This window comes from Medicago sativa, chromosome 5 (genome assembly GCF_051527215.1).
Source record: "Medicago sativa cultivar Bolivia chromosome 5, Bolivia_mono, whole genome shotgun sequence".
NCBI lineage: Eukaryota > Viridiplantae > Streptophyta > Magnoliopsida > Fabales > Fabaceae > Medicago > Medicago sativa.
This window is the reverse complement of record NC_140753.1, coordinates 49,845,356-49,988,284: the sequence shown is the minus strand read 5'-3', so window position 1 is coordinate 49,988,284 and position 142,929 is coordinate 49,845,356. Positions and strand designations below refer to the sequence as shown.

At 34.6% G+C, this 142,929-nt stretch overlaps 12 protein-coding genes, 1 long non-coding RNA gene, 3 other non-coding genes and 2 pseudogenes across 33 annotated transcripts; 8 read left to right on the top strand and 10 right to left on the bottom strand.

Annotated features, from left to right (window-relative positions):
* Window positions 1–8,300: 8,300 nt before the first annotated feature.
* On the bottom strand, window positions 8,301–9,426 carry LOC146922714 (uncharacterized). Its single transcript, XM_085710852.1, has 4 exons — window positions 9,196–9,426; window positions 8,980–9,076; window positions 8,756–8,883; window positions 8,301–8,664 (listed from the first exon to the last, which is right to left on the bottom strand). Exons 1-4 carry the CDS (start codon window positions 9,410–9,412, stop codon window positions 8,588–8,590), a joined length of 519 nt encoding a protein of 172 aa, XP_085566978.1. The 5' UTR covers window positions 9,413–9,426; the 3' UTR covers window positions 8,301–8,587.
* An 8,260-nt stretch (window positions 9,427–17,686) lies between these two features.
* TRNAM-CAU (transfer RNA methionine (anticodon CAU)) lies at window positions 17,687–17,771 on the bottom strand. Its single transcript is given in 2 exon segments — window positions 17,687–17,722; window positions 17,734–17,771. It is a non-coding gene; the product is annotated as a tRNA-Met (tRNA).
* A 654-nt stretch (window positions 17,772–18,425) lies between these two features.
* On the bottom strand, window positions 18,426–18,989 carry LOC146922712 (uncharacterized). Its single transcript, XM_085711602.1, has 2 exons — window positions 18,869–18,989; window positions 18,426–18,784 (listed from the first exon to the last, which is right to left on the bottom strand). Exons 1-2 carry the CDS (start codon window positions 18,987–18,989, stop codon window positions 18,426–18,428), a joined length of 480 nt encoding a protein of 159 aa, XP_085567728.1.
* Window positions 18,990–24,379: 5,390 nt separating this feature from the next.
* On the top strand, window positions 24,380–34,232 carry LOC146922711 (uncharacterized). The gene is made up of 5 exons (XM_085711601.1): window positions 24,380–24,476; window positions 30,536–30,789; window positions 30,900–31,202; window positions 32,358–33,107; window positions 33,495–34,232. The coding sequence occupies exons 1-5, from the start codon at window positions 24,380–24,382 to the stop codon at window positions 34,230–34,232; spliced, it is 2,142 nt and encodes a 713-aa protein (XP_085567727.1).
* Window positions 34,233–36,375: 2,143 nt separating this feature from the next.
* LOC146922710 (putative pectin methyltransferase QUA2) lies at window positions 36,376–41,816 on the top strand. 3 transcript variants are annotated; one of them, XM_085715511.1, is made up of 9 exons: window positions 36,376–36,650; window positions 37,033–37,884; window positions 38,092–38,224; window positions 38,742–38,982; window positions 39,086–39,299; window positions 39,388–39,560; window positions 39,650–39,953; window positions 40,405–40,543; window positions 41,287–41,816. In XM_085715511.1, exons 2-9 carry the CDS (start codon window positions 37,271–37,273, stop codon window positions 41,443–41,445), a joined length of 1,977 nt encoding a protein of 658 aa, XP_085571637.1. In that variant the 5' UTR covers window positions 36,376–36,650; window positions 37,033–37,270; the 3' UTR covers window positions 41,446–41,816. The 3 variants fall into 3 exon arrangements, with proteins under 3 accessions (XP_085571637.1, XP_085571638.1, XP_085571639.1); XM_085715512.1 differs by having other exon boundaries at window positions 37,028–37,884; XM_085715513.1 differs by lacking the exon at window positions 36,376–36,650 and adding an exon at window positions 36,688–36,885 and having other exon boundaries at window positions 37,028–37,884.
* A 1,390-nt stretch (window positions 41,817–43,206) lies between these two features.
* LOC146922709 (17.5 kDa class I heat shock protein-like) lies at window positions 43,207–44,025 on the bottom strand. The gene has a single exon (XM_085715514.1). It carries the CDS (start codon window positions 43,963–43,965, stop codon window positions 43,513–43,515), a length of 453 nt encoding a protein of 150 aa, XP_085571640.1. The 5' UTR covers window positions 43,966–44,025; the 3' UTR covers window positions 43,207–43,512.
* A 1,368-nt stretch (window positions 44,026–45,393) lies between these two features.
* TRNAY-GUA (transfer RNA tyrosine (anticodon GUA)) lies at window positions 45,394–45,487 on the top strand. Its single transcript has 2 exons — window positions 45,394–45,430; window positions 45,452–45,487. It is a non-coding gene; the product is annotated as a tRNA-Tyr (tRNA).
* Window positions 45,488–47,305: 1,818 nt separating this feature from the next.
* Window positions 47,306–53,778, bottom strand: LOC146922707 (uncharacterized). Of its 9 annotated transcripts, none has more exons than XM_085715503.1 (6): window positions 51,134–51,330; window positions 49,877–50,231; window positions 49,365–49,763; window positions 48,506–49,241; window positions 48,263–48,409; window positions 47,306–48,014 (listed from the first exon to the last, which is right to left on the bottom strand). In XM_085715503.1, exons 2-6 carry the CDS (start codon window positions 49,928–49,930, stop codon window positions 47,554–47,556), a joined length of 1,797 nt encoding a protein of 598 aa, XP_085571629.1. In that variant the 5' UTR covers window positions 49,931–50,231; window positions 51,134–51,330; the 3' UTR covers window positions 47,306–47,553. The 9 variants fall into 9 exon arrangements, with proteins under 9 accessions (XP_085571629.1, XP_085571634.1, XP_085571628.1 ...); XM_085715508.1 differs by having other exon boundaries at window positions 48,506–49,789; window positions 49,877–49,892; window positions 50,091–50,231; XM_085715502.1 differs by lacking the exon at window positions 51,134–51,330 and adding an exon at window positions 53,680–53,778 and having other exon boundaries at window positions 48,506–49,763.
* On the bottom strand, window positions 53,396–58,615 carry LOC146922706 (uncharacterized). 3 transcript variants are annotated; one of them, XR_015012563.1, is made up of 5 exons: window positions 55,954–58,503; window positions 55,013–55,105; window positions 54,715–54,782; window positions 54,431–54,622; window positions 53,396–53,793 (listed from the first exon to the last, which is right to left on the bottom strand). XR_015012563.1 is itself a non-coding variant. In XM_085715510.1 (4 exons), the coding sequence occupies exons 1-4, from the start codon at window positions 56,581–56,583 to the stop codon at window positions 54,502–54,504; spliced, it is 912 nt and encodes a 303-aa protein (XP_085571636.1). In that variant the 5' UTR covers window positions 56,584–58,615; the 3' UTR covers window positions 53,875–54,501. The 3 variants fall into 3 exon arrangements, 1 of the variants encoding a protein (XP_085571636.1); XR_015012564.1 differs by having other exon boundaries at window positions 54,436–54,622; XM_085715510.1 differs by lacking the exon at window positions 53,396–53,793 and having other exon boundaries at window positions 53,875–54,622; window positions 55,954–58,615.
* A 6,552-nt stretch (window positions 58,616–65,167) lies between these two features.
* Window positions 65,168–69,437, top strand: LOC146922705 (G-type lectin S-receptor-like serine/threonine-protein kinase At4g27290; annotated as a pseudogene). Its single transcript, XR_015012562.1, has 7 exons — window positions 65,168–66,506; window positions 66,779–66,895; window positions 67,100–67,253; window positions 67,334–67,544; window positions 67,648–67,885; window positions 68,340–68,490; window positions 68,724–69,437. The product of XR_015012562.1 is annotated as a G-type lectin S-receptor-like serine/threonine-protein kinase At4g27290 (transcript).
* A 2,894-nt stretch (window positions 69,438–72,331) lies between these two features.
* LOC146922704 (F-box/FBD/LRR-repeat protein At5g56420-like) lies at window positions 72,332–76,420 on the bottom strand. Its single transcript, XM_085715497.1, has 3 exons — window positions 74,622–76,420; window positions 72,890–73,063; window positions 72,332–72,792 (listed from the first exon to the last, which is right to left on the bottom strand). Exons 1-3 carry the CDS (start codon window positions 75,315–75,317, stop codon window positions 72,505–72,507), a joined length of 1,158 nt encoding a protein of 385 aa, XP_085571623.1. The 5' UTR covers window positions 75,318–76,420; the 3' UTR covers window positions 72,332–72,504.
* Window positions 76,421–76,733: 313 nt separating this feature from the next.
* On the bottom strand, window positions 76,734–81,525 carry LOC146922703 (putative protein phosphatase 2C 9). Of its 2 annotated transcripts, XM_085715499.1 has the most exons (6): window positions 81,476–81,525; window positions 81,141–81,324; window positions 79,241–79,480; window positions 78,645–78,921; window positions 77,517–77,671; window positions 76,734–77,243 (listed from the first exon to the last, which is right to left on the bottom strand). In XM_085715499.1, exons 2-6 carry the CDS (start codon window positions 81,177–81,179, stop codon window positions 77,106–77,108), a joined length of 849 nt encoding a protein of 282 aa, XP_085571625.1. In that variant the 5' UTR covers window positions 81,180–81,324; window positions 81,476–81,525; the 3' UTR covers window positions 76,734–77,105. The 2 variants fall into 2 exon arrangements, with proteins under 2 accessions (XP_085571625.1, XP_085571624.1); XM_085715498.1 differs by lacking the exon at window positions 81,476–81,525 and having other exon boundaries at window positions 81,141–81,433.
* A 7,778-nt stretch (window positions 81,526–89,303) lies between these two features.
* Window positions 89,304–91,166, top strand: LOC146922702 (nodulin-26-like). Its single transcript, XM_085711600.1, has 5 exons — window positions 89,304–89,417; window positions 89,531–89,749; window positions 89,962–90,168; window positions 90,309–90,370; window positions 90,678–91,166. Exons 1-5 carry the CDS (start codon window positions 89,304–89,306, stop codon window positions 90,862–90,864), a joined length of 789 nt encoding a protein of 262 aa, XP_085567726.1. The 3' UTR covers window positions 90,865–91,166.
* Window positions 91,167–91,437: 271 nt separating this feature from the next.
* Window positions 91,438–97,456, bottom strand: CRY1 (cryptochrome 1). Of its 3 annotated transcripts, XM_085715494.1 has the most exons (6): window positions 96,876–97,456; window positions 95,986–96,204; window positions 94,145–94,851; window positions 92,844–93,634; window positions 92,281–92,325; window positions 91,438–91,780 (listed from the first exon to the last, which is right to left on the bottom strand). In XM_085715494.1, the coding sequence occupies exons 1-5, from the start codon at window positions 97,192–97,194 to the stop codon at window positions 92,319–92,321; spliced, it is 2,043 nt and encodes a 680-aa protein (XP_085571620.1). In that variant the 5' UTR covers window positions 97,195–97,456; the 3' UTR covers window positions 91,438–91,780; window positions 92,281–92,318. The 3 variants fall into 3 exon arrangements, with proteins under 3 accessions (XP_085571620.1, XP_085571621.1, XP_085571622.1); XM_085715495.1 differs by lacking the exon at window positions 92,281–92,325; XM_085715496.1 differs by lacking the exons at window positions 91,438–91,780; window positions 92,281–92,325 and having other exon boundaries at window positions 92,840–93,634.
* Window positions 97,457–107,895: 10,439 nt separating this feature from the next.
* LOC146922699 (uncharacterized) lies at window positions 107,896–111,926 on the bottom strand (annotated as a pseudogene). Its single transcript, XR_015010865.1, has 2 exons — window positions 110,594–111,926; window positions 107,896–110,561 (listed from the first exon to the last, which is right to left on the bottom strand). The product of XR_015010865.1 is annotated as an uncharacterized LOC146922699 (transcript).
* On the top strand, window positions 108,090–108,166 carry LOC146922700 (small nucleolar RNA Z199). Its single transcript, XR_015013074.1, has one exon. It is a non-coding gene; the product is annotated as a small nucleolar RNA Z199 (small nucleolar RNA).
* Window positions 111,927–120,053: 8,127 nt separating the features above from the next.
* Window positions 120,054–124,480, top strand: LOC146922698 (uncharacterized). Its single transcript, XM_085711599.1, has 2 exons — window positions 120,054–124,372; window positions 124,423–124,480. Exons 1-2 carry the CDS (start codon window positions 120,054–120,056, stop codon window positions 124,478–124,480), a joined length of 4,377 nt encoding a protein of 1,458 aa, XP_085567725.1.
* LOC146922697 (uncharacterized) lies at window positions 124,481–125,566 on the top strand. The gene is made up of 3 exons (XR_015012561.1): window positions 124,481–124,635; window positions 124,753–124,888; window positions 124,995–125,566. It is a non-coding gene; the product is annotated as an uncharacterized LOC146922697 (long non-coding RNA).
* The last annotated feature ends 17,363 nt before the right edge of the window (window positions 125,567–142,929 follow it).

Genomic DNA, 142,929 nt, shown 5'->3' with positions numbered 1-142,929 from the left:
GAACAACTCCTTAAAGAGGATTGTCTTTTATGAGAAAAGGAGAAATTCATTCCACCGTAAAAACAAGAAAATACCCCTCCTTTTTAGATTTTAGAACTCAAATCCCTTGATAATGTGCACACCCCCATGAAGTGGGGGAAATTATTAGCCATGGATATGTAAATTGCTCACAATTCATGACTTTTACATATTAATTTTTAACAAGTCTAACCTTAAAAATTCGGACGTATAAAAAATTCATTTTACATATCCAAATTCTAAAATTAATGTGTTAAAAACCTGTAATTGCGTTTTGCCACCAGAGAGGTTGAAACCATGTAAAGCGGTATGAAGCATATAGGGTACACTTGAACTCTAAAATTCGGATGTATAAGTCTTAAAAGTGAATTTCACAAAATAATATGGTTATTATTTTTCTCATCCTACCCATTTCTCGTGCGCCCTATTTTTTTATACAAAAATGATTATGAGATTTCGGATTATATAATCCGAACACAGTTTGGATGTGTTCAAATTATAGAATCCGAAATATGCTTATATAGAAGCAACAACAAGAATCTATCTCATTCTCTAAAAAAAAAAAAAAAATTCATCTCATTTCAGTAGTTGCGAATTTCGCTTCTAAAAACAAAACAAAAAAAGTAAAAAATGATAAAAACATGTCAAATAAAATTCAAAAAATATAAAAATACCACAAAAAATTCTAAAAATCAAATAAAACTAAAACTAATCAAATAAAAGCCACAAAAGTTGCATAAATGATCGTCTTGTCGTCGACCCACCTGACAGGTAAATAAACTGATGAAAATGATCATGAATATCAAACGGATCATCCCAGAGACCCATATCCAACCTCGGACAAGATGCCACAACTCTCGTAAAACAGTACAAGAAATAATGCCTCTTAATTGTGTGAAACTGAATATAAAAATCAACATTTTTCTTATTTTATCTTTTTATTTTGCAATAATCTCATATTGTTAATGGTGAAGTGAATTCTATATTATTATATAGTATAAATTTTATTTTGTTTACAAATAGTTAAATTTTAGTAAATGATAACAAACAATTGATTCTTCTTAGTGATAAGAAACACGTGTCCCTTAAATTGTAGGGTAGACAGATGTCTCCACTGTTAAGCTAGTGAATTAGGGTGATCCGGCCCACGGATGGACTGGGCTTCAACCTAGTACGAAACAGTAACCCCCCAAGTCAACTACTAAGGGGAGTGTAAGGAATTGACTTGAGCATAATCATACGTGGAGTGTTAACCTGCAGAGTTAGCTCGAACCAACAACATACGTAGAAGGGAAATTATGCATACCTTATTTCAGACAACACTCACTCACTTCTACGAGTTATCTCTCTTCCTCTTCCACATCTCACACCCTCGGTCTCTCTCTTCTCCATCATCACAACCATTGATCGTCATCATCTCTTCTCAATCGACATCACTCTCATATATTTGCAATGTAAATCGCTTTCGGTCTCGCGATCATCTTCACTCTCTTTGTCACCATCATCTTCTGGTGTTTTTTCTAATGATTTATGTTTGATTTTGTTTTGGGATATGTTTGATTTTGTTTTGGTTTATCCCGAATTAGAAATCTTCATCGCCCTTATTATTTTTCTATCCACTATATAATGAAACCATCTATAATTTGGTTTGATAATTTGTGCTATCAGTTAATTTAGTTTGTAATATGGTTTGTATTTGATTATGTTGTTTTGATAATTTGAATTATCAGTTAATTTATAACATTGATATTTTGGCTATATGTTGATATGTCATGTTATTTGGTTTAATAATTGTCATGTTTTAAAAACTGACAATGATATTTAAAGGAGCAACTAAATCATTTGGTCTAGGAAATGTTAAAGTGAATATATAGTGCATTACAACATTGCCTTTGGGGATAAAAATAATTTATTTTTTATTGAAAAAATTATTCGCTGCGAGGATGGTGCAGGGATACCCGAACCCGTCAGCGGCGTGAATGAGATTCAATTTCTCATCCTCGTTGGATATGAATAGAGTAACAGATAAATATGAGTCGAAAATGAGGACATAAAAGGTAAAATTCGTCCCCACCCCCACCCCCACACATTGCCATGCATATTCAAGGACATGTAATTTGTGTGTTTTTTGTCAAAGCGTTTAGGGATAAATTCAAGCACACTCAGTGTAGAGGATAAGGATATTACACATTCTAAGCCACGCTACATCATTTAGGGAGTATCAAATATATTTCGGCAAACTTTTACAATTTAGGTTGCACTTATGCCACAAATTTGCATATCTTTCTTTCCACATTTTCTATTTGTATTATTGGTAGGTTTAAATTAAAATTTGAAAAAAATAATTGAATTGTTATGGGTACAAAAACATCTTTATAGCAATCAAAGCATAATTAATGGATTCAAGAGTAAGATTGTTTGAGGGGTAATTTAAGTATATTGGAAATAGGTTACACAAAATAAAATCCCCTTATTAGTAGTATAAATCATTATTATATATTTTGTTTTTCATAAATACTTCAAATATAGCGATGTAGTGGCATAACACAGTAATGAGATGGATTTGATTCGAATATACAAATCCATTTTTGTATTTTCATATCCAAAAATATGGGAGACAAGATCTCATTCTTATCCCTAAGAAAATATCTTGAATTTAGCATGGCTTGGCACAAAATAAATGTGTCTTTGTGGGGTAAGTTTTTTTTTTTTTTTTTTGTGGTGGTTGAGGTTTGACAAGACGTTGTATATATTATGGAATTGTCTCTATTAATTAAACTAAGCTTACGAGAACGTGGGATAAAAGGTTTCTAATACTAATGTAGTTGTTTCAAATTTAAAATTTAGCCTTGAAGTTGGTTTAGGTGGAGAGTTTGCAGGAGGATAGATTGTAATTGTTTCTTGTATGTGTCGCTATTGATTCATCGATGTGATTGTTTAGAATTTCTCTTATACTCCTTATATTAATATTATTTTGCTTATAAAAAAACAAAATAAGATAATTTTTAGTTCTTGGCAAAAATAAATTGAGACATTTTAATCTACATAAAAATGTATTTGTTGAGTTGACGTGTGTGTCCACTAGGATTGATTTTACAAATGTATTCATTCTCAAATGATTTCCGCTCTACAATTAGTGATCCTTAAGGCCGTCACATGCAAAGTTGGGTCATATTTTGCTCTTTGGTAACCAAACTATGAACATACCATGTTTTTTCCTCGTGCAATGATTAATTGTTGTAAAACGACACACATAACTTTTGTCTATGGATGTTACATTGGAGCAGTAAGTAGAATGTATTGGCCAATGGAAGTAGTTGAAGGAATGGCTGCTAAGCTTATGTGTTGGAGTGAATGAGTCATGAGATTGAGGGCAATAAAGTTGGCCTTATGCAAGGGTAAAGCAATTAAAGGAATTGATCCACGTGCTCAAATGCTTTCAACGTCTAATCTTTCAAGGATGGAATGGACCCAGAATTATACTATGGGAAAGGCCAACTATAAAATAAATGATAACTTATTTGACAAAAAACTATTTTTTTATTTTTTATTTTTTTATATATTTTTGGATAGAAAAAATTTACGTGATTATTGTGCCACGAAGTAATACTAGTGTCATAACCCCTAAAAAAAAATTATAGTGTCATAAAATGATGATATGCAAATAATAATTGTATACTTGTCAAATTCGTGGAGTTCTTCATCAATTAGAGCATTCTTCGATGACTCACATTCTTTGGTGACTCACATTTCAATAATTGATGTTCATTAACTGATCATATCCGATCAGAAGAACGATGTCTGGTACGACAGTTTGTAGCGTTTGTAAGCTTCGAATGACGGGAGTGTACTTGTAGATACTCTGACGTTCAAGTCAGTATATGAGCAAGAAATGAGGTAAGGGTAGAAAAATATTGTACCTTTGGGAGCTGTGAAAAGCCCCATATAATGAACAGGTACATGTGTCGTTGTTAATAGCAAGAGTCTTTGCTAAGAGGTTACGGTTGTAGGAATCGTAACTGTCGAACGTTACGAAATGGCAATCATGGAATTGGTACTCTGGTTTGCTAAGAGCACCCCATCCTGAGAGGGGGTTTGTGAAGTGAATGATTGGTCCAATGATGAATTGGGTTGTTTTATTGATTTGGAGTTTGGAAGCATAAACTTTTGGAATTTTGCTCTCCACCCAACACTATTTGCTCGCACCCTGCAAGCGTACCAAAAATGCCCTTGCGCAAGTTAAGTCACGTGGCGTGACTTAACTAACGTACGTTGTATTTATGCGTGACTTAAGTCACGCACTACGCAAGTTAAGTCGCGCAAATAAGACTGATTTTTTACTTTTTTCTAATGCCCTCTTGAGGTCAAAACTTATTTGATACCCTCTTCGGTATATGCCAAATAGCTCCTGGGGAAAATAGTGATCAGCCCTAGGGAAAACGACATCAAGATGCCCTTTTCCCGACCGGACCGACCACTACTTCCCCCATAAGCCACTGGTATATACCTAAAGCGGTATAACCACCCTAGAAACTAATAAGAAACAAAGAAGAAGAGCAAGAAGAAGAGAAAGAGTGGGATGAGAAAATGTGAGGAAAAGAGGAAGTATGTGAGGGTTTTTATAGGGGGTATTAGGTATATAGCAATTAATGAGTCAAAAAACGTGGTCAAATGTGAAGGAAAACGTGCAAAAACCATTGAAGACCATTGACTACCGTCCAAGAAACGTTTGCGCTTCAGTTTTTAGAACCGGCCAACTTACGCAGGTTAACTTGCGCAGAGATTATAAGGTGCGTGACTTAAGTCACACACAGATTATATGGTGCGTTAGTTAAGTCACGCACAGCTTATATGGTGCGTTAGTTAAGTCACGCAGTGTGACTTAATTAACACAATATATTTTTTATAATAAAGTCAATAAAATTGCGATAGCGTGAATTCAATAAAATAAATTAGAAGAATAAAGTCAATAAAATAAATTTGAATAAAATTCGAACAAATATTGCGACAACGTGAATTCAAATAAATATTGCGATAGCGTGAATTCGAATAAATATTGCGTATCTAATAAGTAAATTATAATAAGTACACAACATTAATTCAAATAAAAATGGCGTTGGAGTTTTGAATAAATAAATTCGATAAGTACACAACATTAATTCTTAGACAATTTTATTTAGATATAATTTCATCTATGTTACATTACATTGTGGTATCATTACATTACATTACGTAAAAGACATGTACGTCAACTATCATTACATTACATTCGGAAATGTACCTTCCAGCTACAACAATTATCTTACCACTGAATGGGGTCAATTCAAACTAGCTAAAAAGCAGGACTCCAGCATTCGTCCAGAAGTGCTTTTGTTCCATTCCAAATGTTAAATTCTTGTTGGTCTTGGTTTAAAATGATAGTATCTAAGTGCCAACAGAATGAGGTCCAAACCTTGACACTTCGATACATAATTTAAACGAAGTCAACAAGAAATTAACATTTAGAATGGAACAAAAACACTCCCGGGCAAATGTCGGTGTCCTGCCATTTAACTAGTTTGAATTACCCCATCCAGTGGAAGACAATTGTTGTAGTTGGAATGTGCATTCCAACTACAACAACTTTCTTACCTCTGAAATGGGGTAAATTAAAACTTGCCAAACAACAGGACTCAAGCATTTCGCTCGACATTCATGCTTTCCTTTGAAAAGAATAAATTTTTGTCAGGCTTGATTTAGATGATGGTATTCAAGTGCCAACGAAATGAGGTCCATTCCTTGACACTTAATACCATCATCTAAGCAAGCCTAACAAAAATTTAATCTTTTCAAAGGAAAAACATGAATGTCGAGCGAAATGCTTGAGTCCTCGCCGTTTGGCAAGTTTGAATCACCCCATTTCAGAGGTAAGACAAATGTTGTAGTTGAAATGCACCTTACCCTAACTGATGACGATCTTCTGGCGGAATCAAGCTGTTGATGATATCTTCAGTTGATCTCAGCAACGTCACCCGCATCGATCCACTGGAACTTGGTGTGCTCCCAAAACATACTCGTCACGTTTTCGTCGTTCTTTAACTCCACCCAAGTGAATGATACGCTCCCCTCATCGAGCTTTGGACGTTTATACCGAACATTTTGCACCCTCCTTGTGTCTCTTGGGTTGACTCCTTGGTTGAATTCATTCAGTTGATCCTTGAGACCTCTTAACGATACATCAAGGCACCGAACCTTCAACCTCTGAGGTTCTCCGCCGTTGAATGTTGCATGAACGTCGATCCACCCGGCCATTGTTTCAAATCTACACACATAGAAATTAAAAATAATCAATGAAAAACTCATTCAAACATTTAATCAAACACTTGGTGTGCATATTATACATAAACCCTAAAAATGATAACTACAACATAAACATGCAAACATCTAAATAATTAAGCAATATTACTCATTTGTATGTATATTACTCATTTGCATGTAACATTGTATCATATCTTGCAAAAAAAAATCAAAATTTAAACAAACCCTAATTCTAAAAAAATTTCTAAAAAAATCAACATAAACATGCAAACATCTAAACATTTTAAGCAACACAAGTCATTTACATCCTAACATTGTATGATTTCCTTCCAAAAACACCAAAATTTAAACAAACTCTAAATCTTAAAAATTTCTAATTTAAGAGAAAAAATCTAACATGCAAACATAAAAGGTTAATGGTGTTTGATCATGAGAACTTACTTGTTATTGGAGTGTTGTTTGATTTGAACTTGAAGGAATTTTAGAGTTGGGTGATTTGAGAGAAATTTTTGAGATTTTTTGAGATTTTAGATGAGAAATGAGGAAATGAGGTGCTCTGCCTTGTTTAAGAAAGCACGCAGCGTGAGTTAACTAACGCTGCGCATGTTAACTCACATAGCGTTAGTTAACTTGCGCAACAATTAACACTTGCGCAAGTTAACTTGCGCAAGGGTATTTTTGGTAGGCTTGCAGGGTGCGAGCAAAACGTGCTGGGTGGAGAGCAAAATTCAAACTTTTGAGCAGTTCAGAACATTAACCTACAATAATTTCCACATATTTAAATGTATTGTTAAAAATTATAATTGAAATATGGTCATATATATTTACATTCTCTAAGATATCATGTTAAATATTAAAATAAAGTTTAATCCCATTGGTCTATATATTAACTTATTAAACATATGTCATATTTTATAGTATTTAGATAGGTGTATAAGATGTTAAAAAAAAAAAAAAAGATGTGTATAAGAAATAGGCATTTAAGTAGGATGATTACAAAAATTAGATGTCACATAAGTAAATAATGTTACATCAACGTAAATTTTGAGGAAATTAAAAAGACGAGTACCAATTTATAAAGAAGGAAAACATAACGGGGAAAATGTTAAAAAAAACTAGAATGCCGACCCGTGCATCGCACGGGTCTCATTGGCCTGAATAATTTGATACATAATAAAACAAAGAATTAATTAAGTTTTTAGTCCCTATAAATCAGTAGGATAATCATTGCCTACTGCTCCCTGCTCAAAAATAATAAAATGTTAGTACAAATTTTCGTTGGTAGATATACCTCATATATAGACCACGCATTTATACAATTATATAATACACGACTACCTCATCACGTTCATTGATCAAGTCTTGCACATTACGCCCAATAAACTGGGTCACCTGGCGATCAAAAAGAACAAAAGTAGTGGACCTTGTGTCGTCCATCACGATGACATGCAGCTTAAACCTATCAAATAATCAACTATATCAATACAATTCCACCCATGATAAAAACAAAAATTATATTCGGATAAACTTTGTTTACCTTGGGACTGCACCCTTGAAAGTTTTACACTTGCGACAACGGAGCACTCCGTTGTCAACGGTGGCCAATGAAGCACACTGGGTGCATGATCGAAAGTACCAATCAACCCCAGTTTCGATCTCACATATAGTGGCAAGCACCGAACCTTGACAAATCTGTAAATATTTCGTAGCCTTTTGCATAAAAATATTGAACAAAAATAACAAAGATGAATCCAAAAATACATCTAAAAATTTCATTAAACAGATAGCCACCTCAGTTGACTCAATCATGCTTTCAATTGTCATTCGGTTGGTGTTGAGCAAGTCATCTGATAAAGACGCGGAGCTGTTCGTTGAAATCTGGCTGACACTTCGGGTTTATTGTATTGATACATTTTTCATTCTAATAAAAGGGCACCAATGTCAATAGAAGAGTAGCGATACTCAAGTAGCAAGGTAAGGGACGACAACATATAACTCATGTAACCTATTAATAATAATTGGACAATAATATTTGATAGTGTTACTATTAATATTGTGCTGCCCTTTTCTGTGTGCACATCTTCTCAAACTTTCTTACTTATTACAAATTCTAACATGCCATCAGAAAACTATTGTTAGTGGATATCTTTAGGGTCGTATGCCAAATAAGCTACCCATAAACGATGGGAGGACCTCCAGACAACTTAATTACGACAAAAAAAACTTGCCTTTATTCTATAACATATAAAAATGTAAATGGTTACCCTGTCATTTACGCAACGACTTCAGGCAAATCGTCATTAAGTATCAGCTTAGTCCCATTAAAGGCATTAGCAACTCCCATAGCACCTAATTTTTCAAAATTTCAACAGCAAGTGAACATAATTTCACATTTCATTCTTGATATCAGCAGAAAGCACAAACTTAAAACATGACATACCTAAATACATGCGTGTCTTGCAGAACTGCAATATCAATATAGTAGGTGTGTGGTTGTCATGGTTGCCAAAAAAGGTCACAATTTTGTCAGCATGTTCACCCCAAAGAGAGCAATGCAAGTGGTTGTTTCTGTAATAAAATATTACCAAAATATCAATTCAGGAACATAAGGTATATTAAAATTATATTACATGAACCAGCTACAAAGAAACAGACAAAGCTTACTCAAGATCCTCTAAAGTGAGATCAATAACCCTGCTTTTCCTTCCATCCTTTTCAGTTTCCCTTATATCACCTCTTTCAATTACATGACCAATAACATCTGAAATTACGTATACAAAAGCAAAAACAAATAACAAATGTATGAAATTCCTAAAGGAATGCTTATAGGTAGTAATAATGTACAACACACATTCAGAATTGAAGTCTTTGAAGTCTTACCCGTAGACACTTCCTCGACAGTTGAAGAGAGAATTTCATTGAATGGCTTGAACTCAAAAACGTTCATATGGATAGCGGGCGAGTGTACTTTGGTAAAAGTTGAATTGTGCATCATACTAAGCTTATGTTTGTGTGAAGTTACCTTATAAGGACCTTCATTAAAACCTACAATTGCATTTTCAAGCTGATATGTACCCCTTTCTTCAACCATGGACATGAACCTTGCCACCAAATCTTTTCTAGCTGTGGCGTGAATACGTCCACCCTATTGACGACAACAACATCAGTAAACAGCTGGTTAAATTACATAACTAAAAAACAACGATGACATTAGTTTAATTTTAAAGCTAAGAGTGCAAACATGTAAAAACCTTTTCATCGACCAGTAACATGTTCATGAAAATGATGCTAGTGGGGACCTGCTTCTTTCGAATCAACCAAATGTGAGCAACTCGCACACACATTTTGAGGTTCTTTCTTCCTCCAGAAACAGCTGAGATTGGAGTGTATTTGGCAGACATCATTGGCCGGTTTTTTCCTTTCCAAGAAAGAGAATGCTTGCTTAGATTGAGAAGTTATGGCTAATAGGTTATGATGTATTTATAGAAAAAGGTGCAATACGTGTGAGTAAGATATGATGGTTGAGCAATAAAGAGTATTACTTATCACGTTAAGCACAAAATAGTGGAACAAAATTAAGAAATGGCCAACATTTTAGGATAAGGATTAATATGAATCGGCCTGAAATTAATATTGACATACTGTGTTTACTAAGGATTGTCATCTTGATAAGCATGAAAAAAATTATGCTATTTTTAGGAAATAGCATAATTTGTTATGCACATTGTGTCGACTTCTCTACATAAAAAATAGGCGATTTTGTTCACTAAAGATTGGCATACTGATAAGCATGGAAAAATATGACATTTTGTTAACTAATGATTGACACATTGATAAGGATGAAACACATGACACAAATTAATATGAAAGAGTTTTTGCGTAAAACAGAAGAGATAATAGGGCCAATTTGTTTCGGAAGTAGAGATAAATATGAAATAGTTGTTTCGGAAAACAGAAGAGATAAATATGAAATAGTTGTTTCGGAAAAGTAGGGCTATAGATAAATATGAAATAGTTGTAGGGCCAATTTGTTTCGGAAGTAAAGATAAATATGAAATAGTTGTTTCGGAAAATAGAAGAGATAAATATGAAATAGTTGTGTCGGAAAATAGAAAAGATAAATATGAAATAGTTGTTTCAGAAAATAGAAGAGATAAATATGAAATATGATCAATGGCTAAAATTGAATGGCGCCTAAATGTGCAAGATCCAATGGCTTAGAAAATTGCAGGGAAAAATGGGGGGAAAATATTAGGGTTAGGGTTAGCTTTAGGGGTTAAGCTTTAGTAAGTAAGATTAGAGGATTAAAACCGCACAAACTTGATATTTAGGGTCAAATGTGCAATCAATCAAAGTATTTCTTTAGGAAATATCCGTCTATATTTAATGAAAGGCTTACATATTGTTTTGAGTAGTCTCTTGTTGCATTTAGCATAAAACATTTAAAATTATTATGCTAAAATTGGAAAAATAGACTAAATAGATCAACATTATATTGTTCAATTTGAGAGATTAAATTCGATGAACTACGCGAGACTCACAATTTCAAGGTGTAATACAACTTGGTTGATAAGCTCCATGGGTATTGGCATTTAAATGTCGAGGTTTTGAACCCCCAGATTCCTCATTTCACCTTATTTATAGTGTAAAAGTCTAGTCACTAAGCTACTTGAAAAAAAAAACGTTTTGGTTGTCTTCTTTCTTTAGAACATTACTTCTTTCGGAAGTCTAATACTCCATTCATTAATTTTAAAGTATTGTTTTTTAATATTGTTTCTATTTATTCATCATTTTCAAAAATCAATGAGACAAAATACTCGTTGATAATTAGTTTTGCTTCAGTCATTGTATTATGGAATGATGAGATTCAATTGGAGTATCGATGGGACCACGAGATACATTGTCGAGATTGTCCCATTGATTGTTGGGTTTTTGACAATCGGTCTATAGGGTGGTAACAGCGCGATCACCGAGCGAAAGTCTTGTAGAGGCAATGAGGATGTTCTGGCCAGTGGCGTATCCAGAACCCTGAGTCAGGGGGTGCAAATTTTAACTTTATTAATTATTATTAATATTAAAATTATAATTTTAATATATATATATATATATATATATATATAATGAGAGTGATGAAATTAATATTAATTGGTGTCTCTGTGACAATTATTTTTTGCAAATGACTCGGTTATTTTGAGACGGAATGAGTATTATTTATCTGCAAGTAAATAACAAACGGATTTGATTTGGTGTTGCAGATGAGTAATTGAAGTCAAAACCTTAGAAAATGAGCTCAATGCCCATGCGTTTTGGCTTTTATGGGAAATAAAAGTCTACTATCAAAGAGAATAATAGCATTAAAAGCCAGTTTATGAGCAAATTAATAGCATTAAAATTTCAAAGACAAACGTTACCAGTTATATGAGACGCGTGAGTGTGGTGCAGTCTTGGCCTCTTGGATGAGGAGGTACAAAACAAAAATTCCAGGGTGTGCAAATAACATAAAAGTAAGATTATTGGTGCAAATAGGAAAAATTCAGGGTGTGCAGGTGCACACCCTCATCTATACCTGGACCCGCCCCTGGTTCCGGCTGCAATTGAAAACGAACGATGTGGTTGGAGCACCGTCGCATTGTCGGTATTTTTCTAATTTGAAGAGAAGGCAGTGGTAACATTCCTCATATCATTCTATGGGAGACGGCCGAACGGAGGCGTGTGTTAACCATGTGATCTCTTTGAAAAGGAATGTAAAGGTTTGTCCTACGTCATGTCCCGTGACTCCCTTCATGAAGAGCCCTTTAGACCATATTAGTGGTTGAGCGTCGGTCAATACCAGAATAAAAACGGATCATTCTATGCAAAGTAAAACAATACTTTTTCTTTTTTTGTTTTACTATATTGGCATGTGAAAATAATTACAAAGAAATATAGTTGTAATTAAAAAGAAATTGGGAAATACTTTTTTTGTTTGTTCATACTAATGGACTAGTAGTTGAAAGTATTTGGAATTGGGAGACTTGGGATACCCACCTAGCCGCAAAAAAGGGTAGATCTCCAATTACACTCTACAAGGTAAGGTAGATCTGCTGCCACTGCTACATTTTACAACAACATTTGGCCATATCATAGTACAAAGTCATCAAACCATTGACGTAGAAAGAATGGAGCGCCGACCTTAATTTCTTGTAACAGAGGTCCATATTTTCTGATGGGTCCATTCTGCTAGAATTAAATTCTCTAGCCATAATAGCACGCTATTGAACATTGTGAAATTATTATAAAATCAGAAGAATCACTTAAGTCAGATTAATAAAATATCATAAGATGCTTCTATTTACGTTTGGCCAATTGTAAATGTAAACTACTCGAACAATGCAAAACGGCCAACTCTATTAATTGCTGCATGCAATTTTATATTGATCGCAGATCTAAACGACTTGACTTAATTGATTAAGCTGAGCATAAGCAGATCTCAAATAGAAGAGTTTCCTAGATAGTTGACTGTTACTCAAAGCAAGCCATTATTAATATCATAACATACTTGAATTAAGTATAGATTAAAAAAAAATGTGGTTTTCATAGTGTATTGTCTTTTTGGTTTTTCATAGGTTATCTCGATTAAGATAACCATATTTGAGACGAGTCGAACAATAAATGTAAATACATTTTGCAGTTGAGATTCAAATTACCTTACTCACCATGTTTTGAGACTCTAGTACTTACTAGATATGACACCTTTGTTGATTCACTAAGGGTGTGTTTGGTTCTCGAGAGAAGTTGTAAAGAGAGAAATATGTGAGAGAGAGTATGAGAAGAGAGAAAGATGTGAGAAATGTGATAGATTTGAGGTATTGTTTGCTATATGAGAGATAGAAGAGAAATAGAGAAGAGAGAAATGTAATAACATTTTGAATTGACAAATAAGCCCCTTCACAAAAATATATCTAATCTTAATTATACTTCAACTCAAAAAAATATCTTTTTGTCAAATTTAAATTTGCTTTTTTGTAAATCTATTATTTTTTATAAAAGTAAATATATTGTCATCGTTCTTTAATAAAAATTGGGAATCTCTTGTCGGAAAAAAAACTAACATAGCACCACCAAAAAAAAAACTAAATAGCTAATATAGTAAAAAAATATTAAAACGTGAGAAGCCCTTGTGATTGTACAGCAAAATAAACTATGAAAGCATGGACAATATTGTAATTATAGCAACTAGTCAGTCAGCCTTTCTCTCCTTTTTCTTCGCATTGCAGAGAAGAAAGTAAAAAGTTGGAATTTGATCTCTTCAATTTCTCTCTCTGCAATTTCTCTCCTGAACCAAACAAAAGAAAGTCACTATCTCTTCTCAACTTCTCTCTCCCCTATTTCTCTCTTCTCTATTTCTCTGCAAACAAACAAAGGCTAAGTGTTATTCTATTAGCAATTTTATGGACCAAACTTGTTGTCTTAAAAAATGGTTGTTCATATAACATACCTCTAAAAGTATACCGAGTCATTCAACGGCGAAGCTAGAGTAATTTTTATGAGGGGGCCAAATGCAAATAATTTTTTAGGCAAAGAAAAATTAACTTTTTTTAAACTTTATATATTAAGTTTAAGGGTTAAGTATGCTCAATCTCTATAAAATTAGGTTCTATGGAGTCAAATATATATAGTTGCATATTTGTTAAATAGACTGACGATTTCTTTTTCAATTAATGTAAACAAATAAGCTATTTGTGCAATTTTTATTGCTAAAAATACATTCTCTATAGTTGTTGTAGAGTTCAAAATGTCGAAATAGAACATATAAGTTTATTAATCAAGTAATTGTTTGTTAATCTTTCTATTTGTGCTAATTTTTTTGCAAATAAATTTCTTTGAGGTAGCTAAAAATATATTATTGGGGTAGCTAACTATATTAATACACTTATTCATTCACTAAAAGAAAAATAATTGAGGTAGCCAAAGCTAACCCATCATTACACAGGCATTCGCCCCTGGAGTCAGTCCTATACACCTATTAACTATATTTACACTTTAAAATCAAGAAAAGAAATTATATTAAGAAACAAAAAAAACACTCAAAGTACCTCTTATATATAAAAACAAATGGAAAGAAGTATTATAATTTCTAGAAAATGTATAGAAATAAAGCTTAGTGTCAATTGTAAAAAAAAAAAAAAAAAAAAAAAAGAACTTGGCGCCAAATTTATTACTAAGGAAAATTAATTTAAATGAAGTTTGTGTTTACGATTGAAGTTGATTCATCCACAACATTATAGGTTCAACTTTGTTATTAATGTGAGAACATATTGATGGATGATCCATTATCTACGTAATTGTTCTTTAAACTTTGAGACATACGCCGACTCTAATGAGTCTCGAAACTCAACTCACCAACAATTTCTAAACCAAAAAATGAAGTCCGCGTTTACAACGCTAATGTCACATTGTCACCTACTCGCCGCACCACAACAAACAAGACGCAAATATACAGTACTCACTACATACACAAACAAAAACCACATTCTGTTGAGAGTACGAAAACAGCGACACTCCACCATTCCGCTCTATTCCTTCGCGACGCGTCAAAATGTTTGTTCACCGACACAGATTGCATTCCCAATTGTGGGACCCACATTTTATCTCATATATCTCATCTATCCACTGCTTCCCTTTTTCCTCTGACTTTGCTTCAGCTCCTCTATCTTCATTCATGCATGCAAATCAATATCGCCTGTATTTAAGTGAAACCAATGACCATGCTACGTTTATTTGTAACATAAATAAACATGCATTATTTTTACGTGAAAATTTTAGGGTGAGAGTGGTATAAACATAATATTATCGTATTAAGGTACACAATTCTTGATCTACTATGTGTTATGTAAAATATGCTATAATTTTTTATCTATGAATATTGACCATCTTTTTAAAATTGCATTAAGGGACGAATAATATTTTTTGACCTGTGGGGGTCAAAGACTATATATATACTATAAATTTTAAGTTTAATTTATATAAACCGACATTTTAATTTTTTTACACATTCATCCTATCAAATCACACCATTTAGATATTTATGAAGATATTTAAGGAACTAACCTAATAAGGTAGCTCTATAATGTGATGCCGTTTAAGTATGTGTAAAAATATTGTACACCATCATGCATAAAAATTATTCTCATAAATTTTTATATAAAAATGCATCCATGCATATAAAAGAATGACATCAATATATTGAGCAGAAAACTGTTGATTAAAATGTGTGTGTGTATATATATATGAGGGCTGTTAACTTGCACCCACCTAAAAACACTAGGTGCAAGTTAACAAGCTGCACCTACTTGTACTTTACTAAAACACCCTTTTGTCTCTATTAAACTTTATTTTAATTAAAAGGACATTTTTGTAAATAGCATAAATAATATTTGTTTATAATAAAAAAACATGGGTGTTTTGGTAAATAACTAGTAGTGCAGCTTGTTAACTTGCACCTTAATGTTTTTAGGTGGGTGCAAGTTAACAGCCCCCTATATATATATAGGGTTATGATAGAAGACACCTTTTGTGAAGGTGTCTTTTATCAAGTTACTCTATGAGCATTTGTTAAAAGACACCAACTACTTTTTATGAAGGTGTCTTTTATCAAAGTTATAACTAAAAAAGTGAAAATCACACCTTGAGGTGTGACTTGATAAAAGACACCACACTACTTTTTATGAAGGTGTCTTGTAACATAACCCATATATATATATATATATATATATATATATATATATATATATATATATATATATATATATATATATATACCTAAAGAACTTAAAAACACTTTAACGTCTCTAAATTATAATTTTACTCTACATATCTAAATTATAAAATTGTTGTATGATTATTTATACGCACTACTACAAATATCAACATTTGTAATCAAGTTAGTGTCTAGTGGTAGGCATGAGTCCCCCAATACAACTATAATAAAATAGTTTTTCCTTTTTCTTCTACTATTAAACAATAAATTAAGTTAGTGGAAGCATGAGCCCCCAATGCACTACAAGTGCATCTGTCATTTCATAGACCTAAGTCATGTGTTAGCTTATATAGGAAAGAAATTAGGGACTTTGAGTGAGAACCCTAAGTGGACTTAATTCATGATGTGATCTTCATTATATTGTCTTGATTTCATTCATGAACTTGTTTGGGTGTGCCTCTAGGGTTTCCATAACATAGTTTTTAGTTGGTTGCTTGCTTAGTGGTGGTTACTGACACGTTCACATGTTGGCAGACCGGTTCAAGAGAGTTGTCACTAAAGCAAGGTTTTTAGGTCTCAAATTTGTAGGCTTTGTACTAAGCTCCAAATCATTTCAGTTTTAAATATGTTTACGTAAGTTGAATGAGAGTCATGATTCATATTGCAAGTTCCACGACAAGACTAGTTAAATTAAGAGTCGTAGTTCATGTTGCAAGTTCGACCTCAAAACTAACTTTTTTATTGATTATCCTTAACTTAAATCCTTTTTCTCTTCAAATTTTTATTAATTTGATGCTAGTTGTTGGAAAAACATAGTGTGTGATTAAAGTTTGCAAACGTAAAAATGTAATTTAGATTTGTGTTAGAAATCTATATTATTTTACAATTTTAAATCCCAACAATTTTTAAATAATGTCTAAATTAAATATAATTTTCAACAAATATTAGTATTAAAATATATATATATATATATATATATATATATATATATTTTAAAAAGTTATCGAAGTAATGGTGTTAAGTATAGTTGAAGAAGTCAGATTCTCACAATATGAAGAATTAAAATTAGGAGAGATACTCACATTTATGCATGATTCACCTCGAATAAAATTACTTTCAATGGAGAAAACCTATGAAAACAATTCTTAATTTTTATGTTAGTCTCTTTCAACACACTTACAAGACCTCAATTTAAAACTTGTTTTAGACCCACAAATATATTGGGTTGGCTCGACCCTATCATAAACACTTACGGTCAAAATTTAAACTTGGTTTACCATGTTGTGAGAGTGCAGTCTCTTCGGCTATAAACAAACCTCATTGGTTTTATTAATGGACTTATATCCAAATGAATTACGGCCTTTGAAATTGTAGTGTTCGATAATTTAGTTTCTAAATTTACAAAATGAAGCCTTAAAATTAAATAAGATTACTCAAATTATTTAATGAGATTAGACAAAATTTGTAAGAGTTAATCATATAATTTATTTGAAAAAACTTATTATATATTATATCGAGTGCTTATGATTTAACTTTCTTTATAATTTTTGTTAGGGGTCGTTTTTCTTTTTCTTTTTTCTATTTTTGGAGAACTTTGCCAGAGTAAGTTAATCAATGGAGAAAAAAAAGTCATGGGGTGAGAGAGGCTCGAACTCTCGACCTCAGGATTACTCAGAAGCTATGAGACCTACGCGCTAGCCAACTGCGCCACCACCCCTTTATGTTCTTGTTGCTTATTTACAGTATAAAATTATTTGACTCATTCGTCACGTGTTATCATCTTTTACTACAAAAGAATTTAAGAAAGGTCTTTGTAACTTTGCTGTTTACTTGTGTATCTTTCAGTACTAGGATAATTTCATTCTATTTGTTTTCGGCATTATTTACTTTTAATGTCCAACGAACTAACTTTAATATGTCTTATAATGAAAAAGTTGATGCATGGCTACTACTGCAGTATAGAAATGGCTCGTATGTGGTGCATGACCCCACTGGCTGAACATAAATGGATCTCAACTTTATAATTGAAATTGTTAAGATTTCTAATTTACACTCGTCAGTGCCAATGTAACATACAAGTGCAGTTGGGGAAATCAGCAATTTTTGTAGTGTTGTTTAACCTAACAGCTTAATGAGTAACTTTATCGGTTTCATATTAGTATCATTTAAATTTTTTTTTTTTTTTTTTGGTAATCGGGGTTTGAACCCCGGACCTTACATATATTATGCATTGTCCCTACCAACTGAGTTAAGCTCACGAGGACAATATCATTTAGATTTTTTTGGTTACAGTGCTAAATGGAAGAAACAAGAAAACAAGAACAAAAAAAAAAGCTTTCCACCAAAAAAAAAAAAAAAAAAAAAAAGCTAACTACTCTCGGAGGAACAAAGTGCCATCGACATCGCTTCTGAGATTAACAAGATCAGCAAGGGGCGACTCATGAAAAAGAAGATCAACATCGGAAGAAGCTCCAAGCTTTGCCATGAAGTCTGCACATTGGTTCCCCTCTCTAAGAGTGTGAGAAACCGTCACATTGATTTGATGGAGCAAATGTTTTATGTCTTGGATAAGGACATCATATATATGATACCTCTCAATGGGGCCATTAATAAGATTAATGCAAACAAGAGAATCAGAATAGCAAGCAAACTCCGCATAACCCAAATCCTTTGCCATGATTATACCATGATAGATAGCAGAAAGTTCGGCCAACAAGATATTATTTGAGTCTGGAATAAAACCAGATAAGCCCGCAATGAATAGAACCGAGTCGTTTCATAGAACTCCACCAAACCCGGTTCTAGTAGGAGTACCATGATAGCTTCCATCCACGTTTAGAATTGCACCCGAGATATTATTATTATTCCATCTGGTGTACCTGTTAGTCGTAGCAGCAGTAACAGAAGGAGGAAAACTTACTAGAATGCTCTCCATCGAGTTCTTTATGTTAGAAGACAGACGATGCAAAGACTAAGTTTAACCACCCATACACATAAGATTCCGATAACGCCAAGACCACTAAACTGCAACAGAAAAAATGATAGCCTGAGAACCCTTAGCTCCCCTTCTAAGCCAATCGTGAGCATCAATAGAAGAGAAAAAATCAGCATTAGTGAAGCCTAAGTGGTGCTATAACCTTACCGAAAAAATACAGTCACGAACACAATGGAGAAAAGTCTCGTCCTGGACGCCGCAACGAGAGCAAATAGCAGAAGGAGCTATGTTTCTATGATTCAACAATGACAAAGTTGGGACAACATTATGACAAGCCAACCAAAAAAGGAATTTGTACTTTCCAGGAAGCTAAAGTTTCCAAATCCAAGACCAAAAATGTGAAGGCAAATTTTGACCAGCTGAAGCGGCATTTTTGAGAAGCCAATTATATCCCTTTTTTGGAGAATAAGTAACATTTTTGTTGTTGTTCCAAATGACAACATCTTCAAAAGTATCATTGAAATTAATATGAATGCGGTTTATGTGATCAGAGGCCACTTGAGATAGGTTGGTATAGAGAATATTTGTGTGCGGATCATTAGCGGAGAGAACATCTTTGACAGTGAGTTACAAGTCACGGATATCAATATAAGGGACAAGAGACCCAAGAATGCCGAGAGTGCTCCAATTGGTGAACCAAAAGGACGAAGATCCGGAATCCGCACGCCAAGAATACCCTCCTTTAAAGACATTTTTTGCTTTAATGACAGAGGACCAAATAGAAGAGCTACTCGAACTTGCATTTGCTTGAAGAACTTTATGCCCGGCTGCATATTTGTTAGAGAGGATTAACCCATAGTTTGTCTTGAACTAAATCCCAAACGAGCTTCTCAAGAAGGCAAACATTTGCTTCCCTAGCTGGTCTGATACCGAGGCCACCAAGAAACTTTGGACGGGCAATTTTACTCCAATCTACTAGATGAATACCTTTCTCATTTGAGCCTCTCCAAATAAAATTCCTAGTTGTTTGATCAATGTTGTCACAAATAGATTGAGGAAGCCAACTAGCCTGCATGTAATAAGACGGGTTGGAGGAAAGTACCGAAGAAGAAAGAGTTAATCTTCCAGGTTTGTTCAGCAATTTATTCTTCCAAGAAGCGAGTCTGGATTACATTTTCTCAATAATAAAATAAAAATCACTCCTCTTTGCCCTCCCTTTAAGAATTGGAAAGCCCAAATATTTGTCAAGAGAAGTGGTGCTTCTAATCCCAAAGATAGATGTTAGTTTAACAATCTTGGCTTGAGGGATACCTGAAGAATAAAATGCTCTAGACTTGGACCAGCTTATCTTTAAACCATAAATTATTGAATATAGTAATAATTTCTAAGATAAAATAAGTTTTATTAATTAAAGTCTCATTATTAATTGTTCTATTCCACCCTCGAGTACATCACACCGCATTTCGTGGTACTGTCCATTTTGTTTTTGTGTCATTGCGTGAGCCCTCACAGTTTTGTCCTTTGTAAAATGCACCTAATTATGGGTTGAAGAATACAAATGTTGTATATAAACTATCATCTCAATTTCCAAGCAATATGAAATTTGAAGGTGTATCAATCAGAACAAATTACCCCCAAGTTAAGGCTAAGGGAGAATTCGTGGGTCCCATCCTCCGATGAAGTCTTCAAACATTAGATGAGTTTGTATACTATAAATAGGAGTATATTAATAGTAAAACATTAATACTTCAATGATATTTTAGAAGGACAGATAATATAAGACAAACAAATACTTTAAACAAGATACCTAATATGAGATGGAGTTAATGAAGTATTATCTTGTACTTCATTAACAAGATATCTTGTACTTCATCGTTTATTGAGATTTCAAAAGTTTTAATACCAATTCTCTTATTATAGTTATAATACTGTTAGGAAACATGATATCGATGGATGAAGGAAAGAAAAACTATGAAACTTGTATTGATATTAAAGAGTGATATTACAAAATGATTGAATTAGCCCACTAATGGAGTGGTTACAACTATATATACTACTATAGGACTAGGACTACTTGAAGCTAAACTATATCTCTAATAGTCCCCCGCAAGTTGGAAGGTGTTCAAAACACTTCCAACTTGGGATGAGAAAATGCAACAAAAGATGCCGGAAATACATCGGCCAAGAGCATAGCAACAACCAAATGCTTATCCAACAAGAGGAAACCACAACACAAGGTTTAACCACTTGGAGGAAGAAGCAACAAAACAACGCTTAACCACCATCCGGTAGAAGCCAACATCAACAAAGCCATAAAAGGCACAACGCTTAACCATCAAGAGTTCTCAACCACTCAAGATAGAAGCACAAGAACAACGCTTAACCATCCTTGGACAAAAGCACAACAACGCTTAACCATTCATGACAGAAGCTTATCAACTTGGCTTAACCATCGTGAACAGAAGCACAATAAAAGAATCAAAGCCAGCATAAGCTACCAAGAAAGACGAAGAAGAGAACCATGGACAACAACTATTGCCACAAACTCAGTGATCTTCAAATAGAACCGAAACTCCAACAGATGTAGGCACCATGTAAGCCAATAATAAAATAATCTTTCTACAAGTCTTCAACCCATATGTTTTCAAGCAGCAGCAACAAAACCATATACGGCCATAGGAACTTGAATCAATACAACAATCAAGGAAACCCAATCCAAATGTGAAGAAACCAAGAGTTCATTTGATCAATCATTCTCATAAGCCATCTTCTCAAACACTGTTGAACCATTGTAGTAGGAAACCAAAAAACAAACTCCAATAGACACCAACATTGTGTACAATAGAATATGCAATTAACTGATGAGTGGCAGCAACAATCAAAAGATGTAGAACCAGCAGGGTTGCTCAATCAATGGCAGTCAAAACACATGAACACTCTTGTAAAATTAAGCAACCTCTGAGTATCCAAAACAATGTTAAGCAACAATTTCTGGCTGCTCAAACAGAACTAGTGGCAGTGATGAAGAAATCATACAATTCAAAACAAAATTAATTTGCTATTAATATAATACCAACTTCACCTCCAATTGGTAACAAAGAAACCAAATTAGGAAGCCTCATACCAATCTTCTTCAAACATTTACCACATATCAATCACATCCAATTAACCACAAACCATATCCAAATCTCAGGCAGTGATAACAACATCCAAACTATATCTCTAAATTACATTCAAGCATCATGTAAGAGTACCATAATAGTTACTGCTCCTTACACAAAGATTGATGAAAATCAATAGTTGGAGAGTGAAGTTTCAATTGCAACCCTCAAACAAAACACTAAATACAAAACATAGAGGCAGAGAACAACTCAAAACAAGAAGATTACCAAAGATACAAATGTAATGAAAAGGTTCACAATGATTTTCGGTTGAAGTTCCACGTGTTCAAACCAGTCATGAGGAATTACAGAATAAGCATTGCACAAGAAAATGCATGTAGTAGTTAACATCAACAACTCAAAGCAAATCCAACCCAATGTTGGAGCTAGACCAGAACCTGCACCAACGATCCAGGACAAGAACTGCAATATGCATTCGTGCAGCCTAGCAAGAGGTAGGAACAGTCATACCAGAACGCAAGAGGTAGGAACAGCCATACCAGAACACTTGAATGCATCAAATCAACTAGTGTTAATAACAACCATCGCCTCCAAATTGAACACAACGATAAGTTGTTTTCCAGTGAAAACTTTCAACAAACAGCTAGTGAGCACAATGATGCAGAAACAAACTCTTCAATCCATACCAGTATAAACGAATCAGAGGCTTGACCTAAAACGGGTAACATCAACAACTTAGTGATTCTCTGATCGAACACAAAACCAATTGATGATTCTCCAAAACGTTTAAAAATTCAGAAGTAACATATAGCAAAAACTCAAACAAGTATCGTGCGAAAAGAGAATCAACTGCATCAAAACCTCAAACTGAATTGATCGATTGCATCAAGCAAATCGATTTTAGAACCCTAGGATTTGGAATTAAGAAAACGACAAGAAAAAAATTACGATGTAAACAGAATTGCAAACCCTAAGATTTGGGGAAAATTGTGAAAACGAAATTGCAATTAAGGACAAAGTTGTGATCAGAGTTCAAGAACTGTTACAGATTCAAGAATGAATCGAAAGAGTCATAGAACAGAAATTTTGATCGATCAAGAAATCAGAATCGATGATGAAATTGAACTCGAAATCAAAAGCGAAATCGAAATCGGACGAGAGAATTACGATTGTGGACAATGTTTGATTCATGACATTAGAAGCGAATATCAAGGAAGTGAATCGAGGATAAAGGAAAAACGTAGAAGAAGAAGAAGCCAAATCTGAAGAAACAGAATTAGGATTTTCTCCAGAAGAACAAAGGAAAAAGAATCGATAAAAGAAAGAAAAAAAATATTGAGAAAATTGAATTTTCCCAAGAAAATGTAGCGGAAAATATCCTTCAAGGTGGATACCAATTTTGCTCTGATACCATGTTAGGAAACATGATATCTATGGATGAAGGAGAGAAAAATTATGAAACTTGTATTGATATTAAAGAGTGATATTACAAAATGATTGAATTAGCCCACTAATGGGGTGTTTACAACTATATATACTACTATAGGACTAGGACTACTTGAAGCTAAACTATATCTCTAATAAATACCAATTCTCACTATCTAACTTAGTTGGTAAGGACAATGCATAATACATGCAAGGGTCGGGGTTGAACCCAGATACCCCATTTATTCAAGGTGAATTTCTAACCACTAAACTACTGAAAAAAAAGACATTAAACCTTTAATTTACTTATCTATCTAAACCTTGCTAACCATACCAATGGAGAAATATTCTCTTGCAGTTCATTATGACCCGACTTTCTTGCTCGGAAGAATCTATTGAATTCTCGAGAATTTTGTCTTAGGCGAATATATTTTGTGGAAAGTGTCTTGACACGAGAATTGATCATTCGTAATTGATGGTTCGTAAGTTTTTTTTTTTTTTGAAAGAGGTGATTCGTAAGTTGATGATCAATATTTTCCAACAGATGATAGTGAATACTAATTAGATTCTTCTAAGTTTGTGGTTTGTTTTATATATGCTTTGGGTTAGTAATTGATGATTGTCCATGAATTCGTACGTAATATTTGATCGATTGTATGTGAACTGTGCGGTGATCATGATTTCTAGAGTTGATCAATATTTTCCAACAAATAATATAGTGAATGCTACTTTCTTCCCAAATAAGCGTGCTCTGTCCTCTCTCTAGAGCAAGACAGATCTCCATCCTCCCTTCCCCCTCATTCAAACCTCTCATCAAGATGTAGATCCAAGGTTGGTGGTGCGATGAGAGCCCTTCTCCGCACCACCGTTGCGACCATCTCTATCCGTGTCTCTTCCTTCGTTGTGTTCGTTCTCCTTTTCGTAGCCGACGCCGTCGTTGGTTAGTTTGGATGAGATTCGTTCTTGTTCTTCATCTCTTTCCGATCTCCGGCTCCGTTTTCGTGGGTTGACGTCTTTTTCGAAGTTTAGTCACGGTTGTTTTGGTTGCGGCAGCCGGAATCTCCGTGGGATTTCGGGGTTTCTCGTTTTCAGATCCTTGGTCGTTTTTCTTCATTTTTTTCTTTTTGTTGTGTTTGTGTCGTGTGGTTGCTAGTTTAGTTGGTGTTCCTTGCTGTCAGCTTTTGGTTTGGGTTTTGTTTCAACTTTTTGCAGCCAACTTTGAACCTAACCAACTGTTTGTGTAACGCTAGGGGTGTGTTTGTTTGGGCTTGGACGGGCTTGCAGCTTCAGTGACAACAGGGGATCAATTCTGCTGTTTGCTTTTGCATAAGCTATCCTTGGGTGCTGTTTTCTTTATTTTGCAGGTGTTGAATCCTATAGGTGTTGTTTTGTCGTTACGGCCGGTTCCGCTGGTTCAAGGGCTTGCTAGTTATTTACTCCGGCGTCAGACATCTTTCTCCTTGTCTTGGATGGCTGCATTTTTTCTGATCTAGGTTGTGATTCTACTACAGATCGGCGTCGCTGCCCGTGTTCTGTAGTTGTGTTTCATCTTCCTATCATTTTGGATTATGTTGCTGCCTGTTTTCTTGGTGAGGCGGTTTGTCGACGTAGTTTTGTAGCTTTGTCTTGCTCTTGCTCTTGTTGGTCGTGCTTCAATGGTGGTGGTGGTGGTGAGGGTGTCACAATGGTGGTGGTGGTGGTGATGTTGTGCTATGGTGATGCAATTGGTGGTGATGAGTGAGAGGTGGATGCTTGTTGGGGTGATTTCTTTCAGAAGCAACATCTGTTACACGGGTCCTTATTCGTCGTCACTAGCTCTTTTTTGTGCCTTTTGGGAGTTTTAGGTGTTTACGGAGCTTGGAGGGTGTGTCACGTTGTGTTGAGCCTTTTTCCTTTCGATCTATTTGTTGTTTTAAACTTCGCATGCTATGTCTTTCGTCTTACATATTGTCTGTTGGTTTTCGATAGGCCGGTTCATTTGGCTTCGAGATCGGGAGTCGGGGCTAGCTGCAATTTTGTTTGACTTGATTTGGTTTTCTCTGGTGTACCGGGAGCGAAGGGTGTCCTGCGGTTTTTGGGCTTTGTGTTGTGCTCTTTCGGTGGGTTGGAGGTCGCGGGGTGTGATAGCTGCATGATCCTTCGGTTAGGTGCTCTTCGAACGTGGCTAAGCTTGGGTGTTTGAGGTTGGGTGTTTTTTATTTGGAGGGTGTTCTTTCAGGGAGAGTAGCGACGATGATTGATGGATTTTAACGTGTTTATAGTGATTGTTTTTTAGGAGGTTGTTTTAGGTGGTGACGTGTTTTGGTGGATTTATCTTCACGGGTGTTTTTAGGTGGTTATGGTGTACCGTCTATATGCGGCACCATTTGTATCTTGTTTCGTTCATTCCTTGCGTCTTGCGGGGATGACGTTTTAATAATATTTGCCGATTCAAAAAAAAAATATAGTGAATGCTAAATTATTATTTTTAATAAAATAATTCAGAAACTTAGTCTTTATAGATGATGAAAAAATAATTATTTTTTTTAGGAAAAAAATAATTAATTTTTTGGAAATATTGTTTCATAAAATATACAAGAGTCTACAAATTACTCGATGAATTGTAAAAATAATGTGTTTAACTTAGTTAAATACATTACTTTTATAATTTTTCGAGTAAAATATAAAAATATACCTTTACCCAAGAAGATAGAAAAAGACGATAAATTACACAAAATAAAATTAAATTGATAATTGTCAAAATTATAATTTTCTTTTCTCAAATCTGCCAATTAGAAATATTAAAATAGAAATGCGTAAACTCATTCTGACCCTGAGCATAAGCCTCAACAAATTATCATAGCTGCTGTCAGTACATATATCATGTTCATGCATGTAAGGGATGGGAGGGAATGGGGGGTTGTGATCTGATTGCTCAGCCATTTGGTTTTGCATCCGAACTCTGCAGTAAAAATTTCCACTGCTCTTGCAATTGTTCACATTTGGGATTTGCCAAATTTATGTTAACTATACAACATTTATAGATCAATGACAATCATTTTTGGAAAGAGGCTCTCTCTTCTCATTACCAAAAAAAGGTTATTGTCATCTCTTTAGAGAAAAACTCTTTAACCCTTATTACGAAATTTCTTTAGAGAAAATTTCTTAAAGGAAAATGCTAGATAAAGCGAACAAAATTATCATAAATGTATCACAAAGGAGTATATAATAGTTACTTCATACAACTACGAATAGATGACAAAACGGGCTATGCCACCCTGTCAATAGCTCGTATAAAAAGATGCAGAGTGAGACGGATCAATTAGAGATATAGGATATAATTGACAAACTCAAATGAAAAACTAACAAAAACTATTAGTCTGTAACGTTAGTAACTTAAGTGACCGACCAAAGGAATGGAAAATATTGAAGGGAACCCTAATAAGATTTATAATTTGAAGAACCAAAATATAATAAGAAAAAATAAAATTTGAAAACCAAAGTATAACAAACAAAAAAACTTCAAGGAATCAAAAGTGTAATGTAGTCTTGGTTTTACAATATTCAAAGAGAGAGATCTCCAAATTGAAAGTGTGCCACTAAGCTCCAACTTGAGGTTTGACTTGAGCACACGGTTTACTCATTTCATAAACAATAATAACTTATATTGACTTATTGAATGTGTAATTGTTAGCTAAATGGATTTTCACCTGTAGCACCAAACGAAATAGGTAATATTAATAAGAGAAATGATATTTGAACAACCATTTTTGACAATTTTTGTGACAACTTTCTTTCTCATACTCACGTTATCTTTTTACTTTATCTCTTTATTGCTTTGGTTTTTATGTCAATATCTCATTTCCTTTATAAAATTTTGGTTGTCACAAAAGTTGTCACATATATGGATGTTCAAATAACACAACTCTATTAATAATGTTCTAAAACCAAGTACAAAGTGAGTTTCTACCAAACCGCCACAAACATATGCTAGCAAACAATATTTAATGAACGAGGCCAACGTGACCCCTCATGCAATTATGAATGTGAAATTGAATGTGAATGTGCACCAATTGTTTGATTTATTAAATTAAATTATTCTACCGTCATTTCAGCCTAAGTCAAAATAGCTAGCTTATTCCACTTCTGTCAACAAAGAAGTGGAGAAAGAATCCCATACCGACATGTATTAGCTTATTTAGGAGAGTTGTAAATACGATTGTTTTTTAGAAAAAAAGAATTTGATTTTTAAAGTTATTTGTCTTTGAGATGTAGTCTGATACACATAAATAAAATGCATGTTTGGTTGTGGAATTGATGATTGTGAAACCAACAAACTCAATTAAGTTTGAGTGGGTTAGTTTTGCTTCTAAAAAAATAACAAATTCAAGTTGTGAATTAGAAAAAAAAACTAGTCATCGATTTAGAGCGTCTATCAAGATAAAATGTCTAATAACGACATGGTGTAGAAGAAAAATAAGAGAAAAATATCCTTCCAAAAAGAAAAGGAGAGAGAAATATCATTATCATTTTTGCCTCAAATCTCAGTGTATTAGTGCATGTTTGTATTTATAATATATGTGATAAAAGTATTTTTAAAGAAAAAATTAACTTTGACATGTTTGAGTATTTTTTAGTAAAATTACTTTTATTCTACCGTGAATTTATGGTTTAAAGTTTTTGTTTTTAAAAGTGATTTTAATCTCAAAATTTATTGTGGAATCTATTTTTATGGGAATGTATGGCAAGATAAATTTTCACATTAACTAATTTTTGGGTTTATCTATTTTATAAAATGAATTGATTGATTATGAATTTTCATACACTAAGATAATGCCATTTCACATCACTTGACTCTTGACCCTTTGAATCATCAATTTTCTAAAGAAATAATATCATTCTTTTCCCTTTCTTTTATGCCTTATTAGCTTGACAAGCTGGCATTTAACCCTTAAAAAAGTTGAAACAGATCCATATGGGAAAAGTGCATGTGCCATTTTAATCACACATGTTCCATTCCATAGGACAAGATTAGTTGGCTATCTTTTTCCATGTTGTGGTTCATTAATTGTGGTGCCTTCTTAATCAATCTTTAGGTACCTTTCCTGTTTCTTTTTTTTTTTTTTTTTTGATGAAGTTCTTATTAGGCACCTATGTATTCTATTCTATTTTGTTTATGAATCATGATTCATACTTTCAGAGTGTACAGAGAGAATTTATATTGGTTTAAAATCCACCGGTAGAGTTAAGCGCGTTTCATTTATTATTTCTAATTAAAGTTAAGTTTCATATAGGACACTTATCAATTATTGCAACTCTTCCTTTTTTAGTGGAGGCTACAAACCATCTATATTGATTTTTGGGTTAATTATGTTTTTGGTCCCTACAAAATTGCAACCTTGTAAGTTTAGTCCTTACTTAATTTTAATAGCATTTTTAATCCCTACAAAAAAAATTTACTTATAATTTTAGTCCCTGCTAAAATAAATTTTGTTTAATTATCCTTAAACTCTTAAATTTTTAAACGATTCTTTTTATACAAGTTTAGAACACTATGAACGGTTCATTTACTAAAATCTATAATTTTTTAACATGAAATAAATTAAATATGAATTTTTTTAAAACGAAAAAAGTTTAAGATATAAGTAACAAAAATATGGACGTAGAAATCAAATTTTTGCGATATTTTTTTCGGAGGACCTTTTAATAACATTCTTAACACGCCTGTAAAAAATTGTTGAAAAACTTAAGAGTTTAAGCATAAATTAAACAAATTTGGATTGAGTAAGGACTAATATTGAGTGCAGAAATTTTTTGTAGGGATTAAAAATGCTATTAAAATTAAGTAAGGACTAAACTTACAAGGTCGCCATTTTGTAGGGACCAAAAACATAATTAACCCTTGATTTTTTAACAGAAGAAAAACATTAAAAATACTCAAATACAAAATTGTGATACAATACTCTTTTATTTCAATCATCAATATGATATGATACCAGAAAAACCTTATGTGCAATTTGGACGAATTAGTCAATTATAATTTACCACCACAAATCCACAATGGCTAGTGTTTTACATAGTTACTAGTTAAAGGCAACTCATGTACCATGATTCAAGTGATAAATGATCTGAACCTATGAAGCCCAGATACGGATACCGGTACGGGTACGATACGATACGGGTACGGGAATACGCAAATTTTTCAAAATTTAGGATACGATACGGCTAGGATACGTCAACAAAATTTTTATACTAAAACTTATATGTATGTAAAATAATTGAAGAAAATAAACATTGATTAAAAGAACTCAACACAAATTTTGATTAACTGAATCATCTCTCTCGTTACCTTCATTCACAAGAAGTATAATTTTAAGCGGTTCATCGAGAAACAATTCTAGTGATGCATATCTAAAATTGAATCATATATATCTCCACCGAATGTTTACAACATTGTCTCACTTTTTTACTCTTCATCTTTTTCTAGGATACGTATCTGTGAAGTATCTTATAAGTATCCTTGTGTATCTGCGGAGTATCGGATAAGTATCCGTTAAAATATTTTTTAAAAATTTAAATAATTAATTCGGATACTTCGTGGGTGCGTATCCGCGAGTATCCGTGGAGTATCGGTATCCGATACGTATCCGGTACGGATACGTCTCCGTTTTGGAGTATCCGGGCTTCATAGATCTGAACTTCTTAAACAATTGATCGTGATCCGGTAATAATAAAAAAAAGACAACTCGTATTGTGCAATTATAAATTTAAGCGCTTATTAAAAATTGTAACTATAAAATAATTTATTTTCTCTTTACTTCTTTGGTGAAATGTAATAATATAAAATTATGGGTTTCTTGAAGAGAATTGCAAGGATGCCGTCAAATGACTGAAAAGAAATTTTGAAAGTTTTGAAAAAACGAGACCGAAAACGGAAGACAAGCAAGGTATCCAAAAATTCAAAAGGTAAGGCAATCGATGTTTCTACTACGGATTCATCGAAAAATTCTTCTTCTTCAGTTAATAATGACTGGGAAAATTGGGTATTGGCTCATGGTAAAGCGGAGGGGGTGGCGAAGGATGTTAAAGTTATAGGTAAGGCGATTGGTGTGAATTTTAAGGGTGATCCAAACAACAGTTTTAACTTACTGACGCGGGCGGGAAGGAGAGAGTGGAGGGCAGCAGGGGGTGATGAGGGTTCAGGTGAGGGAGTAGGAGGACTTTTGGGGAATGTTGAGGGTGCAGGTGCGGTTAAAGATGGGGGAGGTGTGCGGGTTCAATGAAGGTTATTTCTTATAATGTGAGGGGGTTAGGTGGTGGTGAGAAGAGGGCGGAGGTCAGAAGGTTAGTTCAAGAGAAGAATCCTTTTGTTTTATGCATTCAGGAATCTAAGCTGAGATCTATTGACGACTTGTTCATCAAATCTATCTGGGGACATACTCATTGTGGTTATTCTTATCAACCGTCTGCTGGAGCGTCTGGTGGTTTAATAACGGTATGGGACAACTCTCTTGTCGATGTTTGGTATTCTATGAGTTTTGGTCATGTGCTTGTTATTACTGGTAGGGTCATTGCCACAGGGGAGGACTTTATGATTCTTAATGTGTATGCTCCTTGTGATTCGGCGGCTAAAAAAGATTTGTGGGAACGACTGGTTCCTTTTATTTCTAGTAGGACTGAATTTTGTGTATGTGTGTGTGGGGATTTTAACTCTATTCGCACCAGTGATGAAAGAAAAGGGAGGAGTTTGGTTTTCAGATAGGTGGACGCGGACTGTTTTAATAAATTCATTGATGATAGTTGTTTGATTGATTTGCCAATTTGTGGTCGGTTGTTTACTTGGTATTGCGGTGACGGAGTATCGATGAGTAGATTGGATAGATTTTTGTTGTCTGAGAAGTGGAGTTCAGTGTGGCCTAACTGTATTCAGGTTGCACATCAACGGGGTCTCTCCGACCATGTTCCTTTGATGCTACATGTTGATGAAGAAAATTGGGGACCCTGTCCGCTGAGAATGCTTAAATGTTGGTCAGATTTTCCGGGTTATGCAAATTTTGTTCGCGATCAATGGAATTATTTTCAAGTCGAAGGGTGGGGAGGTTATGTGTTGCGCCAAAAGTTGAAATTAATAAAAAATAGTTTGAAAGAATGGCACAGACAACATTCTCAAAACATGGAAGGTAAAATGACGCAGGTAAAAGAACGCATTTCTTAATTTGACTCTAAAGGAGAGGTGGCGACTCTTAGTGAGGCTGAGGTGGAGGAGCTCCATGATTTGTCGGCTAACTTGCATTCCATGGCTCGGATAACAAATAGTATTAATTGGCAGAAGGCTAGATTGAATTGGTTACAAGAAGGTGACGCGAATTCTAAATTTTCCATGGTGTTATGTCTGGTTGTCGGCGTCGTAACAACATTAGTTTGATAACAGTTGATGGAGTGGGCGTTGAGGGAGTTCAAAACATCCGATCGGCAGTCTTTAACCATTTTTCCAGCTATTTTAAATCTAGAGGTGCTGTTCGGCCAAGTGTGAGTGGCCTCCCATTCCGTAAATTATCTTTCACCGAGGGGGGTAGCTTGACTAAACCGTTTTCGATGGACGAAGTGAAACAAGCTGTGTGGGAATGTGATAGTTTTAAAAGTCCGAGTCCGGATGGTATAAATTTTGGTTTCTTAAAAGAGTTTTGGGATTTGATAAAGGTGGATTTCATGAGATTTATATCGCAATGGAAAACTGACGAAAGGTATCAACTCGACTTTTATAGCTATGATTCCAAAGGTAAATAGTCCGCAAAGGCTTAATGACTTTCGACCGATATCTCTGGTGGGCTGTATGTATAAGGTGATTGCAAAAGTCTTAGCTAATAGACTTCGAGGTGTTATGGGCAGCGTCATTTCCGACACCCTATCAGCTTTTGTCAAAGGAAAGCAAATTTTAGATGGTATTCTGATTGCCAATGAGGTGGTTGATGAAGCAAAAAGGTTGATGAAGGAAGTTTTAATGTTTAAAGTTGACTTCGAAAAAGCGTATGATTCGGTCGACTTACTTTATCTTGATACGGTGATGGCCACAATGAATTTTCCAACTCTTTGGCGTAAATGGAAATCAGAGTGTGTGGGTACTGCGATGGCTTCGGTCCTTGTAAATGGTAGTCCGACTGATGAGTTCCACATGGAGAGGGGCCTTCGTCAAGGCGATCCCCTATCTCCGTTCCTTTTTTTTTTGTTGGCAGCAGAGGGTTTTAATGTCTTGATGAACTCTCTAGAAAAGGCGAATTTGTTCAATGGTTACGGTGTGGGAGGTGCGGGTGTGGTTAAGATAACTCACCTACAGTTCGCAAATGATACTCTCATCATTGGTGAGAAGAGTTGGTTGAATGTTAGAGCTATGCGGGCGGTGTTGTTATTATTTGAGGAGATTTCAGGGTTAAAAGTTAATTTTAACAAGAGTATGCTGACAAGGGTTAATATATCCGATAATTGGTTGGCGGAGGCGGCATCAGTGTTGCATTGCAGAAGGGGATCCACTCCTTTTGTTTATCTGGGGTTACCTATTGGTGGGGATTCGCAAAAGTTGAGTTTCTGGAAACCGGTGGTTGATAATATTACTGCTCGCCTGTCTTTGTGGAATAATAAATTTTTGTCTTTTGGAGGTCCCCTGATATTACTGAAATATGTCCTGTCTTCGCTCCCAGTTTACTTTCTTTCCTTCTTCAGGGCCCCCACAAGCATAATCTCTTCTATAGAATCTATATTTAAAAGATTTTTTTTTTTTTGGGGGGGGGGGGTGGTGAGGATAATAGAAAAATTGCTTGGATCAAATGGGATTCCATTTGTGTCCCAAAGGAGGAAGTAGGGTTGGGGGTTAGGAGGTTGGGCGCTTTTAATTTATCTTTGTTGGGGAAATGGTGTTGGAGGTTGTTGATAGATAAAGAGGGCCTTTGGTATAAAGTGTTAAAGGCCCGATATGGTGAGGTAGGGGCGGCTCCAAGAGGGTGGGAGTCGTGGGTCATTGTGGTGGAGAGACCTTTGCCTTATTCGGAGTGGGGTTGGTGTGGGAGCGGGTAGTTGGTTCGAGGAGAACACTCGCCGTGTTGTTGGTGACGGCCACAATACTTTATTCTGGTTAGATAATTGGGTTGGGGAAAGGCTATTAAGCCTTCAGTTCCTCCGACTCTATGATCTTGCAGTGAATAAGGAGTGTTCAGTGGAGGAGATGGCGAGAAGGGGGTGGGAGGAAGGAAGGGGTGCTTGGGTGTGGAGACGTCGTCTGTTAGCTTGGGAGGAGGATAACGTGAGGGAGTGCACTTTATTATTACTTAACACTGTTTTGCAGGAAAATGTACCTGATACTTGGAGATGGAGTTTAGATCCCATTCACGGTTATTCAGTTCGCGAAGCTTATCGTTTTATTGCTTCAAACGAGCAAGTCGATAGAAGCTTGGTAAATGACGTTTGGCATAGGTTCATTCCGGCTAAAGTTTCTTTGTTGGTGTGGCGCTTGCTCCGCAATCGTCTTCCTACGAAGGATAATTTATTGCGGCGAAGAGTTATACATGTTAATGATTTTGTCTGTGCATATGGCTGCAGTGAAACTGAATCAGTTAATCATCTCTTTTTAGGGTGTGGTGTGCCCAATATGGTGTGGCAACTTGTTCGAAACTGGATAGGCATTTCGACGGTGTTTCCCTGTCAGGTGAAGGAACATCATACTTAATTCACTATGTTGGCAAGTATACCTAGAAGCTATCAGTGTGTTCTCAAAGTTATTTGGTTTGTTTGCGTTTGGGTGATTTGGAAGGACCGTAATGACCGTGTTTTCAAAAATACGGGTTCAAACTCCTTCACCCTCGTAGAGAAAATCAAATTGCATTCTTACTCGTGGCTGAAAGCTAAATGGCCTTCCTTTCATTTATGTTATCATAATTGGTGGCAACATTCGTTCCATGGTATGGGTGTTAGATTGCAATTGTTTTGTTTTTTGTGGTGCTCCAACTTTTTGGCACCTCCCATTTGTATACTTTTGAACGTTGTTTTTCTCAAGCACACCTTGTGCGGGGAATTGCAACGTCTTTATTTATATTAATATCATTTTGATTTGTTCAAAAAAAATATAAAATTATGGGTTAAATATGTTTTTGGTCCCTATAAATATACCAACTTTTCGTTTTAATCCTTCTAAAATTTTCCTTCAACTCTTAATCCCTATAAAATTTTCAATCACTAGTTTTGGTCCCTATTTTTAAGTTAATTTTTGTATTTTTTTTAATGAAATTGTGCATAAATGTGTAGAATATTGTAAAATAAATTCCCCAAAAAAATGAGAATTTTTTAATAAAACATAAATTAAATATGAATTTTTAACCGTCAAAAATATAAAAATTCATATTAAATTCCTGTTTGTTTAAAATTCTAATTTTTTTTGGGAGAGTTTCTTTTAATATTATAAATTTTTCTACAAAATTTTATTTAAAAATATAAATACTACATATGAATTTACTTTAAAAGATGGACCAAAAGTGAAGATGGAAAATTTTTGAGTGACCAAAAGTTGAAGAAATTTTTTAGAAGGACTAAAACAAAAAATTAACATATTTATAAGGACAAAAAACATATTTAACCTTAAAATTATTGACAAACTTCGTTTACTAGTTGTTTTGGATGTGCAAGTTAAAAGAATTGAATGCTTATTAAAGACTAACATCAACAGAATCTATAAAATGAATGATTTCTACCCTTAGACAAGAAAAAACTTAGAATATAAAATGAGTGATATGTGGTCAAGTTTTAATATTTGAAAAATTAACATATTAAAAAAAAAAAAAGCAGATAAAAACTTGGCTTAGTTGCCCTTACAGTCGCCTATTTTTGTTGATATACGACTTTGATTTTCTATTTACCAACATCCAGAATTATAGCTTGCTCAACAAAATAATCCAAGAATATAGTTACAAATCTCACCGCCAAATTGAATAATGAGTTGACAAATCACTTAATACATGGGAATCCCTCTCAAAATGAAATATGGGTTAAAATTGAGATTTTTTTATTTAAAATATGAGACCCAAAATTGTGAATATCTACAAATGAGTTTCTTTTTTATGAATTGGTATCCTTTGCGCAGAACTGTAAAGATTAATGATAAAACTCTTTCTTCAAAGATTTAACATTGTTGTATTTTTTTAGTTGAATTCATACCTAAAATCTCTTATCATCATATCTAAGTGTTTTTGAGTTACAAATACGAGATGATAAATGTATTAAAGTAATCAAATAAATTCAATTTTAGGTTTTTCCTGTTATGAAAAATAAGATAAATAAAAACTCTAGGTAATTTTACATCTATTTAGTTACTCTTCTATAGACCTCCAATGTTGTAGCCTTCAGATTTATCGAAAGATATCTTTCGATGAAGATTTTGTTACTCTTCTTTTCTATTGAAAGATATCTTTCAATGAGGATATTCGTTTGATTTGAACAACACATAAGTTTTAAAGAGTAACCATCTTTAATTTATAGTAAAATGTAAGATAAAAAAGATAACCGCGTGGACTTGCGTTGACTACAACAACTATCCAAGTTCGAGTCCCAAGATCTAACCACAACGAGGATATAACACTCTTGCAACATACACAGACTAAACACAAACCCTAAAAATCCGTTCACTCTTATCCTAAACCTAAGCACTTAAAACCTTGACCCCGACACATCACCGACATAGTTCATGTTCTTGACAAGAACATAACTTTGTCTTTTTACCATTAGATCAAACTAAACAATTCATAAAAGTTAGAGAAACAATATTTAAAAAACTTTTAGTACTAGGAGTATATAATAATGTACTGAAAACCGAAGCGAGCAGACAGTGTCTGTGCTCACGATCGGATCAGTACAAAATCTGCTTGCATCCTGCTTCCTTCTCTTATTACTTGTAGCAAACTCATTCTTTGTCTCTTTCTTTCTCTCTCCCTCATTTTTTTCTCTCTCATTTCCAATGCACATTAATCATTCGACGAATTGACTCTGTGAGAAAACTACACAACACTACACAACAAAACCATTAACCTCTTGTGTTTTGCTTTGCAAGTTAACATCATCATCATCATCAAAAAACCATTAAACAAAACTACTAGGGGTACTATATTATTGCTACTTTTTTCTTTGATCTCTTTGTTGTAGTTTTTTTAGTAACCATTGAATTGAATAGTGATTTTTTTTGACTTGTAAGTGAAAATTCAATATTCTATAACTTGTTAATGCTACTTCACCAACCCATATACTTAAAGTTTTCAATTTTTTTGGTTTTTGGTTATAATGGTGACTGATATATATCCATTTCATTACTGGGTCCGTGATTTATATCAGATGCGGTGAATTAATTACTGCTATTTCTTGTCTTTTATTCCTCTGTTTTTGATTCCCTTTTCAGAAGAAAAAGTTTTGTTTTTTACTTCTTTCTTGTTTCTCTCTCTTATTTAACTTTCATTTTTTTTTTTCTTTTCATTTTGGTAGTGTAGACTTGTGATTCTTCAACTGGAGCTGGATTCTCAAAAAGGGTTATTCTCAAAAAACTTATAACTATGTTGAAGTAAACAACACTCTTGTATTGGTTTTTAGTCATCATTTTCAGTGTCAACAACATTAATTGTTTGTTTGAAGTTTGAAGATTGAAAGATTGAATTTTTCTGTGTTGAAAGAGTATGTCTAGGCCTCTACATCGAGGTGTTTCCGGTACTCGTGTACCGGAAAACATCAATGATGATACATGGGACTCTCAATCCAAAGATAAATCAGAAAAAGATGATTTTGATAGAAGGGGTTGGTTCTTCAGATCACACCCCTTTAGCATTGAGGTCTCCTTTGAAGTTGTTGTTTTCAGATAAAGAGAATGGTTTTGCATCTGATCCAATCAGTGTTGGCTCACCAAGAAGCCGTTTTAAGTTGATGATGTTTTTGGTGAAATTTAGTTTAGTTTTTATAGTTGTTTTTGCTCTTGTTGGATCTTTTTTGTGGACTTTGAATTTGTCATCTTCGTCAAGAGGTCGTGTTTACCATGGTTATAGGAGACTTCAAGAGAAACTTGTTTCAGATTTGTTGGATATTGGTGAGATTTCTAGGGGTGCTTCAAGGTGGAAAGAATTGGAATCTTGTTCTCCTGAGTTGGAAAATTTTGTTCCTTGCTTTAATGTTTCCGATGGAAATGAGTTTGAAAGGAAATGTGAATATGAGCAGAGTCAAAATTGTTTGGTTCTGCCACCAGTTAATTACAAAGTTCCTCTTAGATGGCCTACTGGAAAAGATGTTATTTGGGTTGCTAATGTGAAAATCACTGCACAAGAGGTTCTTTCTTCTGGAAGCTTGACCAAGAGGTAACTAACATGTGTCTTTTCACTGTCAAGTAACTTCATAACTGCGTTACGGGGAGAACCTGTATATTACTGGAATATGTGGCTGATGCTGGCGAAATTTCTGTTTCGATGCTGTTGCCAATACCCGCAATTACGGTTGCGGATATTCATATCTATCACACTTTTTGCTAGTGAAGTTATAACTTTTTTTTTTCCTTTCAATTGCAGGATGATGATGTTGGATGAAGAACAAATTTCCTTTCGTTCAGCCTCTCATATGTTTGATGGAGTTGAAGACTATTCACATCAGATTGCTGAAATGATTGGACTTAGAAATGAATCTTCCTTCATACAAGCTGGTGTAAGTACATATATGTGATCTTTATTGAAATTGGTAAATTGAGCTTTTGTTGCGTTAATTTTTTTTTTTCCGGTGGTCTTTATCCGTTGTATTTATACTTCACGTATTTGGTACACACTGGATGTTGGGTTCAACGTATATAGGGGGGGATTTTCTGTTGACTTAAATAGTAGTCGCAGTTACAGTTTGGAGAATCTCAGTCAAACGCAGCTTTTGCGAACTCAATCGCTGTTGCTTGCGGTTTCGGCAACATCAAAAACCGTCATGTCTTGGTCCATATTGTGGTTGGCAAACACTGTAGATAATAACTATATAAATGATCATATGTATATCGTAATGCTTTTAGCTTGTACTTTGTTCAGGAATTGTTTGTTCTAAGCTATGTTGAGAGTGACTTGAGTTTTGACTTCTGATAGATTTTGGTGACTTTGAAATCGAGTTGAATTAAGTTTGACTATGATATTCCTTACCTTAAATGTTGTTTGATTGATAAATGTTTGCATCCTGAAATTTCCAGATTCGAACCGTACTAGACATAGGTTGTGGCTATGGTAGCTTTGGAGCACACCTCTTTGACAGTCAAATTTTGACTTTGTGCATTGCAAACTATGAGCCTTCTGGTAGTCAAGTTCAGCTTACTCTTGAGCGAGGTCTTCCTGCTATGATTGCTTCTTTCACTTCAAAACAGTTGCCATATCCATCTCTGTCTTTTGATATGTTACATTGTGCAAGATGTGGCATTGATTGGGACCAGAAAGGTATTTGAGTTTAGGATCTAAATTTTTTTTATCTGGCTTCAGAACCATAATTTTGCTGTGTTAAATCTTGTGTTCTAATTGACAACCACATTATGTGGAATAGATGGCAATCTCTTGATTGAAGCTGATAGACTTTTAAGACCGGGTGGATACTTTGTTTGGACCTCACCGCTTACAAATGCTCGTAACAAGGAGAATCAGAAAAGGTGGAAGATTGTGCACGACTTTACCGAAAATCTGTGCTGGGACATGTTATCACAGCAAGATGAAACTGTTGTATTTAAAAAAGCAAGCAAAAAGAATTGTTATACATCAAGGTAATCCTGCTTTACATGATGTACTTATGATATATTATTTAACTATTGTGTAGCCCTAATTCTTAGTATTACCTGTTTTTATTTCCAGAAAGAAAGGTTCTCGGCCCCTGTGTGGTAGAGGTCTCGATGTGGAGTCTCCATATTATCGCGAACTGCAAAACTGCATAGGAGGAACACAGACCCGCCGCTGGCTTTCAATTGAAAAAAGGGAAAAATGGCCTTCTCGGGCTAATTTGAACAAGAATGAGTTAGCCATACATGGTAATTGTTATGTAACTTATGTTATTTATTGAAGTGACTGTACTGTAATTGTTCTTTCTTAGTGAATAAATTTTTCTTATTGCTATTAGGATTGCTGCCTGATGAACTTGGTGAGGACTCTGACAGCTGGAAAGCAGCAGTGCAAAATTATTGGTCACTCCTGTCGCCTGTAATATTTTCTGATCATCCGAAGAGGCCCGGTGACGAGGACCCTTCTCCGCCTTACAACATGTTCAGAAATGTGTTAGACATGAATGCTAACTTTGGTGGCTTTAATTCTGCTTTGTTGCAAGCTAGAAAGTCTGTGTGGGTAATGAACGTGGTCCCAAGAACTGGACCTAACTATCTTCCCTTGATCCAGGACCGAGGTTTTGTCGGCGTTTTGCATGATTGGTACTTTAATCTCCTTCCTTTTGTCCTTATATGGATTCCCTGGCATGTACTAAATTTACTTTCTTTCCACAATCTTTTAAATATTGGTCCCTACTTCATACAGAGTCATGGTTTCCTTTATAGCTTAGTTTTTTGAGGTAAAATTGTAATGTCAATTTCTTGATTATGGTCTAACTATTTTAGTTTCCATGTGTAAAACTAATATTCTGTAATATTATCAAATTTTTAGTTTCACTAGACGTACAAGAATTCAAATATCTGACATTTGCTAACAAATATGTTGATAAAGTTGTAAGAAATTAATAATGAAGCTTGCAAAATATTTAAACTTGGTGATTTAATGTTTTATTTTTTCACTTACCTTTGGCTCAGAGTCTTGCAGAATTGTTTCTAATTGCTAGACAAGATTGCAGCTTTCTAACTATTATAATCATTTTTGTGTGGCCTCTAGGTGCGAGGCCTTTCCGACATACCCGAGAACCTATGACTTGGTGCATGCAGCAGGGATTCTATCCCTTGAATTTTCCCAGCCACTTAGGTGCACCATGCTTGATCTGTTCATTGAAATTGACAGGTTACTTCGCCCAGAGGTATGTAAATTTAATAATGTGAACTATACTCTATCTCCATTCCTTTCCTTCCATTTGGTTTTAGAGTGAAATATCAATTTGTATTTCAAATTGTAGGCATCAGACAATTTGATACTTGAAATTAATGCAATTATTAAATTATTCCTAAAATAAAAAATTCACTATCACATCAGATTTTTTGGGTCAATTAGTTTACTACCTAAAATTGTGTCCAAGAGACTAATTTGATCTAGAGAATTTTCAATTTCAAAAATCACTTCTGAAGTTTTTTATTTTAGGTCACGCGAATTGTGCGACCCCTATAAAATTTCATGTTAGTCTCTTAGAATTGGTGGTTCACTCTATGAATTGCCCAACTTGGTCCCTTACTTTTACCAAACTTTTATAAAATATCATGTTAGCCCCTCACTTAGCAAAAAAGTTCATCAAGTTAGTCCCTCTGTTATGTTATCAGAAAGTTTGTCATGTCAGATTGGTCCTTGGAGTTACTCAGAGAGTATCAAGTTGGTCCCTGAAATTAGATATCTAATGTCTATTTGGTCCTTCCTTACACTTAACAAATTTTCGACCATGAGATTTATTTGACAAACTTTCTGAAAAGTGAGGGTCTAAATTAACATTTTTATCTTAGTGGGGGACCAAATTGACACATGCTGGCAAAGTGAGGGACTAATTTGGACATTTACTCTTGATTTTATCATTTGGAAGGACTTCTGATATGCTGTTGTTTGTCATGTGTGCAGGGTTGGATTATAATTCGCGACACTATTCCTTTAATAGAATCAGCTAGAGTCTTAGCAGCCCAGCTGAAATGGGAAGCAAGAGTGATCGAAATCGAAAGTAACAGCGAGGAGAAACTCCTGATATGCCAGAAACCTTTCTTCAAGAAACATGCAATCTAATTCATTGAAAAGTCCTAAAGAAACTATACCATAATATACATATATTCATTTCCAATTTCCATAATTATCATAAAGTTCTGCCATACAAAGTGAGGATTGAAAAGGGAAGAAGAAAAAACAATAGAGGATGATACCACCGCTTCTCCTGTGCAGCCGTAAGGCGTGCATAGGGTCATGTAATTACCACACAAGCAGCTGACAAAGAATATTGGTAGATTTATTTTTTATTTTGATGTCTAATTAGAGTTTCATAAACACAATTATTTATTATTGGGAATAATATGATATAATAAGTTGTTGCTCATTGTTGTGGTGTATAAAATGCTCAGTGGTCAATTTCCCCCTATATCATAGAATTATTTATTTTATCATTTTCTGGGTTATTTGAATTTGTTGTCTCCTTATAAGCTCATCAAAGCTGTACTTCATAGCTTTAAAGCAGTTGATAATATGAAATCTAAATCACAGGCAATCCACAGAGGTGTGCCGTCGATGCTACTTGTCAACGGATCAAAATCTGGTATTCCAGCTAGATACTTATGCTATATCCTCCAAAGCTCTTCTCTAGTTGTTTTCTCGCTATCCTCTTTCATACCAAACTTCACCATGAAGAAACCATTACCTATATCAAATATATCATTCATTCAAAGGGAATGAAGTTTGTGCATCATCGCGTAGTAACCAATAGTTTTCCTTAGCAACTTAACAATCACTGCCTAATGCAAGGATTTCCTTATACGCTCTACAATTTCCTCATCCTAGAAACACTTGGGCTTCATATCTCCATCTTCAAGCACAATCTTGAAGTGATTTTGCTCTAAGATCCGTTTTCTCAATTCTCTGATAAGGTTCCTCAATCCCCATCAGCTGTATATGAGACAACTTTGTCGGAGGAGGAACGAGTCATGCGGTTTTTCTCCAAAGAATTGTAAGATTTCTTGATGATAATGGTTCAGATAAGATTTGACCCTAACATCTGCAAAAATCTTCTTGAAACTTCTTTGCAAGAGTTGTGTGTCTGTCTTTTCGTAATATGTTAGACTAACATTTTGGATTCCGACCATTTTAGTCCGTGAGAAAAATAATGCCTACAACAACCGCGGACAATTACATAAAAGAAATCATCAATCTCTTGAATTTGACTAGTTAATTGTTGAAGTGTCGAGTTGATGACATGTTAGTTACATGCGTTACGAGTGTAAAACATAAAAAAATCAATTTAATCTCTTAAATTTTTTTAAATTCCACAAACCATAATAATCTTTACAATTACAGAAACTTATCAGATCCAAAGCAGCTTATTAGATATTGTTGGTATTTGGATTAACACCAATGTTGCAACATATATCGTAGTTATTTTCATCAAACAACTTAGGTTTTAGAATATTTAACCTATGATATGGCTAAAAGTTAAAACACTGTCTAACAGAGTCAACAGGGCTGAAAGTAATTGGCTGAGAAGTGAGAAGCTTTAATTATCTCTTTTACACGTACTTGCATATTGGTTTGGAGCAATAGAAACAGACGAAGTTCTCCTAAGACAGTGGTCCCCTAAGAAGTTCCCAGAGGTTTATTGTTAAAAGCTGCGCTAGCAAGTTAAGAAATGTTAGGTGAAAATGTAAGTTTTTTTGTTTGTTTGTTTTTGATTTTCTGTGCTCTCAAAGAAAAATATTCATTATAATTTAGAGATCAACCAATATATAATAAAATCTAACTAATAAGTGTTTAAATTTAGAAAAAATAAAATCAACTGATTGATAGTTCAATCAAAAGAAACTTTCATTATATTCAAAAGCTCTTTGCATACACACTATCCTTTGATTAACATAAATATCAAACAGAACAGAAGACAAACACTCACAAACCACACACCATACATAATATACTTTGTCTCAATCAACTCAACCATACACACACATTTATTTTTATTCAATACATTTCATTAAAGGGTGATTACTCATCTCCAACCTTATTTTTCAAAATATACCCCACTAAGAGGGGAGAATCCATCTTATGTGTCCCATTGATTCGTGGACGGAGAGTTATCACCGTTGCGATTTTGAAGACTTAGCCTGTAATCTGAACAGGCTTCACATCAGGCTTCTTAATCTCCACCTTAGGAACACTAACAGTAAGCACACCATTCTCCATCCCAGCTTTCACCTCATCCACTTTAACATTCTCCGGTAACCTAAATCGTCGGAGAAAACTTCCCTGGCTTCGCTCAACGCGATGCCAGGTATCATTCTTGTCTTCCTTCTCAATTTTCCTCTCTCCACTTATCTTCAAAACACGATCCTCTTCGATCTCAACCTTCACTTCCTCCTTCTTCACACCGGGAAGATCGGCCTTGAAGATGTGTGCTTCTGGTGTTTCCTTCCAGTCAATGCGTGCGTTGGCGAACGATGAAGTTTCGTTGTTGGTAGGGAAGTTTTGGAATGGGTCCCATAAGTCAAGAGAGAATGGGTCGAAGATGTTGCTTCTTCGTCCTGTTCCGAACACACTTGGAATGATAGACATTATTGTTGTTGTTGTTATAGTAACAGTGAAGTGTTGTTTGTTGTTGATGTCTTTGTTGATGAATGAATGATTTTGATGAGGAAATGGTGTGTGTGTGAGAGAGTATTATATAGAGGACGATGGGGATGATTTGGTCACTATAGGTGATATTCGTGATGGTTCAGGAAAGATGAAGAAAAACACTTTTGGAGAAAAGGGAAGAAGGGTTTAGAGGGTTCTGCGGAGTGTTTAATCAAAGTGACATGCATGGATGTGAAAGTGGTGGAATAATATAGAGATTTCAAGAAATTTCGAGAGTTTGGTGTTACTATTTTTAAGAAGATGACAAGGATTCGTTGTTTAAAATGGAATGATGTTTTTAATCTCCGCAAAATCACAAGCCGTTAAATTATTGTTCATAAATTCTAATTCATTTGGTCTTATAAATTGTGTGATTGTACTTGATTTTACTTCACAAAACCGGTTGGTAAGAATTAAGATCTTTCAAAAAAAAAAAAATTGGTTAGTAAGGTGAAAAAATTGGTAAGAATTAAGAACTTTTTTTTATCAAGTGATTTTCGTGATAATGTGCAAGAAGCAGGGATTTTTTGGTCAGACGTTGTGATTAAGTTTAATCACAATTTTTTCATTATGTATGTGTGATTTTTCAATAATTATTGTCCTTTCTTCTTTTAGAAAAATGTAGTCCTTCTCAAATTTCAATAAAAATTTTAGTCTAAAATGTTATTGAAATTTGTACGAATAGCTTATGCTTTGAAAACTTTTTATAAAAATTGGATGGTTTTAATCCTCAAAATAGTTCATATAAAATGCAAGACAAACAAACAATAAGTTACGTCCCTAAGTACAACAATCATAAACCATTGACACATTTCATCGCTATGTATGATCCTTTGAACTTTATGTAGAATGTTAACAACCTCGTGTTAGAAGCCAAAACTGTAAAATACAAATTATATAAAAACACATAAATAGTCATAACACACTCTCTTATGTTTGACCATTTTACTTTGATACGACTTTGAGGACTATTTGTCCCACTATAAAAACCCTTGTCTCCAATCTCATAAATGGTGAAACCTAGTCAAATCTAAACATAAATGTTTTCTTAATTCTTTTTCACAACCTAATTCTTTTTCAAATTGAAAAATACAAAATTAATATCGAAACTAAAATGTGATAACTAAGTGGTTTAATTAATTTTGGTAAAAAAAAAGTGGTTTAATTAACTTCACCTCTAAAAAAAAAAGAGTAGTTCAACTTCATAATACTACAAGATTTCATTTGTTTCATTAAAAAACGTTCAAATATCAATCAAATGAAAATAATTGATTGGATGGATGTGTGTACCTTGGAAAATAGAGCAAAAGTGTGGTTCGTACCAGTATAATATGTATATATGCATTTGGTTTCAACTCATGAACACAACCGACCTTAGCTCAGTTGGTAGAGCGGAGGACTGTAGTGGGTTAATAGCCTGATAGATATCCTTAGGTCACTGGTTCGAATCCGGTAGGTCGGATTTCCTTTTTTTCCTCCTTAATGCTGTTTGATCTGATAAGTATTCTACAGCACCTAATGATCGAATCTTATATTATACTCTTATATTATACATTTTTTCTACAGCACCTAATGATCGAATCTTATGAATCTTATATTATACATTTTTTTAACAACTAATTTATTAATTAATCCTTTGTGCTGTTTAATGATCTAAGCATCTTCCATTTCCCCCATTATAATGCATTGTAAACAGATATATATATTTTGACTAACTCGCCATTAGATTGCATATACCATACAATTTCCTCAGTTGACTTTAATTTGATGGTATATATATAAAGGAACGAGTAATATACTGATTAATACTCCCTCCGGTCACTATTATAAGCAAAAGTTCACTTTTTAGATTCATTCAATAAATGATGTATGTGGTTAGACCACATACATCATTTATTGAATGAACCTAAAAAGTCAACTTTTGCTTATAATAATGACCGGAGGGAGTATGTTACATGCAAATCATACTGTTAGGAGTTGACTTTTTCGTTCTTTATACACAGATTCCAAACTTGCTGTCTCAACATTGCTCACAAAAACCAATTAGTTTAGGAAAAAAAAATGACTAGTCTTTTCTTTTGTAAGTTATAACGAACAACAATTGAGATTTTCGTCGAAAGAGTTACCTAAATTAAGTGCCTAACAAGTAACATTTCCTCTTACAAGATTGACTCTAATAGAAAGTCACATGTAGATGTGTTTATTTGGAATGCAGTGCAGCATGGCAATTGCACTGTTTGTTCAGAAGAAGTTAACTGCAGCGCAGATTGTAAAATAAGATGTGTTTATTTGGTAGAGTGGAAGGCTGTGCAGAATTATGCAGCAAATGGTATGACGGTGGATATCAGTCATACGGTTGGCGGGTCTGCAGTGAGTAGAGAGTTTCAGTGCTTCGTTCATGCTAGTTTTTATATCGATTAGAAGGCATCAAGGTGCTATATTTGCCACTGGGAAGGAACTTTTGTGAAGTCTTTATCAGAATGGAATTGTCCGGAGCTGCTAGTTTATGAAGGTGAGGCAACGGGGCTCGTAAATGCTATTAGACAGGTTCAAGAGATTGGACTGTCAAGTGTAACTTTTTTATCTGACACTCAAACTCTGTTAACAGTATCGAAGGTAGAGCTGAAGGTTCATCGGAGTTTAACACTCTTGTTTCTAGTATTAGAAGTATTTTAGACTTCGAGGTGAAGTTTGTTTGGAGGCAAGTGAATTTGGCTGCTCACTTGTTAGCTAGAGCAGTCATTTCGTATCCTAGTCGCCAAATCTTTTATTATGTTCCTCATTAATGAAATGAGTTTAGTGTGTTTGGTTCAAAATATTTTATAGCATGTTTGGATTTAAGGTTGAACACATATGAATGTACATCGAAATGAAACCGTACTGTTGTAGCTTTTGCGGTGACTTGTCTTGGGACGCGGTATCACAGTAAATACATAACTGATACATGCATTTGCTCTTCCCATTGCTACAAAACAAACTAGGGGCCAACCCTTATTACAACCGGTAATGGAAATGAACCGTGGCATATTTGATCATTTTACTAGCTGAACTATATAGTTCCTCCCTATAAATTGAAAGATCCCATAGTGAAAAGGGAATTTGGTGCTATATAGTTCTAATTCATATACATCAACTTCTAGCTAAGCTTCCTTTTTTAACAGGTAGCTCTTTATTCAGATAAATTTCAAATCACAATTAATATAGCGACAACATTATTCACAAAAATGTTGGATAGTACTAATGAAACCCAGATGGTCATATCAAGTTCCACACACAAAAGTTGGAGAAAATGCATAACTCATCACTTAACAAACCAAGAGACATTATTCATCGCATAACGCAAAGTTTCATCTTATTGTATAAACAAATGAAATATTGTAAATTACCAAAATAAATAGTTTTCTAATGAGTTGTTACTTTAAGAGCAACCACCCTCTTATTTATAAACAAATGAAACATTGTAAAATACCGAAAGAAAACAGTTTTCTAATGAGTTGTTTCTTTTACGAGCAACTGTCAACCTGAATTTCACCTCCTTCTCCGGATCCTGCTATTCGGTGCAACACTTGCACTGCTTCTATGACCTCTGCTGGAATTTGAACCTCCTTGGCTTACCGATCTTTTAACATAGCTCCGCTTCTTGCTGTTCCCTAGTGCAGCTTTTGCAACACTATCGGTCAATATTTCCCGCATCGCCCTTTTAGCCTTGATGGGTTGTTTATTCAGATACACCAGCTTTGGAAGGAGACCGGATACTGCTTTGTTTAGTTGTTCATCACCAATGTTTCTCTGAATAGCATTTCCGAGTAGATTAAGTGCCTGGAGTGAGTTGTAGTTAGCCACTAGCTGGCCTAATGCTTTTGCTGTCGTGATTTTGTTGAAACTCAAGTCCAAAACTGTTAGCTTAAACAACCTATGAAGCCCCTCAACATCACTTATCTTGTTCCCAGCAAGATATAGCTCTTTGACAATTGTACAACTGGACAAACCTGACAAATCACATAGTGAATAATTGTAACGCTCTTGAAAAAAAAATAAAAATAAAGACAAACAAATTTCGTATTCAAATTTCATTATTTTTTTTTTGTCTTAACCCTCTGGTTTATAGGAGAAGGGGACTATGATACTATGGATTTCGGCCAAGGGGTAAGTAAAGTCGGGCCAAAGATTGTTTCGATCAGGATTCAAACAAGGGATAGACAAAGTCCTTTGAGAATATGTTAACATAGACACTAACCTTGTCCAATTCTTGAGATGCAGTTGCAACTTAGGTCAAGTACTCTAAGCCGAGTCAATTCTTTGAGGCCCTCAATGGTGCTAATCTTGTTTCTTGACAAATTAAGTGTTTGAACACTCTTTGGTAGACATCCTGGTGAGATCGTAACTGCAGAACAATAATAAAGAAAGTGAGTCAAATTGAGTTAGTTATTAATTTTTGATGTACTAAGGGATACATTATATTCTACTCTCGAAGTTATACCTATGAAATTGTTGGACAGATTGACTGAGCGGAGATTGGAAAAGTGTGAGATCACAGGGATGGCTTTTATACCAACACCGGATATGTGAGCAACCGTTGAAGCTGTATTTAAAGACTGGACTATACTATTGGCTAACAAAATATCCTTCGGAATATTGGAATTTGAATGAGTCAATTGAGAAGTGCTTATTATCATTGATCTACCGGCATCAGGAGAAGGTGGGAAGGAAATGCTTCCGGCAATGTCATCAAGAGGATCATCCTCCGGCGCTGGTTCCTGAATTTCAAGATCTTTGACCCATGCATCCACCCTCGCATAAGATGTCTCTGTCGAAAAAGCAAACCATTGGTTTTGAAATCTGCTCTGCCTTTGATCATCATCGTTGATTCTTTTATTAGGGGAGCGCGTAGTAATTGATGCAGACGATTGCATGTGTCTCAGTGCCTTGATTTGTTTTGGTCCGAGGGTGTCTGAAGAATACCCTAATTGATTGCTTAAGGAACCAATAGCAGGAACAAGTTTTGATTTTCTAGAGAATGTTCTATGTATGTTCCTATGGCTCCATAGGAACAACTTCCACCACAGTTTTTTACTTCCAGAAGGGAGTACTTGACTTGAAGAATGCCGTTTCAACATTACTCTATCAGCACTGCGGTGACTTGTCATAGACCTAGACCTCTTAAGATTAACCATTGGGTTTACTGATAAATCTCGAAAGTCTTCAAAAGACTGTGCCTGCAAAGGAGACAAGTATTCATTTATCTGCATACGAACATCCCTTCTTTCAAGGTTAGAGCACGATCTCTTGAGCTTTGGCGAAGCCAAGAAATCAGTCTTCCCAATACCAGGATCACTCACATGTCCACTATTGTTTGTATCAGCACTCTTTCGGCTGTACCTATCGCTTTGATCTTCAAACTCATCGGTGGCTTTGTCGTTATCTGTTGGATCATACGTTTCTTTGCTTGCAACAGGTTCATCGAGTTTAAGATATAAATCTGAGAGTTCCTTCTTGATTGAGGGAGAACTTTCATTTTCATTCTCATCTCCACCTTCATAAGCTTCTCCTCCTTCAGCCTTCACAGGACTCTCAAGACTCATAACCCTAACATTGCTCCTCGAATTTTTCTGAAAACCATCGGTTACAGTAAGATCAAAAGTTGTCGGCTCTGAATTACACGTCCTGGATGATACCGAGTGTTGTAGTTTGGCAAGTAGAGTATCGAAATTCTCCTTAGAATACTTTTCTTTCCCCACCTAAAGAAACAACCAACATAGAGACACTAAAGCAGGTTAGCCACAAGTGTTAAAGGAACTACAAAACAAAAATAAAATTACACTATGTCTGAATATAATTGACTGTTAGTTACCTTTTTTTTCACTTTCCTTTCATTCAAAACAGAAAAGCACCTTAGTATTTCCATCCTTAAATATGAACCTATACTAAATCCTTATAATTCAATCTTCTTAGCTATTCCTTTTCAGTCAAATTGCCGCTTGCATCACATTTACAATAGCCATTACATTGAATCGATCAATTGTTAACCATAATCAGTAGGAAGGGGTAGAAAAAGACATAGAAACCTGTTTGAACAAAATCGAAAACCGGAAAACAGATGACCAAAGCCTGTTCCGGTTGGTTTAGCTATCTCTACAAATTTGGCCAGAGCTGTGTTTGCAGTATAACTCTTTGTCCTTTTCAAATCTCCATCAATATCTTTTCACCTATTAATTCAAAACCAATTATGAGATAAGCAAAAATTTCAAATATTCATCAAGTAAAGTTCAATAAATCCCGAAATTTTGTTTTAACATACAAAAAAAATCTCAAATTGCTTGAAAATCGAGACTAAAAACAGACAATACCTAAAATCTCAAATTGCTTGAAAATCGAGACTAAAAACAGACAATACCTTATAAAGGAAGTTCGGTAGACTTGAGTTTAACAAATCCAGAATCATATCATTTTATAAAATTCAAAACAATAAATTAAATTCCTAAAACCTTCTAAAGCCAACATGCACAAAAACTTTTTGACAAATGTTTCTTGGAATTCAATGATCTCTATCAATAATAAAACACAACAATTTGTATATTCCAAATATGTTTTTCACCTACTCAGATGAAGACCATTTACCAAATAAGCAAATATCCTAAATATTCATCAAGGAAAATCCAACATGCACACTCATCAATAAATCCTAATTAAATTGAAAATTTACACTAAATAGTTTATAAACACTCACTTTTCTCAACGAATACGGACAATATATACCTTGTAAAAACAGCTCATAATCGTATCATTTTATAAATTAATTTCTTCTAAAACACTCTAAAGTCAACATATATAATATACAAAGATAAAAATCACGTACCTAGCGTAAGTGGTTGATGCGCATTGTATTATATGTGAGTGTTGTAAATCTTTGATACAGAGTTTCATTCATACTTATAGAAAGAAAAAAAAAAATACAAAGACAACAGACTTTTTGACGAATGAGTCATGAAATTCAACGATCTCTATCAATAATAAATCACAAAAGTTTGAAACAAATAATGAATAAAGTAACAGAAGACATAATGAAACATTAATTGTTATAAGAGTCAAAAGAGTGAGAGTATCTAACCTCAAATGAATAGATAAGCTCAAAACATGGCGTGAATTATGCAAAACATTGATGTGAAGCTTATAAGGAAACAGAAGAAAGGTGATAAAGATGAGTGAAAATGTTGAAGAGGTTTAAGAATATGCTAGAGAAAGAGGTGGTGATTGCTTTGAAGCGAAAAGAGTGACTATAGAGAATTTATTTGAATTGAAGTGAAGACACGACACACATGTTTATTTAAAGTCAAATTTGTAACTTCGAGGGGCACGGAACAACATGAATATCAATGTGTACTTCTTCTATTTGTAGCAATTTAAAAAAAAAAAAAAAATAATTCTTTTACTAGTAGTAAAATTTTATTTCAGTCTTTTAATGGTGAATTTTTTAGTACAATTAGAATTTTCTAGTAGCAATAAAACAAAATTTATATTGGTCAAAAAAAATTATAAACTTGATAAAAAAACAAAATTTATAAATTAATTAAAATTAATAATTTATTAATAAATTCTATTTATTGATATTTTAATTACAAAATATTAATTATTTAATATTTTTTGGTCAATATTCTTTTAGGATATACTTGTATTCATAAAAAAAAATTGTTTATGCTTCCTTTTTTTCTTGATGAATCTACATAAGTACTAGCTTCTAGTCCTTGCATTTTTATATTTATTATCGTTTAAAAAATTCATAATAAAAATCATATTAAATCAAATTTCAGGTTATATCCATCATACTTCATATATTCTTTATCTACCAGGATCATATCATTCAAGAGTTAATGTATTTAGTCTATATATAGACCAAATACATTAAGGGCCCGTTTGTTTCAGATTTTTTCCATAAAATAATCTATTTTTTTCCTTAAAAAAATCACTTTTTTCATTTTTGAGTGTTTGTTTAGGATTTTTAGAACAATCATTTTATCAAAAAAATCTATTTTGACTCTAAAATGAAAAGCTATTAGGATTAGCTTTTCTCAAAATCTATTTTTTTCAACAACAAGGAGATAACACATGTGCATGTTAGAACTCATTTTTTTAAAATAAATGGATTTTTATGGATAGTAGACAAACACAAATAACTTCAGATTTTTTTAAAAATCTCTAAATAAAAATCTCTAGATTCTTTTGACACAAAATCTATTTTTTTAAAGCTGAAACAAACGCACCCTAAATGTTGAATGAACCTAAAAAACACTATTACTATTTTGCTTACAAATGTAACTTGGGGAAGTTAATTGCAACAACAAAGAAAGGAAAGGCATGAGTTTAGTTCAGTTGGTTTGAACAATGCATAATATATGCAAAGTCTGGAGTTCAAACACTACTGGTCACCACTAAAAAAAAAGGAACGGTATGAGATCTTTTAATGCGAAAAAAAAAATGTTCAGTTTAAGACATGTGAATGTGAAAGTGTGAGACAATTATTAAGCTTTAAGACATGATGAGCGAGAAGAGAGGAGAAAAAAACGGCAGCAACAATCAAACAACATGGACATGGACATGAATGAAAGGAAAACAATGTCTCAATATGATGAATGACTCTAACAAGTGATGGGCTAATACACCATAAGTAATGCGAACAAAAAAAAAGGTTAAAACAATAATTAAGGATTTATTGTAGTGGCTGAGAATTAGGAAATATTTTGTCAACGTAAATTATTCTAGTGATCAATAATGAATGATTGATATTTGATGTCAAACTAAATTTGACACCATAGTGTCATTTGATCATGTCTCTTCATATATAACAAAAATTCTTGTTGTTACCAAACCAAATTAAAGGAAAGGTAAGAAAATAACAAACAATAGATTGATATAAGTGATAAGGGATTTAGATCCCTTAAGCATGTGGTATGCGGTTCGATTCATGACTCATGTGTCCCATCGTTTTCCAATAGTGACAAACAGTGGTAAAAACTTTATATCAATATTTTAAATTTGTTTTTACGTTTGTCCATCACTCAACTTTGTCCATCACTCAAATTTCATTTTAACCATGTATGGTTAGTTGTTTTGCCATGTCGTCCTTTCCTTAATACATTGCATCCTATTGTTTACTAGTGACTAGTGTTTAGCATTGTTGTATTATAAAAAACAAAAAAGTGTTCTTTTGCCATGTCATCCTTTTCCTTAATACATTGCATTCTATTGTTTACTAGTGACTAGTGTTTAGCATTGTTGTATTATAAAAAAACAAAAAAGTGTCTCGGGGAGTATAGCTTAGTTGTTAGGAACGTCGCAATATGTAGGGATGAGGTTCGATCCTCGGATTCACAACTTAATAACCACTATAATTTATTTAACCGTGGTTGAATGCTCTGCTAAGGGTGAAACTTCAAACCATTCTTACAATATTGCTATTGTTGCTACCGACTTTGTAGAGTCCATATCTTCACTTAACATAATTATTTTCAAATTTAAAACCATACAAAAAATGTATTCTTAATTTCAATTATATATACATATACATCATTAAAAAAAGAGCAGTCAATAGGTCCCTAACCATAATAGATATAAGCTCTGGTAAAAATTGCATCAAGCTACTTGTTAAAGTGTTATTACCTTCTATCTGAAACTTAACTAGCTCCCTCCTTTTTGTCCTCGTTATGATATTTATTCTATATCATAATGAATTGTGAATATTTTTATTTCATTTCACTCTTAATGTTTTTATACCTGTTAAACACACAACAAAATTCAATAAGCTTTGATTCAATATTAAGATGGTGCCCTAAAGTCTTTTGATCCAACATGCAATTGAACTTAATTGCATTGAACTGTTTTATTATTGAGTATCTACTTTGAAGATAGATGTAAAAAGAAATTGTTTTCAAATTTTTCAACAATATCAATCATTTTACAGTATCCTTTTGTATTTGAATGCTCTCCTACAACTCTACCTCTGCAGCAGAAAGAAAAAAAAACAAAAGTAAAAGCGCGGTGAGAATGGGACTCGAATCCTCTACAGCTGCTCTATGGTGCAGCAGCCCTAGAGGGTCCAATTTTGGAGAGAATGTGTAGAGATGATAGAGAGAAAGGGAGGAATTAGGGCAAATTAAACCCCCCCTACACTTGCAAGAGTGGATCTCGTAAAACAACTATGGGGATCGTTAGATTCTCTCTCGCTCTCCAGGTCTAATGATCCCCACAACTACTGCACCATGCAGCTGCTGTAGGGGATCCAAGACTAAAAAAAAGTGAGAGAGAATAAGATTTTGAGAGAGATAGAGGGTGTAGAGGAATGCATTGAGAGAATCTATGAACAAAAATACGAAACAGACATGAGCCTTGAAAGGGACCGAAAACAAAGAACCTTACGTCGCACCATAGTTGTTTTCCTTTCTCTTTTGGCATTTGAACTAGGACTTGACCGAGAGTTATCTCTCAGCTTTGTGAATCCAATAGACAGGACGTCAAGATATTGTAGAACTCCTTAGCCTTTTCCACACAAAATGCATGCCCTGCATTCTTGATCACCACTATTTGAGCATTGTCCCCTAAATGCCTGTGATTCAAATCCAATGAGTTCAAAATTCAAAATTTAAAAAGTAACAATTAACAAAACAAGTATAATGAGAGTGTTATTAAAATATTAACCTTTTCAATCTGTGGCCAAGCTCCAAAGGGAATACTTGATCATGTTCTCCCCAAATAATTAATGTAGGCTGCATAGAAGATGAAATTATGCCTCTTAATTTAACCATTACAAAATTATTACAATGGAAAAAGCATTAACTATGTAGCACAGACAATTCATATTGAACTCGTGTCCAGTGTCTGACACGTGTTTATCTCTAAAACTTACACTTGTGACTACATATAATTATTCGATTATATGTAGTGACAATGCTTCATAAAACATAAATATCCAACTAAGAGAAAAGTAGAAATGAACCTGAGATATCTTAGGGAGGTCAGAAAGTTTTCTGTCCTTTGCAATGGCTCGGATCAATTCTCTTTTTTCTTGTACATACTCCCTGCACATTGCCTACTCAAATTCATCAATTTTAGCACAATGTGGCCTCTTTATTTTCAATACCATAGTTTTAGTTATTAAAAGTTGCAGCTGAAACATATCTTATTCAACCATAACAGACACAACACATTGTTTTTAACCAACAAACATGCTTCTGGATACTATGGTAGACAAATTCAACTGTTTCATGAAAAATGAAGCAATCTAAGAAAAGAATAGTCAATTACAAGTTTATCCAGATTCAGTTTAAGAACTAAAATAAATTACTGAACAATCACAGAGATAGTGACATGATGATTGCTAACTAGCTAAAGTAGCTAAATTTGACAAAGTTACCTTTGACTCAGGTTTTAAAGTAAAAACATAAATAAAGACTATATCCTAAAGACCGAGTTTGGAGAAGCATACTCCCTAAACATGATTAAACATAATCATGATTAGTTTCCTATAATCATGTTTGCTCATAAAACTGCATTTGACTAAAATAATAAACAATTGAATCATTATATGTTTTTTTTTTTTTGAACAAGTGGATCATTATATGTTGAGTTGAGAAATCTACATTAAATTTTATTACTCTAATATCAATAGAAACTCATTCATATTATATCAAGGTAAAACTAATTTACACCAACATTTTGGTTTCTTTCTTTATTTTTTTTCCTATGTAGACAAAGTGGCGACACCTCAGACACAACTACGAGGTACCGAGTTAGAACAATGGTAAAGGTGTCTAATCAAACAATATCGGCATAGTCAGTTGACCTACGCTTTATATATACTTTAACTCTTGATTTTATCATATTCAGTAACAAGAATCAAAGACTTGCATGAAATTTATAAATAAGAAACAAACTTACATGAATGAAATCATGGAGGAAGCAAGAGGGCAACCAAGCCAAACGATGTGGCCGAAAAAAAGCATATCCAAAAAGTTCCCTAAGCTTTTGTGGAGTTTGTGGCACCAAAATATTAGCAGCTTCATCCAAATCAGAAACAGGAAATAACCCTTCTCTAATATCCTTCTCTTCCAAACTCACCCCTGATCCACAAATCACAACCTTCTCCACAAACTCTTTATACTTCACACCTAAACTATACGCTACAAACCCACCATAACTCAACCCCACAACACTCACACTCCTCACACACTGCATTTCCATTACTTTCATCACACACTCAGCTTGAAATCCTTCAGTTCTTTCGGGTCGGGACGTGTATGACCCTCCGAAGAAAACAAGGTCCGGTACATATACATTGAAGAGCTGTGTTAGATTGCGGATGAAGTGACCCCATTGCCATAAAGCATTGGCGCCGAGGCCATGGATTAGGAGTAGGTTTGGTTTTGATTCGGCTCGTGTTTTAGGTATCCAATAATGCATTATTGTTCCGTCTTTTAGGTCAGTTATTGTGGAACGGAGACCTGCACCGGTGAATGTTGACCGGTAGCACCAGTTTCTTGTTTCAGTTAAACTGAAACACTGCGTCATACTGTTTGGTAGTATTAACTAACTAACACAACTTTAATTTCTAGAACTCACTAGAAAAATAAAAGTTAAAATAACAAAAATGGTACTATAGATATGTCAAATGTGAATTATGAATTTGTGACCACTTGGAAATGAATGAGTGGTGAAGTTGAATTTGGTTTGGAGTTTGGACAATATATGTATGTTATGTTCTGTGTTGGAAAAAAAAAAAGAATTATACCTGCGTGGCCATGTTTATTTTGTGTTGTGTAAAAGAGAGATTGGTGAAAGATATGGATTAAGGGAGCAATATGGATCACATATTTCGTCACGTGTTCAATGGAGATTTGTCTAGATTAATTATTCTCATTCTTCAATTATCATTGTTAGGTGCCGGTCTTCTATGGACACAATGGTAGATAAAAATATTTGGACGCACCTATATCAAATGAAAAATTAAAAGAGTATAAAATTAAATAATATTGATTTATGTGTTTAAATTATTTTGTTTTAATTGTTTTCATTTGATTTGAGTGTGCGCCTAAATTTTTTATTTGAAGTTACAACCATAAAAGACTTGCTCCATTGTTACTCTATCCATCCTTCATTTCAAAATTTTGTTTCTTTAAAATATGTGCAAGTAGCAAGGACATTGAGTCTAGTGATGTCTTGAAGATTGTCTCTTAAAAGAGATACCCAAAGAGAAAAATAAGGAAGAAAAGAAAAATGCAATGTTAGTGTGGAGTTATTTTCCACCGACAATTTATTACAACTTTTTAAGGCATGACATTTTTTTTTTCTCATCTCATTTGGTTCTCGCGCAAACCTTCACTTTTTTCATTTTATCTTTATTTGGATTGTATAATTCAAAGCATTTTTATTATGTTACATATTATATAATCTTGAATCTCCTAAAACCTGAGAAAAACACATTCAAATTACTCTAATTCCTCCGATTCTTGTTTCAAAATGGTTAAAAAAACATAAACTAAAACAAGTAGTAACAATTATATAACATGAATTATGTCAAACCCTCAAGCGTATCAGTGTCTAAGAGCAATTATAGTCCATATGTTGTCATAAATTCAGATTATATAATCCCAATTCATAAAACACAAGTTCAGACTATATATATCGAATTGTATTATAGAGATTGAACCTATTTGTGACAGTATACACAATTTTTAGGCAAATTTAAATCAGATTTTTTGAATACTGTCTTATCATAAATCATGTCTCATTGTCTATAATTAAATTGTAATTATTATATATTAGCATAATAGTAACAGTTTTACATCAGATCTATTCTTGAAATAGTAGTTTACAACAATTGATTCATTTTAGCAAAACAATAATAGTAGTATGAATGAGATTTCAGTTTTAATAACAACAATAAAAAAATGTATGAAGCGTTTCCAAGACCAAATGATATAGAAGTTAAACCATAAATCAGGATAATGGACGCAAAACAAACAATAATAATTAAAAATCAACCTTAATCACAACAAATATTAATTATGAAATTATTAAATGTAACCAAAACAGGGGTTCCAGAATAACAGAAAAACCGTAAATCTGGAACACTGTACCCCAAAGATTTTGGTCAGAAAATAAATATATGCCCCCAGAACAAAGTTGTCAAGTAATCAATCCGAAGATCTCAGATCTTACAACTGAAAGAAGAGGCAATTTACACTCACAAATTTTTTAAAACCCACGCAATAACTCATTCAAACTCAACAATCACCCTTAAAAATACAAATATAGATGAATAAACCTTTCATGTTAATCTTGAACAAAGGTTTCTATTAGAATCCATAAAACCTTTGGAAGGAATTAGGGATTAAATTGAAGGAAACCTTTGGTTCCCGATTAACATGACATGTTTTAGTCGTAATATTAAATGGAATTAGTGTGACAAACCAGCAATCTTGCGCACTCTAGTTTCATTTTGCTGTATAAATAGGAGGAGGCTAGGGAAACATTGGGCCAATATCTTGCTCGGTTTCTGTTTATGGGCTCTTCAAACTATGAGACTTGTTAATTGGTATTTGCACCCTACATGTACACGTGAAATGGAAAATTTACCCCTAATTTGTTTAATAAAATTATTTTTAAATACGTGTGTTTATCATAACAGTCGATAAAAACATTAGATATAAAATTCATTTTGCAACCAAACAATTCGGCTAAAATAGTTAATGAGCTTCATCTAAGACGAATTGTTCAGTCGAATCTGAATTTGATTCTTAGATTGAGCAGGTTTTTGTCAAACTTCATATTTTATTTTTTTTTGGTGCAATGTCAAACTTCATATTACTCCAGTAAACCGGAAGTTAATACAAAAAAAATTTACAGATTGTATTTTCTTTCACCAGTGACGTCATTTTTTCTTCACTCTAATAGCCATTTTAAATATTTTTACGATAGTTAATGTAAAAATTACTTTTACGATATGGGTAAAAATATTCTTTTTTTTTTTTACAAAAAATATGATATTCGTTCAAATTGATAAAGTACATCGATACAATGCAAATTCTCTAAAAACAAAAAGGATGAATCTGCGAACAAACTCACAACATCCATGTTAATAGCATAAAATGATAGTACAAAAGCCTACACATATGACAATATTCATGTCTCCAGAATACCCATGTTTCCAGATCTGCAACGAGGACGACGCCAAAGTCATTGTTTGGATCTGAGCTGAACTGACAATCTGAACCAAACAAAAAAGACAAACAACGCCGCAGAAAGACGATGAACAAAACAATGTCGCACTAAGACGACGAAATCAAGAAAGAAAAAACGAAATAGATGTGAAAATCACTTATTTCAATAAAAGAGAAAAAGAAGAACGAGTTAGAGGGGTGATTTTGGGTCAAAAATTTGACCATAAATCACCATTCTTTAATGGATGAAGGAAAAGAAAATGAGATTTTTGTGAAGGCTCACAAGAGAGAAGATAATGAGATTCACAATAAAAGTCTCACATTGGCCGTCTTGGTCCACACACTAAAATTTGAGAGAAGTATTTTTCTAAAAAAAAGATAAACTCAACCCTGACCTATAAATCACAAGGAGCGTTATTTGAACAACCGTTTGGTTAACAACTTATGAGACAACCATGATTTACAAAGAAAATTTAGGTATTTGCATAAAAACCAAAGCAATAGAGAAATAAAGTAAAAAATAAGATGAGTATTACAAAGAAAGTTATCGCAAAATAGATGTTCAAATATCATTTCTCATAAATCACAACCTTCTCCACAAACTTTTTAGACTTCACAGTCAAACTATACGAGACAAACCCACATAACACAACCCCACAACACTCACACACCTCACATTTAAACTATATAACTCAAACCCACCATAGTGCTTAGAATATTATTTATATGAAATGTATATTAAGGTTTTCAACAATAACTCGTGTGTGTTAGTTGATATTTTAGATTTTTATTGTGTCTTCTTCTTATGCTACTAGCCACGATTGCAAGTGGTTTATTATAAGCATATGCCTGTGGATGTAGAAAATAGATAATTTGAAGTGGTTTTCATTTGCTAAATATTAAAGAATTATCTTATTGATGTGTATAAATACTAAATACATTTATAATAAGAGATTAAATGGGATGTAAAGTAGGAACAAAATTGACTCGAAAGGCTAAATAGATATAGGTATAAATATAGGTATCATCGATGATGATCACGTGTAATTGGCTACAAATCATTTGAATAATGTTGTAGTTGACTCAAATATAGTTGGATGCTTCAAATCAATACGCACATGTTTGAGTAGAAAAGTAGAGTTTATTTTGTTATTAATTGAAGGGAAATGTTAACATGTGTCCTTGGGGCATAAGTTAAGAAACTAAATATAGAATGTTTTTCTTGAAACTTGTGCATTCAATATCTTAAAAGTTGCAAAAGTTATACTTTCAATATGAAATTTATTTTTAATTTCTATTTTAAACACTTTAACTTGTGCCCTTAGGGCACAAGTTAACATGACCCTTAATTGAAAGGTAAGGAGTTTCAATAAAGTTAACGTTGAGTTCATTTTGTTTTAAGATTATAAATAATCATCACATAGGAAAGGTAGGAAATTATATTGATTGATAAAAGATGTTGATTTGTGTATATAATACTCCTATTTATAGAGTTTAACATACACGGACTAAACGAGTAACTAACAACCTCCAACTATCTAAGCAAAGATGTTTTCACAATGTTGATTTGCATTAACCTCTTATCTTTTCAAAATTAGTGAGCTCAAACTCTAGTTCGTTCTTCATGTCAAATAACTCAAGCTCCAGCTCAATTTTATTATAACCTCAAGCTCTAGCTCATTCTAGATACCAAAATCTGTCACATTCCATACATCAAATTCATCATGCAAAGACATTCTCCAACTAACTCTTCACCACTAGTTAAAGACTTCTCACGATTACATGAAAGAACCTATCCTCCAGCCAAACAATCATTAGCTAAACAACAGCATTAAAAAATTTCGAAGTATAGGAAAAAAGTTTAAAATAGTTTTTGTATATAAATACATAGTAATCAATAGCGGCCAATAGCGCCGCTATAGCGGCCGCGCGGTGCGGTGCGGTGCCGGAGCGCTACGCAACAAGCCATAGCGTTGCGGTGTGAGATAGCGGTGCAACGCTTCGTAGCGGTTTTGCAGTTTAGAACCGCTATTTCATTTTAAGAGAAAATACAAAATTGTCCTTGGTTTAAAAAAAACAAGGGTATTTCTGTAAATCTTCCTCTGCTTTTCTGCTGTTCTGTAAAACTTCTTCACCTCTGCTGTAAATCTTCCTCTACTTTGTCGTGTTAGCTCTATTATCCTGTTATTTTTTTGTTTAACAATCTCAAAACTCTGTTGCCCTGTTACTTTTTTGTTCTAGTTTTCTTTGTTATTATTGATTCCATACTCCATTCTGCTTTCTCTGTTTCTGATTGTAGTTTGTACAAACAATCCTCTGTTTTGTTCTTATAAAACTCCATTCTGCTCTCCCTGTTTTCTTATTTTTATTGTTTTTGTTTTTATGAAATAGCGGTCATAGCACGCACTATGCGCTATCCAGCTATATCATTTTTGGGGTCGGCCGCTACACGCCGCTATCCGCTATTAACTACTATGTATAAATATAATCAATGAATTTTGTATTCATATTTGACTGTTGTATTCATATTTTCATGTTTGCTTGTGATCATTCAGTGAGCTCCAATCTAAATTCTTACTTGTTGACTGATACAATAGTTGATTTTTTTAACATACAACACATCTTATGTTTCAAGTTGTGTTGATAAAAACTTAAGACAAGCATTCTTAAGTTATTAAGAGAAGTTGGAAGATAAAGTTTTGATCGGCTACTATGGTCATTTTTTAGTTTAAAAATTCGTTATTATTTTCAAAGGCACATTGGTAGAAAGTAGACACTGCAAGAGACAGCGGGTATAAAAAGGATAGCTGGATTTTAACGGTATAAATAAGTATATATTGATTCATAATGAGATCATGAAGAACATGAATCCATGATCCTACATTGAGGGCACAAGACGATTCTTTGCATCTCCAACTAACTAAGCACCACTAGACAATCGGTCTATTTCATTGTAGTTACAAGTTTTCGTTAAACTGTTTTAAAGGAACATTAGCCAATTTAATTACATTTTTTGATAAAGGAATACTTTCCCAATTTGACTACACAATCATTTGATTTGCATCTCTTACGTTTCTCTATTTTATGAACAAGTCATAGAGAAGCAAAAACAAAACTGAAATCAACTCTCAAATTTAGTGTGCAACGTAAATTAAAAGTTCAACCAAATTCATTCATCACGCCAAACAGTTCAATCTACAGCTAAATTTCATTATTCAACCTAAGCACTTCTACCTCCTCAATCCAATTATTCATAAGTATGTCATAGTCCAGCCCATTCTATACATCAAAAATTGTAACTTTGGTTAGCATATAAATTTTGCATCAGTCCAATATGTGAATACTAAACTAATAGATTAATTTGACTTTTCTGAACAATTAAATCCTTCAGAATTGGTAATGGACGCAAAACAATCATAATTAAAAATCCAAAGAATGAGAAAATAACATTAACCAAAAACCAACCTTAAATCACAAATATTATTATGAATTATTAAACCTTAGATCTAGAAATATAACCAAAACAAGGGGTTCCAGAAGAACAGAAAAACGTAAATCTGGAAAATTGTGAGTGCCCCCAAAGTTTTCGGTCAGAAAATAAATATATGCCCCCAGAACAAAGTTGTCAAGTAATCGATCCAAAAATCTCAGATCTTGCAACTGAAAGAAGAGGCAAATCTTAGAACCCTACACAATAAAAAATACAAATATAAATGAATAAACGTTCATGCTGATCTTGACCAAACTGTGATCTTAGAATCCGCTAAACTTAGAAGTTAGAGATTACACAGATCAAACTTTGATCAAGACTAACATGACATTGTTTAGTCAATGTACAAAACGGAATTAGTGTGCTGTGGTTTCATTCTTCTGTATATATAGGAGGAGGAGTGAAACCCTAGAAGGTTTGGGCCAATAACTCTGTTTCGGTTTAAGGCTTTTCAAACTGAGAATTGCTAGCTAGGCATACGAATACACTTGATATTTGCACCCCTGCACTTACTAGTGAAATGGTAAAAGTAACCCTAATTTTTTTAAAAAACAATTTAAAAAAAAAGTGCATCTACCTTAAATGTGAAGAAATATAATCTCAATATTATTTTACTGTTTGTATTTTCTTTCATTATAGATGTCACTTTTACTTCATTGTCATAGTCATTTCAAATAGCTTTTATGATGATAACTAACATAAAAATATTTTTTTTTGTTGACTTTAAACTTAAGAGAACCATGTTTCGGATAATGCTAAATTGTAGGGTTATAGTACCAAATTTTGGGGTATGGTCAATAATTCTCCCAAATACTACTTCAGAAAAAATGTATTCCATGATGGTTAAGTTAGCATCCAAAAATGTATGCAAGATCTTATAAAAATAATGTAAGAAGAAATTAACACAAAAAAGTTGAAAGGAATAAAACAACATTTATTTCATGAAAGAAAATGTTTTTTTTTTTAATTATCCGGAAGTAAATTGACTTTGATTTTATTCAATTATCAATAATAATTTGTTAGTTTAAATACGTCATTGGTCCCTACACTTTTGCCATTTTTTGTTGAACTTTAAAAAAATTAATAGTGTGCTATGTGGACCAATTATTACACGCCACGTGACACACTAAAACCAAAATTGCACAATTAAAATAAATCATATAAAATAATTCATTTTAATTACTTTTATTATTTTTATTGTTTAATTAGAAGGGTGCCCCTAATAACAGTATACTATTGAATATAGCTGGTTGACGCTTCTTCAACCTTGTGCCACAAATCAATCAACACGGTAGTCCTCTGTTGTAGCAGGTTTTTTATTTACGGTAGAAATGTTAATGAATTTGATTTGATGCAACACCTCCCTTCAATGCACAAGCTAAACAAATGGCCAACGATCACCTTTAAAAAAATATAGATATCCATTAACAGAAGAAAAACATAAACGCAACTCAACGGTACAAAGTTGAAATGCATAAACGCATCTAAGTGGTAAGGGGATCAAACGAAAACGACGGTAAAATGGCGATATAGGTCGAAATTGTGAACAAAATTGAGAACGGAAATGAAATCGCGAAATCTGATTAACGATGGAGGTTGAAATTGGTTTTATGGATGGAGAAAGAAATTGAATGGCAACTTATGGTTCAAGCTGAATAAGACTTCAATTTGTACATCACAAGCAAGTTTGATGCTGCTGTTGTTGTTGTTTTGAGTTTAGACCTTACATCATTTTCAAGCGGACGAGAAGCACATGGAAAGACTTTGTTTTAAATGAGTTCTTGTCGATAGATGGTCGCGAACCAAATATGGTGACTTTACTGTATTTAGGAGATTGATGAATGATTAACCCAGTTGGCTTGGTCTGGTGGTATTGACTTGGGACATGTGAGTGTGCTTCTTCTCATATTCGATTCTCCCAGTGTCAATTTGGGTGGTTATCTGTTTTATTGCCATGAACAAGAATTTCAGTTATTGTAAAAAAAAACCAAAAGAAATTCAGTAATTAACGTTACACTCCCAAGTTTGGAGTTACATGGGAAGACCTTGACTATAACTTATAGGGTGCGTTTGTTTCAGCTTTAAAAAAAATAGATTTTGTGTCAAAAGAATCTAGAGATTTTTTTTTAGACATTTTAAAAAAAATCTGAAGTTATTTGTGTTTGCCTACTATTCATAAAAATCCATTTTGTTAAAAAAATGAGTTCTAACCTGCACATGTGTTATCTCCTCGTTGTTGAAAAAAATAGATTTTGAGAAAAGCTAATCCTAATAGCTTTTCATTTTAGGGTCAAAATAGATTTTTTTGATAAAATGATTTTTCTAAAAATCCTAAACAAACACTTAAAAATGAAAAAAGTGATTTTTTTAAGGGAAAAAATAGATTTTTTTTGAAAAAAATCTGAAACAAACGGGTCCATAGTCTATAAGCCCGTCTACATTGAATTTGGAATTTGATAAAATGAAATTAACGAGGACAAATCCACACAAACACAATGGAGAACCATAATAAGGTGCTAATGCTAATGGTGTTTACTTTCTTCTTTTGCTTCATGGCCATGCCCACTTACTCTAAACACAAAACTCTTGCTACCATTGCTTCAAACCAGTTTATGCAATACAGTGATACACTTGTTTCTGGAGCTGGATTGTTTGAAGCAGGATTTTTCAACTTTGGAGATCCACTACGCCAATACTTCGGTATATGGTACAAGAGTATATCACCAAGGACTATTGTGTGGGTTGCCAATAGAAATACCCCTGTACAAAACTCAACAGCAATGCTCAAACTCAATGTTCAGGGAACTCTTGTTATTGTTGATGGCTCCAAAGGCATTATCTGGTCCTCCAATTCATCAAGAATTGTGGGAAAATCAGTAGTGCAGTTGTTGGATTCAGGAAACCTTGTTGTAAAAGATGCAAATAGCAGCAGTGAGAATGAGGAGTTTTTGTGGGAAAGCTTTGATTATCCCAGTGACACATTGCTTGCTGGAATGAAGCTGAAAAGTAACTTAGTGACTGGTCCATATAGATATCTCACTTCTTGGAGAACCTCTGAAGATCCTGCTGTAGGTGAGTTTTCGTATAGGATCGATACTCATGGTTTTCCTCAACAGGTTATTGCAAAGGGAACAACAATTATGTCTAGAGGAGGGTCATGGAATGGATATCATTTCACTGGAGTTCCTTGGCAAAGAATTCATAGGGTCTTGAATTACTCATTTGTGATAACTGACAAAGAAGTCACTTAACGTGGAACAATTTAACCATTACTAGATTTGTGCTAGATACATATGGAACTCCACAATGTTTTATATGGTCGAATCGGACACAAAATTGGGAGCCTACAGCTACTCATCCTATAGACCAGTGTGAAGAGTATGCCTGGTGTAGTGTCAACTCTAACTGCAATATTAATGATTTTCCAATATGTGAATGCTTGGAAGGTTTCACGCCAAAATTTCAATCAAAATGGAAGTCATCGGATTGGTCTGGCGGGTGTCTGAGGAGAACAAAATTGAATTGTCTCAATGGAGATGGCTTTTTGAAGTTTACAAGCATGAAGTTACCAGACACGTCGTCGTCTTGGTATGACAAGAGCTTGAGCCTTGAGGAATGTAAGACGAAGTGTTTGAAAAATTGTACTTGCACTGCATATGCAAATTTAGATATCAGAGATGGTGGAAGTGGTTGCTTACTTTGGTTTGACAATATTTTGGACATGAGAAAACATCCGGACCTAGGACAAGACATTTATATACGGCTAGCATCTTCAGAACTTGGTATTTCCATTTCCTATTACATTTTTTTTTCCTTTCCAGTTAGGTATAATGCACAAATTTCATATATTTCAACATTTATCTTTCTTGCTAGTATTAAGTCCTGTTGAATACTTGAAATCATGTGACACTAATAAATTCTCTTTTCACTTTTAAGTAACTATGTACCTGAGCTATTTCTAACTTCTAAGAACAGTTGGTCATGAATCAATTTCTTCTTATTTTGAGTAAGCTTCTATACCTGCTTGTTGACTGACATTTATTTCAACCCTCAGATCATAAAAAGAAGAAGAGGAACTTGAAGCTTTCTGGGACTTTTGCAGGGGTTATTGCATTCGTTATAGGACTAACCGTTCTCCTATTGGTCACGTCAGCGTGTAGAAAGAAGCTTGGTAAGCCAAGTAAACAAGTTATGATAAATAAATCTTAATTATTTATGATTTACTTTATTTTTTTAGGGAATATTTATTATTTACTTAAATAGTACTCAGGTAGTGTTTCAAATAGAATTAGTTACTACTTACAATGGACTCCGAAGTTTTATTGACGTGTTCATTTACTTTGTTAACATTAGATCACTTTAATTGTTACTTCAGGCCATATAAAAAAGTTATTTCACTGGAAGCAGAAGAAGGAGAAGGAAGATGGTGACTTGGCCACAATATTTGATTTTTCAACCATCACTAATGCAACAAATAACTTCTCTATCAAAAACAGTTGGGAGAAGGTGGTTTTGGACCAGTGTACAAGGTAATGTTTTGGTTACCAAGTTAGTTTATCCCCTTATTTCTCCAAGTACTATAAACTAAAATTTCCTAAAATATTCCTAGGGCATAACGGTAGATGGCCAAGAGATCGCTGTTAAGAGGCTTTCTAAAACATCGGGACAAGGAATTGAGGAGTTCAAAAATGAAGTAAAGTTGATGGCAACACTTCAACACCGTAATCTTGTAAAACTTCTTGGTTGTTCTATTCAACAAGATGAAAAGACGTTGATCTATGAATTCATGCCCAACAGAAGCTTGGATTGCTTTATTTTTGGTTTGAATTTTCACACCAACCCAATTTATTGATCTCAGTTTTTCTCTTGCTAAAAGCTTAAAATGTAGTTCTCATGCTAACTTAAGAAAGTGAAATCTGTTAGATGCTATGCAAAGCAAGTTACTTGATTGGACTAAACGTTTGGAAATTATTAATGGTATTGCTCGGGGGCTGCTGTATCTCCATCAAGATTCTACACTAAGAATCATACATAGAGATCTCAAAACAAGCAACATTCTACTTGATATTGATATGATCCCAAAGATATCAGATTTTGGTTTAGCCAGATCATTTATGGGAGACCAAGCTGAGGCTAATACAAATAGAGTGATGGGAACCTAGTAAGTTCGACTTATTTTTCTTCAGTTTAATGCTTAAATATCCCATTTGTTTATATATTATTATACATTGATTTCGGTTTTTCGTTTCTATGAAACATTTTTGTCAGTCTGAATTCCTAAGATATAGGAAAGATTGATTTTTGTGCTCATCATTTTGGTATTGGCCTTTGGTAATATTTGTTCATATTTGAATATGTAGACTATATTCATGTCAGTCCTTATAATAGAGACTATACATGTACTATGTTCAATATGGACAACTACAAGGATTGTTTTCTGTTTAAGGCATTAATACCAATAAGAGTATTATTAGGGACTTAATTCTACTAGAAAGTTATGTTACTTGTATTGTATGTTACAGTTACTCAAAATTTATTTTAACCTTTAGTTCTGCCATGTCACAACCCCTTTTAATGCATATTTTTCCCTAAATATTCACTGTTTTTCCTTGCAGTGGATACATGCCTCCAGAATATGCTGTGCATGGATCTTTCTCAATAAAATCTGATGTTTTTAGTTTTGGAGTCGTTGTACTTGAGATAATTAGCGGTAGGAAGAATCGCGGATTTTGTGACCCTCTACATCATTTAAACCTCCTTGGTTATGTAAGTTTTGAAGTATATTTGTTCTATCTTATGACACAATATTTATGGTTATCCCTTTTTTTGTCTCAATAAATTTTTCTAGATGGTTAAAAGTTCAAAATGAATATTAGTTCATATCATGGATAATAATTGAAAGTAAAATCCAAATACATACACAAGAAATAAACCAATCAATCAAAATCCACTTCATAAATGTTGAGCTTACTCTTTTTGTAACCTTGATGTCATTTTAGGCATGGAGACTATGTATTGAAGAAAGGCCAAAGGAGTTAATAGCTGACATATCATATGATGAGGCCATATGTTCAGAAATAATAAGATTTATTCATGTGGGTTTATTGTGTGTACAACAGTTAAGCAGAAAATAGGCCTAACATGTCATCTGTGGTTTTTATGTTGAAGGGTGAGAAGTTACTCCCAACACCAAGTAAACCTGGGTTCTATGCAGGAACAGATAACAATACAATTAACACAACATCTTCTTCAAAAGGGTGTTCAATAAATGAAGCTTCAATCTCATTGTTAGAGGCCCGATAGAATGCCACTTGTTGAAGTTGGTTTTGAAGTTCTTTGTAGTTTGTTATTACTTCCACATTGCTCAGGTTCTCGGGCTGTTGAGTACCCTCACCCTTTGAATTAGCTTTTGGGATGAGATCCAAACCCATTTAACACCACTGTGACACTTATATGGATGAAATATTGTTAAAAACGTGCTAATATATTTTTGGCGAATATGAAGATAGATAGATCCCTAAAAAATAATGAAGATAGTTAGATAGATAGATTATATTAGTATGAGTCTAGATAAGTTCCTTGAGTAAAAAGCAATGTTCAAAAACCTGTTTGAAAGGAGATTCCTTCTGTATCTGGTATTATAAATCAGATCTTGTTGCAAATTTTGCAATGTAATAGAATTTTAAAGAGAAAGTTGAAATTACTACTCGAAATCATACATGTGCGTATTTTGGAATCGTTTGATATCTGAAATCTCCTTTTCCATCTTATCAAGTGTGATTGGTTATATGGAGCCATCAACCATGACAGATACGGTGCACAAATTTTTTTTTTTTGAGGGACGGTGCGCAAACATATAGTTTTAATGCTCGGTAAAACCAAATTTGTTTGAAAGTTGCTAAAAAATGATGATAATGAAATTTTTTATTACACCATCCAAACAAAACTGTTGAGAAATAAGAGTAATTTAATTGAATCATTTAAATTGCATAGAATTCTAAATTCTTTAAAAAATTTCAATTACCTAATCCAAACACACTCTAAGGAATCCAAGAGAGTTGAAAAGCAAAAGTTTTTCTTTTACCAACATTTGAAGTGTATCTCATGCACGTTTATTTGGTTGGAACTAGACATTGCTCAACAATGTCAATAGGTTCAAAGCTCAAATCTGTTCATCTATTTACTGCCATGTTTGTCCAGGCATAGCTATTGGCTGTCAACTCAAGTTACTCAAAAAATGTATCTAAATCGGTTAATTTGGAAAAATTTGAAATAAAAATCATCAAAGCACTATATTGAAAGATTAAAAGTACAATTAAGTCATTTGAAAATGCCGATCACTTTTTATTTTCACGGACTAATTATTTCATAAATTCATCAAAAACAATTTATGCTATCTCTAAAACCATGTAGGACCATATGGACGACAAAAACTCTGTCGCGAGAAGAAAAAGAAAAACTCCGTCGAAAGAAAAAGAGGACACATTCCAACAAACAAATATGGAAGGGACCAATCTTCAACAAACAAAACAATAGCAATTATCCAACCAGTAATTAGATGCATATAATCTCTCAATCAATCTACATATAGTTTCCTTGTCAAAAAAAAAAAAAAAAAAACTCCTAATATTCACACTTGAAATAAAGAAATCAAATCAAACAATCTAAAAAAATCGAAAAGTAAACGAGATTTCTTACAGCGGCAACGGATTTGTTGTTTGTATGGTCAAAATGACAATTTTATCAAAAGATTTTATAGTAAGGTGACTTCTAGTAGTTCTCTCTTTGCGAAAATGTGGGCTCTTAGAAGTGGTGTCGTTCTTGCTCGTGATATGTGATCTTTGTAATTGACTCTCATGTTCTTTTCAATATGGTCAAGTCAGGCTATACCAATTTTATCACTCTTCTCCTTCTTCTCAAAGAAATTATGGCCCTTTTGAATCAAAAGGACTGGACTAGATCATTATGTTACTCCTCCCAGGAAACAAGTAGATGTTCTCATATGCTATCCCAAAAAGGTTTGCCTGCTACTTTTAAAATTCATGTTGTTTAGGATACTTTTCCTTTACTAGGTACTATGTTGATGTGTGATGTTGGTGGCTCTATTTCTCAACTTCCTGTTTAGTTAATTTAAGCTTATTTTTATATTTATAAAAAAAAAAAAAACTGAAGAAAAACATTAAATATGAAAAATAATTTTACAAATTGTTTTTCGTTCATCGTCAAGTCATTTTTTCTTCACTTTAACAGTCATTTCAGTCCAGTTTCTTTTGAGGGGTAATTAGGAGTTCATTTCAAGCAAACTTACAGCCTACTAATTAGTAGCTAACTTGACTAATTTATTTATTAGTGTGAAAATTTAGAGACTTAATTGACTAATTTATTTTGACAGGGGGGACAACCAAGGAGATATGGAACGAGAGGTCGAATAATACCTGTTAATGGATTTTGCTTCAAACATTCCCAAGTATATCTGCTCTAATCATCCATAATTGTCAAAAAAATATTTATGCTTATGAATTGAAGGAGTATGATATGGCCCCAAATGTCCATGTGCAACATTTCAAAAGGCATAGATGCTCTCTATTAAGAGTTAAGACTGATTAAAACTTGCCTTTGTCTTGTTAGATGAGCGATTTCCACTATCATCCCGTAGTTTCATGTACACATGCTTCCATAACGTCGATTATGACTGTAGTCGTTGCAATCAATTTTACCGTTCATTATGTTGAGCGAGTGAATTGTGTTGTATGTTACAATATTTTGTATTAGGTAATGTTCATTATGATGAATAGTTTTTAACATGATCTCTGTATTAGATACAATTTGAATCATACTTTGTGGTCATTGGTAGATTTTTTTGTTCTTGGGTTCAAACTGTGTGTGATAGCCTCTTTATTATATGAATGAACATGTCCTTGTTGACGAGAAATGTACTTTTCCTAACACGAGCCTAACTGTAGAACCATGCTTTAGATAACTATTTCTCCTAATTTAAAAGTTAAATGAGGTAATATTTGTGTAAATTTTACATACTTTTGGCAAGTTTTACAAGTTATTTCATAACACGGAGTCATGGACCTGGAACATTGATTCCAAATTTTTGTAATAAGGCACACATTACTGACCTCTCTCATGCCTTAATTCTATGCAGGAATCTAATTGGGAGAAAAAAAATGTGCTTTACATATGTTTAGGTGAAAAAACATTGAATCCACTTGTTCGAATTTCTATACAGTGGGAAGGTGAGCAATAAACCTACAAGGCCAATGGATACAAGCAATTTTAATACAAGCAAACATCACACCTTAATCAAAAACCAACCCATCGTAATGCAAACAGAAACCCACCGCCAATGTTTTGACAAACACAATATTATGAATCATGACAGCTCCAAAAACGATGATACGACCCTCCTCCTTGATAACTCATGCCCGAAACTACTCATCCAATCTAAGCAATAGAGAACAGCCGAACTGCAATTTAAGTCGCAAAAACACTGACTGATGCGATATGAAACGACATATATACGCAACAAAGGAAGACGTACCGCCATTCACAAAAAGCATGCTTTACTCCCATAACACATTATGCAGCACACACAAACTAAAGAAGATTCAAAGATCCAACCAAATTATATTTCAAGCTAGGACAGCTCTAGCAACTCAAATAAACCAAAAAAAGCACGAGGGACTAATTGTATAAACTATACAGGAGACAAAACCTAGATTGTTCAACCCATCAAATTTAGTACTGATGGTAGCATATATCTAGAAACATTCATTTCAATAAAAGCTTACATGCGGGTGAGGTCCTTGGAAAATAGGATAAATTTTCAACAAATTGGGCCCTCTGCATTGTATTTGAGGAACCATGAACGTGTATCGTCATATCCTGTAAAAGTCTTGCATTCTTCAAGATATATATTGCAAATCGAAAATCCGCTTCTGCAACATCATAGTTTATAATGTTACATGTTGTAAGATGAGACCTAACACACTCAGGAACATGATCTGGGTATTTCCAATCATCTTTGGTTGTTTTCGTCATATCGTGTTTTATCATCTTCTGTTAATCATAGTCAAAAAAGGGTTTGTAAAAATACTTGATTAGAAGATAATAACAAACAAAAACCAATAACTATCAATTGAGGTGACAAACAAACCTTTTCAATGTAAAGAGCTTTAAGTTTGGGACAATTGAAGAGCATTTTCACTATCTCACTCCAGTCACAAGTGTCTCGATAATACCAATACATCCGAAGTTCAATTAAGTTTTCAAACAGACGAAATTTTTTGTCATAAGAATTGATTTGTTTGTTGGGAAGGCTACACCCCAACTGCACAACACAAAACCAAATCAAACAAAGATACATAATATTTATAATAGGCTTAATTACACTTTTGGCCCCCTAAGTATCCAAAAGTTGCGATTCAGGTCCCCTAAAAAAAATAACTCTTTTCAGGCCCCTTAAGTTCACTTTTGGTTGCAATTTTGGCCCCCTAGCCCAATTTTGACCCAGTCAACAGACACGTCAGCGCCACGTGTGTAAATTTTTTTATTTTATAAAAAATAAAAAAAATATTTTTGTAATTAAAAAAATGTTTTTTTTAATTACAAAAAAATTTGAAAAAAAAACTGAAAATTAATAAAAAAATTGAAAAAAAATATTATAAAATTCTGGAAAATTGAAAAATAAATAAAAAAATTTAAAAAAAATAAAAAAATTCTGGAAAATTGAAAAATTAATAAAAAATGATTAAAAAAATAAAATAATCTAAAAAATTCTGAAAAAAATCTGGAAAAAATTCTGAAAAAATAAAATTTCGAAATTTTCTGAAAAAATTAAAATTCAAGAAAAATGAAATTTTCGAAATTTTAATGAAAAATAAAAATTCTGGAAAATATTAAAAAAAAATTCGAAATTTTCGAAAAAATTAAAAAGATTAATCATTTTTAAAAAAATGAAATTTTTGAAATTTTCATTAGTATTTCTCAAAATTTCAAAATTTTCATTAGCATATATGTCGAGCTTAGGTTTTTTCAGTGTATTTTTCGAAACTTCTAAATTTTCATTAGTATTTTTTCCGGAAAAATTTTCATTAGTATTTTTTCCGGGAAATTTTCATTATGTGTATTCCGGTTTATAAATACACAAAAATTCCCGGAAAAAATACTAATGAAAATTTCGAAAATTTATAAATATTTTCCATATTTTCCAGAATTTTCAATTTTTTCAATTTTCCAGAATTCCGTTTTTTTAAGAATTCCGTTTTCAAATTTTCCAGATATTTTCGAAATTTTTAAATTTTTTTCAATTTTTTAATTTTTTTAATACTAATGAATTTTCAATTTTTTTAATCATTTTTTATTTTTATTAATTTTTCCTGAATTTTTAAATTTTTCCGTATTTTTTCAATTATTTTTCATTTTTATTAATTTTTCAATTTTGCAGAATTTTTTAATATTTTTTTTCAATTTCTTTATTAATTTTTCAATTTTCCAGAATTGTTTTCAAATTTTTTATTAATTTTTCAATTTTTCAGAATTTTTTAATATTTTTTATTAATTTTTCAATTTTTCAGATTTTTTTTTAAAAAAATTCAATTTTTTTATTAATTTTTCATTTTTCCAGAATTTTTATTTATTTTTTAATTACAAAATTAAAAAAAAAATATTAAAAAATTCAAATATGCGTCCACGTCAGCGTTGACTGGGTCAAAATTGGGCTAGGGGGCCAAAATTGCAACCAAAAGTGAACTTAAGGGGCCTGAAAAGAGTTATTTTTTTTAGGGGACCTGAATCGCAACTTTTGGATACTTAGGGGGCCAAAAGTGTAATTAAGCCTTTATAATAATGGTATCATATCATATCATATCATATCATACCATACATACCTCAGATAGAGTTGGAAAGAACCAATAATCCCGTGGAAACAGAACAATAGAGGTAGTGGCTTTGATCAGGTTGGATAAGGGTTCACAGTATCTTGTAGACTTAATACCCCCAGCCTTTCCCATAACATTTATAGTACTCAAATCCTCCAATTTGGGACAGCCATAAAGAACTTTCATTAAATCATCCAAAGTATCGAAAATAATGTTACAGAGAACAAGAGTTTTGAGCAAGGGAAGATCAATAGAAAAACCAACCATACTGAGTATGGTAATACCCTGCAATTTGAGGACCACAAGTGTTTTGCAGTAGAAAATACTTGGGGAGGAAACGCCGCCCATCCAGATTATACTCAAATCCTCGATACCACGCCGTTTTGCTGCTTCGACACATTGGTTTAAACGGAAGCAAGGCCTCCGGACTTTATAATGACAAAAAATATATAACGTTTTGAGGGGAATGTGTTGGATGCGCGGAGAAAGCAAAACTGCGTTCATGAATTGAAAGAAGCGAATCCATGTTCCAAAGTTGTAAATGCTCTCGATGCCAAGGACATCGAGCAATTCCGATAGTGGGACCCACGACTTGGAAACAAACCTTGTTCTGAAAGCATCTCTGGTTGAGAGTAGAGAGAGTATGTGTTTCAGTATATCTTCTGGTAACACGTTCATCATGTTTGTTGACGACGACGACGACATTATTTTTGAGCGTGAGAAGCGATGAACAAGATAAAGGCACCGATGCTTCTGCAGTTTTTGTATCGTGTTTGGCAAGGAAACACAGTGAATCGTTTTGCCGTTATGAATCTTGTTCTACACGGTTTCATTCTTCTGTATATATAGGAAGAGGAGTGGGCCAATAACTTAGTCTGTTTCTGTTTAGGGCTCTTCAAACTATGAGAATTGTTACATATACCAACACATTTGGTATTTGCACCCCTGCACTTACAAGTGAAATGTGAAGAAATATAATCTCAATATTATTTGTATTTTCTTTCACTATGGATGTCATTTTTACTTCATTTTGATAGTCATTTCAAATAACTTTTATGATCATAACAAACGTAATTTTTTTTTTGGTTAACTTTAAACTTTTTTTTTAGGACTTATTAACTTTAAACTTAAGACCCTCAAAAAAAAAAAAAAAACTTTAAACTTAAGAGAACCGTGTTTCGGATAATGCTAAATTGCAGGGGTTACAATACCAAATTTTGGGGTATGGTTAATAATTCTACCAAATACTTCAGAAAAGGTTAAGTTAGCATCCCAAAAATGTATGCAAGATCTTATAAAAAAAAATTGTGATATAAGAGACTAGTTATTTGGATTTCCACTTGATTTTTGAGTTGTGTTTGAAATTTATTCAATGGGATCCAAGAAATTTGAAAAGAAAAAGTTTTTTTTACCAATATTTGAAGAGTTTGAGTGTATCTCAGGCACTAGGAGTTTAAAGCTCAAAGCCGTTCATCTACTTACAGCCATATGTATCCATGTATAACTATTGACTATCAACTCATGTTTACTCAACAAGATGTATCAAAATCGATTTTTTTTTTTGAAGAGGTTGAAGTAGCCCGTCAAAATTGGCACCAATGAAATGTATCAAAATCGATTAATATGGAAAAAATTTGAAACAAAAATCATCAAAGCACTATATTGAGAGATCAAAAGTAGCCTTAAACCAAAGAGAGATCAAAAGTACAATTAAGTCATTTGAAAATACATATCAGTTTTTTTATTATAGAAGAATTATTTGGCATATTGTAGACGACGTTCTTCTACAAGAGCTCGACTTCGAAATAGAGGCATTGACTCTGCCCTTTGAATTATGTTTTTTGTGACAGTCAAGATATTTTTCATGTTTTATTCTTTTGGCACTTAAAAGCAGTATATTGACAGATCAAAAGTACGATTAAGTCATTTGAAAATGTTGATCACTTTTAATTTTCACGGACTAAATATTTCATAAATTCATCAAAAACAATTTATGCTATCTCTGAAAGCGTGTAGGACCATATGGACGACAAAACTCTTTGCTGTGAGAAGAAAAGGAAAATCTCGGTCGAAAGAAAAACAGGACACACTCCAACAAACAAATATGGAAGGGACCAATCGTCAACAAACAAAACAATAGCAATTATCCAACCAGTAATTAGATGCATATAACCTCTCAATCAATCTACATATAGTTGCCTTCTCTCATGTAGATTCCTAATATTCACACTTGAAATAAAGAAATCAAATCAAACAATCTCAAACCAACAAAATCTAATCAGTAAACAAATTCAAAAAGTTGACGCACCCCTCCTTTTTCTTTAACAAATTACCTAAATGAATTTAGTCAAAACTAACTCCAACCAAGTATGTAGTATATGATGTGTTGTTGCAGTCCATGAATTGGCATGCCATGTAGAGATATGTATATACCCTTATTTTAGTGTTATAAACTTCATTCTTCAAGAAACCTGTTTTGAAGTGTATCAATCATCACCTAAACCTAACCACAACACAAGATATATCATCTTTACTTTCTCTTTTTAATGCTTCAGCTGTTAATTGCTTGGCTGCTTTCAGTGGATCTTTCACTTTTCTAGCAATATCAACTGCCTCTTGATTTGCCATTACCTGATTTTCACATATGCAAACAAAAATGATTTCCGTTTTTTAAATAAATACCTTTGAAAGAAACTACAATGAAAATAACCAAATATGCTCTAGTACATGTTTGGAATTACGGTGAGTTTGACAAAATCACAAGGTCACTATGATTTTGTTGACGCTTCAAAATTTAGCTTTACCGAAATCAGTGACGCCATGATTCCGTTGAACTCGTCACTAATCTAAACATGCACTGAATTTTCAGTTAAGTAACAAGTATTTGGGTTGGAATGATTATACCTTCCAAAGTCCATCACTTGCAAGAATTAGAAAGTCAATATCAACATCTACATCAGTACTATGTACATCGGGGTCTGATCGCAAATGAGACTTTAGGCTCTTGTCTCCAAATGCACGAGCAACAGCCAGTTGTCCATTTACTCTAGGGACATCGCCTGAGAAATACCAGATTTCATTGCCAATGTTATTGTGGTGTTGAAAGAAACAATATCAAATACAAATTTCATTTTGATACACTATCGATGTAAACAAACAATTTTATGATTACGATTGATCATATGTGTAACTTTTAAAGTAATTCAAACATCTTTAATGATTTGACGATTACGATTGATTAATTGTGTAAAAAATATTTACACAGGCTGTGTATGTCAATTGAATCCTACCACTTACACCCTAAGTCTGTAACAAACAACATCACAATATGAATAAGTTGTTTCTTTGTTACTAGGTAAACAAATGTGATTTGACTGCACAAAAAACAACTAAAGCTCGTAGTTCTGGACTTCTGGTAGAACTATTTGAAATTATCAGTATGGACACACAGTTGAGTTCCCCACCAAGAATCACGCGGATTATGGAAAATATGGTTTGAGAAAAAAGTAAAAAAAAAAAAAAAATGAAAAAAAGAGGATATTTTCTTCTCAACCTAATTTCATGGACTGCTTACAACCAATTGAAACCACAACCATAAAGCAGTTCGTGATGCACTAAACAACAACAAAACCAACTAAAGCGTTTTTCTACTAGGCAGTATCAGCTACATAACAGCGCTATAATATCCTATCATTAATCATATCTAATGATAAAACATTGCATGCACATATCTTCAGCATACATGCTAAAACTATTTAAATTGAGATTCTACCATCTTTTGCACAATAGGTGTTATGTCAACGTTTTCTACTTTTTTCCATGATACATTAAACAACATGAAAGAAACTTTAACATTTGAATTCAGTTATGGTTTATGAAACAAGACAAATCCAAACACAAAATATAGTTTCTTTACACAAAATGCTAGCTATATACTGAACGAGAAAGACAAATCCAAACAAAAAATGAGAATCTGAAAGCAGACAGATTGGAAACGGAGGAATAATGGTTAACGAGAGCATTTTTAAGTACCTGGAATGTTGGAGACAAAACCGCCTTTATTCTCAATGATGCCTCGTTCTGTGTTAGGCTCATGATCAGTAGTCAATTGCACTGCTTGACCTTTTCTTGAAAGAACCGCTCGTGAATCTCCGACATTAGCTGTCCATAACATTTGACCATTGATTAATATTGCAGTAACAGCTGTTGATCCACCACGCCCCAAATCAGAACTATTTGAAAGAATTGCCTGATCTGTGTTCAGATATGCTTTTGAGATAGATGCAGCAGGGTCATCCCAAAATGCACCCTATGATAAAAATCAAAAGTATAAGAATCTAGAATTTCAAATTTGAATTTTGATCAAACTAGCATAGAAAATTTACAACGATTTTTCAGAGTAAATACTCAATTCAGTCCCTGAAATTGTCCATTTGTATCAATCAGATCCTCTGCTCTATCGAAATTCTAAAATAGAACCCGCCTTTTCAAAACAGCAATCAGCTTGGTCCCTCTGTTAGCGGCTATTTCGCGATTTCGATAAAGCGTAGGTCAAGTTGATACTAGTGCACAATTTCATGGACTGAATTGGGTATTTACCCATTTTTCATAACTTTCAGAGTAAATACCTCCTTTAGAATGTTGGAAAATAGATTTTTCTGTAAATATGAAGGTACTTGATCTCCCAAGTGGCCATCGTAAATAGCAAACAAACCCAATTCTTTTCCTTGTACTTGCACAAAATTAGCGACGTGGTAATCCTCCATCGGATGATTGGCTCGCCCTTTCACTAGGGTGAAACCATACTTTATCGATCCTTCATGATTTTTCCCTTTTCCGGTGCTGCATGATGAACGCGTGGATACAAGCTATAGAATCAAGCAAAACAAAGTAAAAGAATAATAAATCAGCTTGAGGGAGCATACAACAATAAAGTCGGAAAAAGTAATGATTTGAGACTCATCCAAAACGAAACAAATGCATTGCACTCCCAATATCCTAAGTTATTTCAACTACAATAAAAACAAAGATTATGGACATGGATATGTCAAAAACCTAAAACTTTGTACAGCCGACTTTTATCCTACATGGTGATAGATCTTAAAATACATACAGGTAAATTGTACAGCAGTAATTACTATACCATTAAGAGATTAAAACATAATGATCAAAACTATTCAGCAAACATTAGAATCAAGACAAAACATAAGTACTAATATGCAAAAAATTAAAACAGAAGGATCCAAAACATTCAGAAACATTGGGACCAAAACAAAACATTAATGATTATGCAAGAAATCAAAATTACAAGAAATACCAAGGGGGCACATCAGGATGAAGGAGCTAAGTCCCCTTCCCAACATAATCAAAGACAATTAATAATACCAAGATACACTATACATGGAATAATAATAAGGGAAATGTTAACTTGTGCCCTCAAGGCACAAGTTAATGATTCAAATATAGAAAAAAAACTTATTGGAATGTGTGCATTGCATTTAATATTTAACTTTTTAATCATTTAAATGCACAAAATTTTATAGGAAGTTTCTTCTTTTAGGTTTCTTAACATGTGCCCTAAGGGCACAAGTTAACACTACCCTAATAATAATACTAAGAATGAAGACCCAATTCGGTCCCTGACAATTATATAATGACCCAATTCAGTCCCTGACAAAAAATCAACACAAATTAGTATGTGATATCCCCAATATGAAAAATGTGACATTTTCATACCGGGGACTAATTTTAGTCCCCAATATGAAAATGTCAAAGATTAACTTGGGTTTATTTTTTTGTCATGGACTGAATTGGACGGTGAGAAAATTGTTTAGGACTGAATAATCACCCTTTTTATTGATTTTGATAAAACTGAATTGGATCATTACTCTAATACTAATATTGATGATTTCATACATAAACATGAATCTCAAACAAGGGGGCACATCAGGATGAAGGAGCCAAGTCCCCTTCCTAAGATAATCAAATACAATTGATACCTAGATACACTATACATGGAAATGGAATAATAATACTAAGAGTGAAGACCCAATTCGGTCCCTGACAATTCTATAATGACCCAATTCAGTCCTCTACAAAAAATCAACACAAATTAGTCTGTGACATTTTCATACCAGGACTAATTCTAGTCCCCAATATGAAAAATGTCAAAGGTTAACTTGGGTTTATTTTTTGTCAGAGCGACTGAATTGGACCGTGAGAAAATTGTGAGGGACAGAATAGGATCACTTTTTTTTTATTGTTTTTGATAAAACAGAATTGGATCACTACTCTAATACTAATGATAAACTGAATAATACTAATATTGATGATTTCATACATAAACATGAATCTCAAACAGAACACAAGCTTTCCCTCAAACCAATAACAAAAAACAGATAAAAATACAGACATAGAGATTCAAGCCAATCATCATCCTTAAAAAAACACACCATACAAAAAATTGAATAGCCTTCAAATTCAACAAACAAGAAAAATAAAAACTTTACTGTAACATAACATTCATACCTTAGAAAAAGAAGACTTTAAACAACAAAATTTATCCATGAGAAAAAACAAGGGTTGACTTGAACAACTTGATCAATATTTTTTTCTACACCAAATTCTCAGCATAGACACTTCAATTTGGAATTTTGAATGAAACCCACTTCTCAAAATTCTCAAAATCAGAAATTTTGTTGAGAATTGAAAACTGTGTGATGAGAGAAACAGAAAAGGTTATAGTGAAAAAAGAACCCTAAAAACCCTTGATCAAAGCGAAACCTGCGACAGAAGAAAAGGCAAAAACAAAAGCATAGAATATGTTTTTTGTAACTTAGGAATTATAAAATGTGCCACCTTACCGGTCCAATTAGAATTAAAAATTGTTAAACTTGGTCTTCTTTGGTTGGATACTTCATGCTCTTTTTCTTCCTCTTCTTATATGCTTGCTACCTCTATTGTTATTAGTTGGACCAACTAAAATAATATGAAAGGAAATATAATTACTCTAATAATAATTAAAATAAATAAGAAGCTACTAAAAAAGTAAAAAAGAAAAGGTGAATTTGAAGAGCAAAAACTTGTTTGAACAAGAGGAATGTTATTTTGTCTAAAAATGAAATTATATACTATTTAAAAAAATTATACGATGTCAATTTTTTTTTTATTTATTTAACGGAAAGTGACAAATATGTTGTTAATTTTTAGACATTCAAATAACATTTTGTTTTTTAATCTTGTTCATAAAAAAAAATTGTTTTTAATAAAGATTATGAGATGAGAGAACGTTGGTTTGGGCTTTGTATCCGTATTTATGTGTTTTTTTTTAAATAGAATAAATGACAATATTCATTGGAACATACACGAGTCAAGAGTTTATTCCCTGATTATTATGACGTCGAATCTAACAATTTTATCATTTTTACTCGTTGAATTAGGATTTGTGGTTTCTTTGATAAAATATTTAAGTGATTTGTTCAGTCATTGTTCTAAATGGTAAGGGATTTAAACTCTTTAAACAAGTCCTCCAACCTAATTTTTTTTTTGAACAATAAGTTCTCCAACCTAAATAAAATATATTAATTGCTTTTTTCATAATTTATTCTTGTTTATTGTATTTTAATACACTTAATTAACTGTTACCAAAAGTACACGTAATTGTTTTAATGATAATCGTATCAATAATGATACTATATATATATATTATTATAAAAAGAAATATATATTTTTTGGTAAAAGAATAAAAAATATTTTATCATAGACATTATCTTTTTGATATAAAATGGATATTTGAAATGGATATTGGAGTACTTATTAAAGCCTTAAATTTTTTTTTTGATGGAATGATTTCTTTAGATAATTTGCATAGTTCTAAACACATTTTTTTTGAATAATTCTAAAAGACACTTGATATCTCTGCAAAAAAAAAAAAAAAAGGACAGATGGAGTGCTTTTTTTGGTCAACTTTTAGCTGTTCCTTTGTCACACTGTTACACGGTTTATCCGTCTCTTTTTGTCTATGGCTTTTCTTTTTGACTAGTTGTTATTATTTCCATAAAAAGAATATAACGTATGGGAATAACCTATTTCCTTTCTGTTTTAATTGATTCAAGATATGATGGGAGGGTGACCTGACTTTCTCTTGTTAGATGCATGCAACATCTCAGAAATTGTGGAACGTGTATGTGTTTGTGTATATCTATTTTTTTTTTTGGATTACAAGAGGGCTAATGCCCAAAGAAAAAACAACTACCGCTTAACTATCCGCGGTGTGGAAATGTCAATAGAATCAGCTAACATTAACAAACTAATTTGAGCAGGACAATGTTCATATAAAACCAAGGAAAAACCCACCTCACAAGCCATATTTGCCAATGAGTCTGCACAAGCATTTGCTTCTCTGTAGGAGTGTCGAATTCGGACCTCCCAATTCAAACTTAGCAGCTTCCTAATATTTTGCAAAAGACTCCAAGCTGCAGCTGAACCCCCTTTTGTCGAAGTAATAGTAGAGACTACTACCGAAGAGTCCACGTGAAGCTCCAATTTTTGAATCCCACGTGCACGAGCAATTTTCAAACCTTCAAAGACTCCCCATAATTCTGCAATATAAGCATTACAGCAGCCCAAACCTTTTGAGAAACCACACATCCAATCACCATTTTCTCCCCTGATAACTCCTCCACAACCAGCAAAAAGGCCACCTTTAGAAGCTCCGTGTGTATATCTATTTAGCGAGTCTAATAATGTTTTTTGAATTTCAACTAAACAAAAATAAATAAAAAATATTCATTATTGTTATGAAACTATTAGAATAAGAACATGAATAAAGAGAAGTAGAGAAGAAGAGAGAAAAGGAGAGAAGAAAGATGGTTCTATTATTCTCTTGTGGTATACAATTATGTTACATGTGGTCATTATAGAGAAGTACAATGCTATGACTTAGGAGTTAAGTACTTAAGGGATAAGTACAAATATGTGTGACTTAGAGAATAAGTAATATGGTGTCACTTAAGAGATAAGTACAAGGGTTTGTGGACATCCACTTATGATATTCATAACAGTTATGAATTTTGAAGGTATAATTTGATTTAGGTTAACTTGGGGCCGACAAAGCAATGTGGTTGTAATGTTCAACGAAAATTCTCTCTCAAATATCCATTGAACTATAGTTAACTATCATTCGATAATTTTAGAATCGGTTGAGACACTTTTAAATTGATTAATCTGATTTAAAAAGTATTTTCCAACATTAGTTAACAATTGTTTTTCAAACATATGGTCTTGATGACCAAAGCCACTTTTTCCAAAAGCTTCTACCCTAGTACAATTAATTGATCATAAAATTTGAGGAAATCATCTCTAGTGATTTCATGGTGACGTCGACCATATATTAGAGAATCAAGGACAGTCACCATACCAATCGTCTACTTCCGGGACATACAGTAGAAACTCTTTAATTTAATACTCGGTAAATTAATAAACTCTCTAAAATAATAAATTTGTCCGGTTCCGACTTGGGCCAATGTAAAAAATTCAAAAACTCGATAAAATAATAAGATAATAATTTTTCGGGAGATCCCTTTATAATTTTTGGTCCCAAGAAAATCATAAATTAATAATTCATAGAAACTGAAAAAATATATATTAAGAATACATTGAACACATTTGTTCCTCTTGTTTACATTTACTGTACTTCAAAAGTCATTATTGATTTCCAATGCATATGAACACAGTAATTACTAATTTACGTTGAGTTCCAAGGTTCGCTGCAACGTAATTCTAAGAGGCATAAACTAAGTTGCCTTTTTGTTTGGTATGTACAGTATAATTACTTAAAAACTCTTTAAATTAATAATTATTAATTTATCGATAAATTAATAACTCTCTAAATTAATAAATTTCTCCGGTCCTAACATTATTAATTTATAGAGTTTTAACTGTACATGGAAATCTAATACGAAATTTAAGAGTCTTTTTAAAGCTCATACTAGTATTTTAATAAAATCTTTAAATTTTGTTTAAATGTTATTTTTAAATGGTTTAGAATACAAAATTATTTAATAAATCTCCAAATTCATGCCACTAACCGTAAATACAGTAGCTACAAAAGAGGTTTGCAGAATAAAGATTGAAACACATGGTTTGTCTCAGGGATTTAATATCACCAACCTTCTCATTCAAATTATTATCCTTATTCAAAGAAGGTCTAAAAAACACTTAATTATAAGTCAATGTTATGGTGCCATCATTCCCTCTCCAAATGGAGTTGCACGACCAATTTTGACGAGCTGACTTAAATTTTGTTAGGCACTGCAGACTTGTATTGTTTAATAAGTACACTAATTGATTGCAGGAATCATTTCATCTTTTTATTGTACGATGAGTTAATTTTTTATTTATCTAGTGTTAATACGAGTTTTTTACTCTATCATATTTTTTTTTATTAGTGAATCTTTCAATCATATATAGGGTTAGCCGCCTCCCACTTTCTCTAAACTTTTCTCTTTTTATGTTCTTTCATTAGGGTGGTTTTTGTGTTCTTTCAAACACGGTGTTAATTTTTCTCTTTTTACTTAAATAAATGGTTATCCACACATATTTGTTTATTCTTTTTTTGTGTTTTTTAGGTTTCGTCGTTTTATGTATCGTTGTGTTTGTTTGTCGTCTTGTGCAACGTTTGTTAGTTTTTTTTTTTTTCCATCTTAGTAAGGTGTTCATTGATTCAGTTAAAAGTGGAACCAAACATATGAATTTTTTTTAGCTTTGGATTTGATAATAAAACCTAAAATTGTATCATATCCAAGGTGTATGAGTTAACCAATACTGGTTATCACATACCAAATAATTATGATACTTCTAAATTGATCAAATGCAAGCCAACCAAATTTCATAGAAGCATTTATCTATTTACCGCATTAATTTTACCTTCAAACCAGATAGCAACTTAAAATGTAAAATAATACCTTTTATGGTACAAATATTGCACTAATTTTTTCTTCTTCTTTCCAATAATCAAAGTATCATTAACAAATTGGAAATGAGTAACTCTGAAATATCCATTATTGTCCACTTGAAAGCCACATAACGTTTCATCACCTTAGAAAATAACAAATTAAATCCTTCAATTGCAATGAAAAATAAGAAAGGAGATAGAGGATCCCATGTCTTAACCCATAACGCATAAAAAATTCACCACGACTGCCATTTACAAGAACATATGTCATGGTTGTACTCATACATTTAGATATCCAACACCTAAACTTAGAAGGAAAGTTCATCCTTCTCATAATATAATAAAGATAAGAGCAATCAACCAATTCATAAGCATTTTCAAAATCAACTTTGAACATAATCAAATCAGTTTTCTTTTTCTTAGCTTCATAAAACCTCAATTGCAAATTTACAATCAAAACCCCATTTAAATAAAATTTACCTTCCTTCCACAAAAGTTGAATGAGTTGGCGACACCACCTTACCAATAATATTTTTTAATCTATTTACTGCATTTTGAAAGAATCTTATAAATACAACCAACCAAAGATATGGGTCTAAAATCTCACAAAGATCGAGGATTAAGAATTCTGCTCTTTACCCAAATGCTTTTGCTCACTCCCAAAGTAAAAGTCCAAAATGCCCCTACGCATGTTAACTCACGTAGCGTGAGTTAACTTACGCTAGTTATAAGATGAACGTGACTTAAGTCACGCTGCGTGACTTAAGTCACGTTGCGTGCTGTTATTAGCCAGGCAGGACCACATTCTGTCTTATTTTGTTTACATTAATCTAAATTATTTTCTTAACTTTATTCTAAATTATTTTATTAACATTATTCTGAAATTATTTTGTTAACATTATACTAAATTATTGATTCGATATTATTCTTTAACTAAATACAAATATAAATAAAAGTAAATGGACTAAATTAATATTTATTCATTAAATACAACATTAGAAAATAAAAGCAAATATAAAATAAAAAGGTATGAACAAAATTGAGGCATATAATAATATCTCATTTCATTAATAATTCATACATTACAATTGTTCATTACAATTATTCATACAATAATTTTGAACTAATTCACTAAATCTACTTATTTTATCCTTTTTGGGGTAAAAAGTAATCAATTTTCGTGGGGTAAAATAGTGAGCAGCCTTCTTGGGGAAAATACATCATCAACCCTTGGGCTAAATTTAAATTTGGTTTTTTTTACCACAAGAAGTTCTTTTTACCCACGGTAAAAAGTTTCTGCGGTTAAAAAAGCAGACTTAAAATTATCCCAAGGGTCGATCACTTCCCCAAGTCGGCTACTCACTACTTTACCCCGACGAAGTTTGATCACTTTTGCCCCCAAAGAGAATATTGAAAAAAAATGAAAGAAGAGAAATAGAGGGAGAGAGTGAGGAGGGGGAGAAAGTGATATGGTGTGAGGAATTAAGGAAGTATGGAGGGGTATTTATAGGTAGAAATGGGAGCCTAGGTTGTATCTAACTTAAATGTGGTAAAAAAACGTGTGAAAGTGGTAAAAAAAACGTGTAGAAAAAATGTTGAAAAGCTGACCAAAGTTGGAAAAACGTTTGTTCTTCACCGGCCAACTAGCGTGAGTTAACTCGCGCTAGTGCTAAGTGGTGCGTGACTTAAGTCACGTTCATTATACACTAACGCATGTTAAGTCACGTAGCGTGACTTAACATAAGCTCAGAATACACTAGCGCATATTAAGGTGCGTAGGCGTATTTTGGACTTTTACTTTAGGAGTGAGCAAAAGCATTCGGGTAAAGAGCAGAATTCGAGGATTAATATTCTTTGGAACAAAGCTATGAAAGTATTATTCAGCCCACACACCAATCTTCCATTAGCATGGAAAATTCTTAAAGAACTTCGAGAAATCTACTTTAAGTATTTTTCAAAATTATTTTAAGAATCCAAAATTTATACCATCTGCTCCTGGGATCTTGAAGTTGTCACAACTCCAAATTGACTATTTAATTTTCTCCCAAGAGAACTGTTGAGTTAATAAAACTTTATTTAAAAAAAAACTGTTGAGTTAATAGATTTCTTTTACTAAATGATAAAATATAGATCTATTTATTGTCAAAAGCGGTAGCCTGGGATTGTTTTTGAAAAGTGGATATACTCTTTATATACCCAATAGCGTTTTCATATGTCCTCTGTTTTTTTTTTTTTCTAATACATGTAAATTATGAACATATATATATATATATATATATATATATATATATATATATATATATTTTTTTTTATAGAATTTTGATTTTGATTAACATTTATTTTTCAACTAGATGTTGATTAAAGTTATAGATATTATTTTTGACTTTCAAATTACAATAAACCATGTTTATATATTTCAATGACACCTAGCAAATATAATACTCCATATATTCTTTTTTTTTTTAGGGAAAATATATATAATATATATTCTTATTATTTTCAATTACATCAATAATATAACATTCTTATATACAAACTTATTTAAGTATATAATTACAAGAATGAAAAATTCAGCTCAAAATTTTCAATCCTGCTCCATCCGATCCTTAAAAAAGTTGATGTATTCATCTTTTATAAAGAACATTACATATTAAATTTTTTTTCCATAATAATTTTTGACTATTACTTTTCTCATTCTAATTGTTTCTTACGTTGTATTTTTTTTCCTTCTAAAATACTCTTTTTCGGATTCTATAACCCGACAAAAGTAATAATCTTAATTTTTTGTTATACATGTATGTATGGTCCCTTTGGAATGTTTTCAGATGTCATAATTTGGCCGGCTCATGTAATGTTTTTGGGCCAAGTCATCAATGAACAACAAGTAGTTAACAAAACATTCAACAATACAACAATAAAAACGAACAATTATAACAGTAACTTGCCGGCCAAGGAATTGAAACACGAGAGTCAAATTCTCTCATTTCTTCCTGTTGGCACAATATCTAACCCTATATATGGGGCACAATTATTATTTTAACAACATATTTTCCCATAGCATTACAAATGGAGGAGTAATGATATTTTGACATCCATTTGATGACAACTTTGTTGACAACCTTGTTTTTCTCACTTCTTATTGGTCAAAAACAATGGAGAGAGAAAAAGGAAGAGAGATGATAACAACATCATGTGAGTATGAGAAAGAAAGTTGTCCAAAAGTTGTCAAAAAGTGGTTGTCAAAATATCATTTCTCCAAATGGAGCTCATGTTTATTATAATCAATTAACCAATCACAGATCATGTGTACCGTTGGATGACACCCATAACTTGCTGCATATAACCTCCAAATGGTTCAGGCTCAATCAAAGAATGTATGTGACATCTCACACAACACTGACACAAACACGTAAACAACAATGATAATAATTTAAAAAATAAATAAGTAATTGAATGTAATTCCATATATGTCTAGTCGGTGTCGAAAATAAAAAATGTCTTTAATCTGAAGTGTTAGTATTACATGACTTTTAAGGGATGTACATAAGTCCACAAAAGTCAAAACTAAGTTATCAAGATGAGGATTTTAATATGTAACACTTTCTTTTTTATAATTCAATTGACATTTTATTTCACTATCAAAATAATATATTTATTAACTACAACAGACCCTGATTTCTCCATTTAAGTATACGAAACTTGAGTTATACTTTCAGCACTGGCATTCAACTTATAACATGGCTGATTCACTCACAGTTAATGTTGATTCCTCACCTAAGCTTGAATTATATGCTAAACAAGAAAAAAATATCAGCTATGAGACTGAACACTCTCCATCTAGTATCCAAAAGGTTATTAATCTACAAAAAAAAAAAAAATATGGTGTACCATATATAATTTTTAATGTGTATAATGTGCCTATTTGCCTAATGTGAATTATCTAACTCCAACTTTTCTAGTGTAGGCTATAGCTGAATTTGTGGGTACATACATTCTTATATTTGCTGGCTGTGGGGCTGCTCTTGTCAACGAGAAGTTACCAATCACAGTAGTTGGCATAGCAGTTGTTTCAGGTTTAGCTTTAACCGTCGCAATATATTCGGTCGGCCATGTCTCTGGTGCTCATTTCAATCCCGCCGTCACAATTGCATTGGCCGTTGTCCGAAAAATTCACTTCAAACTTGTAAGTAGCCTATTAGGATTTGGATCCTCTACAGCGGACGTTATTTAGTTCAGAAAAAGAAATGATAAAATCAATTTTCTATCTAGATCTAATAGCTTTCCAGCAAGTGTTTTAAATTCTAATAATGCAGTTATGCAATAATATTGTGACTCAATCACATGGATCATGATTAGATGCTCAAACTTTTTTTTTTCTTACCTATAATTTTGTAGGTGCCCGTTTATGTGGTATGTCAGTTGATGGGTGCCACACTGGCCACTCTTACCCTCAAAGTGTTGTATCATGATAAGGTGGAAATTGGTGTAGCATTGACCCAATTTTCAAACACAACTTCTTATCTTGAAGCATTGGTGTGGGAATCCATAATCACTTTCATATTGGTGCTAACTATTTGTGGTGTTGCCACTGATCATAGAGGGGTAACACAACCAAAACTATACATAATTACTTCAATTATTTAATCCAGACTCTTTATTATGTACCTTAGATGTATGTATAGTTTTTTGTTATATTGTGCTTAATGAAGGAACTAATTTGGTGCCTTCACTTATTGAATCAGAGCAAAGATCTTGCTGGAGTTGCAATAGGAATTTCAGTTCTGATTAATATCATCATTGCCGGGTAAATAAACAGTCTATATGGTCATTTTATTATCATTTTCGTCAGCGTATGTAATTTTCGTATCAGTCAATCACTAGTCCAAAATATGGAATGTTCATTCAACGATTAATTTACTACTGACGTAAAAAGGTGTTTGAAATGCGGCTTAGTTGAAAACTCTTTACATCGTTCAACATGTTAACCGATATAAAAATATTCTTCACATTGATTAATGAGTCAATGTGAAAACTATATCGGCTGTGCAAGCGATGTTAAAAATAGATTTTGACTAGTGTGAAATAAACTCAACAAATTTTTTTTTTTGCAGGCCTACCACGGGAGCTTCGATGAATCCAGCAAGGAGTTTGGGTCCTGCCATAGTATCAGGCAATTACAAAAACATTTGGGTTTATATAATAGGACCAACTATTGGAGCAGTCTTTGCAACTGTGCTTTACACATTCCTAAGAGTAACAAAACCAGCTCAACCAGAACCAGAGCCATATCATGTCTGAAATCATAATCATTTGACTTTCTGATCCATCTTCTGATTATTAATTTCTGAGTTTTATCAATCTTTGAGGATCTGTATTCTATACCTGTCAAAAAAATATATGTAGCAGAAGCTCATTCCCTAGTTTAGAAAAGAAATGCAGTAGTGCTTGTTCCATGTGCTTCTAAACTAGGGCTGTGATGAAGTACAGTGAGGACTAGGAATATTTGTACCAAGACTATATATGTGCTAGTAATTATGAGTTAACCTTTAAAAAATATTTAATAATAAAGTTAGCCACGGCTCACGTGGGACTTTTTAGACGGATCAATTCATCCAACGAATGAGAACGGTTGAAATGCACGGTGCCGTTGGCGCAGTAAAGATACTGAATATGTTTCCCTGGTCATCAATCAGCAGTTAAGCACAACAAATTTATACATGTACACATAATAGATACTAACAATCTTAGATGTCAACGGAACAAGAAATTTATGAGCGCCGCGTTTAAACATAAAAACAAAAGTTACTCGTGCAATATTACCTTACTGATATTACATTAAACGGCAGAAAATGTAGTTAAGGAGGGATCATATAAAAGAAGTATATCTGCCTTAAATCATCATCACAAACCCAAGTTTAAGAGTGAAGCAAAGATTCAAAAGTTGGTGGTGTTTCTCCCTGATCACTACACAAAATATATACTTTACAATAGGACACCTACACATTTGTACAAGAAGCAAAAGGGAATGCAGATATGAAACTGCCCCCAATGTACTGAAATTTCCAAACACATTGGAAATCAGCAATTTAATCATTCGTCAATACTTTCCCAAAATGAGTACATGTATCTCCAATCCGATGGTCTTCATCCCACTTGGTGAGATTGCATTTCCACATCCCTTGCTTCAAGTCTGCATGGTATATATGTGTATTATCTGCAGAGAAAAATACATAAATAATCATTTTGATTCATTTCATAAAATGTGTGCGACAATGTCACTGTAGTCTATGAATGTACTGAAACTTCAAAAACATTCCAGCACATGTCTTCTTTTAGTAGTTTACGGACAAAATTGCCAAACAAAAATACACATTCGAGGGCCAAAGTAACTAACAGAATACATATTTGGAAACCAAATTGACTAGCAAAACACACATTCGACGATATTTTTGTAATACATTCAGGCACTGTAATAACATCTTCAGACATATTCAAGGAACCAAATGATTTTTTATCTATTACTCCACTATTAATCAAGGGGAAGATTAGTTATCAGCTCATCACTTCCCTTCTCTGGCCTATAAAACCTCCATCCCAAACACATCCTTAATAATTTTCTTGATAGACTATTACTTCAGTCCACTCTTCAATTTAAAAGAACAGGATAGTAAAAAAGAAAACATGGGAAGAAAGAAATAGAAATAGCTTTTTTACCATTGAGTTGGATCCATTACATGGATTAGACGACGTCATCATTTTCTACATAAACATGTTGAGTGACAAAGGAAGGTCAATTTACTATGTTCTAGAATCCTCACATGGATGGTTGAATAGGATCTTGTAATAAAATTGTTCAGCAAGTATAATAAAGTACATAGTTTTATTAAGGCCAGTTTGAATTAGCTTATTTGAGTTTATTTACTGGCATAAGCTTTTGAAAACAGCTTATGACATGGCCATTAGTTGTTTACAATTTTCATCTTATTTCCATAAACTCTGCTGGATATCATATGAAAACAGTTTATAACTTATATGAAAGTAGTTTGACTTTATTTTATCTTCTATTGTTAGAGAACTAGCTTATACATTAGCACTTATATCATAAGCGCGGCATTAAGCTTTTTATCCAACTGGGGCCTATATTGAAAATAGTTTTATTTTATCTTTTGTTTTAGAAATAGCTTATACATAAGCACTTATATGATAAGCGCTTATGCTATAAGCGCTTAAGTTGTTTATCCAAACTGGGCCAAACCAGTGGTTTTGAGAAATCTCACCCAGTTTGAGGTAGGCGTGTCCAACTCATCAATTGGTGAGACTGTGGATGCCTCTGCAAGTAAGGAGAAGTAGCTCCTATACCATTTTCATCATCTACATATTGATCAGAGAAGTTTGAAGCCTGCGGCGACCACTCTGGAACAACACCTCCATCTCTTTCTCTCCTAGTACTACTTGAAGACTCTGCTGTGGAATCTTCAGCTGCATTTCTCAGCCAAAATGTAGTTGTAGGATTATGCCTTTGTCTAGTGTTTCTATTCCCATTCTGCAACGCTCCTTGGTTCACCGCCTCTCTTGCATTTGCATTTGTTGGCACTTCAGCTCTGCTGTCTCCTGCCGAGTTTCGAACCGAAGAAGTTTCTTCTTCTTCTACTCTCACTCTAGAAGAAGTCATACTTGGTACCATTTGATCCTGGTAGCGCCGAGTACCGTGAGGTGCATTGTTCCTAATAGGTTCATGTCTTTCCTCCATTTGTATGTCCTGAGGAAAAGCAATAGGTGTTGATTCAGCTGAGTCTCCAAGACCTTCTTCGGTTCCGTTTTCTGCTGCAGCTCTTGATGCTGCTTCTAGCTGCCACATCTGTATAAGTGCTTCCTCGAGCCTCACTGTTGCTGCATCTATTTCCACAATTGGAAGAGGGTAGTTTGAGCCAAGTTCAATACCAGCAGCTTGGAGTACTGATTCTGGTGCATTCCATGGATGATGTATCCATTCGGTTGGTAATCTTGCAAGTTCAGGAAGCCAACGTCGCACATATTCTCCATTCGGATCACACTTGTATCCCTCAAACTGAAAATGACATAATCAAAATGAGTGTATCTATCACTAGGAGAAATAGATCATCTTTAAGCATACAAAATACATGACAATATAAGAAAAGAGGGCTGAAACTAGAAACAGTTGGGCTTGTTTCGATGACTTATTTGAAACATTTGTGAGAATGTTCGAGAGATTTTATGAAAATAGTTTATGACCTGTCCAAAGTCTGTTTTTAGCTTATTTCTATAATTTTTTTCGGATAGCTTATGAAAACAACTTATAGTTACATGAAAACAGTATAATTTTATAGTATTTTTTGTTTACATAAATAGATTATACATACGCACTTATATGACAAGTACTTAATCAAATAGATTATCCAAACATGGACGTGTTTTATTTCACTCAGTAACCAAAGAAGTGTTTATAACAGCAACAGGATAATGCAACTCATGATGCGTTTTTCCTTTTCCAAATAAGGAAATAAAAATATGCAAAAAGATGAATATAAATCTAGATTATATGCAGAAGCAATTGCACCTGTGGATTATCGATTCTGTCGAATTCACGACCATCAGGTAGAGTACCAGATATATACTGCCAACCAAGAGCATCGCTCTCAAGATCAGCATCCAAAAGGGTATCCCAAAAATATTTCATCCCCCATCTCCAAGGAAGCTGCAAAACCTTGACAAAGAAACTGGAAACGACAACGCGTATCCGATCATGTAGCCAACCAGTAGCCCACAACTCTCTCATTCCAGCATCCACCAAAGGGTAACCGGTCCTTCCTTGTCTCCATGCCTTAAAATATCCTTCATTCACCACCCAAGGGAAAAACTTAAGGTGTCCAAGTAGAGGCCTTTCATGACTATAAGGGTGGTTGAAACTAATGTACCTTGAATACTCTCTAAGACCAATTGACTTGAGAAACAAGTTAACACTTTCTTCGCCGGCTTCATTTCCTTCATTCGCCCAAAAGACTTGTTTGATTCGGACAAGATGGAATACTTTCTTGACACTAACTTCTCCGAAATGCAGATGTGGAGAGAGAAATGAGGTTGTGGCACTGTCTGCTTTCCTTCGATTCTTAGAGTACTCGATCAGTGGACCGTTTATGAAGGTTGTTAATGCCTTGTTTGCGTTACTCCACCCTGGTGACCATGCTCGAGCAAGAAGTGCGTTGCTCGCTTTCTCTAAATCGTCTTCAAACACCAATGTATCAGAAGGACACTTTGATACATCACCTGAAACATGGCAAGAAATGTTTAATGAAATGCAAATTAAAGTCAAAACATGAAACATGGCAATACAACAGATAATATAGGCAAGTATCAACTACCAAGTACTTGTACAACTTTTGTTTTTCACAGATTTTTCATATTAAATTATTCCATCAATTACGTAAGTGTCATGAAGTTAGTCCTTTAATCAGCACTCTGTTGCACTCATTTACTTTAACAACGCTTTGAATAATCAAAGAACTAAGAATATCTGTATGGTTTACAATTGTAAACTGTAAACTTACATTTAGATCCAACATATCTGTAGAGTTTCTTTAAACAAACGTATTTTTGGATCCAAACATATATTTGCAATGGTATTTTCATAGCGAAAAATAGGGGTATAATTTGAAATTAATGAAACACAAAAGTTGTAGGCTAGCCCAATTTTGACTGAGAAGCAAGTTATAAAATTCACCAACATATTTGTTGAACCTTTATATTTTTTTTTGTAAAATCATTATACATCAACAATGAAATTTGGAAGGACTAATAGTTAATCAGGCACAATGTTTTATAAATCTGTAACTGCATTTAAAAAAACTCAGTCTTGTTAAATAATGTGATTATACTTTGGTGGCCCCTCTACAGTAGACCACTTTGGTAGGTGGTACACGGTTGGTTAGTTATTGAAAATCTTCTGAAACACCAACAACAACTGGCGTTATCATCCGAAAATAGAAGCTCGTGATCTCCACGTCCTCACGGCTAAGACATATACATGGCCAAGTGCCGAGTTTTGAGACAGAGACATTCATTTTTTTTCTTCTTATTTTTGTCGAACCGGCAAAGATTAAGTCACGGTCTCAGACATGGTTAATGTTTCAGACAATTTTCAATTATCAATCCAAAGTGGTCCACTGTGGAATTTTCCTTATACCTTTTGCATCTTTTTGCTATGTTACAAAAGCGACTTTTTAATAGATAAAAGCATGTATTCCTTTTCTCAATATGGATAATTTGTTCAATATTCCAGAATCCAAACTAAGAACCGCAAGAGTTCTGTGACTCATGCAGCTGGCGAACAATCAAATAACAACTATTGTCAAAAAAGTTGAAATAAAAGTGAGGCTAAAAAAGGAGAGGAACAAAGTAAACCTGGAATAATTCTTTTAGGTGGGAGAAGAGGTGCTTGTGGGTCATAAGGCATGCTAAGGCATCTTTCCCAAAAAGAATCAAAAGTTGTGAATGGTTGGCCATTTTCATCGTTCACGTCCCATGGTTCATACAATAAATCTGAGTTGAATGAACGTACAGTAATCCCTTGAGCGGTTAGAATTTCCTTTGCTCTATGATCCCTCACAAGTGACAATGGATCTGTAACATAGAAATTCGCATGATAACATTTATACAAAGTTTTGTAGCCAGAAAAAACAAAACAAAATATCTTCTCAAATTATAAAGCAGCTTATATGAATGAAATTATCAGAGATATATACATCACAAACTGATACAAAAAAGAAGAAATTATAATCAAAGAAAGACTTTACAGTTTATTACCAAATAATAATGGTAACTAAGAAACTCAAATTGCCACAACTACCAAGATGTCTAGAGTCAATTGTCGATATTACTAAGCAAAAACTCGGTATCATATGGAATAAATCGTCAATTTAGTTCCTAAACTATCACTCTTACTCTTATTTGGTTCCTAAACTGCAAAAATATAATTAGTAATCCCTAAACCACTTTTAATCCATCAAATTAGTCCTTTAACTATCATTCTTTCTCCCATTTTTAAAGCAATTGAGGGAATAACTTTGATAGATTAATAATAATTTAAGGATTACTTTTCATATTTCTATATTACAAGACAAAATTGAAGATTTAGTCTTATCTTATTTCAGACATCAAAAGCTATATCAATTATACAAAACAAAACAAACATGATAATCATAGAAAAGAAATTGAACCAGCAAATACAAAATCATGCAAAATCATATAAAGTAACAAAAATTCAGATAAGATAAGAATAAATAAAAACTGACCATATAAATGGTTGAAGAAGATTTGAGTGGCTCCAGTGGATTTAACAACTTCCAACAAAGAAGAAACACTATCAGTTGATCTTTTTGTAACAAGAGGAGTACCAAGATTTCTCAAAGATGAATCAAGATGAGCCAAACTATTCTTAAGCCACCATCTTGAAACCCTACCAGGATAATATTGTCCTTCTTCTTCAGGTGCCCATATAAAAACACCTACTACTGCACCTGCTCTAACACCTGCTGCTAGTGCAGGGTTATCCTCTACCCTCAGATCTCTTCTGAACCAAACTATACTGCATCCACCACCACTTGATGACATCTTCACACAAAAAAAGAGTTTTTCTTCCTACCCTTTATTTGTTTTATATATTGATGAAAATTTTAGGCCATAAAGAGATGAAATACAATGAAAAAATGCAGAGTTTAATAAATTATCTTTCTCCAAAAATATAGCATTACTTTTGGAGTGGTTTTTGTTTTCCAAGAAATTCTAAATTTGGTTGTTTTTTGATTTTTCACTCAAGTTGCAATGAGAAAATAGTGACACTGAGACAAAGGTCCAAGGAGAGAGAGATTAGAACAAATGACGAGGATTGGTTGAGTGGGGGATACATGAAAATTTGTAGAGAATTTGCAGCCACAACTTTTTTATGCTATGTAGATTTTTCAATATTTCTATTATCTTATAACATGCAACAAAACAAAACAAATCACATCCACGTCTCTAGTTGTTTCTTCTATTTTTGATATACCAAGTGTGACATATAATGGAGAATCAACAAAATGATAGATACATAAACTATACCTTAGAGATATATAAAATTAAAATATAAAATTATAAATAAAAAAAAAAAAAAATTCCTTCTTTAGCATATACTTACATGTTCCAACTCAGAAACCCACATGGGTATGCTACATTATTATCTTCACTTCACAATCCAACAAAATCTAACTGTGTGTTCGTGCAGTCTTTTTGCTTTCTTTTATATTCCTAAAATCTCGTGAGATTTTGGAGATTTCTTTTTTACTAATTATAGAATAGAATGAGAAATCTTTTATTAGTATGTTCTTGTTCTTGTCTAATCAGAATAAACAATGAACATTTTTTTCTTGGGAAACAATAAACAAAGAGACGATACGTTGTTTATTGTTGTTTGATTGTAGTTTAATGTCATTTATAAAACTATAACGTTCCCTTAAAGAAAGTCATTTATAACATGTTCCCTGACTTACCCTACAATTAGAGGTCGTTACTTTGTTTGTACTATGATACTACCATCTCCCTACTTAAATAGTAAGTACCGTCTCCGTCCCTATATCTAACCACCCATTTGACTTTATTTTTGTCCATAAATCTAAACCCCTCTTCAAATTACTAGATGCATTTATTATTATTTTCCTAAACATACCCCTAATTAATACTACTAACTTATCTTGAAATTTAAAAAGTCAAATTTAATACATATACAATCAAAGGACAATATGGTAATATTAACACACAAAACAGACATAATAATTACATGATAACTTTTCTTAAGAAATGTGAAAAAAACAAAGGGATGTTACATTAAGGGACTGAGGGAGTATTAAACAATGGGTTATATTTTTAGGGGATTAAACTAGGACTAGAGTTATGCTAGCATGTGTCTTAAAGGATTAAACAAGAGCACATGTTAATTTTTTGAAGAAGAGCACATGTTAATGTTTTCACAAACAATATACATTTATTGAAAAAAAATAATTATAAAAAGTTTAATAAATTAATTAACACAATTTTCGATACATAATTATCATCTTTGATACTCTCTCCGTTTCACAATACTTGTCCATTTTAAAGAAATTACATATACCAAGAAATCAAATAAATGTTGGCATTTTTTTATGAAATTCTTTGTGTTTTTTCTATAATACCCTTACTCATTTATTATTTCTCTCTCTACAATAAATAAATAAGGGTATTATTGATAAACCAATAATTAATGTTGCATTGAAACTTGAAAGTGACAAGTAAAGTGAAACAAAATTATTCTTTAAAATGGACAAGTATTATGAAACGGAGTGAATATCTTTTTTTGACACAATCATCTTTGATATCTTAACATGTACATTTAAGACACATGTTATCATTTTTCATTAAACAATGTGTAATATTATACAAATTTGTCTAAAATATGATAAAATCCAAATTAAAAAATAAATTCTAAAGGGTTTATTTAATAAAATAGAATTTTGGATTGGATCTCATAGGGAGTTAGAGTGGTCATGGTGGCCAATAATGGGCTATCAACTTCCTTTTGGAACGACCCCTAGGTGGGGATGGTCCCTTCGAGGTTCAAATTTTAAAGGCATTTTCAGGTTTCAAATCAACAATGTTAGGGATGTGTGGATTCGTACACTTAAGTGGAGGAGATATTTTTTTGTTAGGTAGTTGGATGTGGTGGTCAATATGGTCATGATTCCGCAAGCACTCTCTCTCTCTCTCTCTCTCTCTCTCTCTCTCTCTCTCTCTCATGCGAAGAATTTCGATTTTGAAAATTCGAGATCAACAAAGCTTACTCTGTTAGGTCGGCGTACTCAATGTTTTTCGAGGCCTTCCAAGTTGGGGGAAATCGTCAGAGAAGGAGGTCGAAACCTTGGTTAAGGTTTGGAAGAGTTGGACTCCTTCAAATGTTGATGTTTTTTTCTTGGCAATTAATCTAGGATATGATTCCTATTCGCCAAAATATTTTTAGACGAAGGGCATTTTATTATCCTAGTGGTCTCGTGTGAGTATTGTGGGTTTTTTTAGTGCAATTGGCTCGTTATTTGTTTGCCACTAGTGACTTCGTCCTATGGGTGTGCCATACTAGTATTTTTATGTGGTTCAGGTGGGAGTTAGCTATGCATGTGAATTTGTTATGTTTGTTTACAGTTTTTTGGGCTCTTAGGGACAAGGCAATTTTTAGGCGTGGCTTGGCTTTGGTCTAACATTCAGTTGTTTGGTCTATTTGGACAAAAAATTAATATTGTATTGAACTGTACGAAGATGAGTACATTGTAACAAGAACATGCAAATTAGAGAGGTGGGTCTAGCAGAATGAGTTAGACTCTGAGAATATGATAAATTAAAGTTTGAATCTCAACTAAAAGAGATACCGACGTTTACATATTGAATAAGATAACTTTAACTATTGCAGAAGGAACAAATAAAAATAAAAAAATCGCAAACTTAGTCACATAGTCTTTTAAATTAATTTCATGTAAAGTTTTGATCTTTTATATTTTTAGTCATTTTGGTTTTTCATATATGTTTGCATTTGAATTTTCAAGTTTCAAATCAATGGTTTTCTTTGTCATAACATATATTTAAGTTTGAGAGCTCATAGGGAAAAAAGTCATATATTTGAAGTTTGGAATCCATATCCAAAAATAGGTGAATGATGAAAGTGACTTACTTATTATAAGAAAATTTTCAATTTTTTGGGGTCATATTTATAGAAAAAATGTGACAATTTTTAAGGTGTAGTTATTGTTTAATGGTTGTCTTTTCATTTTTCAATATTCGTTGATGTATTTAATGTTTCATAACATTCTATAAAGGTATATTGATAAAAGTATTTAAAAAGTTATAACAATTAACGATTGAATAAACTTTAATGTTTTTATTTATTTTTCTTCTTATAATAAGGGCCGGATGAAGTTAATGAAAAAAAAAATTGGAGGGAGTAAAATGCTAAATTGTTTTTTTTTGAAGAGGCATAAAATGCTAAATTGTTACCTACACTTAAGTTAAAGGAGTATATATGCATTTTTATCTTAAAAAATGTAACAAAACTTTTCTTTGAAAGGGAATTTTTTTTGAACAAATCAAAATGAGATATAATAAACCAAACATGTTATCCCTCCAGCACAAGGTGTGCCAAAGGAATTAACAAAAAATTACATCAGAGTCTGAAAAATAATAGAAACATTAGCCATCACAAGTCATGAAATTTAAAATGGTAAACAACAAATTGCGCTTTGTACCACCAAAAAGAAATAAGCTTTATATTTTCCAAGAGCTTGCATGGTGTGCTCTCTTTTGATCGGAAAATTCTAGCATTCCTTTCCTTCCAAATGACCAAAGAACTTGCAAACCAAATGAGATACATAAAAGAACACCACAATTTTGCAAGACCTGAAGAAGTACCAAACTGAATATAGTGGTCAACGATGGTTAAAGGGTCTGCAGAATGAACACCCAACCAACGCCGAACTAGCTGCCAAACCTGCTCGAAGATACTACAAGACAAGAAAAGGTGTGTGTCAGTCTCGAGCTCCCCACAACCAGTAGGACACTGCTGATCTTCATACTGAATGATCCCCCTTCTAAATAAATTAGCCTTCGTAGGCAATATATTCCGAAAGAGGCGTCAACCAAAAATAGATACCTTTAGAGGAACATTTTTCCTCCAAATGAGAGGCGCAGGAACCCCTGAAGAAGTAGAAGCAGGTTCCATCTCACATGTAAGCGTGCGATAGGCCCTTTAACAGTGTACCCAATTGAAGGATCAGGAATCCAAGACCAGACATCATCAACATTAACCTGCAACACAACGGTTAGTAATAACAACCTACACTCCTCTAGAAAATCCTCCTCCCACGCTCGTAACCTCCGCCTCCACTTCCAGGCCTCCCCACCAATATCCCACCCCAACTCATGCATCTGCGCCACCATCATTAATTTGTTTTCAGATAAATCAAACAAACGACGGAAGCGGATTTGGAATGGAAACTCACCTAACCACCTATCAAACCAAAATAAAGTACTTGAACCCTTTTCGACTATTAAACATAAATTATCAGGAAACCAAGTACCCACAACTGACCCGACACCATCCCTAATGTTCGCTATCTCCTTCCACCAAACCAACCCCTCCGAACCACCAGCCTGCAACCCCCGGTCCCCCCATGCCATAACGAGCAGCTAACAATCTAAACCATAGATTGTGTCTCTCTCCGTCAACTGCCTCCAACACCACTTCCCCAACAACGCCAAATTAAACTCCCTAAGTCTCCTTACCCCCAAACCACCAACCTCCTTCTCCAAACAAATAGAGTCCCAATCAATCCAAGATATTTTCCTATTATCCTCACAACACCCCCAAAGAAAAACGAATAAAAAGAGATTCGATAGAAGATATGATACCTGAGGGAGCTTTGAAGAAAGTAAGAGCATAGATAAGGAGCGAGGTCAGAATAGACTTCAGTAGAACGAGACGACCACCAAAAGATAAATATTTATTCTTCCAACTTGACAGTATAGGCAGAGAGGAGATACACTATAGGCAGAGAAGATATTTTACAATTTAGAACAACTGCTGCTTCAAGTAGCCAGGACCTACTAACATTCATACCCACCAACTCACTCTTGTGGAAATTAACTTTGAGACCGGACATAGCTTCAAAGAGATACAACACCGCACGCATAACTCGAACATTAGCCCAACTTTTCTCACCCAAAATTAAAGTATCATCTACAAACTGTAGATGAGAGACAGACAAGTTCTGGCCTGAACCAACTTTGTAAGCAGTGAACATATTACTAGAAACCATTGCCTCCATCATAATATGAAACCCCTCTGCAGCTAGGAGAAATAAAAAGGGTGAAAGAGGATTCCCTTGACGTAAACCCCGAGCCAAAGGGAATTCATCAGTTGGGCTTCCATTAAGCAAAACTGATGTCGTAGCTGTCGTTACACATTCTTTCATCAATTTCCTCCACAGAGTAGGGAATGACATTTTACACATTACGTCATCCAAATATTTCCAATCCACTGAGTCATAGGCCTTCTCAAAGTCCGCTTTAAACAACAATAAAATTTTGTTCAATTTTTTTTGCTTCATCTACCACCTCATTTGCCACCAGAATGCCATCCAGAATCTGATGACTGATCGTTGTCGTGCACGATCAAAAATAAGTGTTTTAAAACAAGTAGTACTAGGTAGCTAACCTTGGTCGTCTCTCGAAGATTTCTGATTTAACAATTGCCAATAACAAGAACAGCAGCTATGAATTCTAAAATATAAACTGGGGGGTTTTTGTTTGCTTCACGGAAGAACTTGCAAATTAGGAGAAATTCAGTTAATAAAAAGCAATCAATCCATTGGTTTTAGGCATACTATGTTTATTCTTTCTATCACGGGTTCTTGATAAAGATTCATTCACATGTCAAAGGCATGATTGATTATAGAACTAACTAAACAAGCGATAATTAGTTTTATACAAATATCATTCGATTAAGCATTAGAATGTGTTCAACTAACCATGAGAGTGAACAAACGTCACATATAACACAGTTAATATCATACAGAATTCAATCAATCTTATATGTTAAGCGCCATAACCTATATCAATTTCTATTCAAACTGATTTATACAAGCGATAAAACAACTCAAATAATCTCAATGGTGCAAAACCGAAACAAATTGAGTAAGCATCAATAGAATCGAATTTGCATCAATAGAATCGAAATTGAGTAAGCATCAAATCGAATTAAAGAGACATGAAATTGATACATAAAGCAATTGACATGTAAACGAAATTAGCATTAGAATCCAAACCTCAAGAATTCATAAACGGAGCACCCTTACACTAATGGATCAATTTAGGGTTTAGGCTTCCATCACAATAGGTTTGCACAAAAAGTTGACAATATGGCTGAATGAATAAAAGAGAATGTTTCTGCTGTTTTCAGCTTATTTATAGGTATAAACATTAACCTAAAGTTTGAAAACGAGCTACAACAACAGTTGGGCCAAAAGACGGCTAATCGACCCACTTACAGTAAAAACGTTTGACCCAAACTCGTAGTCAGCACAACTGCTTCAGAGAATGGCATTTTTTATCAAGAGGACGTCCAAACTGGGCTTCGTGCTCAACATGAAAGTTGTAGATATATTCCTTAGCTTTCCAACGCCTATTTGTATGCCTCAAACTGATAACCGTAGCTCCAGTTATTCCCTGCGCAATGAAAGGTGTCAAATTACTTTTTATTCAGAAAATAAGTAGCGAAAATAAAATAAATGCAAAACTAAACTAAACTTAGAAAACACATTAAAAACACTAATAATAAAGGGAGAAATCATAGAATTGCCATAGCATAAGATAGAATAAAGTACATTAAAAATGCACTAATCAAATTCCCCCACACTTAAGCTTTTGTTCTCCGAGCAAAACTCAAGATTAAAGACTCAAGGTAAAAAGGTAGCAAAAAAAACGACATGCTGCAAAGTTACATGCAATTACACATTCCAGGATTCAAGGAGCATAGCAATCATGAATAACATCTTATAACAGGCGCAATGAACAAGGTGGCTTATCAAGTCAACTTATCACACTACAAAAGTAAAAATGTTATCCACATCATGACATACAACTCTAAGCATAAAACAATGAAACTACTCATTACAATTGCTGGCATGCCAAAACTATAAAAAAATTTTTGGATATGAAAGAAAAAAGAAAAAAAAACTAAATTAAAACCAACTAAGAAAAAAGAATTGAGATCTCCTTCCTAGAAATCATTTTATCATGGAAGTGTTTTGTTTTCTCTTTATAAATCCGAGAGTTCTCATAAGCCTCTAACCTGAGCTCCTCAAGTTGTTGTAGTTGGAGCTTCCTCTCTATGCCAGCTGTCTGCATCTCAAGATTGCAGCTTTTGACCGCCCAATAAGTACGGTGCTCAATTTCTACTGGAAGATGACATGCCTTACCAAACACCAATCGATATGGAGACATCCCTATAGGTGTCTAGTAGGCTGTCCTTTGTGCCCACAACGCTTCATCTAGCTTATGGCTCTAGTCCTTTCTATTAGGTTGCACCATCTTCTCCAGGATCTGCTTGATCTCCCTGTTGGGGATTTCTGCTTGACCATTAGTTTGAGGGTGATATGCTGTAGAAACTCTGTGCACAACCCCATACTTCTTTAACAATGTCTCCATGGTGCGATTACATAAATGAGTGCCTTGGTCACTTATGATGGCTCGAGGTATTCCAAACCTGCAAAAAATATTAGACTTGACAAAATCTGCAACAACTCTAGAATCATTAGTATGAGTAGGGATTGCTTCAACCCACTTTGAAACATAATCAACAACAAGTAAAATATAAAGAAATCCAAAAGAGGCAGGGAAAGGACCCATAAAATCAACACCCCAAACATCAAAGACCTCGCAGAAAAGCATTGGTTGTTGAGGCATTTCACTCTTACGAGTGATGTTTGTACATGCTCTCTGACACTTCTCACAAGTACGGTAAGTCTCAAAGGCATCCTTGAAAAGGGTGGGCCAAAATAAGCCTGAGTCCAGCACTTTCCTAGCTGTGCGTTATGGCCCGAAACGTCCTCCTAACTTGGAGGCATGACAAAAATGAAGAATAGATGCAATTTCATGGTTAGGGATACATCTCCTAATTACCTGGTCACTACAAAATTTCCACAAATATGGGTCGTCCCACACATAGTGTTTTGCATCACTTTTTAATTTATCAACTTGAGCTCGTGATGCATTTGCAGGGACAGCTCCCGCAACTAGGTAATTTACCAAATCAGCAAACCAAGGAGTCAGATGTTGCAACTGTAAAAGCTGCTCATCAGGAAAATCATATTTAATAGGAAAAGGTTATTTAACCCTCTCTATCCTACTCAAGTGGTCTGCTACCAGGTTCTCAGCTCCACTCTTATCTTTAATATCCAAATCAAGTTCTTGGAGCAACATCATCCATCGAATCAGTCTCGGTTTGACATCTGGTTTCTTTAGTAAGTACTTTAAAGCTGCATGGTCAGTAAAAATAACTACCTTGGAACCTAGCAAATATGATCTAAATTTATCAAGAGGAAATACAATGGCTAAGAGTTCCTTCTCAGTGGTTGTGTAATTAGACTGTGCAGAATCTAAAGTCCTAGAAGCATAATAAATGACATGGGTGGCTTTGTCAACCCTTTATGCAAGGACTACCCCCACAACATAATTAGATGCATCACACATGATTTCAAAGGGGCGGGTCCAGTCAGGTGGCTGAATGATGGGAGTAGAAGTCAACGCCTTCTTTAAATAATCAAATGCCTTCTTGCACTGATCATCAAAGGTGAAAGCGACATCCTTTTGCAACAAGTTGGACAATGGAAGAGCTATCTTGCTAAAGTCCTTGATAAAACGCCTGTAAAAACCTGCATGACCAAGAAAAGAACGAATCTCGCGAACGCAAGATGGGTACGGCAAGTTAGAAATAACATTAATATTGGCAGGGTCAACTTCCATCCCTTTTTTAGAGATCACGTGTCCCAACACTATGCCCTGTTCAACCATAAAATGACATTTTTCATAATTTAAAACAAGGTTAGAATCAATGCATCTTTGTAAAACTTTGTCCAAACTTTTCAAACAGTCATCAAAAGAGGAGCCATAGACAGAGAAATCATCCATAAAAACCTCTATACAACTTTCAATAAAATCAGAGAAAATACTAATCATGCACCGTTGGAAAGTTCCAGCTGCATTGCATAGGCCAAAGAGCATCCTTCTGTAAGCAAATGTGCCGAAAGGACATGTGAAAGTAGTCTTTTCTTGGTCCTCTGGTGCTATGTGAATCTGAAAGTAACCTGAAAAACCATCAAGAAAACAATAATGTGATTTACCTGCCAACCGTTCAAGCATCTGGTCAATGAATGGTAAAGGAAAATGGTCCTTGCGTGACGCTTGGTTGAGTCTCCTGTAATCTATGCACACTCTCCAACTATTTTGAACTCTGGTGGGGATAAGCTCATTGTTCTCATTCTTAATCATTGTGAGTCCAGTTTTCTTGGGAACTACTTGCACCGGACTCACCCACTGACTATCAGAGATAGGGTAGATAATGCTAGCTTGTAACAATTTGGTTACTTCTTTTTTCACAACATCTAAAATCAAGGGGTTTAGTCTCCTCTGTGGCTGCCTCACTGGTTTTGGTCCATCTTCTAATAGTATTCTATGCATACGCATGGAAGGGCTAATCCCAGGAATGTCAGCTAAGGTCCAACCAATGGCTTTCTTATGGGTTTTCAATATTTCCAACAACTTTCCCTCTTGTTCAGCTTCAAGATTTGAGGAGATAATAACAGGTAATGTATCACTCTCTCCTAAATAAGCGTATTTCAAGTTTTGAGGGAGTGGTTTGAGCTCTAAAGTGGGTGGCTTCTCAATGGATGGCAATGGCATGGTAGAAGAATCTGCAGTAATGGCAACATTAGCAACATCATGTATATCAATGAAAGAAACAATACAAGTATGATTAGTAACATTACCAGTGCATGTGTCATCAGTGACAGTGTCAAGAACACTAGTGTATGTGTTATCAGTGTCTGTTCCATCAGTAGCATCATGACTATCAACCTGTAAATCATTTTCAACATATGTTGAACATAATTGAACATCAGTGCAACTTTCACAAGTGTAAGTGTCATCAAGGTCAGAAAAGGAGGGACAATCTGCGGTAAACACATTAGTACACTGTCATACCCCAATTTTTGACCTAAGGCCCCACTGACACGCGTCACGTGACCCTAATCGATCTGTCTTTTCAGAGAAAATTCGGCAGGGAGGTATTTTAAAATACCTCATTTTTTGGTTCCGAGTCGGGCTTTCTTCTATTATTTTTTTTTATCCTTTTAATTTTTATTTTTTATTTTCCATCTTTTATGTTATTTTATTTTATTATTTTTCATTATCTTCATTTTATTTCATTTTTTAATTTAATTTAATTTTAGTATTTATCCCTTTTATTTATTTTTATTTTATTCATATATTTAGATGATAAGTCCAAAAAATGTCTCAATCCAAAAATATGTATATCCTTTTATTTATTTTTATTCCAAAAATTACTCCCAAATCCAACATTACAATCTGTCACGCGTTTCCTTCCATTCCAATCCAAGCCACCAATTTTTCTGCTCTTTTCAACAAACCCTAATAAAAAACCTGTGACTATAAAAGAAAACTCAGCGATCATAAGGAGGGGGACGATTTTTGGGAGTAGCCGCAGCTTTCTTTTCCCCTTTTCAACTCTTTTTTTTCTTCCTTTCAATCAAAGGTTCAAATATCTCTCAGCCTCTCACTTCTAATTTTCATTGAATCCTTTTTGTTATGGTTAATTTATCTTTGCAATTGTTCTTTCTTAACTGTTTTTTTTCTACGGTGAAAGTTTGTATTATTGAATCAATCATGTGATGAGAAAGACTGAAACAATATGATGGAATCATTCCATGATTCCTATTAATTTAAGTCTCTGATGATTTTTTCATTTTGTTTCTTCATGTTTATTTATTTTTTTCTTTCGATATTTGTTTATGGTCCATGTTTTTGTTTCATAATTTTATTTATTTTTCGTTTGGTTTGAAACAAAAGAAACGTGATTTGATGATGTTACGTTTGTCCATGTTTCTACAGCCTTTTCCAAATCCTGATCTTTCAAACAATTTTCATTTTTTACTAATTTATTGCTATTCTTTTTGCTTATCGTGTTTGTTTGGCTCTGTGATATTTTGCTTTCGTTGCAGTATGCTGTTCTGATTCAAATCATGAACAAATATCATATTACAATTGAGAGCTACAACATTAGTCTGTTCTTTTGTCTTATGAATTTGTATTGCTGATGAATTAGGATAGATTTCATTTGTTTTGTTTATATGCTATTTCACTTGGTTTGAATCACGTATGTTAACTTTTTTTTTTTTTATTGTTTTTTTTCCTCGTTTGTTTTGTTCTGGAAATGGAAAGATTATGCATTTTTTTATATTTATTATTTAATTTATTTAGTGCTTAATACTTCTTAGTATCTATTTCTTTCTTTTAGTTTATTTAGGTGTAACATCACCTCATGCATTTTGACCTTTTTTTGTTTCGTTTTGTCCTTTATTTTATTTTTAGCATATTTATTTATTTTATTACCGTATGCATCATTGAAGCATTAGAATGTTCTTAGGACTAATGTAAAATTGTTCGTGCATTATTAGTTTAGGTTTATTATCATGCATATTTATCTTTTGCACACAATTTAGAATGTAAAAATAGGCTTTAATGTAATTTATTTTTTTCTGCAGACCTTAGAATGTATTAATAGGTTTTTTGTAATAGCTTAGGTGCATGTGTGCTTGTGTGTGTATGTTTACCATTTATGCTTGCTAGTTTAGGTTAAAGGATTTTGTGGTGATCCAACGTCACCGCAAAATACCTACGCTTTTATTTTCTTGCTCCGATAGTTTTAATTTTTTTTTAGTTACCACTCAAAAACAACAAAAAAATGCAAATAACGAAACACAAAAAATGTTTTTTTTAAAATAAACCTTGATCTTAAATCAAGTGACGTCTTTTTTTATTTTTATTTTCTTAAATCAAACATTAATCAATCTAATTTCATTTTGAGTCCCTTTTCTTTAATATAAAAAAGACAAACAAGCTTACTTCGCCATTTTGGCTTTCTTTCATTTTAAAACCTTTTCAAAAAACATAAAAAACACTCAACCAATCAAACGTCAGTTTTTACCACGAACTACGTGATTTTGATCCCTCACGGGTACGTAGGCAAAGGACTTGTCCTCTCAAATATATAAAATGTAGATAAACTAGGTCTCCTTTCTTTTATCATTTCAAATTCCATTTTTTCAAAACAAGCAAGTTATAGCACATTGATTAAATGAAACCAAGAGGTTCCCGTAGAGTACTATGGACATAAAGGGTGTTAATACCTTCCCTTTATGTAACTAACCCCGAACCCAAAATCTTTTCAAATGGGGTAGTTTGAACTTTTTTTCCCCTTTTCTTAAAAATAAAATGTTCGGTCGTGAAATAAATTAGTGAGTCAAAAGCTAATCAAATAGCCTTGATCTCCGAAAAATGACGCGACATACACTCATCATCAATTAAGTCAGCAAGTAACTCCAAGGCAAAGAGAGAGTGCTCTTTATCGGGGTGTTTCATTGCATCAAAGATGTTGAAGTTAATTATGTTATCCCCAAATTCCATAGAAAGTGTCCCTGCATAAACATCAATTTTTGTTCTAGCTGTTCTCAAAAATGGTTTGCCAAGAATGAGAGTTGCCTTAGTGGAACTCGTTTCTCTTTGCATGTCAAGGATGTAAAAATCTGCAGGAAAAATTTGATCATTAACTTTAACAAGCACATCCTCGACAACACCTTTCGGGCGGGTAATGCTTCTGTTTGCAAACTGAATCACAAGACGTGTAGGCTGCAAAGGACCAAGACAAAGAGAATTATAAACAGAGGTGGCCATAACATTAATGGAAGAGCCCAAATCCAACATGCAATTTCCAAATTCAATATCTCCTATGGTACAAGGAATTGTAAAAACTCAAGGGTCTTCACATTTTTCAGGCAGGCATGTCTGCTGTATAATTGCAGAGACATTCCTACTCATGTTAACTCTCGAGTTCCCCTTTAGCTTCCTCTTATTCGTGCACATCTCCTTGAGGAATTTGGCATACCTAGGGATTTGTTTGATGGCCTCAAGGATAGGGATATTCACTTCAATTTTCTTAAAGACATCCAAAATTTCCCTCTCTTTGTCTAATTGGTCTGTCTTTTTGCTCTTGACAGCTCTTTGAGGAAAGGGAAGTGGTATAGACTGCTCATCCTCTTCATCAGGTTCAGGGGTAGGTGAGTTAGGTGCAGGTGCAGGTGCATAAGCAGAAGTTTACTTATTTTTATCAATTTTTTCATTTTTTTGCCACTCGTTTCCGCACTTGTACCTACTGCTACGTCAAAATTCTTACCAGACCTAAGGGTGATTGAACTGACATTTGGGTTTGGTATAGTTTGGGCAGGGAGATTCCCGGAGCCCTGAGTTTTCATTTGGTTCATAGCAGTTGCCAGTTGTCCGACCTGTGTTTTCAGATCGTTAATGGATGCAGTTGCTGTCTGCTGGTATTAGATTTGATGTGTAGTCAATTGCTTAACAAGGTCCTCCAATGAGGGTCCAGAAGTAGCCACTGCTGGTTGTGGCGTGGGTTGAGTAGGCTGGAGAAGTGGTACCTGCAACTGTTGTTGCAATTGTTGCCCGGTTGGATTTCCATACCGCAAAAGCTGATGGTTCCTCCAGTTGGGATGCTACTTTTTTGTTGAAAGGTCAGGGACATTATACCTATTTTGATTGTTGCCTTGGTTGTACACATTCGCTGTGTATGCTTGAGGCAACTCATTTATGGAATCATCTTTTAAGATGGGACATGTATCTGTCGGATGCTCATGGGAGGTGCAAATGCCATATACCCTTTCTGTCTGGGTCTTTCCTAAAGCCGATTGTTTTACCAGAGATGTAAGCTCGTCAAGTCTGGTTTCTATAGCTTTGTTTGAAGAGGAGGCTTGAATTTCATTCACTCCTTTTGTCAGAGCCACAAAATTGCTTCTAGTGGTGAATTGTTGGGAGTTGAGAGACATGTTCTCAATGAGGGCTTTCGTTGCGGCAGGTGTCTTATCGACAAGGGCTCCACTACTAGCAGCATCTAAGATGTTTCTGTCCATAGGTAATAGCCCTTCATAGAAGTACTGAACAAGCAGTTGCTCACTAATCTGATGTTGCGGGCAACTAGATACTAACTGTTTAAATCTTTCCCAATATTCAGCAAGTGACTCGGTGTCACGTTGTCTGATGCCGCATATTTCTTTCCTTGTTGATGCAGCTCGGGAGGCAGGGAAATATTTTTCTAGGAACAATTTCTTTAGGTCGGTCCAACTCGCAACAGTGTTGGGTTGCATATAGTACAACCAATCCTTTGCTGCTCCTTGCAGCGATAACGGGAATGCTCTCAGCTTAACATGATCTTCAGTAATTCCTTCAGGTCTTAGGGGTGTATAGCACACGACTTAAAACTCCTTCAGATGCTTATGGGGGTCTTCTCCTGCAAGACCATTAAACTTGGGCAACAAATGGATTAAGCCAGACTTTAGTTCAAACGGAACAGTAACATCAGCATATTCAATACATAAACCATTATAATTGACATCAGGAGCAGCAAACTCTCTTAATGTTCTTTCAGCCATGTTATTATCAAGAACAAGTTCAGAATCAAATAAAGTATGCAAAGAAAAGTTATGTAAATAATTAGAATCAAAATCACACTCGTTAACGGGTGATGAACTAGTGTTAGCCAGATTCAGTCTACGACGTGTGTGAAAGGTTCTCTCAATTTCAGGATCAAAAGCTAACAAGTCAGAACAAGCAGACCTAGTAGCCAGAACTATTTCAGCAAAGCTGCAACAAACTTGAAATTGTCAACAATGTCAATAATAAACAGAAACAAAACATAGGTAGAGATATGATCAAAATAAATTCAGAAAAATATAAAAACACGGAATTTAATCTAACTAAACGAAATAAGAATTTTGGAATTTTTTTTGGATTTTTCGAAAACTATGAAAATCGTAAAAATTTAATTAAAAATAGAAAAACGATGAATTTGGAGTTTTGAGCACCAGAATTAGAAGGATTTTGGTGCTCATAACTTCTAAAGGAGTCCCGATCAGTAAATTTTTCTGGATTTCCAGACCAAATTTCAGAGCAATCGCGCACAGTAGACTGAAAACCGGTATTTTAGGTGTTTGAAACTCGACAAAAACAGTACGGTCACCTGAAAATCAACAAAAATAAACACAAAACAGATGTTAAAGGGGTTAGTGGGTTCTTATATTGGCTATCCTTAATCAAAGATCCCCGGCAGCGGCGCCAATTTGATCGTTGTCGTGCACGATCAAAAATAAGTGTTTTAAAACAAGTAGTACAAGGTAGTTAACCTTGGTCGTCTCTCGAAGATTTATGATTTAACAATTTCCAATAACAAGAACAACAGCTATGAATTCTAACATATAAATTGGGGGGTTTTTGTTTGCTTCACGGAACAACTTGCAAATTAGGAGAAATTCAGTTAATAAAAAGCAATCAATCCATTGGTTTTAGGCATACTATGTTTATTCTTTCTATCACGGGTTCTTGATAAAGATTCATTCACATGTCAAAGGCATGATTGATTATAGAACTAACTAAACAAGCGATAATTAGTTTTATACAAATTCCATTCGATTAAGCATCAGAATGTGTTCAACTAACCATGAGAGTGAACAAGCGTCACATAGAACACATTTAATATCATAACAGAATTCAATCAATCTTATATGCTAAGCGCCATAAGCTATATCAATTTCTATTCAAATTGATTTATACAAGCGATAAAACAACTCAAATAATCTCAATGGTGCAAAACCGAAACAAATTGAGTAAGCATCAATATAATCGAATTTGCATCAATAGAATTGAAATTGAGTAAGCATGAAATCGAATTAAAGAGACATGAAATTGATACAGAAAGCAATTGACATGTAAACGAATTTGGCATTAGAATCCAAACCTCAAGAATTCATAAACGGAGCACCCTTACACCAATGGATCAATTTAGAGTTTAGGCTTCCATCACAATAGGTTTGCACAAAAATTTGATAATACGACTGAATGAATAAAAGAGAATGTTTCTGCTGTTTTCAGCCTTATTTATAGGTATAAACATTAACCTAAAGTTTGAAAACGAGCTACAGCAATAGTTGGGCCAAAAGACGGCTAATCGACCCATTTACTGTAAAAACGTTTGACCCAAACTAGTAGTCAGCACAACTGCTTCAGAGAATGGCATTTTTGATCTAGAGGACGTCCAAACTGGGCTTCGTGCTCAACATTAAAGTTGTAGATATTTTCCTTAGCTTTCCAACGCCTATTTGTACGCCTCAAACTGATAACCGCAGCTCCAGTTATGCCCTACACAATGCAAGGTGTCAAATTACTGTTTATTCAGAAAATAAGTAGCGAAAATAAAATAAATGCAAAAGTAAACTAAACTTAGAAAACACATTAAAAACACTAATAATAAAGGGAGAAATCATAGAATTGCCATAGCTTAAGATAGAAGAAAGTACATTAAAAATGCACTGATCAACGACCTTTTACAAAAGCAGACTGAGTATCCGATATTACAGTACCAATAACACCCCGCAATTAGTTTGCCAATAACTTAGCCAACACCTTATACAAACTACCCACTAGAGAAATAGGGCGATAATCATTTAAACTCTGAGGACAATATTTTTTGGGAATAAGATTGATAAAAGTATTGTTTATACCATTCAGAAGCTTCCCATTATGATGAAAATCTGAAACAAAATGCAGTATATCTGCTTTCAAGTCCCCAAAAATCTTTGATGAAACCAAAATTCACACCATCCGGACCAGGACACTTGAAACTATCACAATCCAACATCAACGCTTTCAACTCCTCCATGCTAAAAGGCTTCACCAGGTCCGCCCCTTCCCTATAAGACAACATACAGAAATTGAGGTCCAGAGGGCGAGGGCGCTCCACAACATCATATTGGAAGTGATTCGAAAAATGATTAAACACCGTCTCTCTGACATTAGCAACACCTTCCACTTGAGCACCACCCACTTGAAGCACAAAAATAGTATTGACATAGCGCTTCTGAGACATGGTTCCATGAATTTTTTTTGAGTTTACATCTCCTTCCCGCAGCCAATTCACTCTAGACTGTTGCCAAGTAATACTAGAATGAATCCGGGAAAAAGAATGCAGTTCATCCGAAAGGCTATGTAATTCCTCCACCTCTTCGTCACCTAAAGTTGAAACCTCCCCCTTTGCATCAAGAGTAGCTATACGACCTTTAACCATGGATATCTTAGCCTAAATATTATGAGTGTGAGTCTGATGCCAATCTCGGAGAGCCATCTTAATCATTTTGAATTTTTCCTTCAAGAAATAGCCACCCCACCCTTCTACTTGCATAGACCGCCACTTGTCACTAACAAAATTATTATACCCAGGAACATCAACCCAAGACCTTATCATTCTGAACGATTTCGGTCCCCAAGTTTGTTCATCAGCAGAAAGGACCAAAGCACAGTGATCAGATAGGCCCCTCAACTGAGTTACCTGAATGCAGTTAGGCCAACTCAAACACCACCTCCCTGATAACAAAAATCTATCGATGCAACTCATAGCACGACCATCTCCACAATACTAGGTAAACCGCCAGCCAATAAGAGGAAGATCCACCATGGAATTACTGTCAATAAAAATATTAAAGGAGGGAACACCTGTCAAACTAACTGAAGAAACTGAGCTCCGCCTCTCCTCCAACCCCCGGACAACATTAAAATCTTTGCAAACACAAGTATTAATCCCATCATAGTTTGCCAACCTAGTAGATAAAAACTCCCACAATACTAATTGATTGCGAGCATCACAAGGGGCATAAACATTAAATAACACAAAATCAACAGCTGACTTCAAAAATTTGCCTCTCACTTCCAAACATGATCAAAAGAAAAAGATGCATAGATCTCCACCTCCGCCTTATCCCAAATAATTAATAAACCACCTGAAGCTCCTTCGGAAGGACGAAAAGAGTACCCGAAATGAGAAGTACCCCACAACGTAGAACATATAAAGTCATCCAACTGCATGAGTTTGGTTTCTTGAAGACAGACAAGAAAAGGACATTTACAGCCCACCAACTTCCTCACCTCCCTCCGCTTCTCAAAACCCCCCAAGACCCCTAACATTCCAAGAAGATTATCTTCATCGGAAACCACCAACACCCACATGCACACCCTCACCACGCCCTCCTCTAATTTTCAGCCTCACCCTCCTTATCCTTCGCTCCCTCCCCGCTCCCTCCCATTCCACATTTCCTATTCAACCTTCCCCGATGAGGCAAGACACTAAACATATTAGCCTTATCCCCATTAAACTTAACTATGACCGCCTTCCCTATCCCCCAAACATCCTCAACTACCACCTCCTCATTACCATGTAAGACCACCCAGTTTTGATAGTCATTATTAACTGATACCTGAGAGGACACTGAATCATTACTGGCTGCCCCCTCAGACACCCTCACGCCTTTACTGGTGGCCTTCACTCTTCGCTTACAAACTTGGTGTAACGCCCTCCTTTTTATTTAATTATTTTTATTAAGTTAGAGTCTATTTATGTGATTTATTTATTTATTTATATGAGGTGTTAGTATTTTATTATGTGGCATTATTCTATTATTTATTAGAATATGAGAATTATTAGAGTAAGTAGATTTGGAGGTAATTTTGAGATTAGATGTCTTTTTATGATTTAGTCGATTTATTTTGATGAGTTGGTATTTACTAGAATAATATATATTTGTTATTTGTTAGAGATATATTTGTTATTTGGTGCAGAAATATATTTGTTATTTGTGAGAGATATATTTAATTTAGAAATAAATAAGATTATGAGGATTATTAGTGTAAGTAAAATTGAAGGTTAGAATAGAAATAAGAATAAGTTATTGGGCCTAAATAGATTTAGGAAGAGTGATTAGTATTAGAAATAAGGAAGCTTAGGTTAGAAAGAATTTTTACGTTAAACCGCTTTTTGGAGAAAGAGGAGAAAGTAGAAAACTCAGAGAGAGAACCCTAGGAACGAAGAACGCTGCTTTTGATTTCAGAAAAACAATCTAAGGTAAGGGTGAGACTATCTTTCACTAATATTAAGTCTGTAGATCATTAGATTGCATCTAACGTGTTTTAGGATGAGTTTTGTAAGATTATGAGAATTAGGGTTTGAGTGAGAATTGATGATTAGATGATGGAAAACTGTTGAATTGATGTAAGGGGGAGTTTTATTATAAGGATTGTGTACTCATGTGGGTAGTGAAGGGTTGTTGATTTTTGTTGTTTCTTAATTCTTTTGATGACTTTTTGCATTCGTGTTTTTTTTATGTTGCTATATCTGCTTCTGAAATTGTGATGCCTATATGTGAATTTTTTTTGAACAAGTCTATTTGTGAATTTTAGTACATCATGCTCGTATGGAAATCGGTCAAAATTATTTTCCTGTGAAGCTTTTATCGATGCCTATTTGTCTTTCATTGCCTTTTTTTATGTACAGGAATTTGTGCATCCTTCGGTAAAAGGCATATAGAGTTTTACTAATTTTCATTGTGTACATATTTTGATATGATCACATATATTTACTAACTAGTGTGTAGTAATATACATAGATTATCATTATTGTTGCCTGTCAGTCAATTATAATGTATTGCTGTTTCCTTCTGTTACTTTAAAATTGTTTAGGCGTGACAATTTGTTTGGATTAATGCGTACAAGGGCATATGAATATGGCAATCTCTTGAATTATTGTGTCATGTGTAAAATCATCTTTCTTGATACATATTGATTTTTAATTTATTTTGATCAAATTTTTAGTTCACAATGGTCAAAAAAAATTGTAATGAAGTAGTTATTAAATTTTAGTGTATTGGGATGTGAAATTATGTGTTATTTAACGATGTGTAATTGATGTATTATATAATGATGTGTATCTGATAAAATATTTGGCGATGTGTTATATAAAGATTATTTAGTATTAATAGTAGTAAAAAGATACTAGGATAATCAGAATTAAATATAATTCTAGTTAGTTAAGTAGTTAATTTCCATTATTAGTTAAGCAAGAATGTGTATCGAATCTTGACATGTTTGATATACTATGTTTTTAAATGATGATTTAAATTGATTAGATAATGATCGATGATTTAAAGAAGAGTTATATAAAGATGTGCTATTTGAAGATGTGTGATTTAAAGATGTGCTATTTGTAGATGTGTTATTTAAAAATATGCTATATAGAGATGTGCTATTTGAAGGTGAGTGATTTAAAGATGTGTTATATTAAGATGTGTGCTTTTAAGATGTGATATTTGACATTGTGTAATTGATGAGTTATTTATCGAAGAGTAATTGATGAATTATTTGATTAAGTGTAATTTGTGATTGATTTGATAATGAGAAACTGATGTGTTATTTAATGATGTGCAATATATGAATTATGCAATGATTGTAAAGCTGATGTGATATGAATTATTTATATACCGTTGAGTCTTATTTAAGATGAAAGTGTCGGTCTAAGTCAAGAAGTTATAGAATGTTCATGAAGTTTCTAAGACGTAAGATGTTGAGTCCATGCATACTCATTCAAAGTTGAGGGCTTGATGCCCTGGAGCTTTTGCTCAACCACGACGATGGAGCTTTTGCTCAAACACGACGATGGAGCTTTTGCTCAAACACGACGATGGAGCTTTTGCTCAACCATGACGATGGAGCTTTTGCTCAAACACGACGATGGAGCTTTTGCTCAACCATGACGATGGAGCTTTTGCTCAACCACGACGATGAGGGCTTATGCCCTAAAATGGTACCACATGCATTTGCATTTCATGATGATTCAAGATGGTTTAAGACGTTAAGAGTTGCATAGTCGAGTTTAGATGCATTGTCAAGTCAAGTTGTTAAGTTGTGATGTTTTAACGAATTACTTTGTGATGTTTTAACGAATTACTTTGTGATGTCTTTTAGTATGATGATATGTGACGATGACTGTGACTGCTATTTGATGATATTTTGCTAAGATAAATGATGATGTTTATGTATTTAATTATAGTTGTTAAATTATAAGATGTTTATGTTGTTAAATGTAATTTATGATTTATAAGCTTAATATTATTGTTTGAGAAATCTCACCCCTTCTGCGTATATGTTGCCTCGACCGTGGGTAATGTGCAGGTAATAAAGACTAGCTCTGTTCGTGAGTAGACTCCTCACATCGTGTCTAGGATGCTCTGATACGTAACGGGATGGGGATTTTAATACTATTTTCTGTTCCTTTACGTATTGCTTTTGAAGTTTAAGAATTATTTTTGAACTAAGATTTATGAAACTTTTATGATGAGGTTGAAGTTTAAGAATTATTTTTGAACTAAGATTTATGAGACTTTTATGATGAGGCCTGTGTGCCAAAGACTTTTATGTTGTTGAACTAATTCCTCTGCGAAGTTTTAAAGATTAAGTTGAATAATTTTGAAGGATAAATATTTATTTATTCAATTTATGATTTTTATGAAATGTGACATTCCGTTTACGATGAATACTCTGATTTATTTACGAAATTTTCACGTTGGGAAAACGGGGTGTTACAATTGGTATCAGAGCAGGTCGGTCCGTCCGGCCAAGTAGATGAGTCGTTGAGTCGTGTCGTCATGTTTTCTAGTTAGTAGTTATGTTTTTATGTGATCATGTTTAACTGGCTAACTTGATGTAGTTTTTGTGTTTTGTTTGAAGAAGTAATGACTAAATTTATTTTCTCTTCTGCTTTGAATTTCGAGGACGAAATTCTTTTAAGTTGGGGAGAGTTGTAACGCCCTCCTTTTTATTTAATTATTTTTATTAAGTTAGAGTCTATTTATGTGATTTATTTATTTATTTATATGAGGTGTTAGTATTTTATTATGTGGCATTATTCTATTATTTATTAGAATATGAGAATTATTAGAGTAAGTAGATTTGGAGGTAATTTTGAGATTAGATGTCTTTTTATGATTTAGTCGATTTATTTTGATGAGTTGGTATTTACTAGAATAATATATATTTGTTATTTGTTAGAGATATATTTGTTATTTGGTGCAGAAATATATTTGTTATTTGTGAGAGATATATTTAATTTTGGACCATCATAATATTCCTGAGGGCTAAAGATCCCTTCATAAAACCAGGGCGACCCCCGTAAGGGCCTAGGCGCCCTCCAGAAGGAAAACCCCTTCATGAAGACCTGGGCGCCCTCCGTAAGGGCCTAGGCGCCCTCCAGAAGGGCCACCAGGCCCAGGCGCGCCTTCCAGAAAGGCGCCGCCTCACTTAGTCTCTAGAACCCTCCTAAAATCATCAAAAGTACGCCAATACCCCTGTTCCTTGGGGACCAAGCAACCAAAACCCAAGCCCATAAGCAGGCTATAAATAAGACTCTTGAGAGCAATCTAAAGGCATCCAATAATCAGTCTAAAAACCCTAATACACGATTCCTAACCCTAGAATCCTTACCGTACTTTTGCTAGTACAGTTGGCGCCGTCTGTGGGAAAAGGTAAAACTAACCTTGACCACGTTTCTGAATCGCCAGTTCGGAAACCCCTGAAACTAGACCTCTGAATCGTAAGATTCCCTTGCGATTTAGAAACCCTAGCCCTTTTTTTTTTAACCAACCTAAATCGCACCCCACGTACGATTTAGAGAAAAGCCTCTCCTCATGGCAACACAGGAAGAGTTGGAATCCATGCGAACCCAGCTCGCTCAGCTGCAAGATCGAAACGATGCTTTGCAAGCTTCGATGGAGAACATTCAACAGAAACAACTAGAGGAGAAGGAGGAGTCGAATCAGGGCGAGATGGACGATCCCGAACCACAACCGCTGTCCGCCGAGATCTGGGACGCGCCAGTCCCAGAAAACTTCAAACCTCCCCACCTCTCCGTTTTCGACGGCAAGAGTGACCCCATGGAACACATCACGGCCTTCAACACTCGCATGGTCGTAGTCGGAGCCCCGGATTCCCTCAAGTGCAAACTGCTGGCGGGTACCTTTTCGGACGCCGCCCTACGATGGTACATGAACCTTCCACGATTCTCCATCCTCAGTTATCAAGACATGACCAGGAAACTTACCCAGCAATTCTCCGCCAGTCGCCACCGCAAGGTTTCAGCAACCAGCCTATTCAACGTTCGCCAAGGACACAACGAATCTCTAAGGGATTATTTAGCCAGATTCAACGACACAACCATAAAGGTCACAAACCCTAACCAAGAGGTGTTCGTAGGAGCTTTCCAGAATGGTCTAAGAGCAGGACAATTCAACGAATCCCTGGCTCAGAAGCCCGCCGACTCCATGGAAGAAATCATGGCCAGGGCAGAGTGCTACATCAAAGGTGAAGAAAGTAACGCTGAGAAGAAAGCAAGAGACGCCAGGGAGCGCGCGCCCAACAATTCGGAGCGGCGTCCTTACCAACCGACGGGCGGCAGAGACCGCGCCCCCTACAGAGGAGCAGACAAACGACCTTTCAATCCTTACTACCGCAAGCCGAACTTGGAAAACTTCACCCCTTTGAACACAAAGCCAGAGCGCATCATGAAAGAAGTCTACGAAACAAAGCTAATCCCAGAGCCGCCCCCAACACAACGCACCACTATGGGGGAAGACAGGGACAAATGGTGCAAGTATCACAAACTAAGAGGCCATGACACCGACTCGTGTATACATCTTCGCCGGGAAATTGAGAAACTGATACAGAGCGGGAAATTGCGGGGATACACTCGGGACAAAAGAGATGAAAGACCAAAGGCGAGCAAGAAGGAAGAAGTCGCCGAAGAAAAGAGGCACACATTGAACACTATATCTGGCGGTTTCGCCGGAGGGGGCGAGTCAAGTTCATCCCGGAAGAAGTACGTGCGTCAGGTGATGTTGTGCCAGGAGTATGAGGAGCATGATCAGCAGCGAGGGCCCGACATTTCCTTCTCAGCCAGAGATTATCAAGGCGTGGTGCCACATGACGATGACCCTATGGTCATCACCCTACAGATCTTTAACTGGGATGTAAAAAGAGTCTTAATAGACCCAGGCAGCTCAGCCGATATATTGTACTATGACACCTTTGATCGAATGGGTTTGGATCCAGAACAACTACAGCCTTTCCAAGGGACGCTGGCAGGATTTACGGGCGAGCAGGTTCATGTAAGGGGCTATATCACCCTGAAAACAACTTTCGGAAGTGGGGCTCACGCCAAAACCATCCGCGTCAGGTATCTCGTGATCAACTCGCCCAGTTCTTACAATATTATCATAGGGCGACCATCATTCAACCTTCTGGGAGCATTCTTGTCCACTAAATTCTTGGTGATGAAATATCCGCTGAGTGATGGGAAAGTCGGCACTATACGAGGCGACCAGAAAATTGCTAGAGAATGCTACCACAATAGTTTGCGCCTGCAGAAAGCAAAGAAGAAGCCCGATAACAAAGTAACTCATGAGGTTAACATGATCGACCTAGACCCCAGGGAGGATTTTCAGCAAGAACGCCTAGAGCCCACCGAAGACTTAAAGGAAGTCTCTATTGGACCAGAAACTCACCATACCACAAAGATCGGCACGTCCCTAGGCCCTGAAGAAGAAACCGCCCTGATAAACTTGCTGCGAAAGAATCTGGATCTCTTTGCCTGGAGCCCATCTGAAATGCCAGGGATGGACCCTGACGTAGCATGCCACCATTTGTCAATAAAACCCGGCGTGAAACCAGTTGTTCAGCGAAAAAGGAAAATGGGCGAAGAGAGAAGAAAGGCCGTAGATGACGAAGTAAAAAAGTTGGTGGACGCCCACTTCATAAGTGAAATAAAATACCCTACCTGGTTAGCCAATACGGTCCTCGTAAAGAAAGCCAACGGGAAGTGGAGAATGTGCGTAGATTACACAGACCTGAACATGGCGTGTCCTAAAGACCCTTATCCCCTCCCCAATATTGATCACCTGATCGACAGCGCCTCTGGATACCAAACCCTGAGTTTTATGGATGCTTATTCCGGCTATAACCAGATACGAATGGACCCCCTGGACGCTCCCAAAACGGCGTTCATGACCAACACCAAGAACTATCACTACGAGGTCATGTCCTTTGGTCTCAAAAACGCAGGCGCCACCTTCCAACGGTCTATGGATACCGCTTTTTCTCAGCAAATAGGGCGCAATCTAGAAGTGTATATCGATGACCTGGTAGCAAAAACTAAAGAAGGGAATAGTCATGCAGACGACCTCGAAGAGATTCTGAGCCAAGTTCGAAGATACAGAATTCGTTTGAATCCAGCAAAGTGTTCCTTCGGAGTACAGGCGGGAAAATTTTTAGGTTTCCTCTTAACCAGAAGAGGCATTGAAGCAAACCCCGAGAAGTGTCAGGCGATCATCAGCATGAGAAGCCCCTCGTGCGTCAAAGAGGTACAACAACTCACCGGAAGGTTAGCAGCATTATCTCGTTTTCTATCCTGTGCTGGAGACAAGGCTTTCTCTTTTTTCGCTTCCATCAAGAAGAAGGAGAAATTCGAATGGACGCCAGAGTGTGAGGAGGCTTTCCAGCAGATAAAAAGTTTTCTGTCAAGCCCGCCCGTTCTACAAAGACCTAGTTCAGGCGCCGTCTTATTCTTATATTTGGCAGTCTCAGAGAACGCCATAAGCACAGTCCTGGTGGAAGAATCAGAAACAGGAGAACAACCAATTTACTTCGTTAGCAGAGTGCTTAAAGGCGCAGAATTACGATACCAGAAGATAGAACGACTAGCCCTGGCCGTGGTGACAACGGCGAGGAAATTACGACCATACTTCCAGAGCCACAAGATTGTAGTAAAATCCGACTACCCCATCAGGCAAGTACTTGGGAAGCCAGACTTGGCAGGAAGAATGGTAGCATGGTCTGTTGAACTGTCTGAGTACGACGTACAATTTGTCCCTCGAGGAAGTATCAAATCCCAAGTCTTGGCGGATTTCGTCGTAGAGCTTTCCTCGCCGTCTCAGGAAAAGGCTCCTTTCGTGTGGCTCCTATCCGTGGACGGTTCCTCCAACTTGAAAGGCAGTGGTGCAGGCGTTGTTCTGGAAGGACCTGACGACATTCTCATAGAGCAATCCCTCAGGTTCGAATTCAAGGCAAGCAACAACCAAGCTGAATACGAAGCACTGATCGCCGGCATGACCTTGGCCCAGGAAATGGGGGCGGAAAATTTAAGGGCCAAGAGTGACTCCCAACTCATAACCAGTCAGATCTCAGGCGAATATCAGACAAAGGACTCCCAACTTTCCAGATATCTAGCTAAGGTGCAGCACCTCGCCAAACGCTTCGCATTCTTTGAAGCAATTTACGTGCCACGAGAAGAAAACTCCAGGGCAGACTTATTGGCAAAGCTCGCCAGCACCAAGCGACCCGGGAACAACAGGACCGTTATCCAGGAGGTGGTCGCCGCTCCCAGCACGAGGATTGAAGAAGTCCACCACATCACCGAGAACAGAGAAGGCTGGATGGGACCAATACTAAGGTACTTAACCGGTTCGTTCACGCCCGTCAACAGCGAAGAGGAACAAACAGTCAAAAGGCGAGCTTCAAAATTTGTCATAGTTTCTGGCAAGTTATACAGGCGTGGACGAACGACTCCTTTACTACGATGCCTAGGGGAGGATGAGACTCACCTGGTTCTTCTGGAGGTACACGAAGGGGTGTGTGGAAGCCATATAGGGGGCCGCGCTTTAGCTGCAAAGCTTCTTCGAGCTGGATATTTCTGGCCCACCATGCTTCAAGACAGTTCCGAATTCGTCAAAAAGTGTGACAAATGTCAAAGATTTTCAGATAAGCAGCACGCCCCAGCTCAAGAATTGACTTCCGTTTACTCTCCATGGCCTTTCCACAAGTGGGCAGTCGATATCGTCGGACCATTCCCTCTTGCACCAGGTCAACTTAAGTTCCTCATAGTCGGGGTAGACTACTTCACCAAGTGGATTGAAGCAGAGGCAGTCGCCAAGATAACAGCAGAGAGAGTCAAGAAGTTTTATTGGAAAAAGATCATATGCCGCTTTGGCCTTCCGAAATTCATAGTGTCAGACAATGGAACTCAGTTCGCAAGTTCAACAGTGGTAGATTTCAACAGTGGTAGATTTTTGCAAGCACTTAGGAATACAGACGAAATTCGCCTCTGTAATTCACCCACAAGCAAACGGACAAGTTGAATCCGCCAACAAAGTCATCCTCAACGGAATCAAAAAGAAGCTAGAAGCCGCCAAAAGTCTCTGGGCAGAACAACTCCACGAGGTAAGCACATGTGGAAAATTGAATACGTAAATTCAGAAGGCAATTTAATTTCTCACTCATTCCCATCCTCTTTAATATTATTATGATATAATATGTAAACAATCAATGTAAGCTCAGGTACTATGGTCTTATCACACAACGCCCCACTCCACGACAATGGAAACGCCATTTACAATGGTGTATGGCACGGACGCCATGCTCCCTGTGGAAATAGATACTCCCACTTGGCGACGAGAGTCCTTTTCTGAAGAAGGTATCACCTTTTAAGTATTCTGTTTAAACTAACATCTATGTATGCAGGAAAACCCACCAATCTCACAAGGACTTGAGTTTATAATTTCCTTTTTTCTCTATCAAAGCAAATAACGTAGGTTTGGCAGTCAGCATGGATATCATTGATGAGGTCAGAGAGCAAGCTCACATCAGAGAGTTCGCCGCCAAACAGAGAGCAGCTCGCCGCTACAACTCCAGAGTAATACCTAGAGAGATGAAGGAAGGCGACCTGGTTTTGAAACAAGTCGTCGCCCCAACCAGGATAGGAAAACTTTTCCCAAACTGGGAGGGACCGTATCGAATACGGGAGAAGTGCAATCACGGAGCATACAAATTGGAAGAGCTAAGTGGAGAAGCAGTACCTCGTACCTGGAACGTGGCTAATCTAAGACACTACTATAGTTGATTTTTCTGTTATTTATATTTCTATCACTAGTATTTCCAACAAAAATGATGTATGCGGATGCAACACCAAATGTTATCTTTAAACACTATTAATATTACGGGGTTTAGGTAGCACTCTTTTCCCCTGCAAGGGCAGGGGTTTTTAACGAGGCGCCTATTCCTTTCATATATCTTGTCTGCTCGCCACTGTTTATTTTTTCATTACAGATAGAACTTCGTTGACCACCAGAGATGAAGAGAGGTCCAAAGGACCTGCGAGCCCGTCAACCTTTAACCAAGGCTCTGAGGGGTCTCGCCAAGTCGAAATAGTCAACCTTTAAGCAAGGCTCTGACAGAATGAAGAGAGGTCCAAAGGACCTGCGAGCCCGTCAACCTTTAAGCAAGGCTCTGAGGGGTCTCGCCAAGTCGAAATAGTCAACCTTTAAGCAAGGCTCTGACAGAATGAAGAGAGGTCCAAAGGACCTGCGAGCCCGTCAACCTTTAAGCAAGGCTCTGAGGGGTCTCGCCAAGTCGAAATAGTCAACCTTTAAGCAAGGCTCTGACAGAATGAAGAGAGGTCCAAAGGACCTGCGAGCCCGTCAACCTTTAAGCAAGGCTCTGAGGGGTCTCGCCAAGTCGAAATAGTCAACCTTTAAGCAAGGCTCTGACAGAATGAAGAGAGGTCCAAAGGACCTGCGAGCCCGTCAACCTTTAAGCAAGGCTCTGAGGGGTCTCGCCAAGTCGAAACAGTCAACCTTTAAGCAAGGCTCTGACAGAATGAAGAGAGGTCCAAAGGACCTGCGAGGCCGTCAACCTTTAAGCAAGGCTCTGAGGGGTCTCGCCAAGTCGAAATAGTCAACCTTTAAGCAAGGCTCTGACATAATGAAGAAAGGTCCAAAGGACCTGCGAGGCCGTCAACCTTTAAGCAAGGCTCTGAAGGGTCTCGCCAAGTCCAAGCAGACTCATTGACCTTGGGGCAAAAACTCGCCTAAAAAGAAATTAATGTAGGCCCCAAAACCCTCAAAGCGAGACGGCGAACAGGATCTGAACCAGACCTCTGAAAAGTTCACTTTCGAAATAAAAAATCTACGTAAATGAAAGACCGCCAACTTCCGTCCAGGAAGCTCTAAAGGTAATTTACGTAGAACCCCGAAGGGGTTATGGCAGTCGCCCAAGCAAAGATCGCGGAAATTCAGCTAACACAGCAGTAAACTTATAAAAGACCCAATAAGACCGAACAAAGTCAAAAGGTCGTTAACCACATCAAGAGGGCAACCACGCAACGTATAAACAAACAAAACAAATAGTAGGCCGCGACAAATGCAATCATCAAAGTGCGTCATAATTTAAAGAAAGTCATACAAAATCCAAAGAAAAACCAACATCAAATTGTTCACAAAGGCGCTGTAATAAGCCGCCATAATTTAAAGTTACAAAAAGAGATGACATAAAAATGGTCGAGACTGGCAGGAATCACTCATCATCAACGAACTCGCCATCAATGATCACCTTAAAAGGGTCGAGCTCTTCCAGTTTGGCCTCAGGATTGAAGAAAAGCGCCTGCTCCTTAGCACGCCTAAAGCCATCATTAAAATAAATCGCAAGAGCTCGCCTCCCTTCATCTACGGCCGCCTCCGACTTCCCTAAGGCAGATTTAGCCACATCCCTCTCCGCCTCCGCGGCCTCTTTGGCCTTCCTCATCTCTTCCAGAGCATCTTCGGCGGCCTTTTTATCCCTCAACGCCTCCTTCAGGCGGCCATCTAGACCAGTGGACTTGTGTTTCCATTTCTCAACATCCTCAGCCGCGTCTTTATATTTTTTCTCCACCGAGTCCTGCTTAATCTCCAGGCAGTGAGCCAGCAACAGCGTCCTCAAGGCGGCAGAGCCAATGTCGGCTACCAAGTCGCTACACTTGGCCTTCACCCCAGCCTCGACATCGACCTTTGCAAAAGGCACTTGTTCTTTCAGGTACCTGCAAGACACCAAACATTAACGGCGTAATGAGTCAACTCTCAGACAAATAAAGAAAATCAACTAGAAGACGACCAAAAGAAAAAGCATACCGACGAATGTCGAACTCAGAGTGCCAGAAAGACTCCATAACTTCGTCGTTCAGCGACGTCCCGCCAACTTCCTTCCCAGACGGAGGGCGACCTCCAACACCCTTAGCGCCTCGGGACGTCCTCGCCTTCTTGGACGAAGGAGATTCAACGGCAACAACGTTCGGTGCCCCACCAGCGGTCTCCAGATCCTCCACCTCTATAACCCCAGCGTCGCCCTTTCCAGTAGGCTCTTTGCGTTTTAGCTTCCTTAAGGAGACACCCGCCGGGCTGCTGGACACATAGCCGTCCGAGTTCTTGCTCTTCTCGACCTCAGCGAGATACTTCCTCATCTCTGCTCCAGTAAGGGGCAACATCTCCTCTGAAAAGAAAATCAAAGTACAAACCAGTAAGTAACAACATGTGATAATCTTTGAAATGAAGCCTAACATAAGTAGTGAAGAAAACACTCACGTAAGTAAGCATTCAGACGAACCATGTCGCCCTCCCTATTTAACAGTTCGTGAATATTGAGTAAAGGGGCCTCCTCCAAAAAGTCCACGAGAGCACGCTCGTAGGGCGACATGGCCTCACGAACGTATCCTTTCACAGCCAAAGGAGCGTTGGTCCACCTAAGTGGAAACTTGGGTACCCCATTCACCAACACAGAAGACGTAGAGCATTCCGGAGCGCCCTGTACTCTAACAAATGTATCTCGCCACTCTTTCTTGAAGTTACACGCATAAGTAGGAAACAGCCTTTTTCCAGAATGGGCCGAAATAGAGATCCACGTACCCTTGTTAACGTCTCTGGTCCCATAGAAGTGGAAGAAGACGCCCACCGCAGGCTCGAAACCCAGGGACTTGCACAAAACCTCGAAGGCGCGAATAAACGCCCAGCTGTTAGGGCGTATTTGGGTGGGCGCCACATTGAGGAGCCTCAAGACGTCCATCTCAAAGGGCGTGAAGGGAATTTTCACGCCAAACTCCTCCAAAAACGCGGTATAGACGAAGTACGATTCGTCGCCCTCGCCCATCATCTCCTGATCACACGCGCGCTCGTCAGGATCGCAGGACAACAAAACCACGTCCTCCTCTCGTCCAGTTGCAGAGATGTTAAACTTACTCCTGAAGCTGTCAAGAGCAGAAACATCAACAAACAAGGACTCTTCCAACCGTACTTCCTCGGCAAATGAAGCCATTTCTGTTGACCTAAAAGCGTTTTCGTCTCCGACCAACTCTAAGGGAGCCTGAAACTGACGAATCTCCTGGCACTCGTCCTCCTTATGAATCGGCCCTGAAGTGGCAGACAAAAACACACAATCACTATCGCTGCCCGAATTGGCGCTAGATTCACTAGATAAATCGCTAAACAACTCCTCCCCGAATAAACCATCATAGTAAGTATCCCAGTTTATTATCCCATCGGGACCAGTGGCATGTTTCAAGCATTCCTTCCTCAAACGGTTTTTCTCAATTGGATCAATGGGTTGAACCAACCTTCCTTTCTCGTCACACTCCCTAATCAACACCATACCCAAACCCGGACTCTCACGAAGCGTAACAAATAAAGTAAAGTTTGAGAGGGGTTAAGGAAATGAAGAATACCTGCGAAGGAAGAATTGAAAAGTCTGCTGAAGTCGCTTAAGCCCGAGGAGAATTAAAAGAAGGAAGCTTGATCACTGCAAACGAAGCGAAGAAATGAAAACAGGTGAGAAGCCAAACACGTCCTTTAAAAAGGTAAGATCGCCTCGAGAAGCGTGTCAAGGACGATTGAGTGGAACAACGCCACGGGATCATGACACGTGGCGACCATCAGGGACGAGGAGAATACGTAACGTTCGGAAGGCGAGCTAGCATTGATCGCCCTACGGAAAACCTCGCCATAACTCCAAGCAGGACCCTACGCGTAAATCGGTAAACGCCCGAAGCGGGCGTTCGCCCAAGGCTGACGTCGGACGCATTCATCACTTCGCCTCTTTCCAAGACTCGTGCTTGGGGGGCTGTGGACCGCCAAGATACCCCTGAAGGGGCTTGGGTGACCTCCAAAGGTCCACTCCTATGTCATCACCACTTCGCCTTGTCCCAAGACTCGTGCTTGGGGGGCTGTGGACCATCATAATATTCCTGAGGGCTAAAGATCCCTTCATAAAACCAGGGCGACCCCCGTAAGGGCCTAGGCGCCCTCCAGAAGGAAAACCCCTTCATGAAGACCTGGGCGCCCTCCGTAAGGGCCTAGGCGCCCTCCAGAAGGGCCACCAGGCACAGGCGCGCCTTCCAGAAAGGCGCCGCCTCACTTAGTCTCTAGAACCCTCCTAAAATCATCAAAAGTACGCCAATACCCCTGTTCCTTGGGGACCAAGCAACCAAAACCCAAGCCCATAAGCAGGCTATAAATAAGACTCTTGAGAGCAATCTAAAGGCATCCAATAATCAGTCTAAAAACCCTAATACACGATTCCTAACCCTAGAATCCTTACCGTACTTTTGCTAGTACAAATTTAGAAATAAATAAGATTATGAGGATTATTAGTGTAAGTAAAATTGAAGGTTAGAATAGAAATAAGAATAAGTTATTGGGCCTAAATAGATTTAGGAAGAGTGATTAGTATTAGAAATAAGGAAGCTTAGGTTAGAAAGAATTTTTACGTTAAACCGCTTTTTGGAGAAAGAGGAGAAAGTAGAAAACTCAGAGAGAGAACCCTAGGAACGAAGAACGCTGCTTTTGATTTCAGAAAAACAATCTAAGGTAAGGGTGAGACTATCTTTCACTAATATTAAGTCTGTAGATCATTAGATTGCATCTAACGTGTTTTAGGATGAGTTTTGTAAGATTATGAGAATTAGGGTTTGAGTGAGAATTGATGATTAGATGATGGAAAACTGTTGAATTGATGTAAGGGGGAGTTTTATTATAAGGATTGTGTACTCATGTGGGTAGTGAAGGGTTGTTGATTTTTGTTGTTTCTTAATTCTTTTGATGACTTTTTGCATTCGTGTTTTTTTTATGTTGCTATATCTGCTTCTGAAATTGTGATGCCTATATGTGAATTTTTTTTGAACAAGTCTATTTGTGAATTTTAGTACATCATGCTCGTATGGAAATCGGTCAAAATTATTTTCCTGTGAAGCTTTTATCGATGCCTATTTGTCTTTCATTGCCTTTTTTTATGTACAGGAATTTGTGCATCCTTCGGTAAAAGGCATATAGAGTTTTACTAATTTTCATTGTGTACATATTTTGATATGATCACATATATTTACTAACTAGTGTGTAGTAATATACATAGATTATCATTATTGTTGCCTGTCAGTCAATTATAATGTATTGCTGTTTCCTTCTGTTACTTTAAAATTGTTTAGGCGTGACAATTTGTTTGGATTAATGCGTACAAGGGCATATGAATATGGCAATCTCTTGAATTATTGTGTCATGTGTAAAATCATCTTTCTTGATACATATTGATTTTTAATTTATTTTGATCAAATTTTTAGTTCACAATGGTCAAAAAAAATTGTAATGAAGTAGTTATTAAATTTTAGTGTATTGGGATGTGAAATTATGTGTTATTTAACGATGTGTAATTGATGTATTATATAATGATGTGTATCTGATAAAATATTTGGCGATGTGTTATATAAAGATTATTTAGTATTAATAGTAGTAAAAAGATACTAGGATAATCAGAATTAAATATAATTCTAGTTAGTTAAGTAGTTAATTTCCATTATTAGTTAAGCAAGAATGTGTATCGAATCTTGACATGTTTGATATACTATGTTTTTAAATGATGATTTAAATTGATTAGATAATGATCGATGATTTAAAGAAGAGTTATATAAAGATGTGCTATTTGAAGATGTGTGATTTAAAGATGTGCTATTTGTAGATGTGTTATTTAAAAATATGCTATATAGAGATGTGCTATTTGAAGGTGAGTGATTTAAAGATGTGTTATATTAAGATGTGTGCTTTTAAGATGTGATATTTGACATTGTGTAATTGATGAGTTATTTATCGAAGAGTAATTGATGAATTATTTGATTAAGTGTAATTTGTGATTGATTTGATAATGAGAAACTGATGTGTTATTTAATGATGTGCAATATATGAATTATGCAATGATTGTAAAGCTGATGTGATATGAATTATTTATATACCGTTGAGTCTTATTTAAGATGAAAGTGTCGGTCTAAGTCAAGAAGTTATAGAATGTTCATGAAGTTTCTAAGACGTAAGATGTTGAGTCCATGCATACTCATTCAAAGTTGAGGGCTTGATGCCCTGGAGCTTTTGCTCAACCACGACGATGGAGCTTTTGCTCAAACACGACGATGGAGCTTTTGCTCAACCATGACGATGGAGCTTTTGCTCAAACACGACGATGGAGCTTTTGCTCAACCATGACGATGGAGCTTTTGCTCAACCACGACGATGAGGGCTTATGCCCTAAAATGGTACCACATGCATTTGCATTTCATGATGATTCAAGATGGTTTAAGACGTTAAGAGTTGCATAGTCGAGTTTAGATGCATTGTCAAGTCAAGTTGTTAAGTTGTGATGTTTTAACGAATTACTTTGTGATGTTTTAACGAATTACTTTGTGATGTCTTTTAGTATGATGATATGTGACGATGACTGTGACTGCTATTTGATGATATTTTGCTAAGATAAATGATGATGTTTATGTATTTAATTATAGTTGTTAAATTATAAGATGTTTATGTTGTTAAATGTAATTTATGATTTATAAGCTTAATATTATTGTTTGAGAAATCTCACCCCTTCTGCGTATATGTTGCCTCGACCGTGGGTAATGTGCAGGTAATAAAGACTAGCTCTGTTCGTGAGTAGACTCCTCACATCGTGTCTAGGATGCTCTGATACGTAACGGGATGGGGATTTTAATACTATTTTCTGTTCCTTTACGTATTGCTTTTGAAGTTTAAGAATTATTTTTGAACTAAGATTTATGAAACTTTTATGATGAGGTTGAAGTTTAAGAATTATTTTTGAACTAAGATTTATGAGACTTTTATGATGAGGCCTGTGTGCCAAAGACTTTTATGTTGTTGAACTAATTCCGCTGCGAAGTTTTAAAGATTAAGTTGAATAATTTTGAAGGATAAATATTTATTTATTCAATTTATGATTTTTATGAAATGTGACATTCCGTTTACGATGAATACTCTGATTTATTTACGAAATTTTCACGTTGGGAAAACGGGGTGTTACACTTGGTGTTTCAATTCTCTTAAAACAACCTTTCTATCTTTTGTCGGCATCCTAGCAACCTTTTTAAAACTCACCACCGGGTGTCGCAACACACCATCTGCTTTTTTTCTTTCCTTCATGCTTATTATTACTAGTAACTGCCTTTTTGTGAGATTTCTTCCCAGCTGAAAAAAGAATCCCCGCATCATCATGATTTTGATCTCGGACCCACTCCAAACTCCACGACCCCAACATCAATGAACGTGTACGTCGAGGTGGACACGAAGTAGTGCATTTAACATGTTTCTTAGTTTTTCCTTCAATGACATGCGCTATCAAACTAGTATCCGGCTCCACAATTTCAACTTCATGTATATCTGACTTCGATGGGACAACATCATTCATAGAGGAATGCTGCTCTGACCTTAAATGACAACCGCATATCAACATCCTCCTTAGAAATGTCGTGTGGTTCTTGGCTCTTTTCCGGACTCCGTTCCTTCTCCACAATTTCATTTGCTAAAATTTTAGCGTCATTGTTAACGACATAATCACCATGATCCTCCAAATTTTCACTACCAGCACATTCAGACTCTTCTTCAAATAAACAGACATCTTCACCTATGTAAAAACCCCATTCTTCGACAACTTTAATAGTAACCAGAATGTCTTCAACCAGCACCACAGTTTCTGAATTAATAATATTGAATGAAGAAGTTGCTAATAAAATTCGAGCGTAATCAAACCTTTCCTTGTCAACAGTACAATTATCCACCCTCATAACCCGACCAAAATCAATAACACAGAGACGGAAAAACTTATCATTCCAAGCATGCAAAGGAATACCATACAAACGAATCCAGGCACCTCTTTCAAATTTAACATTATCTGATTTCCAAGGCGTTGTATAATAGAAAAAAGAATAAAAAAAATCAGCAGCACCTAATAATATAGCATTCACATCGGAATCACCTAACGACCTCAACAACACTTTATCTGCTCCCATCGGAATGATAACAAACTGTTCAAAACCCACATCAATAATACGCTACTGAATTAATGGAATAGACTCCCCATTAGAAACAGATGCCACGACACCTTCGCAACATCACTGTCTGCAGTCTGGTATTTAATAATATATTTTTTTTATCACCGTGTGTTGCATTCAAGAGATTACCGTGCAACTCACCTTCAAACTTGCTACCCACTGCAGCAATGCATTTTTCAGAAACCAAAGGCCCTATCTGCGCTACCTCCCTCACCTTCTTCTTCACAGCAACCCCTCCCTTTCCCCCATTCACACCACCTTGAACCTTCCCTCTTCCCGTCACACAAGCCACTTTCCCTACCATCACCCTAACTCCTTCATCTTCACTACCACGCCCCTTAACTCCCTCATTCCCTTTTCTAATTTCCTCCATCTCCCTTCCCATTTTTTTTACTCCCCTACTTCTTTTTGATTCCCATTCCTCACACTTTTTTCTCCCTCATTCCCTTTTCTAATTTCCTCCATCCCCCTTCCCTTATTTTTTACTCCCCCTACTTCTTTTTGATTCCCATTCCTCACACTTTTTTCTCCCTCACCCACCGGCATCCCCTTCCCATCACCTCGATTGCCTAAATATTTTGCAAGCCTATCGAATTTGGCAACCTTGGCGAATACTCAGTAAATGCCAAATGTAACATCGTGCAAAACCACTTTACATAAGAAAACACTTATTTAGACCAAAAGAAAGGGAAAAAAAGATACAAATGCGTGATACTAGATCAAAAATGACATAAAACCACCCCTACTCGTTAAGCGAAAGAGAAAGAGAACTTAGAGAGAAGTTAACTTTATTTTTAACAATCACGATCAGTTGATTTCTCTTAATTTTTTTAATAGATTCATTGAAAGGGAAAATTAACAATGAACGAAGAGATTGTAAAAAAAAAGAACTTAAAAAAAATTAAGAGAAATTAACTGATCATGATTGTTAAAAATAAAGTTAACTCCTCTCTAAGTTCTCTTTCTTTTTCACTTAACGAGTAGGGGTGGTTTTATGTCAGTTTTGATCTAGAATCACGTATCTGCATATTTTTTTTCCTTTCTTTCGGTCTAAATAAGTGATTTCTGTCTTCTTGTGTTTTTTTGTTTTGTTATTTTATCGTCAGAGTGTGGCATTATGTAAAGTCGTGGTTGATGTTTTCATTATAATTACAGAGTACCCGGAAGTCCTGTCACTACATGGAGGAATTGTTTGTTTCTCTGCATGTTGTCATATGAATTTTAGAGGTTCTCATATTTGTAGGAAACACAATGTTTGTGCCGACTAGTTAACTTTATTTAGTATTTATTCTCATATATGTAGGAAAGACAATGTTTATGGTCGATTACTCCAAATTTTGTTGTTGAGGACATTTTAAAAAACGGGGTTAACTCCCTAATTATTGTTTTCTTTACGTCTCTTTTTGGCTTCTTTGCTAGGTTTTCATATGACACTATTTTTTTTTCTTCTTTACCATGATTTTATACCATTGTGTTTTCTTAAAAAAGTATTAAATTAGGTCATTGTTGTTAATTAGCTTGATTGTTATTTTGAGTTTTGGTCTAGTCTCCCAAATTGTAACACTTTTCATTTTTCCTTTCTTTTAATAATATTTTTTTAAGGTACTGCAAATTTAAGATATCTCTAGGGTGCCAACATGATGAGATGTCTTGGTTATTATATGATTTTCACACCTTAACTTTCATGATAATAAAAGTTGTATATAAACTATCTGCTATAAGTTAGCGGGGTTGGTACGTATCCTTTGTATGGCAATGTTAACAAACTAGCTCCTTGGACTGGTTATAAGTTTGTTTGATTAGATGATATTTTATTATATATTATTTTAAGTTTGAGCTTATAATTTATTACATTTTTTTCTATTTTTAATATTATTATTTAAATTTTAAGGTTGAATAAGTTTTTAGTCCCTATAAAATTATGAGCTTTCAAGTTTACTAAAAAACTACTCACCTTTAGTCAATATTTTCATTTTATAGAGACTATTTTAAGAACTAAAAGTATTTTTTTTTTAAAAAGTTATCAAAATATAGACTATAACAAACTACAATATTATGGAGAATTAAAATTACCATTAAAATTTGGGTCCTGCTAACCGGTGCCTCCGGGGCATTCGTTAAGCATACCATAAAAGGGAATTATTACCATAAAAGGTAACTGTTTTTGACTTTATTATAAATTAATTACACAATTTCAATGCATTAACTACTATATAGTTTCCTTTTTCATATCTTTAACCAGTGCCTCGGGGGCATCAGTTAGCATTTCCCTTAAAATTTAATTGGAACTAAATTGAAAAACTTATAATTTTACAGGGACTTGAAAAACTTATAATTTTACAGGGACAAAAATATATTAACCTTAAGTTTTATTGCAACTTTATCCTTTCATAAAATAAAATAATTTCCTTAAAAAATAATAATAATTGTCAAATCATCATTCATATAATAATAGAAATTTATCCACTAATGACTACACACATTAGCTCCATATAACGTTCTTCATCGTCTTGGTTATCATATTTCCCATACTTGAGCTTTTTAGGATTGTCATGAACACTGAGTTTGTGTTGTTTATTATGTTTTTTTTTTTAAAAAAAAAAATCAAAGAAACCTAACGAAAATTTGGTCTTCATTAAACTATGAGGGTATATTATATTCTAGGGGAGCAGAATAATATATCAAGACTATTCACCATTAGCCCTTAGGCCTACTCCAATTTAATTGAGCTACATAGATGTTATTTTATATTTTGGAGAGTGAGTTTATTTTTAGAATTAAACAAATATGTTATTATATATGACGACAGTTTAAATTTACTAAATATGTTTTATTTAGATCGACCAATTTTTCAACTAAAACCTATCAACTAGTATGAGTTATCATAGTATCAACTATCAATTAGTTTATAACTAATTAATTTTAACAAATAGAGTTTCTTTTTTAATCAAGAGCAAACAGAGTCTTTGTTAAAACTAAGAAAAAATTCTTAAATGACCATTAAAATTAAAAATACTCGATCATCTCTTTCACAACAATTTTGAAGATCAAAATGATCGATATAAATTGTGTATTTTTGTGATTAGTTGTTTCAATACATTAGATGTCGAATATTTAACCAAGGTAACAAAGTCAAATCTGACTTTCAAAAAGAACAAGGCTAAAATAATGCAATGTTTGATTCCGCGGCAGGATTACAATTCTCATGTATCAATGTTGTTTTTATCGTGATTTTGTGAAGTTAGAAATTCTAATTTCTCCTTCACCGCACGACAGCGTCAACACCACCGCTACACCACACAGACAATAAGTCTTTGATCCAAGTAACATATTTATTAGGACATTATGTTTGTTGAATATGTTATGCATATTTAATCCAAGTATAAGGGCACAGTCCCACAATTTTTATGCATCCCATCAGGTGAAAATCTTACCCACCAGTCAAAGTATTTGAACAATTTTATACAAATGTTTTTTGACCAAATTTTACACAATTATTTTTATTTAATATTACTAGATGTTAATCATTGTGATGTATAGTGAAGTATAACACCAAGAATGTATAAGTGAAGTATAATGAATTAGTTGTATTGTTTGCAAAATATTATGGAGAATCAAATTAATAAATTATTTAATTGTATCTTGATCTTTATACTCAAACATATAAGGATACCCGTGCATCATAATGGTGAGTTCATTCTGGTTCGATATTTTTTTTTTTACAAATATATGTTGTATTTTTTTATCAAATAATCTAGTAGTTAAAAATTTATTTTTTAAGGTGGATAAATAGAGGTGTCTGGTATTCGAACTCCGATTATACATATATTATGCAATGTTGTTCTTAACTGAGATAAACTCGCGAAGATATAAATATATGTTGTTCTATTTGTTGCTTAATTAACTTGTAGTATTTATATGCCTAAAAATCATATTTATAATGATATAAAAAAGTTATGGGACGTGAAAGATATTAGATTTGGTATAGATACGTTGCAACATATCTATACCAAATCTAATATCTATACCAAATCTAATATCTATTTGTTGCTTAATTTGTTGCTTATATTTTTTTCTTTTTCTTCTCTAGGATGTGGGCCTTATGCTTCTACATCGACTCTTCACGAATCTCAGATTCCATTCACGGGTCGTTTTTATGTGTCAGTCGTTTATGCTTGCTTGCGTAGTGAAGACTATAAATGTTGTCCAGGTAAGACAACAAATTTAGAACCACACGCAGACAAATTTAGATAAACAATTAGTAATAATCTTGATGAAGATTGCATGGATGTGTCGGGAAAAAAATAGGGGAGAAATATGCGTCCATTTTCTTTTTGCTAAATTTGATATTTAGTCATTTAACTTATTGTTTTCAGTTTGGTCGCATAACTTAACCTTACGTTTTGGTTCTTTAACTTATACTTCTGTTAGTCTGATAAATATTTGCTGTTAACTTTTGTCAAAAAACAATAGAATTTATCACCAATCCTAAAATTCATCACATTCATCATCTACCTTCATCTGTTAGGACTAGGTCTAAATAAAAACAGATTTCATAAAACATGTTTAATCATTATGAAATAGTGGAAGCAAACAAAATATTGAACATAATTATGATCTGATCTACGACATGTTTGATTTATCAGTATATTAAGAATTAGGTATTAGGAATATCTAGATGAAGCTTTGATGACAATCCTCTCAGCATCAACGGTCTGAATAAGAGAGGAGAAATCGCAATCTGAAATACACAACATAGAGTCAGTGGCGGCTGATTTGATACTTCCTCAACCGGTACCTTTATGTCTCTAGTTCTCATCAGATGGAGAGAAGAGAGTTTGCCGTGTACGGTGTATCGGGGACCATAACCTCATAGAGTTCATATCAATTATTATAAATAATTAATTATCCAAATAGAAATCTAATCAGCCTTGTTACTTAATTTGATCACTATTAAGACTCCAAATTGATAAATAACTAATATAATTATTATAAAGATATTTGTCCACTTAATGACATTGGAATATAATGAATTAATAAAATATTCCAACAATCTCCTACTTGTGCTATTTATCTTAATAATTATACAAGAATTCTTTAGGTGCGCGTCTGCATGTTTTTTATCTTTAGATTTCTACTCAACAATCTAGTCCACCTCATACATTAATAGTAGGATCACAGCAGCTGTCGTCATTGACATATAACGTGACGGAACCCCGAGGACCACTATATCAATGCACTTAATGACATAGATCGATATGGATGAGTGACATGGAAATTTCAGTAATGTGATCTCTAAATCATGTTTATTTTCAATTGGTCAAACTAAAGTCTTTATTGAGATCAAACTGAAATTTTCAAATTTAATATTTGCACAAACAATACAGATATAGTTATAACAATAATAACCTCATTAACCCTTTAACAATATGCAACCAAATGACATAAATACTTACAACCATTTCTTGAGTTAGGATGTCTATTATTTACAAACATTTAAAAGTCAGAGTCTAACACACTAATGAACTCCAAATTGTCAGATCTCTCGTGTGAGTATAAACTCTCTTATTCTCTTTAATAATTCTTATGGTTGCCTTTTCAACAATTCAAATTTTGAATTGCTCAAGTATCTGCCAAACAATCTGATTATATAAGCTATTTCCAAATGCATATAAATAAGAGTATACACAATATTTCTATAGCCAAGTCATAGGAAAATACTTGAGACTAAATATTTGAGACTAAATAGTCCCTCTTGGTGGTCGATGTCACCTATAAATTATGTCATTTCATTTTCAACTTTATTAATATAACTCTTTTGTGATATTTGAATGATACATTGAGAGAAATCTCTAAGTATCAAAATGCCTAATACAAAAGAGGTGTTCCCCAAGATCTTTCATCGCTAATTTTCGTTAGAGATTTTATTGGTTTAACATAACAAAACATATATCATTAAAATAGGAATATAAATTTACTCCCACTGAGCTTACCAATCCACAACTCTACTTAATATTATCTCAAAATAAAATGAGACAATTACTTTATGAGTATTTATGGTAACACTAAAGAGACAAATTTCTTAGCCCATAAGCGGATTTCATGACTTTGCAAACCATCTCATTTGTATCTATTGACACAAAAGTTTTATTCGGTTACACCATATTGTATCATTAATGTCACTATTAAGAAACATTGTATTAACGTCCATCTTATGTAGCTCTAAAATTATAATGAGCAAACTAGTATCATGACTCTCTTGATAGAATTTCTCTTATCAGTCAATTCTTTATGACACCATATGCCCTAGTTCTTGAGGGTGTTGAGTTTGATCTATATGAATTAACTTCTTAACTTGATTGAGAGGAAGAACAATAATGTCCTCATGAGGATCTAAATATACTATAATAATAGTAACTATATGAATTAGTTTAGAACCAATTCATCCTCATTCAATTTTGTTCTATTACCATATCTCTTCCTAAACTCAATATCCTCAAGGAAACTTAACAATGTATATTTCAAAATTTTCTTAATTTGTGGGACGAAAAACTTATAGTTTTCAAACCCTTAAGCAATTATAGACTTTCATAAGTCACAAATGAATTGACTCTAATAATTGAACTTAAAAGACACATTGAATCATGATTTGAAAATAAAACAAAATATTTTGATTTATTCAAGGAGAAATTAAAACAAAAATTAATCAAAATAATGATTCACCAAATTGTCTTTTAAATACAAAAATAAGCTTATAACAACAATCTAAAAGTAGTTCAAAAATGAATAAAACAATCTTTATCGGTTTTGTCCATTCTAAATTGATATATCTTTCAACATTATTGAACATCAATAAGTTAAGACTACCCTTCTTTATTTGCCCTGATTGTTTTGAGATATTTTCCAAATGATCATTATTTTATTTTCTCTTGCTCCAACTTTTCTTTATTTGCACATTTTATGAATTGATCATTTAAAGGGTCATTTTAATTGTGCAAAGAGAATAATAAATGATGTATTTTCGAACAAGTCATCTGATAGTCAAAATTACTAAATTTTTGAACAAGTCATCTGATAGTCGAAATTACAAAATTTTCGAACAAGTCATCTGATAGTCGAAATTATAGTACCGTAGCAAGATTAAATATTTATATAATGTGCTCATAATATTTTCTTTGCCTAATAATCTTAATGAAATACTCACTCTCTAATGTGAGCTTGTCTTTCTCTATATGCTTTAAAAGCACATTAGTTTAAGCAAAGAAAATATGACAAATTTTTTTTTGTCATTTTGAATAACACCTATAAGATTTCTGATCATTTAGCTTTATGATCACACATGATCTAAAATTTTGGTGTATACTCACTTGTCAAACGTGATTCTCACATTAGTTGTTGAATTCGTGAGAGAATGTGATTTCACCACCGTTATCTAAGGTTTAGATCCAAGAACAACGCTAATGTTCTTTTTTAAATTCTCAAAGTTAGAACTTTTAAGAGTTAAGAAAAAATTTTAACTCAAATTAGCAGATACAAAAAACTATATTAGCTCAAAGAGAACCAGAGTAGCCAAATGTACTAACCAAAATACCTAGTGCACCATCAATGGGTAGAAGTGGTATTGCGCCGGAAGGAAGATAAGTGGTTGACCACTCCGGATATGGGTCACATCATTGCTACTTGCTACACCGTTGTTCTATTGTCTTTGCCCGAAAACGGTATATGTGAGACATATTCCCCAATCCGAAGTGCTCCAACACTTAAGCCACATTCCAACATCATGTGTCTTTGCTTAATTCCCGGCCACTTTCTTCATGTTTTGTTGAAAGAAGATTGTCTGTTACCACCGCCTTGTATGGAGTGGATGAACAGCAAGATTGGTGAGGCGGAGAAATGACATTTTGCTTTTATGGATAGACAAGACGCCTTTAATGACCTCATGTCTAAGGAACCAAAACCACCAAAGAAACCAACAAATGAGCACAATCCTATTATGTGTGACACTCCGACTCCCGAAAAACCAAAGCAAGATTTCGAAGTCATGGATGAAGACGTTGATTATGCACTATCACTAGTCTAGTTGGATAGGTTATGACAATTTTTGGTCTGTCGGTGTTCGTCCTATTTTTTGGTGGGATTATACCGACGTATTTTTTGGCGGCCGGTTATGTAATTTGGATATTTGTGGCCAATATGTAACTAATATTATATATATTATATAACTATATGAAGTGAATTTTTTTTGGTGGCCGGTTATGTCACACCGATTATTGCTCGCATTTTTTTCACTCTAATTATTCAACTATTTATTTTATCTTTTTTATCTCATATTTGTTTTTCATTATATTTTGTGATGTGAAACATGTCTGAAGATGCACAAGGTCCAGTTGAACTTCATGTCCTTTATGCAGCTGTGAAAAAGAGGGTTAGGTTCTTTGTAAACCCCACCGACAAGTTGAACGAGTTGAAGGAAAAACTTGACGGATAATTTATCCATATTGGTTAAGAACATGTGATGTAATAGTAAATGTGCCATGTGTGGACTTGGGGGAGGATAAGGTGTTGGAACAAAATGTGTTTAACAATGAACCTTAAAGAGTTTTGATGATAACAAGGTATTAAAAATTGTAAATTGGACTAGCTAATATTTGTTCAAGTGTACAGGACCATAATTAAAAGTTACATCATTTATTGGTTCTGAATGAGCAAATAAAGAGCAAAAGGAATCAACAAAATTGAAGCTTAGACGCTCCTGAAGGCAACTTGCTTCTGAAGAGAATAAGCGCTCCTGAAGTAAAGCCGCTCCTGAAGTTAGTAAAGTGCTCCTGAAGAATAGTGCCCTGAAGACAAGAGGTCCAGAAGCTGCATCATCAGAAGCTGCATTATCAGAAGCTGCATCATCAGAAGCTGCGTTATCAGAAGCTGCCTCATCAGAAGCCATTTCACCAGAAGCTGAAGATCAACTGAATTTGAGAAATTCAATGATTCAAGAGCTGTGTCATGGATCGAAATTCATCAAAGGACAACAAAAGATCAGTGGAATTTTGCAACGGTCATTTCAAAGGTGTTTGAAGACATGTGGTTGCAATTTTGGACGAAAGCGTTGACATTGTACGAACTGTACAACCACCTTCTCCACTACTCTGTTTTGTGTCCACGCTACAAGACAAGAAAACAGCTCCAGAATACGGCTTCGCCTGCATAGATGTTCCTTTGGATAAGGAATGGATTTCAAATTGGTTCTTCATAGGACAACAACCAAATCAGGCAAAAGATCATTGGTGAATGATCAAGCTTCAACAACGACTCTTTGTTGTGCTGGAAATTTCACAACG

Coding starts and splice junctions, on each gene's coding strand:
- LOC146922706 (XM_085715510.1), bottom strand. CDS start 56,583: ATGACGCAGTGTTTCAGTTTAACTGAAACAAGAAACTGGTGCTACCGG. Junction 55,106..55,953: donor TCCTCCATGATTTCATTCAT/GTAAGTTTGTTT, acceptor GAATTTGAGTAG/GCAATGTGCAGGGAGTATGT. Junction 54,783..55,012: donor ACCTCCCTAAGATATCTCAG/GTTCATTTCTAC, acceptor TCTTCTATGCAG/CCTACATTAATTATTTGGGG.
- LOC146922712 (XM_085711602.1), bottom strand. CDS start 18,989: ATGGAGAGCATTCTAGTAAGTTTTCCTCCTTCTGTTACTGCTGCTACG. Junction 18,785..18,868: donor CGTGGATGGAAGCTATCATG/GTACTCCTACTA, acceptor GTTTTATTCCAG/ACTCAAATAATATCTTGTTG.
- CRY1 (XM_085715494.1), bottom strand. CDS start 97,194: ATGTCATCAAGTGGTGGTGGATGCAGTATAGTTTGGTTCAGAAGAGAT. Junction 96,205..96,875: donor CTTCTTCAACCATTTATATG/GTCAGTTTTTAT, acceptor TCTATGTTACAG/ATCCATTGTCACTTGTGAGG. Junction 93,635..94,144: donor ACAGAATCGATAATCCACAG/GTGCAATTGCTT, acceptor TGTCATTTTCAG/TTTGAGGGATACAAGTGTGA.
- LOC146922698 (XM_085711599.1), top strand. CDS start 120,054: ATGGCAACACAGGAAGAGTTGGAATCCATGCGAACCCAGCTCGCTCAG. Junction 124,373..124,422: donor ACAGCAGAGAGAGTCAAGAA/GTTTTATTGGAA, acceptor CGAAATTCATAG/TGTCAGACAATGGAACTCAG.
- LOC146922702 (XM_085711600.1), top strand. CDS start 89,304: ATGGCTGATTCACTCACAGTTAATGTTGATTCCTCACCTAAGCTTGAA. Junction 90,169..90,308: donor TTGCCACTGATCATAGAGGG/GTAACACAACCA, acceptor TTATTGAATCAG/AGCAAAGATCTTGCTGGAGT. Junction 90,371..90,677: donor ATTAATATCATCATTGCCGG/GTAAATAAACAG, acceptor TTTTTTTTGCAG/GCCTACCACGGGAGCTTCGA.
- LOC146922714 (XM_085710852.1), bottom strand. CDS start 9,412: ATGTCCATGGTTGAAGAAAGGGGTACATATCAGCTTGAAAATGCAATT. Junction 8,884..8,979: donor CTCACTTTAGAGGATCTTGA/GTAAGCTTTGTC, acceptor ATTTTATTACAG/AAACAACCACTTGCATTGCT. Junction 8,665..8,755: donor CAAGACACGCATGTATTTAG/GTATGTCATGTT, acceptor TTGAAAAATTAG/GTGCTATGGGAGTTGCTAAT.
- LOC146922709 (XM_085715514.1), bottom strand. CDS start 43,965: ATGTCTATCATTCCAAGTGTGTTCGGAACAGGACGAAGAAGCAACATC.
- LOC146922710 (XM_085715511.1), top strand. CDS start 37,271: ATGATGATACATGGGACTCTCAATCCAAAGATAAATCAGAAAAAGATG. Junction 39,300..39,387: donor AAGAATTGTTATACATCAAG/GTAATCCTGCTT, acceptor TTTTATTTCCAG/AAAGAAAGGTTCTCGGCCCC. Junction 39,954..40,404: donor GTCGGCGTTTTGCATGATTG/GTACTTTAATCT, acceptor TGTGGCCTCTAG/GTGCGAGGCCTTTCCGACAT.
- LOC146922703 (XM_085715499.1), bottom strand. CDS start 81,179: ATGGATAAATTTTGTTGTTTAAAGTCTTCTTTTTCTAAG. Junction 79,481..81,140: donor TAAAGTCTTCTTTTTCTAAG/GTATGAATGTTA, acceptor TTGATTCTATAG/CTTGTATCCACGCGTTCATC. Junction 77,244..77,516: donor CAAGTGATGGACTTTGGAAG/GTATAATCATTC, acceptor TGTGAAAATCAG/GTAATGGCAAATCAAGAGGC.
- LOC146922711 (XM_085711601.1), top strand. CDS start 24,380: ATGAGAGCCCTTCTCCGCACCACCGTTGCGACCATCTCTATCCGTGTC. Junction 24,477..30,535: donor CGTAGCCGACGCCGTCGTTG/GTTAGTTTGGAT, acceptor CTTCTTCTTCAG/TTAATAATGACTGGGAAAAT. Junction 31,203..32,357: donor CTAGTAGGACTGAATTTTGT/GTATGTGTGTGT, acceptor TGTATGTATAAG/GTGATTGCAAAAGTCTTAGC.
- LOC146922704 (XM_085715497.1), bottom strand. CDS start 75,317: ATGTCGTCGTCGTCGTCAACAAACATGATGAACGTGTTACCAGAAGAT. Junction 73,064..74,621: donor TCTTTCCAACTCTATCTGAG/GTATGTATGGTA, acceptor TGTGTTGTGCAG/TTGGGGTGTAGCCTTCCCAA. Junction 72,793..72,889: donor AAGCTCTTTACATTGAAAAG/GTTTGTTTGTCA, acceptor TATGATTAACAG/AAGATGATAAAACACGATAT.
- LOC146922707 (XM_085715502.1), bottom strand. CDS start 49,930: ATGGAAATACTAAGGTGCTTTTCTGTTTTGAATGAAAGGAAAGTGAAA. Junction 49,764..49,876: donor AAAGGAAAGTGAAAAAAAAG/GTAACTAACAGT, acceptor TTGTTTCTTTAG/GTGGGGAAAGAAAAGTATTC. Junction 48,410..48,505: donor TCTGTCCAACAATTTCATAG/GTATAACTTCGA, acceptor ATTGTTCTGCAG/TTACGATCTCACCAGGATGT.